General features: G+C 43.6%; 4 long non-coding RNA genes across 4 annotated transcripts; all 4 read left to right on the plus strand.

The window, feature by feature from the left end:
• Positions 1–9,097: 9,097 nt before the first annotated feature.
• LOC141576793 (uncharacterized) lies at positions 9,098–12,924 on the plus strand. Its single transcript, XR_012505217.1, has 4 exons — positions 9,098–9,469; positions 11,193–11,310; positions 11,669–11,795; positions 12,197–12,924. It is a non-coding gene; the product is annotated as an uncharacterized LOC141576793 (long non-coding RNA).
• Positions 12,925–13,273: 349 nt separating this feature from the next.
• LOC141576795 (uncharacterized) lies at positions 13,274–16,134 on the plus strand. Its single transcript, XR_012505219.1, has 3 exons — positions 13,274–13,827; positions 14,480–14,589; positions 15,984–16,134. It is a non-coding gene; the product is annotated as an uncharacterized LOC141576795 (long non-coding RNA).
• An 11,438-nt stretch (positions 16,135–27,572) lies between these two features.
• On the plus strand, positions 27,573–107,657 carry LOC141576794 (uncharacterized). Its single transcript, XR_012505218.1, has 5 exons — positions 27,573–27,766; positions 60,559–60,682; positions 105,523–105,708; positions 106,468–106,675; positions 107,595–107,657. It is a non-coding gene; the product is annotated as an uncharacterized LOC141576794 (long non-coding RNA).
• Positions 107,658–137,239: 29,582 nt separating this feature from the next.
• On the plus strand, positions 137,240–139,380 carry LOC141576792 (uncharacterized). The gene is made up of 2 exons (XR_012505216.1): positions 137,240–137,499; positions 138,327–139,380. It is a non-coding gene; the product is annotated as an uncharacterized LOC141576792 (long non-coding RNA).
• Positions 139,381–144,179: the final 4,799 nt, after the last annotated feature.

Raw genomic sequence — 144,179 nt, forward strand, 5'->3', positions numbered from 1 at the left:
GGGGGCCTTAGAAGAGCAGCTGGTATTTTCATGGGCAAATATTTGCTTTTTTGGGAAGATTTCAGTGCAAATGGATGTAGGATATGCTTTTTCTGTTGCCCTGAAACTGGTGACTAGGATGCAAACTTAAGTCAAAACAGGTTTTAGAGAGAGCTGCAAAATATCTAACCCAAAGATCACTGTTCCCCAGCAAAGGCAACACCACCTGGCCGGTGGGGTCCTTGTCCCTCATTCTGGAGGTTGGGGTTTGCACCCTCCAGCTGGGACAGAGCCCGAAACAGCTCTGAACACGCTCCAACAGGCTTTCCCAGCAAAAACGGCCTTTATTTTGAATCTGGGTGAAGGAACCAGCTGAGACATCTGAGTAAATCTTCCTGGGTGTAACCAGGCCTTTTATGCTGAATGAAAGAGCGGCTCTCCACATGCTAACTCCTTAGAACTGAATGTGTGTCAAAACCTTCATGCATGTAGCATGTTGGGAACAGCGTTTCATGGTGAGGGGAACTATATAACTTACATGTGTATGGGGAAGCCCTCACTCCAACCGGCTTTTCCTGCGCACACTGCCTTTATTTCGAAATTGGCTGTTGCTGAGAAATCTTGGTAAGCTTTCCTAGGTGTAACCATGCCCATTATGCTGGACGAAAGAGCAGCTCTACACTTGTTCACATCTCAGAAATGAATGTGTGTTGAAGCCGTCATTCATGTAGCGTGTTGGGAACACAGTTTCGTGGTGAGAAGAACTATGTAAATTACATGTCTATGATGAAGCAATTGCTCGAAATGGGTATTCCAGCGCATACTGCCTTTATTTCGAAACTGGCTTCTCAGAAGACCTGTGGTCTCCACTGCAGGTCTGTCTCCAAGCTCTGGGCCAGCATGGTGACTCTGCTCCCCCTGTCTATTCTGGGAGGTCTAGGGGTCCTCCATGGCCCTTCCACCATTGTTTCTTTTGGAAACACCCCACATATGAAATGGGCCTGAGAACAGGAGAGCTGGATGCCAGCAGCCACTGCCCAGTTTGTGGCTCCTGGGAGGGGCATCTCCTCTCTGTGGGCTCTGATCTCACCTACCCTCTCCCCAACCCCCACCCCTCTCCTCCTGCATTTCCCGATTGATCCCTGGATAATGGTCCATACCAGGAATGACCTGGGAGAGGTTTTATGAGTCTTTAAGGGAAAAAAAAAAGAAATCTTTAAACAAATTACTGAAAGTAACTTCCAGCTTTCCCGGGAAAGCCCTCTTTCCAATGTTTAAGGCTAGTTGACAGGGTGTCAAATTGCCTAACCACTCACATCTGAGCAACTGCTAACTCTTTCCAGTTCCCCGCAGCATCCACCTCTGGCAGCTTGGCCACAAGAGGGCAAGAAAGCTCTTTCCCCATGCCAGCTCCAGCGTGGCTTTGGAGGCAGTGGAGGCTGAGAGAAAGGGCCCCGCCCTGAAGTTTGGGGGGCCTCCAGCCACAGCCAGAGGAGCAGGAGTTTTCAGAGTGCCCCAGGAGGGAAACCAGGCAAGGCTGCCTGGCCCAAGTCTTCCCTGCCCAGAGAGCCCCATGAACTGCTTTGGGCCCCACTCCCCATTTGGGCCCCCTGCAAAAAGGTACCACGGGATCCACACCTGAGAAGGCAGAAGGATGGCCCTTTGGCCTGGGGTCCCAGCAGGTGTGTCCTGTGATACCTGTGGCCACATATCTTCCTTGTCTCTCCAGGTCAGTGAAGGGTCTGTGCTGGGCACCTTGGTGCTCAGGAACATGGGAACAACTCTAAACTCAGAAGGACAGAGAGACTCTGCCTGGAAGCAAGGATTCCAGGGAGACGCCTTGCCCAGAACTGGGGGACTGTGTGCTGAGTAGACCCCTGGAGGCAATGTGGGGCTGTGGGGTCCTCATCAGAGAAGGGAGCAGGTGTGCTTTCCGGGGGTGGAGCCCTGCTTTCTCCAGTCATGTCCTTGTGTAAGACTCATTTACAAACACCTTCCAGTCCACCTAGGGGTGGCCTCAGAGTTGGGGGTAGAGGAGGAGAGTGAAGGGTGCAGACTTAGGGCCCCCTGACCCACCCAGGGAGCCAAGGGTCAGTGGGAACATCGTGGGAGTCTAGTGCAGGGGTGGAGGACGAGAACTAAGAACATGCCAAGTCATGCAATAAAGTGACCTGTGATCACGAGACACAGGTGGCTGTACACCAAAGGAGGGAGATAGAAATTTAGACCCAAGCTCTGAGAACCTTGAGAGGGGCTGGAGGGTCCCAGGAGCCCTGAGGAACAGCTCTTCTAGGGGCACAGATATCCCAATAAACACATTTCTCATGGATGCTTTTTGGGGTGCAGAGTGAGTTACCAGGATCCTAAAACTAGTATGGAATCCCACCCCCTTGTTCATCACGATTCCTGGCAATAAATTGCTGTCATTTGTTCCTGGACATGCACAGGGGAGGTGACTGCTGTGGTGGTCACTGCAGGACTAGAATCTTCTGGTGTGGGCTCTGTGACCACAGAAACCCAGGGGGATTTCTTAACGGGAGCACCTGGAGTCCATGCCTGCAAGGACCACCCTCATGGGATGGCCAATGATCCCGTGGTACCCAGGTCACCAAGTGACGAATTTGTGAGGTTGCCTGGGGTAACCTGGGGACATGTAGGTTTCTGTGGTCAGCACGTGGGCCCAGCACTGCGGGATGGTCTGCACAAAGAGGGGCCTGCCCTCCTGATGATGGCTTCTAACACCTGCAGGGAAACTGCTCCCTGGGCGCCTGGAGGTCCATATTGAGAGCGTCCTGCCAGCCATGAGGGATCACCTTCCCCTGATGCAGAGGCAGACCTCTCCCCCTTGAGGCCCAGGGGACACCTGGCTCAGGTCCCAACTGTGTGCCCTGGACACACAGAGCCCCAGATCTCTGGCACAGACTGGGGTGTGGTTGTGTCAGGGCAGAAAAGGCCCAGGTAAGGGGCTCATTCAGGGACAGAGGCCACTCTGCAGGGATACTGGACCTGGCAGCAATACACTGCTTCAGAACTTACCTGGGCTGGGTTTCCAAGCTGTGGGATGGAAGGGCCTCTCCTTCCTGCGGTGCAGTTGGGGGAACTAGATCCATCGTCAATATCAGCCCTGAAAATGGAGGCTGCACTACATCCATTCCTGGAAAGATAAATCAGGCCCCTCCAGTCCAGGTGACTCAGAAAGTCAGTCAGCAATGTTCGGGGCCCCCAGTTTAGGCTTTGAATTAGAGCTGAGCGGCTCAGGAGGCCAGATCCCTGTCCGTGGCTCCAGGAATAGGCTTTCTGCTGGGGGACAGGATCCTCACAATCACCTGTGTCTTTGTGGGACTTTCCCCTCTGACCAGCTGGGAGGCAGGGTGCAGTTGTGGGAAATGGTGTTTCCATGAGCAGAGGGCCACCAAGTGGTGGGGGCACAGGAGACTGTGAGAATGAGTCCCGCAAAATTTCTGGAATCAAAAAACTGGCAAATGTGAAAAAGTGCATAATTTGTTTTATCGAACAGGCTGCTTATGTACGTTTGGAGGGCCAGGTTCAAAGACTCTGCATCCATCCAGGACAATAGCATCAAGAGAAGAACAGACAGAGCAGAAGGAGATCTGGGGTTTCCCCCAGGAATGAGGTGGAACAGGGATTTCTGCAGATTTGCAAGGCGTCCCCTACCACTGAGCATGGGGTTACAACCCCACGTGAGCACCGTCGTGTTTGGCTTGGGCTCTGGATCTGGCCTGCTCATTTATTCTTCCAGCTGAGTTCCAGAAACTCAGAGGGTGGACTTTGAGGGGCTGCGTTTGGAACCTATTGAGGAGCTGGATGGTCCTTTATATTGAGTCCCTTCAGCCTAATCACCGTAGCTGAATCCCAACACCCCCCAGGCACCCAGGGTGGCTGTGGAGGGAGAGAAAGCCTGGCAGGCGACCTAGGGGTCCCACTGCTCTGTCCCTCCCTTGTCTTCATTCCCTTTCACCCCAGAAGGTGTGATTGTCTCGTGTCATGGTGGCCACCGTAGTGTCCCTCCCAGCAATCTCTCTTCTCCATCAGGTGGGGTTCCCAACCCCACTCAGCCTTCTCTCTGCATGGATGCTGAAGGACCAGGACCACCTGAATTTCTGAGCTTGAGCAGTAAGGTGGAAAAAAAGAAACCAATGGAAACAAAGAAACAAGTTATTGTGGCAAAACTGCCCACCACAGAGAAGCTGCCCTGAGTGGAAGGGAGGGTGTGGGCATGCCCATTTGTTTCCTGTCTCCCAGTGCTCTTAGCTTTCTTATTGCAGACCTGCATGGTTACAACAAAATGATCTGCAAAACTGAAAATATTTACTCTCTCGCTTTTACAGAAAAGGCTGGCCAGCCTCTGGTCCGGTACCAGGCAAGTGATTGGAGTCCCTTTCCAGTTTGGAAACATCCGGGAAGGCCCAGGTTTGCAAAATTCTTTAAGAGTAGTTACGGAGTTTTGCTTCTAAAATTCTTTACGGCTGTATATACTTCTGAGATGCGGTTGTGCTGTGTAATTCTGAGCCGGGATTTTCTCAAACTGTTTCTCACTTCTTATACCAGACATTCCTAAATTCCAAGGGGAACTGTATATTAAGGAAGCCATGGAATTTAGGAAAAGGATACAGATCTCATTTCCTTTTAAGCATCAGTGTACCTCCATCATGGCATTATTGGTTATGAGTTATTGATAGGGGAATTAAATAGTAAACAGATTAATAGAAAATAGGGGATTTTAGGTACACAGGTTCATCTTTTCAACATTTTTTGTAATATTTGCAGTTTAAGATGGCCATTCCTGAGAAACAGGTAGCCTCTTAGAATGAAATGGCATTTCCTCTGAACCATACTTAATTTTTATTTCGTAGACAGCAGGAAGGGTAATCACACATCACACATTTGGGGACGTCAAAGAGAAAATGTAACTTTCTGGGAGCGCACTCCCCCATCTCCCCCTGCTCTTTTCACTGTCCCATTCTCCCTGGAAGTCTCTTTCTTATCTTATTCTCATGGCTCCAGTAACTCTTTCTTCCTCCTCATCCCTCAGCTGGTAAGATTACTTTTCTACTTTGAACAAGCAAACAAGCCAACAGAAGAGAAGTTTCACAAGCAACTCCCAGCACATCCGCTCACCTAGTGTTGTCTGTGACCTCACTCTCGGTGCCCCACCTCTTATTACAGGTGACATCGAAAGCCAATTCCTCGAAAAGTCCCCAGGGCCCCATCCCTCCCATCTTCTCTGGGTTGTCACTCCCAAAACCATCCTCTCTTTCACTACCTCATCTATTTTGTTCTGCTAGTTGGCTCCCATCAGTATATAAACGTCCATCTTCTTAAAAGAAACAAACAGCACTCCTTGACCCTAATTCACCCCCACCAATTGCCACCCTGTGTCTTTGCAGCAAATCTTTAAGGAGTTGTTTAAACTCACTGTCTGCATCTTCCCTTGAGCCATCCCCTTTTACACTCACTCTGGCTCTTCCCCTGATCCCTCGCTCTATGGAAACTGCCCTGTCAAGGCCATCAGTGACCACACGTTGCTAAATATAGCGGTCAATTTTCAGTCCTCATCATGCGTAGACCCTCGGCAGCATTTGACCCAGCTCTTCCATCCCTCCTCCCCCGTGTTCCTGCTTAACTTAAACTCCAGCCCATCGCTCTGTCTGTGTTCTGCTTTTGGTCTACTGGCTGGTCCTTTGCCAATGTCTCCTCTTTTTCCCAAACATACACTGTGGGTGTGCCCCAGGGTTGGCTCCTGGGCCTCTCATCTCTCTCTCTGCTATTCCTTTGGTGGAAGCAACCCAGCCTTGGAAATTGGCATGCCATCAATTTCTCGATTTCTCCAAAACTCCCTGATTTGCCCTTTCCATCTGGACCTTTATCCCTGAGACTCACATTCTTTTTCTTTCATTAATCTTGCTTTCACATTCATACATATGTTCTACTATGTAATTACTTTTCCAAATTTTGTATCAGTAAATATATATATCATGTAAAATGCTCAAATCTGTATTATTTCCACTAAGATGCTTATTCTACCTTAGAACCTTTCTGCATTTCTGTATTTATGTGAAAAAAGCGAATAGCATTTCTACAAGCCTCATAGTTAATCAGTGTGTTTGTTTGGGGCTATTATGTAACATGAAATAATGATATATTAACATAGTCCTTTTTCATTTATTTTTATGTAACACCAAGATGAGGTTTTTGCACTGAACACTGGTTTTATTGAAATTTTACCTATGTTATGGACAGTCAGTTTACGTGAAAGCCCTCATTTCTCCCCTTTCTGATATATTTTCCATTTGGCTATATATAACATATACCTTGGCATGAAACAAACTTCCCAAATCATTCACATAATACAATTAATACATTTAAATTATATTTTTTAAATGTTACAAAGAAAAAGAAAACAGACTCCTCTACCTATTAGGCATTTCTGTGGCAATATGTAATACACACCTTAACCATGACATTGAAGAACTGAGCTGATACCAGCCCCTTTCCACCTGCTCAGCCCCACCTTGTCCCATCCCTTGTGGATGGAGAGGACATCCCTCCCATTGTCCAGGTCCAGATGTTGGAACAATGTTCTTTCTGTCTTTCTCTTACACACACAGACAGCAAATCCAGCTTGTTAGAAAATTCTGGGTATTCTGTCTTCTTAACCACCTGCTCCCTGCTCCCCGCCCTCCTAAGAGCCACCTTCAGCCCTTCCTGGACACCAATAGCCTCCTGTTTCCATCTTTGCTTTCCTACAATCTCTCATCCACACAGAGTCAGAGGGAGCCTGCAAAAGCATACATTGATGGGGTGGGTTTAGTTCAGTGGTAGGGCGCATGCTTAGCATGCAAGAGATCCTGGGTTCAAAAATGATTATAAATCAATAAAAAATGTTAAAAAAAAAAAAAGAGATCCTGGGTTCAATCCCCAGCACCTTCATTAAAATAAATAAATTACCTCCCACAAAAAAACACAAACACAAAAGCTTAAGTTGGACTATATCACCCCTCCCCTCAAAACTCACTAAACGGGTCATCATTTCATTAGGAGCCAAAGTCGTCACAAAGGCCTCAGGACCCGGCGTGCTCTGCCTCTCTGCCCACACTCTCCCCCTCACTCAGGGGGCCTCTGGCTCCGGCTCTTCCTTCTTCCTCCGGATCTATTCTGCTTCAAGTTCATTACTCCGTGAGATCTGCCAGGATTGCCTTATTCCCTCCTGCCTGCCTCCCACCCCACCGCCATCACCGGAGTTTGCTCATATCACTCTTTTTTTTTTTTAATTTTTCCAAGCTCTTACTACCCCCAACATGCTGCCTGTTTCCTCTACTACAACTCTGAGCCCCCAGTGATGGGGAGTCATGTCTATTTTGTTGACTGATAAAGCCCGAGAACCTTGTGAATTGGTCTAGTTAGGAGATTCCCGTACGTAGTAGGAGCTTATACACATTTGCTGAATGACTGTAGATGCCCTGGTCCAATCCGATGAAGCACTTCTGTGTCCTGCTCAAAGAATAACTGTCCTTTCCACCTGAGAGTGGGTGACAACTTCCTTGGTGATCAAAGGCAAGATCTTTTTGCTTTATGCTGTTAACCTTAGGCGGGGAGACTGGGGGATCTTCATATATATTTTTAAATTTGGTTCACTCTGCAGTTTGTCTTTGGTCTCTGTATAATTTTGAGAAACTCTTTATGAGTGATCATTCTTCCATCAGATTGAACAGGGTCCAGGGTGAAGGACCAAGCCTGTCCCATCGGCCATCCTATGTGTCATGTCCTGGGACCCAGTGGATGCTCAGCACGTAAGTGAACAGACTGGAGTGAGTGAAGAGATGGGAGCATCTCCTTATTGTGGTGGCTGCTCTCTGTCAGATGCCTTGAGATTTGAGGAAGGGTTTACAAGTGCGGAGAGGGGAGATCAGGTCCTCTGTGCTCTTCCTGAGTGCCCTGGCTTTACCCATTCCCCCAGCCCACTCTGGGCAGCCAAGTTGAGGAGCTGGGCCACCGGAGGTTGTGCTGATCAATAATCCACCTTCACCCCAAGTCCGGGGGGTAGGGACCCCTGGTTGTAGTCTCTGGAGTCAGGTCCTTGGAGGAATTCCTCACTGAACTATGTTTTGGACCTTTTATTTTTCTCTATAACCACCAGCTGAAGAAGATTGTCTTAGACACATGGAAGCTGAGGACGCCTACTGTCCCCTCGGAACCCAGGTGGGGCTGGGAGTCTGCTGTTTGTATAGCCGGTGGGCTCGTGTTGCTTTGGGCATCCCTGTGTCTGAATTCCTGAAGTACACTCGGTGGTAAGGAAGGGGTGCCTGGCAGGGAGGGAAGTGGGTCGGGAGACTGCACAGCTGTGGAGATGTTAACCTGGGGTGTGCAGGAGCCTGCTGATGCATGGCATCTCGGTTCAGGGAACTCTTCACCCTCAGAGGGGTTCCCACTCCCGCAGGGGCCATTTGATCAGGGTGCTGGGCTGTCAGGGGACCGCAGGGTTCCCAGTGAGGATTACAGTGCCTTCAGGCAATGGGAAATGAGGGGTCCAGCGGCACTTGAATTAACTGTGCACCCAAACCCAGCCCCCACCTCTTTCAGCCTTTATCCTTATCTGCAAAACTGGAATTTTATTAACCATCCCGCGGGGTCGTTGATGGGCTAGGACAAACTAGACAGTCAAGAGCTGGAATTCCTCTGTCCCCTGATTGTTTTCCTTCTTTCTGACTATTTGCTCTCACAAGCTCAGTCTCTCTGTCTCTCTCTCTTTCACTTCTAACTTTCTCTCATGCTCTGGTTTCATTTGACTTCCAACCACCGCCCCTCACCCTCGCCAATCCCCAGATGAGTGAACTTGATTTCTGTGTGTCAGTTCCAAATTCCCAGGAAAGATGCTCTGTCTCCCTCTGGATCTGTTGTCCAACCCATCAGTTGTGGCCAGATGAGGGGGTCCCTCTGGGACCAGTGGAGGGTCTCCGCCCAGCCCCCCAGCCACCATTTTGGGAGCACATATCTCTCCAAGGAGGAGGTACTGGCTGTGACCTTGTGTCAGTCAGTATGAATTTATGTCTCCTCTTGCCCGTCCTTCATCCTCCTAAACAAAGATGAAAATTAAACACTCCCGGGATTTGTGTCATGGAACACGCAGGGTGGGGGCTAAGGGGGCTGGAATCTCTGCTGCATTTAAGGGACTACAGTGAATCCCCAATGAGAGCCTGCAAAGGGAACACCACCGCCCCCACCTGGCACTTAGGGTGCTGAGTCTGCGTGATGTTGAGCTAGGCTTCTGACCACAGCTCAGGGGTCTGGTCTGACCAGTTAGCCTTTGAAACCAACCAGCTTTGGATTCCTCAATCCCTCCCTGAGGTTTTACCTGAACCACCAGCTTCTGCATCTCTGAAGACAGATGATGAGGACCCTTCACGTAAGCCGTTCGCACAGCCCTCTGCAGGCCTTTGTGCTGCACGGTCTGCCCGGCGAGATAACTGAGGTTGGTATTTTACTGATGTTAGAAATAGTCTGGTTTCCCTATGTACTGTTTCACTGAACAAGCAACAGAAGCCACCTCTCGCTGATAAAAGCAAAAAGGGACTTAATGAGAAGATGCTGGGAGGGTGTATGGATTGGCCAGGACCGGAGCCAACCCAGGAGCTGTAGGAGGTGTTAGGGAGCCCCAGGCACCAGGCCGGGCTGGGTGCTACCGGGCCCCCTGCCACCCCAGAAGGGACCCCTCTCCACCCGACCCTCCACCTCACTCACTGCAGGTTCATATCCCGGCAGGGCCAGGTCACACTGAAGCCACCAGCACACACCTCAATGGGGGAGTTGACACCGTCTCAGCTGAGGGCGTGCCCGGTGTGGGGAGAGGCCCAGTTAGAAGAAGGCGGTTCCCCTACTGTTCCGAGTTAAGGTGCAAGTCAGTGCCCATCACTCAGGAGAGCCAGGCTGGACGGACCTCATTGCGGTGACTAGGCCGTCTGAGTTCACTTAATACTTTCTATGTTTGAAGGCCCTGGAGGGAGAAAAAGTGAAGTTTCTAGAACTTATTTTGTGTTTCCCATGTACCAGGTGCGGTAAGCAAGCCACTTCAGACAAGACCCAGAGCAACCACGTTAATAGGCCACGGAGCAAGTAGTGCAGTCAGGCCTCTGTGGACCCGAAACCCGTGTCCCCATCAGCTCAGTAGTTACCAGTGGAAACTGGGGGGATTTATGGGACTGTGTGCTCCTGTAGGGGCTGGGATGTGTGTGTTTAAATCCACATCTTCAGAAACTCGGCTAGAACCACAGCCACTTATTGCACGGAGGCAGAGGAGGGGAGGATTCCAGCCTTTGTTCCAGCTCTTGTGGAGCTCAGAAATTGCTCCTTCTGTCCTGAAAACAACACCAGAGCTGAGGGAGCTGCAATCCCACTGTACTTCTTAGATCCCAGAAAAATGAGGGGAAAATCTGCTCCCAACACAGAGAGGCAGCCAGGCAGGCTTGGCGAGTCACAGCTCCCAGGGCAGAACCCGCTTTTGTAACAACCCCCAGGGCAGGCAGATTTAACAGGTCCCTGAGGCCAGTGGAAGTCTCAGCGTGGGGAAGTCCGAGTGTGACAACTCCAGGGGGCCAGTCAGAGGGGCCCCCTGCTCTTTTTCATGCATTTTACCTCCAGGACCGTGTCCTGTTCTCAGAATGAAGGCCTCAGAGGATAACTCCTCATGCTTCCTGCCTGGAAAGGAGAAAATAACTCTATTGAAATATACCCAAAACATTCTGTTTCATTTGGGGAAGTTGTTTTTTGTTTGTTTGTTTTTTTAATGAGAAATTATTTTACCAGAGCCTAACCAACCTGGGAGAAGGGAAATCCCTTCTGTCTCACCCAAATTGGGGTGGGGGGAAAGAGACACACTTGTGGAGGTCACAGCTCAGGGTATAGGCTCAATGAGAACTAATCACAGGACTACAGATGCCCTGCTCTGTCCTGCTCCCCCAACACCTTACCTCCATGTCAGTAGGGCCCCTGTGTAATAACAGGAATAAAACTAAAAGAAGTAAATGTCTCAGGAGTGTCAAGGGAAAACCCAAAGACAGCGGGGAGATGAAAACAAGGACACACAGGCTGTTTTAGCCTCTCACACCAATAGCTGTAGCAAACTACACACAGCCCATCCCAGTAGATAAACAGAAAACCTCACAGAAGAAAGTATTTATTTTGGTTCTCTTACCCAGTGCATTCCATGGTGCATCCTCGCCTAGAATTGAGTGGAAGCAAGTCCATCTCAGAAGGGACATAACTGAAGAGGGATGGCTTTCCAGACTCTGATGGGCAGAGAGAGCAGCAGCCTGGGTGAGAGCATGGTGAGGGGTGGGGTAGGGGGTGGGCTGCCTTCTTCCCCAAATAAGGAAACTTCCTGAGGCCAGCACAGGAGGGAGGGCCATGGGGTGGAAGCAGCCAGACTTCTTCATGAGAACTGATGGGATGCCTCAAAGGGAACATTCAGGTACCAAAACTGGGCCGTGAGGGTGGGAGCCAGTCGGTCTGACTCAAAGCCCAGGACTGAGGTGGGCGTACAGCAGGCCGGTCTTACTTGGCTGGATCCATTTCACTTCTCCGAAGCCCTGTGTAAAACATGAAGCGTGGACGGCCTGGTGAGCACAGCTCTGCCCTCAAGACCTGTTTCAACTCCTCTCTTCCCGGAAAACAGCATCTCTGAGCCCGCCCTTGGTGACCTCAGAGAGATCACCCTAGTGGCCCAGGCTAGTGACCGGGAACATGTACCTTCCTGCAGCCAACCCCAGACGTCCACTGATGCATCATATACTGGCAAAGATGTGAGTTCCTGTGCATTGGTCTAACAGCAGAGACTCTGCCACAGGCCCAAGAGGTGGTGTGTGGGACATGCAGGGGTGCAGGAGTGTAGGCAGTGCAAAAGTGTAACTGGTGACAGGGGTGCAGGGGCTGTGGAGGGCGCAGGAAGTTTAGGGGATGCGGGGGTGCAGGGGTGCAGAAGTGCAGGCAGTGCAGAAGTGCAGATAGTGGCAGGGGTGCAGAGGTGCAGGGAGTGTAGGGATGCAGGGAGGTGCTCATTCACGTGGCCAGGATTAGAAGGCAAGTGCACATCCTCACAGTCAGCCTGACCCCGGGAGGCTAGTGCAATCGTTTGGGGCGGCGGAGGCGGCGGTGCGTGGGAGGCTGCCAGGGCAAGCCGGTCGATTTCTTCTCTTCCCTGCAGCTTGGCCTAGGGGGGCCTTGGCCGCTGGAGATTCGCCAGATGTTGGACTCCAGGTAAGCTTGCTCCTGGGAGGTGGGGCGGTTAGGTCAGGGGGCAGCGGCAGCGACAGGGGGGCGGAGCGCGGCTGCCTCTGGCGAACTGGTGGAATAGCTGCCTTCTCCCGGCTGCCGGGCCTGGGAGCGGCCTCTGCTGCCCCTGGTCACCGTACACGCCTGTCCCACTCAGCTTGCTGAGTCGGGACGGTGCCATTAATGTGCGGGGCCCACGGGGTTAGGGGGACTGCCGCGCGGAAACCGGTCAGTTCGCTCAGCTCTCCCCCGCGGCGGAGCCAGTGGCAGCTTCTGCTGCCGTAGAGGCGGGACGCGGGTCTCCAGGTGAGCTTGCCCCTGGGAGGCGGCGGCGGCGGCTGCAGGGGGAGGGGGTCCGTTCCAGGGAGTAGCTCCATTTCTTCTGTCCCGCGCGGCCTGGCCTGAGGGCGACCTCTGCCGCCGGAGATTTGCCTGCGGTCCGACTCCAGGTGAGGTTGCACCTGGGAGATGGGTGCGGTGCAGTCAGGGGGCTGGTAAGGTGGTGGCTGCGGGGATAGGGAGGCTGCCCCGGGGTAGCTTGTGTATTAGCTCCCATGTCAGTGCCGCGTGGCCTGCAGGCGGCATCTGCTGCGCCAGGTCCCCGGACACCCCTGTCCCACTTTGCCTGCTGGGGGCGTGAGGCAGGGTAGTCAGGGTGCACGGGTGGCGGGGTTCGGGGGCCTGCAGCGGGGGAGCGGGCCCATTTGCTCCCATCTTCCCCGCGGCTTGTCCTGGGGGCGGTCTCTGTTGCCCTGGGTTACGGGACACGTGTATCCTAGTCGGCCTGACCCCGGGAGGCGGGCGTGGTACATTGGGGGTGGTGGCAGCAGCGGCAGGTTTTCCCATGGAGCCGGTCCATTTGCTCCCATTTCCCCCCAAGGTTTGCCCTGAGGGCGGTCTCTGTTGTCCCAAGTTCGCCGGACGTCCATCTCAAGGTCAGCCTGCTCCCTAGAGGAGGCCACCGTGAGGTCAGGGGTCAAGAGAGGTGGCTGTTGTGGGGGTAGGTGGCTGCCTTGGGGAGCTGGTGGATTGGCTCCCGTCTCCCCGATTGCCTGGTGTGGGAGTGGCCTCTCCTCCCCCAGATCACCAGACACACCTGTCCCATTCAACCTGCTGGGGGAGGGGTGCCCTTGGCGGTGCCTTTAAGGTGCGGGGGTGGCGACGGCGGGGGTAGAAGACCTGCAGCGCTGAGCCTGTCAATTTGCTCTCCTCTTCCCCGCTGCCAATCCTGGGGGCGTCCTCTGCTGCCCAAGAAGCCGGATGCCCGTCTCCAGGTCAGCTTGCTCCTGGGAGAAGGGCGCGATGCGGTCGAAGTGCAGAGGCAGCTGCGATGTCCGGCTGCCCCGCCTAATGGGGCCACTTCTTCTCCTCTCCACTGACCTGGCCTGGGGATGGCCTCTCCCGCGCAAGATTCGCCTGACACCCCACACCCGGTCAGGTTGCTCCTGGGAGGTGGGCGCGGTGAGATCAGGTGTTGGAGAGGAGAGAGGGGCTGCCCCTGGCGAGGTGGAGGATAAGCTCCCATCTCTCTGGAGGCCTGACGTGGCCGACCCTCGTTCCCAGGTCACGTTTCTCCGGGTCATATTGCCCCGGGGTTGCAGTAGGGTGAGGGGGCGGCGGGGTGTTGGCGGGGGTATGGAGCCTGCCGCTTGGGAGCTGGTGGTTTAGCTCCCATCTCTTCCGCAGCTTGGCCTGGGGGCAGCCTCTTTTGCCCCAGGTCCCAAAGCACAGTTTCCCTGACAGCTTAGCCACTGGAGGTGGGCAGGATGTGCTGAGGGGGAGGAGGCAGCTGCCAAGGCAGCGACGAAGGGGGCTGTCCCTGGCCAGCTGGTCAATTTGTTCCCATCTCAAACTTTGCTGCCCCAGTTTCGCAGAAAGACCTTCTCCAGTTAATTCTTCTCCTGGGAGGTGGGTGCAGTGCATGCAGCCCAAGGTCTGGGCTCTCCCCTGGGGAGGGGCAGAAACCTCTTGTTCTCCTTTGTCTTTATTCTTCAGCGAAGGGGTTACTTGACCCAATTCTTAATTCTGAGGAAGTGTAGCCTGTGTTACGGAAGAGCTGCTGGACAGTGAGATTTCTGGGTGGGTTTTCACATCAGCTGATGCTCCAGGCAGGCAGGAAAGCTATTACTCAGAGCTCCTTAGTGTGGAGTTGGGGGATGGCCCCGCCATCCTCACCATGCTTTTTAAAAATGTGTTACTCCTCTCTTTTTCCTAGGTGACATTTTAGGTTATTGGGTCACAGATTGCTGGCACACTCATCCCTGTTCTCAAATATCTTTTAAACTTGGGTGAAGTGATAAGTAGGGGAAGATGATTTACTGAAAGGTAAGAATACTTAAATTTGCATTAAAGCTAAATTCTGTCAATCTTTCTCAAATGATTTTTCTCTGATTCTAAATCCACGACCTAGTGAATGTTGTACTCCTGTGTAAATCATTGATCTTCACATCACATTGGTTGAGTGGTCAGCGAGATTTGTTAATTAGATTATTCCTGAAAGGAAAAGCTCAGGCTTTTGAGAATTCCTTGTCGGATATCACCCAGGCAGTCACAGTAGAAGACAGAGCTGATATAAAAATCCCTCAGCTGCCTGAACTGCAAAGCTTCTGGAATTACTGATCCCTGAAATGCAGGTGATACTTGATGATAATCTGGGGGATGGTTTATATGATCAGATTCTTCCAGTCCTGTAAATGGGTTCTGTGGCCCCAGGCCTGAAAGAACTGGTCTTAGGAGCCATATCATGAGGGGTGGGATGGGAAGGCAAGGTCTAAGAGCTGAAATCACTGAGATTCCACACTCGCTAAACACAGACTCCAGAGCCTAATTGTTGTCAGGTTCTGTTCTGGATTTGAGAGTGTGTTCAGACATGATTCTTGCCCTTCAGGAGACACTGCCTGCGTGGTAGTAACCTTTACATAGATCTGGGGAGGATGGCAATTACGTAGATGGGCTGTTACGGTTCTCAGTGTGCCCAGGCTCGCTCTTCCAGGCACTCGTGGGAATAACGAGTCATCTTATTCACTCACTCACTAATTTATTACCATTGAATTGATCATTTGTCCCACAGTAAGTGAAAGAAGGTATCAGGAAGCTGAGTTTTGTCCCCTCTCCTATCACTGATTGTATCTGTCAGTCGGGCGCCTTGAGTATGCATTGTGAAATGGTGGTATTTCTTGCCCAATGGGGCTGCACTGTGAGTTTTGAGAATCAGGGGAGTCACGTGGGTAGGACAGCACCCTGACACACATGGCCACCCCACCACATGAGACAGCATTGTCGATGCTCAGGTGACCCGATGTAGACCGTGGTGCTAAACCTGAGCATGTTTAGTGATCTTGGTGGCTATGAAAATACAGACTACCCGTCCTTACCTCTGAGACTCTGAGGGTGTGCACACCAGAATTCTGCATTTTAAGAAGCACTTTAACTAAATCTGATGAAGATGATCTGATTGTCCCACTGAGAAACACTGGTGTGCGAGACACCAATATTGAGGATTCTCAGGGAGCGATGTCTTTTCAGGATTTTCCAAGGGTCCTCACTTGAGACTTTTGCCTTGGGTGTAATTGTATGTGTTCAGAAGTGATGTCTCTCACTTCCAGTGCTTGTCAGCATGCTCTCTGCAGGGGTTTGCTCTCAGTAGATGGCAAAAACTATGATTCTTCAGGTCACCGAGCTAGAGTGTGAGCGATATTTTATTTTGGTTTTCTTTATAGCAATGCAGAGTCTCCCGAGAACAGATTCAGACTGAACAGATTTGTGTCAGACTTTGGGAGACCGCTGGTGCCCAAGATGTTCTCTGGCAGGTCAATGACGAATCTAGGTCCATCTTTCACAGCTACGTCAATGAAGTGGGACACTTCGACAAGGCCAAAGCTCGTATCCCAACCATAGCCCTTGACAGTGATGTTCGGCTCCAGGAAGCCATCAGATGCAGCAGGTGGCCAGAGGAGGAGCCGAACTTGCTCATGAAATGTGACATCCCCAACTTCATCAACACGGACCAGAACTCTTCCTTTGGGGAAGATGATCTGATTTTCGAACCACCGAATGTTCTAGAAAAAAGCCAGTTGCCCAGACCCCACACAAAGACTTGAATTGAGAAACGTGCATTGTCAGGTGTATTTTTGAAGATATGAATTTTGTCTTTGTATGGCAGGAATTCCCTTTTCACAAAATTGTATGTGTTTTTGTCTGAGAGAGAGAAATGGAGACAGACAGAAAGACGAAGAAGCAGAAGAGAGCCCCCTCAGAAGAGAGCTAGTTAAGGTGAGTTTTGTGCCATTAAAAAATATTTGGGGTTTTGGGGGGAACAAAGTATTTACACTGTCTCATTCTCCTCGTTGGAAACCTTGGCCCCACACTCAGTGTCAGCATCCTTGAACAGGGGTTGGCACGGTGCATTTTATCTCGCGCTGCCTCTTCCAAGTTCTGCCTTTAGCACGTTGCTTTGCCTCCCAGGGCTGCCACCCTTTAAACTGTAAGGTGAGGAGTCTGGAGTAGATGATCCATCCCAGCTCTGCTGTTTTGCAAATTTCTGATTTCGTATTCGGATGAGGCTGGGATACACCCAGAGCAGTATAAACCAGGCCCTACCTCCTGTCTCTTGCTGGGGCAACCCTCAGGTCTGTGCCTTCTACTCAAGCCTTTACTGAGCCCAGCTTTTGTCAGGAGCCCAAGTGCCTACCGGGATGGCAGGAGACCTGTCTCTCGTGGTCACGGTGGCCGAAAATTCTATTGGTTGTGCTGAAACAGCTCTTCTGAGATCCTCCGGCCACCCTTGCTCCAACCTGAGGACAGACCTACCGTTCCTTTCCTAGGAGGAGGATCAATCCATGGTGCATTTTATGACAATCCTGTCCCCAGGAATGCACGGAAGGTTATCAGCTGAGTGAGGGGAAGTGCCTCTGTGTCTCTGTGTCCCTGTATCTCTGTCTGCTCACAGTGCCCTGCCACCGGCTACTGAACAAGAAAAGTGCTATTCACCATTCTGTGTGTTTTGCAGATGTGTAGGTGATGGTCTTGTGGCTCATGTGTGGGCTTTGTGCTGGGATGGTGAAGGGCTTATAAATACCTCATCAACATGTATTCGAGGTGACCTGGTGCCACACAGACTTGATTCATGAAGGCATCAAGCCTGCACACTGGTTTGGAAACAACTTGGTTTTGATCAGTCACACTGCATGCATGACTCACTGCTGATCTCTGGGTGGTTTTTTCATTTTAGATTTATTCACCCAGTGTCTTGCTTAAGCTGAAAAATACATTTATTTCACTAGAATATTCTCGGATTCTTTGTTTTCACACATCCAGTTGTTTAATTCATTAAAAATCATTTTGTGTTTATAATGCCTCCTAATTTCTATCAACTCTAGGTTCCCAGTGGCCTGAGCCATGCACCAGATTTGATGTAGGAACTGTTCCACCAAAAGAAATCCCTTTGCCATAATATCTTTTGAGGAAAATATTATTCTTTAAGGCTCTAACAGTAAATCGTAGAACAAAGCATGGAACATTTATTGTAGTTAATACATGTTCATGCAAAAAGAAATGATATTTTCATTAAACAATGTTGATTTTAATAACTTTTACTAATGTGAATATTATTATTCATAATTTAAATAACCAAATAAAACCACAGTTATTTATTATGAAGATTGAAAACTATTTACACTGTCTCTCAATTAGAGGTAGCTTTATTAGAAGACTGAAGGGTATTTAAAAGATGGAAAAATACCCATGATGACACCATCATTTTTATTAACTAAATATCAAGAACTGTGCAGGGTTAAGATTTAACCCTCTGCAAGCTGTCAAGTTAGCATGAGGTAGTTTGTGGATGCTGCCAGAAGACAGGAGACTCCCTCAGGATCAGAGACAAAGAACTTCCTGCCAGCACAGCAGGCAGCTTGGGGTTCATGTTCATGTTGGTTCCTGAGTTTCTTTCCTTTTGCTGTTGTAACAAAGGACCACAGACTCAGTGGCTTAAAGCAATACACATTCATTGTCTCACTCTTCTATTGTGCAGAAGTGCAAAGTCATTGTCAGTGGGCTAAAACCAACGTGTGGCCAAGGCTACGTTCCACACCGAGGCTCTAGGGAGGGATTCGTCCTCCTACCTTTCCCAGCTTTCAGAGGTGTTCACAATCTTTGGCCCAGGGCCCTGTGTCACTGTGACCTCTGCTGCCACTTTACATCTCTGTCTCTGACTATATAGATATAAAGGAAGTGTCTTCTACATCTGGTATGGACCCTTTTTCCTAAATGGACATTGTATCTCTATTTAAGTGCAGATTAAAACCACTTCCCTGCAGGGTGTGGTGGCATCAGCTCACAAGATTACCACTCTGGGCTTTAAGTGTCCTCTTTGTATTGTCACCTGGGAACTTCTCTTTCCATAGTTAGCTCTGTGTTACATTTGTTGTTGTAATTTACCCGGCATTACTGAAAGTTTTACTTAAAAGGGATCCTAATTAGCTCTGTTTACCTGTTTCCAGAGCTGAAAGCTTCAGTTCTAGAGTATCTGTTTGATTTCTCTTAAAAATACATTCCAGTATATTTCTCTGGTGAAAGTCTTTACCCTGTTGTCTATTCTCCCATAATTTCCTTATTTTCTTGAATATATTAAAAGTATTTTATAGCCTTTATTGGTAACTCTGATGCCTACATCACCTGGGGGTTTGCATCCTTTGTCTAATGTTTCTTATTCTCATATTATCCGTTATATAGTCTTGACATGTTGCATGTCTTGAAATTCTTTATTACATGGCAGACATTGCAAATGAAAAATCCATATGTTATTTTCCGTGAGAGGTTTTCTACCTTCCTGTTAGGCAAACAGGGTGAGGGACTGATCATGTCGCTCCAATCAGGCGCTGAGGTGGATCAGGACTGAAGTGCCTTTTTTCTTAAAACAGCTTTGAGGTATACTTGGCAAAGTAATTTTCACACGTATAAAGTGTACAGCTAATACGTTTTGACATAAGTATATCCCCAAGAAACCATGACCACATTCAAGAGAGTGAACATACCCATCACCCACAAAGCTTCTCTCCTGCCATTTGTTGTCCCTCCCTCCCTCCCCATCTCTTCCCCTGGAAACCATTGATCTCCTTTCCATCACAACATATTGGTCTGCATTTTCAACATCGTTGTATGAATGGATTAATGCAGTATCTACTCTATGTTGTCTGACTTGTTTCATTCAGTGTAATTATTTTGAGAGTCATCTGTGTTGCTGTATTAATAGCTTATTTTTCTTATAGCAGAGTATTGTTTTGTGCTGAGTTTTTACTGAATAGTTTGTTGTGAGCAGTGTTTGGATAGACCATCATTTGTTTCTCCATTTACTTCTTGATGGATGCATGGGTTATTTACAACTTGAGCTATTATAAATAAAATTGCAGTGAATATTTGGTTACAAGTCTTTATATGGACATATTCTTTTCTTTTCTAAAGCACCAGATGAGGAATATCTGGGTTATATGGTAGATAGGTATTTACCTTTTTTAAAGAAACTGTTAAAGACTGTTCCAAAATGGTTGTACTATTGTAAATTCCTTGTGGTGTGTATCAGCTCTGCTTGCTCTAATTCCTTACCAGCAATTTGTAAGGTCGGTCTTTCTAATCGTATTCATTCTTGTATGTATGTGTACTAGTATCTCACTGTGGTTTTTAAAAGCATTTCTCTAATGACTAATGGCATCTTTAATCAGCATCTTTTCATATGCTTATTATCCATCTGGATATCTTTACTGAAGTGTGTTTTCTGGCCTCATTTATTCATTCAGGTGTTTGCATTATTATTGAGTTTTGAGACCTCTTTATTCTGGATCAGATACAAAGAGAGACCTTTATCAGATATATGATCTGCAAATAGCTTCTGTCTATAGCTTGTCTTTTCATTTGCTTAGCAGGGTTTAGAACAGCTTTGAAGAGTCTTCATTTTGATAAAGTTCACTCTATCAGTTTCTTTTTAAAATAGATTATACTTTTGGTGTCATAGCAAAGAAATATTTGCCAAACCCAAGGTCATAAAGCTTAAGCCTATGCTTTTTCTCCTAGCTGTTTTGTAGTTTTAGATTTCCTATTAAGATCTATGATCCATTGTGAGATAATTTTTGTATATTTTCTGAGGTGTGGATCAAAGTTCATTTTTTTTTTTTTTTGCATATCACTCTCTAATTCTTCCAGCACCACTTGTTGAAAAGATCCTTTCTCCACTACATCCTTTTTGAGAATCAATTGTCAATATAAGTGTTGGTTTAGTTCTGAACATTCTATTCTGCTCCATTATTCTATTTTCCTGTTTTACACCAACACCATACTTTCTGATTACTGTAGTTTAAAAAAAAAAAAGCTGAAAATCAGATAGTGCAAGTCTTCCAACTTTGTTTTACTTGTTCAAAATTGTTTTGGATATTTGGGATCCTTTGTATTTTTATATGAATTTTAGAATCAGTTTTAAAATTCCTTACATCCTGTTCTGCCAAAATTCAACCCATATCTTTGGCCATCTCCAAAGCCACATTTTCTGAAGAAGTCTCTCTAGATCCAGGTGAAAGGAATTTCTGTTTCATCTGTGCTCCAATCACATTTGATAATATTTGATTACATTTATTCATATTTAGCTGGATGTAATTGTGTGATCTTTCCTGCCATATAGTAAATCTCTCAAGATTTGGAATCTTGACTTGGTTCCCTCTGTCTGCTGAGAAAACTAGTTCTATGCTTTGCAGGAGAGCGCCCTGCAGTAAGAAGTATCTGCAAGATACATCTAGCTCATTGCTTGCATATCGTCAAGGAATCCTGCAGATTTAGAATTGTTTATTGATTGTTGTCTACAAGACGGCTCAGCCTTTTTTTTTCTATTGCTACTGCTGCAGTTTCAAAGGACAATGGGCTAATTATTTTCCAAATATCAAAACATACTGTAATTGAGTTGTGACGCAAATTATGTGCTGCTGTTTCTTAACAACCTGCTTAGTGTTCACAGGTACCTTCACTCATGGAACTTTTGGGAGAATGTCATATCCTCAGAGATAGCAATGCTGTCTTTGGCGACCTGAGTGGTAGTATCTGAACCCACTCCTGCTGTTTATCCAGTGCCCCCTGTAGCCCTCCTCCAGCCCTCCATGGGGGGCCTGCAGTTCTGCCCTCGAAAATCCTGTTGCTTCTCAGGAAGAATTCCCTATGAAGCATATTCATGTCCTTCTTGTGGAGACATTCAGTCCAGAGACCTGACAGCAGGGGAAAATGTTTAGACTGCTTTTGGTAGAACGTAAATTCTTCCATACTTGTTAGAAGCAAATCAAATGAGGAAACTGTGTTGGCATCTAACAAATCAGGATAAATGTCTGATGAGGAAGATCAGCTTCCCCATCCCACTCAGGCGTCATGTTGATGTGACACTCAACTTGGCAAACATTTTCTCCTGTGAGCAACGTGAAGTTCAAGACGTTATGAAGGGCTTTTTGTTTTTCTTCCTTAGTCTTTCCACATTCACTGTGTCTGGTGAGATTATATGAATCCTGCTTATTTTCAGCCCAGCACTAAGCTTTTTAAAAGGGTCACGTGTTTAAAAGGCTAGTGGACAATTTGTTAGAAGATCAAAATCTTTAGACTTTGGTCCTAGAGTTGAATCTTGGTTACTGGTGAATGAGAATTCCCGTTAAAATTTTAAATTCAGCGATATAAATTTTTAAAAATAGTTAAATATTAGGCAATTTCATTAAACACTATAGAAGTTATTTACTTTTAAGCCTGTCTCCTGGGCAATTTTGCAATGATTCCCTCCCTTTATTGATTCCCTCTTTATCAGAATCCTTGAGAGGTCCCTGTCATCATTGTCAATATCATCATCATCATTACCATCATCATGGAACTGATTCCTCTGGGAGATTCTGGGAAAATAAAGAGCTGGACGGGGTTCTGTGCAGGTCAGTGTGTGCATATACAGTAAGAAGAGTTGTCAGACATTAGATTCAAGATACCCTTTCCATTTAGAGAAGAATGTGGTCATGAAATCCTGATGTGTTGAATGAAGGAAGTGATGGGAACAGGGTAGTCAATGGAAAGGAGGAGGAAGTGAGTGAAGCGGGGAGCATAGAGCCTTGGTTAGGTGATCAGCACATTGGTGAAAATGAGGGGAGTGTGATGGCAGAATCATGTCCCTCCCCGGCCACAGGGTAGCCACCTGTGACATGTTACTGTACATGGCAAAATGCATGACAGATATTTTAGGACAAAAATCTTAGAGGATTTCTGTCTTCTAAATTGTCTATCAGTTAGCGTTTTAAACCCATGATATATTATTAAAGATTAGTGCAGGGGAACAAATAAAAAGGATTCATAAAATCCACCAGACATACTGAATGCAGAAAGGCTAAGGAAGAAAAAGAAAAAGTCATTCATAAGTGCCTTGAACCATAAAATGCTCATGAGAGGAAATGTTACACAGGTGAGTGTCTCAGCCACATCCAAAATGCCTGAATTGGATGGGACAAGGGGATCCTGAGATGAGACAATAGGGTGAGTAGCCTGGATTGTCCAGGTGGGCCGAATGTATTCACAGGGGTCCTTAAAATGGAGGACATTTCCCAGCTGAGTTTAAATTCAGAGGGAGGTGTAGCCATAGAGCAATGTTCAGAAAGGCTGCTGACCATGAAAATGGAGGAAGTCGTGGGGCACAAGCTAAGGAAGGTGGGTTACCTCTGGAAACTGGAAAAAAAAAAAAACAACAACAAGGAAACATTCTCTTCTAGACCCTCTAGAAGGAAGGAAACCTGCTGCTACCTTGAATTTAGCACAGTGAGGACTGTGTTGGATCTCTGACCTCCACAGCCATAAGCTGATAAATCCGTGCTGGTTTAAGCTCTTAAGCTTATGGAAATTTCTTACATTGGTAAGAGGAAAATAACATAGTGAGCCGTATTGTAACGGATTAAAGGTATAGGATGGGGTGTGGAGAGGATTCTGACATTTACACCTAAAAAACAACCAGGTGAAATGGGAAGGTGTTTTAAGGAAGACTTACCTGGCAGGGCTGTTAAGCAGACTGGAGCGAGGGGAGCATTGGAGTTAGAGGAATCAATTAAATCTCTACAAGAAAAATAAGGAATAAAATGTAACAGGGCTTCAGTGATAGTGGATGTAGGAATGGAAATGGGCAGAGAGATATAAATATTACTTTGATATTAGCTACAGGTTTGATGACTGCATGTTGGGGAGACTTAGCCGATGTGTGTACTGAATGTTTGCATCCCCTCAAAATCCGTATGTCGAAACCCCATCTCCCAGGGTGATGGTATTGCGAGGTGGGGCCTTTGGGAGGTGATTTGTAGGATAAAATGAGGTCATGAGAGTAGAGCCCTCATGAATGGGATTAGTGTTCTTATACAAGCCCCCAGAGTGCTTGCTTCTCTCTGCTCTCTGGGATATGAAGATATTGGGAAGACAGCCATCTTCGAGCTGGCAATCCTCTCAAGGATACATTGACCTTGAAAGTCTCAGCCTCCAAACCATAAGGAATATGCTGGTTGTTTAAGCCACCCGACACGCGGTAATTTGTTACAGCATCCCAGACTGACGAAGACAGTGGAGAATGCCTCTGAGTTTGGCACTGATTGCCTGGAGAATGCTGAAACCCAGGGAAGTGGGCAGCACAGACGTTTACTCATTTAATCCTGCCAACACAGTAGGAGATAGAGTCTACATATTCCTCGCTACTTAAAAGGTAAGGAAAAAGAGGCACAAATAATAACAACGACAACAAAAACAACAATAATTTGTACAAGATTCACACAGAACCCCCTGGAGGCAGAGTGAGAATTTATACTCAGGCAGGCTGGCCCAAGAGCCCCTGCTCATAACTAATAAGTCAGATCATCTTGCTTATGTGGATCAGTTTTTTCAACTGTGATATGAGGATACTGTGTCTAGTAACTTATAATTTCAAAATACTTCACTGTAACGGAATCATTAGTCACCGGCCTTACAAACCACAGAAACCTACACATACAAAAATAACTCGTTAGGTCAAGATAACCAATAACGTTTTTAAATATTATACCTGCTGGGCCTTTGCAATAAAATGTCTTTTTATAATTCTGTCTGGCTACAGAATAACTTCATACTACTGCATGCTGCTGGTGGCTCCCATGTTGGACAGCATGGGCCTAGAGATTTTAAATTACTTGCCCAGACTCGCCCAGGAAGCTCGTGGTGGGATCCTAGCTATAGTCTGGGACTTTTCCTTCCTATCCAACAAGTCCCTCATGGAAGTTTAGAAGCTTCTCCTTTGGTGCCCAGCTGTCTCTCCGTACTTATAACATCTTGTCAGGTGTTCCAGCCTGCTCCTGAACATCAGCCAGAACACACTTCTGCTCTATTTTGTCCAGGTAATACCTTCTAGCAACTTCCATTGCCTTCTTGGCATCAGTTCTTACCTGGAAGGGTAGTGGCTAGAGGTGGAAATGTGTCCACATGACAGGTTTTTCATAAACATAGCAGGAGTGTTCAAGAGAATAAAACGTCAGGAAGATGAGAAGAAACAGGTCATTTAATATACCAAATGGGTACTTTCAATGTCTGTGTTTCCGAGTCCAGGCTTGTTCTGCTCGTGCATTACAGGCCAATAAATCAGGAGACCAGGTTTTGGGGCAAGAAATAGCGACTTTAATTTGGAAAGCCAGCTGAGAAATGGTAGAATAATGTCCTGGGGAACCATCACCCCAAGTCAGATTTCAGGCTCTTCTTATATTAAAAATGGGAAGTGGGAATGCTTGGTTGTTGCAAACTTGGTGTATGAATTCTTTGTTGTTAGAATCCTTTGTTCTTGCAGCTCTTCACCTGGGTCACATCCGTGTAAACCTCCAACAAACAAATGTTGTTTTCTATTCTGTAACTTGTTATCTTTATGTGAATAGAAAGTGTTAATATCCTTCAAAGTCAGAGCCTTGAGAATAGGTTCTCCTGTATATTTCAGGCTCTAGGCAACATTGTTTTACAAAAGGTGCAGAACCAACAAGACTAAGCCTAGGAAACAGGGCACAGGGTTAAAGTCAAAGGAACAGATCTAATATGGAGTCAGATTTTTTCTTTCCTATTTCAGTAGTGCCATGGAGAAGGCAGTTTGGGCAGCTTTTCGTAGGGTCCTGGAGGCTTTCTCTCTCAGCCTCTGTGTGCCTCTGTTGAAAAACCTTCAAAGCTATCTGGCCTGCTGGTAAACCACTCCGCCTTTTTTGCCCTGAAGATGTGTTCTGTTTATAACTGATCTCTACTTCTTGGAAAACAACTCAATAAAAACTCAGTTGGTTTTCCACCAGCCATGGGCAGGGGTGAGGAATAGCACTTTATTATTTTATAAAAAAAAAATAAAAGAAGTCTTAAAACAGCACTGGGCACATAGGAGAGAGTCAATAATTGCTTCCTGGCTTAAATCAAAATTGATAACTCAGTGATTCCATGGCTGCTGTATTGCTGAGCTTGCTAATCCTTTGCTCCATTACACATTTTTTAACTGAAAAAGAAATACATGCATGTGGTTAAATAAATTCAAACAGAGCACAAAATTACACAAGTGAAAGAAGTTTTCCCTCATCCTCTCTTCTTTCAGCCCTCCCTGGAGATGACAATGTTTACAATCCTTTGTGTGTTTTCCAGATATGCTATGCACATTCCGACCTATGTATGTAAATTCCTTTAAAGTATTACTTATTTTTAACTTAAAGGGATTTAAATCCTCAAGTGTCTTCTGCCCTGGTAATAGAAAAGAACAAATCTGACTCCATAATAGATCTGTTCCTTTGACTTTAACCCTGTGCTCTGTCTCCTAGGCTTCATCTTGCTTGTAAAACAATGTTGCCTAGAGCCTAAAATATACAGAAGAGCCTATTTTGAAGGCTCTGACCTTTAAGGATATTTAACACTTTTCCATTCATATAAAGATAAGAATTTACATAATAGAAAATAACGTTTGTTTTGTTGGAGGTTTACAGGGATCTGACCCAGGCAGATAGCTGCAAGAACAAAGGATTCTAACAACAAAGAATTCCTATATCAAGAAGATTGCAAAAACCAAGCTCGTAGGAAAGGAGCCTGAATTCTGACTTTGGAGATGATTTTCCAGGACATTAGTTTGCCATCTAGGTCTACAGAAAGTTGCTATTCCATGCCCCAACACCTGGTCTCCCAACTTACTGGCCTGTCCTGCACTAAGGAGAATGAATTTAGACTCAGTAACATTCCTATCTTCCTAGCAAGCTGGGCACTGGAATTGAGGGCAGCTATCCCACACCCAGGGACATACTGTGTGCCCTTGATGGTTCCCCGAGGGTGGGGTGTGGTTTACTCAGGAAGGATGGGGACTATGCACCAAAACTCAGGCAGTATGCTCCTTTTGGGATCTGACCTTGTACCTCCCGCTCCCCGCCAGTACAACACCTGGGACAGTGGAGGTAAAGCAGAGATCTTGCCTGCCTGTGTCCCAGCGTGTAAAAGGGGAATAGGTACACTTTACAAGGTAGTTCTGAGCAACAACACCTGCGGGTGCTTGGTTCCCAGAGCAAAAGGAAACCCAGCTCCACTTTGGGGCAACGGGTGTGATCCCCGTAGGGGTCCTGCAGAGGCCTTGGGTGGAGGGCTGGACCAGGGAGGTAAAATATGAGCTGCGGGCCTTGAAGGGTTAGAGAAGTGTGCAGAGGCAGAACTGCTGCCTCCTTCAGGATGCCCCCATCGTTAAAACTATTTCTCTCCATCTCTGCTACTCTCCTCCAACCTCCAGATCCCTGCCTTCTCTCTGCTCCTCCTGTCCATGTCTCTCCCCCCACTTTTCCCCTTCTCCCCTCCTCCTCCCATCTTCTCCGTCCCTCGCTTCCCCACCTTCTCTCGCAGAACCCAGAGAGGATCGCTGGCCCTCCTGCGCATGCGCAGTTGGTGCCAGCTGGAACGAGGGTTGGAAGCTCCAGCTCAGAGCATGGGATCGGCCCCAAATTCTGCTCAGCTCTTTCGCCTGGTAGGACTTTTTCTCCTGCCCCGGCGCCACGGCCACAGCTGTCCAGGGCCAGGTGTGCACATGCCGCCTCTCGCCCCAGCCGGGCTCCCCTGAGTCCGCGGCTGTAATCCCTTTCCCCTCTCCCGCCCGCGAGTCCTCTCCTCCCGGGCTGCCTCTCCTCGGCCGCCGGCCCGTCCCCGCCCCTGGGCGGGCTGTGTCCCGGGCGGGCGGGGTCTGCGGACACGGATGGGGGCGGGCGGCTGGGGCTGGGGCTGGCCTCCGAGCGGGGCTACTGCCCGCGTTCCCCCCGGCTTTCCCTGCCCCGCGACCCCGGGGCTGCCCTCGTCTCCCTTCCCCTCTCCCTGGGGGCCAGCTCAGTGTTGTGGGCGCTCCTCCCCGGGCTGAGAGCCTCCGGCTGTGAACCCCAGCTTCTGCTGGTGGAGTCGGGAAAAGGGAGCGTCAGTCCTGAGGGAGTTTCCGTCTCCTCCCTCAGTGTTTCTGCCCCAGGTAAGTACCTTGAACACTTTCACGTGTTATGATGGCGGTGCTTGATGATGTCACTGTTTTTATAGTGATAGGGATTACAGTGTTGAAAGCAAGGCTTGGTTCAGTTAAAAATGAGCTGAAGGCATGAGGCTGCGACATCCTCCATCTTTCCCTCTCCCAGGGTGAAACGTGTGACCGTCGATCTTAAAAAGATAGTTACAGTCCCTAACTAGCCCAGCCCAGCTAGGGTGTGTTAACAGGAACAGCACCACCAGAGGCGTTGGAGACTCAGGGACATTGCAGTCCTAAAGAGCTCCTGGCAAAATTTGGTTTGTTTTGGTTTTTTGGTTCTTCTTAAATTGTGGGGCAGACTAGTTGTATAGAGGGAATAATAATTGTCAAGAAATATTTATTCATTTAACGTCTTTATTGTGATATTGTTCACACACCATGAAGTCCACCCACTTAAATGCTACAATTCAGCAGCTTTAGCATATTCACAGTGGTGCAACCATTAATATTCCAGAACGTTTTCATCACTTCAGAAAGACCAGTGGAAATGATTGACCTATCCACCCCTTCCCAGTGCTGGTTCTAAAGAAGATTCTTGGTTGTTCCTGACCATAAATTATCTTGTTACCCATAAAAACTCTGGTAGGAAATCTAAACAGTATTGTATTGAATCAGTCTATCAAAGCAAGAAGAATTAATGTCTTTATGGCATAAATTTCTTCTACCCATGAATATATCTCGGACCCTATATTTTCATATTTCCAGAGCCTGGCCCATGGGAAGTCCTCATTAATTGTTGGGTTTGTGAATGATGAGATTCTATACATCGTTAGTTGCAAACTGAAGCCTTTCACAGAAGAGAAAATAAACTCAATGAAGCCAAGTGACTCTCTGATGGTCAGAAAGAGTGACAGCCAGTGCTGGAGTGATCCAGTGGACTTGGTGTTTGTAACCAGAATTCTCCAGCACCTACAGCTAAGGGGATCAGAGTATTCTTTTATTTTTTCTAAATGGCGTTGCTTTTATTTTTACTTATTTTTTAAAAATATTTTTTATTGAAGTGTAGTCAATTTAGAATGTTAGTTTCAGATGTACAGCAGAGATTCAGTTATAAACATATGCATATGTATCTATATATCTTTTAGTTTGTTTTTAGTACAACTCATTACAAGAAATTGAATATAGTTCCCTGTGCTATATAGTAGGTCCTTGTCATTTATTTTATATTTATTAACGTGTATCTGTTAATCCCCCTTTTCCTGCCTGCTAACCACAGTTTGCTTTCTATGTCCATGAGTCTATTTCTAGCAGCACCGTTTTTGCTAGTAATATATGCTGGTTGGCTGCTTTCAGTTTCAGTAATTCCACCTTATCTGTGGGCATTTTCCTTCTGGTGGGCCTGTGTGTGGTTTGCTCACGTGATATAAGAGTTGTGTATTTGGGAGAACCCCAGGCCTCGTGTAGTGCTTGGTACAGAGTGCCCACTGAGCTGATGCTTGAACTGGGAAAAAAAACAAAGTAAATGTTGGAATTTCCACTATGGTTGAGACTTCCAGGTTTCTATAACCTGTTTATCCCACATTAATGTTGGCTGCACACATACTGGGTAATTTGGTGGAACTTCATGGTATGATGGTGTAGAGACGGGGCCTTGTATGCTTCTTCTCTTTCCGTTTTCTAAGACTCATTCTCCTGGGCCTTCCAGATCCTCCCCCAGAAGTGCCCAATGCTGGCTTGGTGCTGCGCTGAGGCAATATTTGTTAATAAGGCCTTTTCCTCATCTCTTCTGAGCCTCCGTTTCCTTCTCTGCACAATGAAGACTTAGACTAGAAAAGTGCTTTTCAGTTTCTTTTAAGCCATGTTTCCTTTGAGAAACAGAAAATACAAATCTCTCCTCCCATTCAACATATAGATTTTGACACATCCAAAATGTGACATAGCTCTTTGTGGAAAATTGAAGTGATTGTGATTCCAGGTGGCACACAAAAGAGTCTTCAGAGATTTATTGCAGGGAGAGGGCAGGAAAGGGGCAGTATATCCCACTTTCTAGTGTGAGCACTGGAACAGGGGCTTGGGTTTAAATACGGTGTCCGACGTGGCCTCTCTCTCATCTTTTTTTTTTTTTTTGCCTCTCTCTAATCTTGCACAATGTGATAAACCTCTCTCCCTCAGTTTCTTAATGCGTCAAGTTGGGGTGATAATAATTTAAGTGTTTTGTGAAACATTATACACATAAGAAATTTGTTTCTCAGTAGAAACAAATTCTGCGAGGTAATAAGGGATTTCTTTAAAAAAAAAAAAAATCTTGTCCACAGCACTCTGTCTTGTGTCTATTCTGAAGTTCCTTGAGGGTGAGTGTTGGGTCTAAACTCCATCGTGGGACAGGTGGCCCATGGGTCTGTGTGCCGCAGATTGCCCCCTCCTCCTCAGTCCTCTTCCTCTCAGTCCAGGATGAAGTTCCCTAGTAGATTTACACAGAGATCTTGTGGAAATGGCTTTTCATTTTATTGTTTCACGAAGAAGGGCTGCCATCATGATCTCTGTAGTCAGGTTTTGGTGGCCTGAAGGCTATGCAATTACGTTTTTCTATTTAATATAAAGAAAAAAATTACAAGTACAAAATTAGTCCTACGGTGGTGGCAGGGGTTCTTGAAAGTGGGGACCATTAGCTTTGTTAGTTTCAGGTGCAGGGGCCTCTGGCCATGAGGACACATCATCGTGCTCCGAAGTTGGAGGGACCAGTGGGCTCAGTGGGAATGTTTACTGAGTGTATCTCATGGGCTGGGCATTGACCTATTTGTACTGTGTGTTCCTTATTTGAGACAGTGAGCACGTTTAACCTCAATAGCCTCTTTAATAAATTAGACTTTTTAATTTTGAGATAATGTAGATTCCCATGTAGTTGTAAGAGATAATATGGAGAGGGCCTATGGACTTTTTGCCCAAATTTCTTTAAAGGTTCCATCTTGCAAAGTTGGGATACAATTCAGTAATGACTCTCTAACCCTTTGAGGTTTGTGTTATTGCCCTCATTTCTATTCATGATTAAACTGGGGTTAAGAGGAGAACACAGGCCTGCCCAGGTCACCCATGGTTAGTGTAGTGTCGGGTGAAACGTGGGCTTGGAATTTCCAGGCAGTACCAACATGATGCTCTGTGGCAGGGAGCAGCATTCACTTTGCTTGTTTATTCATTCATTCAACAAGCATTTATTGAGTAAACTCTGTGGGTCAGATGTTATCATAGGTTTATCTGATTCTTCAGCACTATGGAGAATCCGGTAATGTTTCCTTCTTTTTTTAATCTGAGAAAATTAGCTCTGAGAGGTTATAAACCCCCCAAAGGAAATATAGCTGATAAATGAGGGATAGTAAATTTGTACATTTCCTTCTTTTTATGCAGGTGGTAACCTAGGCATTTTACATTTGTAAAGTTCCATAATCCAGATATATTCTTGTAAGGCAAGGATTTTTTTTTAATTGAAGTATACTCATGTTTACAACGTTGTGTCAATTGCAAGGTGTTTATTTTTTCTTGAATTTGGAATTCAAAAAATATTTTTTGAGGGGGGTAAATAGGTTAATTTATTTGTTTCATTTTTTTTAAAATGAGGTACTGAGGATTCAACCCAGGACCTCATACATGCTAAGCATGTGTTCTACCACTGAACTGTACTCTCCTCCCCAAAGCAAGTTTTCTTATCAAGTATTCTGCAGCTTAGGAGTTCAAATAAATTGGAGTTGAAATCCAGGTCTTTTGATCCTACTGTGTTTCTTTGCATTATATCCTGCTGAGGGGTGTGGAAGCAGTTCCTTTATTCATTCCTTTATTCAGCAGTTTTGAGCATTGACTTTGCATCAGGGCCTGGCTAGGTGCTTGGAAACAGAAAACAAGAAATGACCCTTTTCTGCAGAGGGTGGAAGCCTAGACCAAAAGCTGCGTAATGTGATCCGAGCTGCGGTAGCCATGTGCAGACGCTGAGGACAAACTGTACCCACGGCTTTGCTTGGGCTTCCCCTGCCTTCTGACTGGTACACACCAGGTCACCGCAACCCAGTGAGGCCCGCAGCACAGTATGTACCTCGGTCTCCTCTTCCCTCTCGTCAGGGCCTGCAACATGAACATCCCTGACTACGTGCAGTGTGCTTAGGACCACCAGACTCTCCCCGTGGTGGTCCAACCCGTGGGGATCATCTCAGAGGAGAATTTCTTTTGCATCTATAAGCGAATCTCCTTGGTGAGGCAGATCATCCCTTGCGGCTCGCAGTGGGCACTCTGTATCCACTAGAGTCACCACTATGCGCCCGAGAATGGGTGGAGCGACTTCCAGACCCACCGCAAGGTCGTGGGCCTTGTCATCATTACCGACTGCCTCTTGGCCAAGACCTTAGAGAAGCTCCACGTGCAGAGGAGCTGTATGGCACCACGCTCTATGACTCTCGGCTCTTTGTCTTTGTGCTGCATGGGGAGGTGGCCGAGCAGCCGCGCACCGACCTGGCCTTCAATTTACGAGGACTGCAGGGTGGTGGAGAAGAGGATCGAGGACTTCACTGAGTCTCTCTTCATCATGCTCAAGTCCAAGTGGCTGGACTGTGCATCCGACAAGACTGGGGATAAGATCCTCCTTCTCTACATCCTGTTTGAGAAGGAGGACTTTGTGGGATTGGACACAGAGAGCAGGAAATTCTACCTGGATGCCCGGACACCCTGGCTGTGTGAAGGGTTGCTTCCCTACATCCAGAAAGGGATCAGCAAGGAGGAGGGCTGTCTTGTAGCCAAGGCGTGAGGGAGGTGAAACCCGCCGGTTTTCAGACGTTTAAAAGTGAATCCGCATTTGTTTCAGAGAGATTCTTTTAGGGTTATTATGGACACTTACTCCCGCTTTTCAGCCAATTCCCCTGGTGTGACCCCTGGAGTTGCTGTCCAATAGAGTAGCCAAAGCCACTGATGCTAGGAGAGCTGGGGAGGAGGCTGCTCTGAGCTGAGATGTGCTGTAGGTCAAATGCACATCAGACGCTGAGACTTGTCTAGTAAAAAGAATGTAAACTATGTTGTTTCTTTCTTTATTGATTACATGTCAAAATGATAGTATTTTACATACTGTAGAATAAGTAAGATATGTTCTTAAAATCAGTTTCTAGGGTTTTTTTTGGGGGGGTTACATTTTTAAATGTGGCAACTGGGAAACTTTCTTTACATGGCTGTCATTTCATTCCTGTTGGACAGCATGTCCTGGGACAGTCTCATTCCTTTGCTTATAGATGTCATGCTGAATCCTGACACGCAGAATGAGGTGCTGGTTGAGCTGGGAGTGGAGCCAGTATCTCCTGCCTCCCAGGTCCAGCACCTGCACGGCTCAGGCCCTCTCTCCCTGCCTGACAACCACCATGCCAATTTAGGACAACAGAAACACTGCCAGGGGCTTCCAAATGAGCTCCTTACGCAGGGAAAGGCATGTCACGGAGCATGGGGCACAGCAGGGAAAGATTCGTCCTCACTTTGTCCCTGTGATTAGGTCAACGGACCCACTTTGCCTTGGAAGTGCAGACGAGCTCTTCTGGGCTGCCTACCCCCCCACATTCTGCTCTGTTTCCCTGTGTATCTATCGAGATGTCCCTTGGGCAGAAGAAGGTGAGATGCCTTTGCCGAGAGGTGGTCCCCCTTTGCTGGGGAGAGTGTGGGAATCTGTGCCCCCCCGACCTACGGCCTCGGGCCTTGAGTCTGGAGAGGGCTCATGGCGGTCCCACAGGTGACGGTCGGAGGGCCTGGCACGTGCTGCCGGGCCTGAAGTGGAGGAGGTTTTCTGCGATTCTCTGTGAGTCTAAAATCAGATTCTACTTTCTGGTTGTTGGTAAGTTAGAGGAGAAGATGCCAGAGAATTGATAAAAAGAAAGTCCAGACCAGTCCTGTGAGTGACAGGCACAGGGGACCCGAGTCCCACCTGCTTGTGGTGCCTGGCGGGCTCTGGATGAATTTTCACTTCCTCCCCGGACATACCTCTATATCTTAAGGAAGGGGCGAGGCATGTCGTGGCCATGACCAGGACTTGTCCTCACAGGGCCCCGTGATCTACACTGCTTTCTCCCCTTCTGCTTCTTGTAGATGAGCTGGCAGATGTATTGGCCTGGGCAAAGCTGAGGACACAGATGCCAGCACCGTGCCACTCCCAGGCTGGCTCCATTCCCGTCACCTGTCACCTCCTGCTGAGTCCCCAGGCGTCAGTCAATGTCGGTACATCGGTGCAACGTAAGCAGGGACCAACATCTCCCCCTGGACAAAATGGTGAGTGAGCAGTGGAAGCCTAGAGCCCTGCCCCAGCCCCCGGACCAGTGCCTCTTCTTTTGTCACAGGAGGCACTGGTGACATGTTTGCTCAGCAACTGCTTGGCTCTGAGTCTGCAGACCCACCAGAGAATGCCAGCTTGTTTTTGCCTTTTGAAGTCTGTCCTTGGTATTTGGCGGAGTAGCTGGTTGTGTGCTTAGCCCATAGTGGTTGACACTGTCACCATTGTTTACCCAGAACCTTGTGTACAAGGCATGGCTCCCGGCATCAAAATACAGCAGCGCATTAATCCTCCCTCCTGGTGGGTCTGTCTGTTTTGGTACCGTAAGGGCTCAGCCAGCATCTGAACGTCAGTGAGATAACGCGGCCTGTGAGCTCGGGTCAAGTAAGTTCTCCTCCAGTCACTTTTACTCCATTGTTGCTTTTACTATTACACAGTCATTACTTTTTTAAACAATGCTTTGGTGCAGGAACAGAGCCTAATTCTCTCCTGTTACTCTTGGTGGGAGTGAGTAAAATTGTCCAGCTTGAAATGCGACCACATTTTGTAGCTCAAAAGTTGTTTACACGCATCTAGGTGAAGTTTAGGTTTGGGGCGCTGACCACGTTGGGGTCCCCCGGCAGCGCCGCTCGCTTCAGGCCCCTGCCTTCCCTGGAACAATAGGTGAGGGTGGGTCTCACCGTCCCCTCGTCCCTGTCCTCACCAAACTCACCTAAATTCTTGTAATTGCTCTCAGTTATTTTTGTTCTCATGTGTTTCTAATTTTCGCTGTTCCTCTTTTCCTTTTTCTATTTCCCTTTCTATCTTGTACCGCCCTGTGAGCATGTTGTTGCGTCTGAAAAGTGGACTGTGCACACCCTGCATTGGAAATAGCGAGATTGTCCTCCGTGCTGTCCCCATAGCTTTAAAAAGCAAAAACTTAATAGTTGCCTTGATCCATATATTATCCCAGTCATTTTTTTATTTTCTAGATTTTTGGAATTTTTGCTTTGTTAGCACATCACCCACTGGTGTTTGATACCTGTTAAAATCCTTGCTTTGAGGAACCAGTTTGGTCCTCCTTATGTTTGGTGACAAATGCGCCCTTATTAAATTTGTTTGATTGTTTTGAAGAAGTGAGATGTGAATTGATTTAGGCGGCTGCTGAGGGATTTTTTTCAAGGAGTATTTAAACTTGGAATGTCAAAATCTGCAGCATCTTCCTTGATTCTGGCTTTTAGACAAACGTGCTTGGCACGCGGCTCAGGGCTGTCGCTGTGTGACGTGCGTGACGGAGCTTCCTGGCCGGCGGTCACTGGTGAGAAAGTGGCAGTCTCGGGGGTGAGCAGCTGCAGGGGATGCTGTTGGAAGAAGCAGTCACCGGTTTTTTGTTTTTTGTTTTTTCATTCACCTTCCCGGTGCCATGTACTTAACTTTGCCTTCATAGAGAGGCAGGAGCGGGTCTAAACTCCATGCCACTCTTATTTTCCCTTTACGAGGCTGGTTTTTCTGAGTATCAGAACAACATGGCCTTCTCCTAAGTAGCTGGCTCACTTGGATCTGGTGGACACAGGGACCGCTAAAGGGGACTGTAGCTTCCTCTCTGCTCCAGCCAGTGGGCATTCAGAGCCGGGTCTGTGGTTTGCTCCAGCAGCCATGCAGTCCTCCCTGCACCAGCCTTTACTATTAACCCATGATGGCAGTAAATAACTGACTCCGTGTCTGTTGCAGCTGACGTCCACCACTGACGGCCGTGTCGTTAGTTTGCGGTAGTGAGTCTCCAACACCCTATTCAGCTATGAAGTGACCTTGCAATCTCACCCACACCCTGGTTCATCTCACCCGGGGGAAGGGTTTGGCCACCACCGTCATGCTGGCCATGAGACTTTGTTTCTCCTTTCATGCCCTGGTCCAATTGTGGACACTTCATCCTTCACTGACTTGGTCTCGCTTGAGACAGGCCAGACGTTCTGAAAGAGCCCATCACATTCTGGGGGGGAACAGATCACAAGAATCGCAAGTAGGAGTCTAGGCTCTCTGGGTTGGCAAATGCAGGCTGGGATCTGTGAAGGCTGGGCTGTGCCCTGAACACAGGCCTTTCCCGTGGCTCCCGAGAGCCCAGGGGTCGGAGTGAGAACAGCCTTGCCTGGGTTCCCCCATCCTCATCTGCTCACTGGCAGGTGTGTCTGCTAACTAGGAACTCCCCCAAACTTCGGGACCTTCAAAGTTCAGACCACAAGAGAACCTTGAGTCCCTTCTCCTGGGCCTCCTTTGTGAGAATCCAGTGCCTTCTGAGGTGACCAGAGGCAGGAGATGCCTCCCCCTCCAGGGAGCTCTCTTCGGAGGACTGTGATGCACTGCACCTTGCTGTCAGCTTGTGGGGTTCCATCCGTGGTCCTTGCAGAACCAGACTTGAGACTGGCTAAGCAATAGAAATGACAAGACTGATTCCAGGGCAGGGCCGGGGGGAGGAACAGGGGAAATTGAATGTGACCTCAAACACCTAGGTGGGTTCTGGGTCTGTTACTAAAATCTGGAGCCTGGGAGGTACCTGCCAGGAATCGAACTCTAGAGTAAATTGTGGACATGAGGCATTTTTAAGATTCCATTTGTCATCCAAGTTAGGACTTCAAAGAGGCACTCGGTTCTATGGCCCCGGGGCTCAAGTGAAGGAGCCGGACTAGAGATACACGTTGGGAGTCGTCATTCTTAGCTGGTGTTCACAGCCGTGCAGGTGGATGAGCTCATCTCGAGAGGTGCAGACTGAGGCTGAGGCGGGTCAGGGCTGTGCCTGTGTTGGAGGAAAGCCCAGACCATGCAGCTTTGGCGTGTCACTCAGTGGCATTTGGGATTTTCAGAGCAATGGCATTTATCCTTAAGGGTCTTGGGGGTGGGCAGGGCCACCCAGGAAGAAATCTGAATGGAGGGTTGTGGCCACGCGTGCGCGTCTGGGGATGATGCAGAGGCTGCATGTTCCAGGAGGGGAACCTCCTCGGAAGATTGAGTCGGAGTGAGGAGTGTTGAGAAGGTAGTCACACTCACCTGTGAGGGAGGGACAGAAGCCTAGGGAGTCTCCACCTAGCGGACTCTCTTTCCCACGAACAAAATGCCAGCAGTCAGAAGATTTGAGGTGAGAAGGAGCCAAAGTGGAGAATGGTGGTTGGACAGTTCTGGAATAGTCTCCCTGCAAAATAGAGTTTAAAAAACCCAGACTCTTAAGAACATTGATAGTGACATTGGAGGAGATAGTTCTTTTTCTGGCCTCCTAAGGGTAAGACATGTATCCGGGGATACACAGAAGAATCGGGCATTCTGGTCCGGGGCTTGACCCTTACCAGTGGGAACAGGGCAAGTTTAAAGGGGGAGAAGGGCAGCAGAGGGAAACTAGCCAGGTCTCGTGTCAGGTAGCAGTCGGCCTCACTACTTGCGTGTTGCATTCACATCCGTGCCTCCCAGGTGGGCGGTGGCAGCCCACTTTTGCAGATTGGGAAGCCTTCTCAGAGGGGTTAAGGAATTGGTCAATTTCGCGGCTAGTAAATGCTGTAGCAGGATTCAAGCAGGGCCTTGTCAGACTTCAAGGGCATGTTCTCTCTACTAATTCCGGTACCTCCCTGTTGTACCTGGATTGGTGAATTGGGTCAGTATTGGAGCCTTTCACAAAAAGTACGATTTAAGTGCCTCAGGACTCTTTCCCAAAGCTCAGTGTTCTTTAATGGTTCAGAAGCACCGCAGTGCTTTTCGCCCCACAGAGGTAAGGTCTTACTCTTTTGACGATGACGTGGTTGCAAATGACGTACAGGTGCAAAACCAGACTTAGCAGCTTCTGAAGGGAAACTCTCCAGTTCTTCCTTGATAGGCTTTCTTCCACGGGATGTAACCTGCTGCAGCGTAGGTCTGAGCTTTCTGTATGGAGTGAGGGTTTGATATCCAAAGTTAGCAAATAAGGGTCAGATGGAGAAAATCGACGTTAACAATTTATTTTGGGGTTTCATTAGACAAGATGCACTATCGCTTAATGGCCCATATAACGTATGTAATTGAGTACAGAACATTGCATTCCTTACTTTCTAATGAGAGCTGTCTTGCATCATAAGGTTGTCTGCTTTGGAACTTCAGCTCAGCCAGTAGGGCACCTGTCAGTGTGTTGGTGTGATTGCATTTACACAGTGCATGTAATCTGGGCTTCCTCTGCCCCAAACACTCCAGTGCAGAATCATAGGCTGTAGCCATCACTTAGTTATACAAATACTTCTACAACTATATGATACAAAAAAGAAAAAAAAAACAAAGAGAGAGAGAGAGAGAGATTGCCTTTATCAAATTTCCTTTGATTTTAACTGCAAACTGTTGTTGAGCAGCTCTGGTTTCCTTTGGATATGAATATGTACATTTCTTTGCATGTAACTTGGATTTTAGACTAGAACACCAACCTCTTGCTTTCCATGAGCCACAAAAATCATAGCCAAATGACATACGTATTAAACATTTTATTCTTTTCTTCTGAGACAGAATCCTTGAATCTGGGACTTGGGCTGTGATTTTGCTTTTTGCTCTTCCCACCCCTCTTATCGTCTCACTCCTTTTTCCCACGTGGCCTCCAAGAGGTCATGGTCTCAGAGGAGCAGGTGGACAAACACCAGTTGGTCGCCAAGCAGTCCTGCTGTAGAGGGAGCCCAGCCAAGAGCTAAAGGACATCATCAGAGAGGGCTTCCTTGAAGAAATGTGCTCTACATTCAGTTATGAGGACAGAGTAAGAGTCAGCCAGGAGAAGGAATCAAGAGGGTGACTCAGGTTGCAGGAGCAGCCCGGGTAGAGGCCTGGAGGCTTGTGGGGTGGGGACTCGGGGAGAGTGCACTGTGTGGTCCAGGGTGGAGGGTGCCCCTGCTTGGGAGGACACTGGAGTGGGCCTAGGGATGGAGGGCTTAGGAGGAGCTTGGTTTTTTACTAGAACTGACACAGAAGAGGCAGTGAAGGGTGTCAGCAGAAAGTGACCCTCAGGAGAGGTACTCCTGGTTTTGCTTCTGATGTTCTACAGAAAGAAGTGGTCGGGGTGGGCGAGAGCAGCTCTGCCCGTCCCTTTGAGACCCACCCCTTCATTCATTTATTCATAACACATGCAATTCTGAGTGTCCAGGGGAGAGAGGGTGGACTCACAGTAGTTAGCAAAATGTATTGCTTCTTGAGAGTTTAGCATTGTCAGAAGTTGTCTTAGCGTAGAATGTTCTAGGAACACAGCAGGGGCACCTAACCCAAAGTGTAGAGGTTCGAGGGAAGGAAGTCTCCCTTGACAAACAGTCAAAATGGGCTTGGAGGCAAGTGGGAAGTAGCAGCAGGTCAGGGGGCGCCTGAGGTCACTGGGGACCTGGGTACTGAGGTGAGGCTGGGCGAGCAGCGTCGGGGGTGGGGCTAGAACTCTACCAGGGAGCCTCTGAAGGGTTTGAAGTGGGGGTGATGTAATCAAATTTGTGCTTTGGGAAGGCTGTCCTGGCTCCGTGTGTGTGTGTGTGTGTGTGTGTGTGTGTGTGTGTGTGTGTGTGTGTGTGTGTTTGTGTGTGTGTGTGTGAAGCAGGGAAGAGGGGGAGAGTGCCACCAACTGGGAGGGTCATTAGAAGACCATTGACAGGCTGGGGGGCCACCAGTGGGAGAGGGGCGTCGGGGCTGCTTGGGGACGGCAGGGGCAGTGTGAATGCCGGATTTCCTCATGGGGAGAGCTTATTAACGGGGACCCCCTAGCGGCACCTTGTGGCTGGAAGAAAACAGATGCAACCAGGTGGACTTTTCTCTTCTTCCCTGCATTGTGTGATGATCTTAGCTCAGCCAACATTTGGAAGAGAAGAGCTAAGTTTCAGGGTAGCACAGGACATTGTTGAGCTCGTTCGAGTGAGATCTGATAGGATTTAGTCTTGTGTTGAGATCTGCATGTTCACTTAGCTAGAAACGTCCCGTCTTTTGGATTTCTGTAGGGGTATTTATTCTTGATAAAGATTGCTTTCTTGGTGAGAGGAAATTTAATACAGCTGCTGTGTTTCTCAAAAAAAATCTTATCTTTTAAGAAATTTAATATTCAAAAGAATAGCAAAATTTAAAACTGATAAAGTAAGGCTTTGGTGTAGTTTCTTTGGTTTCTGAGTTAATGTAGAGTTAGAGCCTTTGCATTACTTAAATAGCACATTCTTGTCAGTATTTAAAGAGCTGTTAGTGAGAGCCCCAGGACCCACTTCTCAAAGCATCATTAAATCTTGCTCTGAAATAGTGAAGTCATAAAGGTCTTGTTGGCAGAAGCCAAATAGTTGGTTTATAATTTGCAGCATAGCACCCTTTATAAAATAATAATAGGTTCAAAATTAAGAAAGTGGAAAATAATTGATTTTTTTAAAGCTGAAACATAATCTTTCTTGTGTTAATGTTGCAACTGGAAATTTCGAAAAGAAAAATCCTACTGTAATATCATCTACGTGGAATACATATATGTCTATAACGTTTGCAATGTAACTGCGCAGTGGTTTTTGAAGTCAGGACCATTCCAGCTGAGTTACTGGCAGTGATGGTTGCTGGTTTTGAATGGAAGACCCTAAATTTGCCTTCTTAGCTTTATTCTTTTCTTTTCTGTTCTCTCTCTCTGTTTTTTTTTTTTTTCTTTTGTAGTGAGAGGGCTCAGTAGTGCTTTGCCAGCATGATTTTGGGGCAATTTGGGGGCAGATATCGTGCACAAGCAGTGAGATATTTCCATGCATTTTACTTTCCTGACATCACCATGGAACATGTGGGGGTTTGTGCCTGCAGGCCGGGATGCTGCAGGACTCCCTGGTCCATCACCTTTATGTCTTGGAGCTGCTCCAGTCAGTGAATGACTTTCTGTGGCTTGGAGGTAAGGTGATCTGATGCAGATGATCAGATGTGTAACTAAGTACTGTTACTTGAAATAGAAAACCTATCAAAAATGGCTCTAAAATACAGGATGAGGGAGGAGAATTGGCTGAGCTGCTTGCATGGGGAATATTCTCAGGTTACTCCCTCATTGTGTCTCCTGTCACTCCCCCCCCCAGCCCTGCACGGCAGTCATCGTGAAGCAAGCATGCACTTTCTCAGAAACGCGCTGAATTTCTTTGTGCCTCTGTTTGTTGGCTTTTTTTTTTTTTGAAAGCACATCTTGCCCTTTGCTTAAATGCCATCCCTGCCTAGTCACCTCTTACACTCATTCGTCTGGAGCTCGTCCATACATAGCTGCTGAATGGATGAACAGAATGTAGTATCTCCATGTTGTGGAACATTATTCAGACGTAAAAGTGAATAAAAAAGAAAAAATAAATATAGGGGAATATGAAAAAGGCCACCTGCTCTGGGAAGTCCACACTGACTGCTCAACCCGCACTTTTCCCTTTGAAACCCAATCACTTATGCTCCTCTCTACTCTTTTTGATAGTACTTACCACCTTCTAATAAACTTTAACACTTTCAAAAAAAAAAAAAAGAGAGATGCTGATACCACTTCAACCTGGACGAGCCTTGATAACAGCACGTTAAGTGAAAGGAACCAGACACTAACGGCCACATATTGTTGAATTCAGTGATCTGAAATGCCCAGAATAGGCACATGCAGAGGCAGAGGGCAGGTGATGGTTGCAAGGGGTTGGGTGGAGGGGGGTTGGGGAGTGATTGCTAGTGGCAGGGGTGTTCTTCTAGGATGATGAAGTGTTCTGGAAATAGATGGTGGTGAGGGCTGCACAACCGTGAGTGTGCAGAAGACTGCTGAGCGCTGTCTCTGGGAGTGCCTGTGGTTGGGGGCGGCTTTATTTTGTTCTCATCCGTGAAGAGTCATCTTGTGCTGAGGCCATTCTACTCCTATGAGTGGTGAGGGTCAGAGACTTTGCAGAGTCATGTGTTATTTTCCCACATGCTGAGTGTAGGCAAAAAAGGTTTAAGCCTGAGAAAGTGCTCCATCTGCAGAAACGTCTTTTAGTTTTGCATGGTGTAAAATTCTTGAGAGCTTTTTAATCGTTGAGGACAGCCTGTGGGTGGGAAACAGCCCGTGAATCCTGGGTGAGTCCCGGAAGAGCTGCGCTTCCCTCCCTGACACGGGTGGGGATTTCAACCCCGTTCAGGCAGTGAAGGGCCCAGACCCGAGAGCGGAGTTGACAGTCGTGAATATTTACATGTATCCGCTGCTTCATCTTGGATATTAATTTCAAGCTGAGTCAGTATGTGGCGGCAGCCTCATCCTACGTCAGGAATCTATAGTATCTGCTCTTTGAGGTGAAGACCTGACAGACTTGATTATTTAACAGTCTCCCTTGAATTGATATGTCAGATTCCTTTGTCAATAATAGAACAGCAGAATTATAGACGTCCTTTATTGCCGATGTGACCTGGAGCAGGTTTAGTCTCTGTGCCTCAGTGGCCTTATCTTCGGTTGGGGAAGATGATAACAGTGCTTCCCTCAGAGGGTCTGGTGAGGGGGGAGTGAGAAGCACAAAGGGAGGACTTACACGTGATGCTCATGAATGACCGAATTTAGTGCTCCCAGCCTGGTGAGGCCTCAGGGGCAGAGATGGCAGAACAGACCATTCGTAGCCGGAGCTCGATCCGTGTTGGCAGCTGTTATGATCAGGATCACCCCTGTGGGTTATCAGGCAGTTTTAAGACTTGGTAATATGAATTCATGAATAATGTTAAAAGATTAGACAACTCAGATCCGGTTTACATAGTTCTCAAGATTTCCTGTGAGAAATGGATATTTTTTTCCCCATCTTAAATCTGAGTTGATTCTCTAAAAAAATTCTGCATTCCTCCAACTTTTTGAGTTAATTCTCCATTTCTTAAAAAAAAAGTTTTTAAATGGAGTTACTGGTGTCTGAACTGAGGGCCGCATGCATGCTGAGCACATACTCTCTCAAGTGAGGTATAATCTCCCCCCTGATTTTTTTTAAACTTTACTTTCTTTGTATGCAGAGGTTAGTGACCTCTAATTCTTTTTCTGGAGACTTGTCCATGAACCTGTAAATCTATAATTAGTGGACAAAATTTGATTTATTAAAAAAATCAATGGAACATTCTGCAATCCATACAAAAGGAAATGCTCATTGACATAAAATGTTTCTCCTTTATGGTGACTTCTAATTTTTGGTCTGCCTTAACTTATTAAAAGTAATCCTCATCATCATAATGACCAAGCTTGCTCTGAATGGACACTTACCTAAGGCTAAAATGCTTTCCTCATGTTTTAATTCACAGCAGGTGTTTAAGGGTAGGTATCAGTGTCTCCATTTCTGCAGCTGAGGGGTTGAGAGACGGGGCAGCTTGTCCCAAATCTCACGCAGCTGGCGTTGGCAGGCTCAGGGCTGGAACCCAGGCTGCACAGGATGCATTCTCAATGGCTCCTCTGATCAGCCCCAAGTTGAGTGGTTTCCCGAACTCCTGTGAGTCCATAAATGACCGATTTTAGCGATCTCAGCTTCATGAAGCCTTCAAAGGAGAGACACCAGTGAGAATGTTAGACAGAGTGGCATAAATTAAAATTGTACATTTTCACAAATGTTGCTTTCTCAGGCAATGAGTTAAAAACTTAATATTTTTTTTATTTTAGTGCTCTGTAAACACTAAAATCAAAACATTAAAAATGATTATACTGCAAAATTGGAGTGGACTTTGAAAGTCCAACCATTTCTAATGATGTTGCTTGTTTTTCTCTAGTGGTGCTTATTGACAGAAAAATTTACAAAGACTGAATTGTTTCTATGTAGTCTTAGTACGGAGGAAAGTTTTGTCAGTGAATATTGTAAGTAAAATCTTTAATCTTTTCTTTCCTGATGATGAATATGTAAGTTGTTTTCATGGCTTAAGTACATTTCCTCATTTGTGAAATTTGAGTGATGCCCTTTACCTTGTTTGACTGTGAGATGTGGACGCCTTGTATATGAAGCACCCAAGAGCTGCTTAGTAAAAATATGCTGTCACAAGGACAGATAGTTTAGAAAGATCAACTCTGAATACTAAAGAGGGTGGCTTGTTTCTGATGCATATTCAATATGCATATTTATGAATATATGAATATGGCTTAAAGTAACAAGGATTCAGGGTTTTGTGTGTGTGTGTGCAGTATGAAGTTTTAATGAAATCTTTATCATTCTAGTGAGACAGGGACTAGTTAAATCACCTTAAGCAGACGGCCTTGAATATTATTTACACAGAATGTGTGTTGTTACAACTCAGAATTCATGTTGCCGTGTAACCATCCACTCAGACATTTAAATTCGTAGGAATCTGACCAGAATCATTAAGTTTAGAAAAATCTACATTGATCATTTTCAGGGAATAAGCTTCTCTCTTTTGTGATTAAAGAAAATTTTGATTTATTTTTCTGCACTCTTAATAGGTTTTAAAATATCAAAACATTGATTTGACATGTCACTTTTATTAATAGAATAAATCTCATGCTGTTTTAATGTGCAAATAAATGTTTTTGAATTTCAATACACTTGTATGCTTTCCTGGCTCTTTGAGAAGTATTTTGCAAGATACCTAGATTAATTACTGTTGGAAAAATACAGACGTGACTTTTATGAATATAGGCCTCGTACAGATCTGTTGGTTTTTGCTACAGTGCAAGACATGAGGCCTAGGAGAGATTTGCTGCTGATTGCCAGGAGGACAGATCCCAGATCTCAGTCTCCCCTCCTGTAAAATGAAGTGGCTGGACTGGATTCTTTCCTCTACTAAGAAGTTTCCATGAGCCTGTGTCTTTTGTTTATATTCAGGAGTATTAGCAATGTCAGATTAAATACTGAATACACCTCCCTTCCCCGAAGCAAAGTGCAGTATGTGCTACATAAGATATAATTATCTGATTCTTCTTTCTGATCCAACAGGCAATTTTTGTGTTGCATCTTTCCCAGCAACCTGGAAGGTGTATTTAGCCATAGGTGGTGCTGTTGCACCTTCTAACAGTCTTAATATTCCTTTTGCAAAAGAAGGTTTAACAAATGTTATTTTGTTTTGATTCCGTTGCTTAGTGCTTCAGAATAGCACAATGTCCATTATGTGTGTCTACCTGGAAAAATTATTCTGCTTATGTCTTAGACTTATTCTGTCATTTCGCTGTGAACATTTCAGACTTGCTGTGCAAACAATGGCAAAATCGGTCTTTTCTTCCAGTGTTAGCAACCAGTGAGCCGGAATTTTATAAAGCAGCTAAGAGCGGCCTCTGGAGCACCTTAAAGCTGGAAAGTGTACTGAGTTCCCTGAGTATTGACCCAGCAGCTGTGTATCATTTGTTGGGAGGTGATTTTGTACATATAAGAAGGGGTGTAGTTTTTTGTCTTGGGTTTGCGTGCACGTGCTGCCACTGAGCCACGTGAGCCTGAGTTAGTTTGCTCTGAGTTTTTCCCTCGTCTGTGAGATGGGGATGCTCGTATCTGCTTTGCAGAATTGTGAGAATTAGAAATTATGTAAAGTGTTTAGCACAGTGGGAATGTCAAAGGGCTCATAAAGTTTAGCTCCTGTTTTGTATGAAGCCATCATTTTACAGTCTTTGGCAGTTACTAAGAAACAGGAAAATAAGAAAAGCTGGTTTTATGCTGAAAGATATTTGAGGAGGTTCCATAGTTCCTATACCCATAATTTAGCATCAGCAGGGTCAGGACAGTTACACAGTCGCCCTGAACCAATGTTAAGCCACAGAATTTTTTGTTACTTCATATATATTGAGGCTTAATGGGACCCAATACATATACACATGTTTTCTCCAGCAGCCAACTGAGAGATGACACAGAAGAACAGGCAGGCGATAAATGGCTCCTGTATTACTGATGAAGCCACGTTCTCCATGAACTTCAGGGCTGTGGGAAAATGCGTGTCATGATACTGTGCCCCAGAACTAGAGACTCATGCAGTCCCAGTTAGCTCTGGGCCACAGTGAGCCTTCCCTTAAGAGGATCTGCCCCATCATGCACAGGGCTGCCTGCCATGGAGCTGAGCATCCCGGGTGCTTCCCAATGGTGGCCAACACTGGAGGGAAAGGAAAGGTTTCATATGCCCTGCTTGTAGATCCGGACTCACACCTCAATCTGTTAGTGTGAGGAGGGCTAGCCGTTGTCTAGGGGTCAGGGGTGTGAAGGGAAAAACACTCTCCATGGACCAGATTGTGGAGGAGGCATCCCTTCCCTCAGTTTAAACAGGTGGTGGGATGCAACAGAAGGGTGCTCCCCAAGAGTTTATAAGAGGGGAAATAAGGATTTCCTTTGGGACTCAGACTAGCCATGAAACACAGAAGATGATTAGAAGGGAGATTTGTAAATCACTTTCTTATTAAATTCACATTTGTTGAGCACCAAAAATGTGCTACATTCTTTTCTGAGCGTTTTACAGAAATGAATCCTTCAATCTTCACAACAAGTGAGTAAGGAAGGTTTGATAGTTATCCCAGGTTTACAATGTGGAAATTGAGGCACGGAGAGAGTAAGTAAGTTGGCCAAAGTCACAGAGCTAGTAAGTGACAGAGCTGGTATTTAAACCCTGGCTGTCTGGTTTCCAGGCTCCCAGGGATGGGCTTTGGGTGTTTAGAGGTATCTGCATCCCTGGATCTCTGTACCTCTGTGCATCACTTAGCCCAGAAAGGACAGGGAAAGGAGAGTTACACAGGTGCTCATAGTCGTGTCTCAGCCACAGTCCACGGACAGTGCACTGTGATTGGCGTTAAATGTCTTCTGGGCAGCAGATCTTTTCGTATAACAGAAATTTAGTCCATTCAGTTAATCCAGAAACCCTTCCTGCTCTGCTTCTGTCCACTCTTGTCATGTGACTGCCTGCCTGTGATTGGGCTGTTGAGGAGAATCTGTACTCATGGTTGAACTCTGATATTTCAGTCTGGTTTGTAGTTTCACATCTCCTGTTACATTAATAAATTAAATTTCTGGTTTTCTTGCATCAGTCTCTCATGAGTTTGGTTAATGTGAAACCAGTCCATGGGAGCCCAGGGGTGCTGACGGTATAATTTCTGAGCACGTTGTGGCACTTCTACCTGTGCGGACCTGCGTGGAAGATTTCTGCACAGCAATGACCCAGGCACTCATCTATAAACGCTGGGCATGCTTGCTGTTAGATAGTACATTATTCCCAAAACAGGGACCTGGCTGATCTGGTGGTCTGCTTTGTAATGAAGATATCTAAAGAATTTATCTTGTTCCCCTCTCCCCATGTTTCCCCTAAAGGTAAACTAAGCCTTTTTACTCATTGCGGATTCTACAATCTCTGCCTCATCCCATCTTTCACGAAGTTCCTCCTTACTAACACACAACTGTTTAAGACTATTTCCTTTGATTATACACAATAAATATGGGAGCATTTGAGAGGTTCTTGGAGTTGGCTCCCTAATCCCTCTCGCTTTCTTTCCTTTTTCCACAGTCTTGAGTAATTCATTCCATGTTGGTAAGACTTCTGCCAGCCAGAACCCACAGTTCCAGGTGAGAAGGATGCAGACTTTATCTCTCCTACCCGAGGGAGAGAGAGAAGAGAATTGAGGTCTGCTCCCCCGTGGTCCCTTTCTGCCCCAGGGCCACTCATGTTCACCTGCAGACTTCTGGCCTCTGCTCACAAGGCCTCTGTCCCAGGACTGACTGCAGCCTTTTCTTCCCTTGTCTATATTTCCTGTGCCTTTCAGAAGTTGGTCTCTTCTCTGCAATTCAACCCTGGCAGATGTGATGGTGGTCAGCGAGCTGGTGGGCAGTCATTTGGTGACTCCCAGGAGCCATGATGATTCTCCTGAGTCTCTCATTCGGGGTTACAAAACTGTCGAGCACCGGAGGAAGCCCATTCACGTGAGCTCAACACAACATCACATCACTTTCATTTTGTTTTTGAATTTTCAGTGGAGAAAGTATTAGTAGGAAACTGTTCCAGATTTTCGGCCGCCTGCTTTCCTCACCATTATTTCCTTGTTGGCTCTGGCGCTTGTTTAAAGAACCAGGTTTCTTCTCTGGTCATTTGTAGCAGCTGGGCTTGCCGAATCCTTGATCTGCATTTGAAGCAGAATGCTTCTTCGTGATGTCAAACTGATTTTCCTTGTCATGTCTTAATAATTTGTGTACACTCATCAATTGTTTCAAGTGAAATGCTCTTTTCCAATTTCGGTTAACTCACATTTGCTGAACTCCTGCTTTCATGCTGAGGGCAGTTTCTTCTTCCTGTAATAAAATTTAGCAATTTGCATTTACTATGGGAAGGTAACTGGCTGGAGGTGCTTTTTTTCTTACCAGTTTTAATAACAATTCACCCATTAAAATGTACGGCGGTTTTTACTCTATGCCCAGAATTGTTCATCCCAGTCAATCTTAGAAAATTTTCATCCCCCCAACAGGAAGCCCCTTACGCATATGCAGACATTCCCATCTTCCCCATCCTCCCACAGCCTCAGAAAGCCACTTTTCTCTCTCTGTGGATTTGCCTGTGCTGGAAATTTCATGTAAATCGAGTTACTTCATGTAAGTGGAAGCATCTATTGTGACTGACTTCTTTCACACTGAGTAACGTTTTCAATATTTGTCCAAGTTGTGGCCTGGGTCAGTACTCTATGCCTTGCTATTGCTGAATAATATTCCATTGTATGGCTGGGCCCCTCTGTTTACCCATTCATCACGTGATAGACATTTGTGTTGTTTCTGCTTTTTGGCTGTGATGAGTAATGGCGCCGTGAATATTCCTGTAGGAGTTTTTATATGAACATTTGTTTTCAGTTCTCTTACGTGTGTGCTCAGGAAGCAAAATTGCCTGGTCATTCAGAAACCAAATGTTCAACTCTCTAAGGACCTGCCAGGCGTTTTTCCAAAGTGGCCAGGCTGTGTTACATCCTCACCAGCAACGGCTGCGACCTCTGCATCTTCTGTGTCCTCATTAGTGCTTGTTACTATTTTTTTGATTATAACCTATTATAGTGAGTGTGAAGCGGTTTCTCCTAGTGGTTTTGACTTGATTTCCCTTACAGCTAATGATATTGAACATCGTTTCTTTGTGCTTGTTGGCCATTTGTATATTTTCCTTGAAAAATACTTTTCAGATACTCTATTCATTTTTTAATTGAGTTGCCTTTTTATTGTTGAGTTGTAGGAGGTCCTTTTTTTTTTTTTTTATAGATACAAATTCCTTATCAGATAAATGATTTGAAAAAATTTTCTCCTGTGTGTTGTTTTTTCACTTTCTGTATGGTGCCCTTTGAAGCAAAGTTTTTAATTTTGATGAACTCCAATTTATCTCTGTTTTCTTTTTTCCTTGTGCTTTTGTGGTAATATTTAATATCTGAGGTATTTTATTTAACCTTTTATATATAAAATAACTTAATTATTAGGACCGTTCTAGGAGACGGGTGCTGTTTTTGTCCCCAGTCTATGGATAGGAGACTGAGATTCAGAAAATTTCACTGACTTATCAGTGTCAAAGCTACACAGTGCTGTTGGAATTCAGACCCTCATGTTTGTCCCAAGTATCTGTGATCCTCACCACCATGCTCCACTCCTTCCTGGAACCGTTAATGAAAAAGTCTTTACTTTTTTGATTTCTTGTTAGTTTTTTTTTTCTCATTGGGGCTTCATCTCCTCATTTCCTTAAAGAGATCAGTGTAGGTTTATTTTAGGTCTCTTGTAGGCAGAAGCATTGCTATCAGTTAACTTCTTTATTACTCACTCCCCAGTGATGGCTTTTGCTAATTGACCTAATCAAGTCATGCTTAAGTCTTTCCTTCTCATGACACTAACAACAGAGTCATGACTTACTGAATGCTCAAAGCAGAAAGTACTTGATTGATTTTATTTTGCTAACCAATCAAACCAATCAAATAAATACCCGGTGTTGAAATATACGGTAAGCCCTCCAGAATAGGGTCACTGTCTTCCTTGTGTTTCATTTGTTTGGTCACAGTGTCTGGATAGTGCCTTGCTGTCCAGCAGTTTTGTTAGGATACGGTGCTTGTGAATCATTCTAAGGACAGAATTTTGACAACAGACTGTTGTTCATTTCACGGGGGAAAAGTTAATATAGAAATACTGCTCAGATCTATTTTAAAATTAATTTTGGAAATTTGAGAAGAGTTCAAGAAACCATACAAAGATCTTTTTCACTAATTTTAGATCTATCTTAGACAAATTATGGTTACTTAGCAGAGTAACTTATCAAGTAGATTTGACAAGAGGAGTGTATAATTGATTATTTGTTTTAGTTGAAATATTCTACCTGGGATAAAATATTCAGTGCCCATAAATGTACAAATATGTTTGTATTTCTATGCAACATGGGAGTAGACTTCATATGTTTCTATATAATATATATGACTGTGTGTTTTATTCTGTCTGTCAGTGTTTTTATAGTTTTTCAGCAATGTTGTAACTTTGGAATTCTTCTAAGAAAATCACCTCAGATTCTAGTGCAGTTTGTACTGTGTATGCTGTCTTATGCATGGGATTCCACTGTCCCCTTAGTGAGGAATTTCCTCTTCTCTTGTGTTAGTATCAGAGTTAAAGGAACTGTGATTTCTAGGCCTTTGCTTTCCATGTGTTTGCACTTGGGTGTCAATCACAATTTTCCCTTTCTTGAGTTTTCATTGTTCAATTAGAATTTTTGAAAATAATTTGTTGCATCGGTCTCCCTAGTAACTTGATGTGTTTGTGCTTTTCAGTTTTCAATTAATGAAAAATGTAAATACACTCTTGTTTTTAAGTAGTCCTTTTTCACTAGATATTTGTTTACCTCTTTATAGTTAAAATATTTTTTTCCCAATGAGTGAATCGGTGTGTATATTTTAAAAGAAACTTTACTTTTTATTCTTTTTATTGTAACAGTTATATTCATTGTAGAGAATTTAGAAAATAAGGATAAACACAGTAATAACTTCACAATGGCCTCTAATCTCACCTGGAGATACAGTTGTAAGGATTGAAATTGAGAATTACAAGTCCTCTTAAATTGTTCTTCTTTTTCAAGTACGATTTGGTTACTGAGACCCTTGAATTCCCATATGAATTGTAGCAGCAGCTAGTCAGTTTCTGCAGAGAAGCCCGCTGGGATTGTGATCGAGACCACGTTGAATATACAGATCGCTTTGAGGAGCACTGCCATTCCAAGAGCTCTGTCTTCTGATCCAGGAATATGCGTGGTGTGTCTGTCCAGTTATTTAGGTCTTCTTTAATTTTTTTTTCAACAATGCTTTGAGTTTACAGAGTTTTATTTTACTTTTTGTTTTTTGCCTTTATACTGAGGACAAGTGTGCAAGGTACCAGAATCAGAAGTGTATTTGAGCCCCGCCACTTGCTGCCACAATGGTCACTGCGCACTTGCTTCACCCGCTCTACAATCTTGCACAGAATAGGACCTCAGTAACTCTCTCTCTCTCTTGAATGATTGTATGATTGTTGGATGATGCTTGAGAGTCCTTGTGATGATTTTATTTCCCCAGCCTTTCCCCACGTCTTTACTATGCCCTTTCTCTTCCTTTCCTCCAGCCTGGGTTTCAGTCTACCTGTGGCATTGATTTTTCTTGTCTGTAGACACTACCTTTCACTGGTTCACGATCATTTTACATGTGGGCTGTGGAAAATTGCTAGATGTCCAGAAAGAGCCAATCGATTGCATGCTAGTATTTTTAGAGTGTGTTGCTGTTTTATCGATTGAAATTAAATCAGGCTGACCCCCTGAGCCCTCCCGTGAGCTGTTTTCGCCTTCCTACAGGTGATTCTGCTCTGGTTGCTGAATGTGCCCTTTCCCCAGACTTGGTTTTGGAGTTAAGTCACCATCAGTGGAGCCCTCTCTTTAAAAGATGAAGAGAACATTTGCTCCTTCTCCCTGGTTGGTGACTTGGATGAGATGAGGTACCAGATAAAGAATGGAGCCCCACCTCATTCTAACACCCTCTCGTTCCATTCCTTTCTCCAGGGAAAAAGAGTACAATTCAACACTATAAACATTGATTGTGAGCTAATGAGATAGACAGGACAACCGATCATTTATTAAATATCCTTTCATGCCAGAAACAAATGTATTATACACACAAAAAGCACACAAAGCACGGTAGTAACGTGATTACACACGTGGGTCCGAGTTCGAGTCCTGCTCTGGAGTGACCAGTCCTGAGAGATGGAGAAATGTTAGGTCAGATTAGCTTCTCCCGGACTTGTTTGCTGTCCTGCAAAGACGGGCTTGCTAGGCGTCCCTCCCCCTTAGAGGTGCTGTGGGGTGTAAATGGCGCGTGGGCAGCCCGAGCACAGCTGCTCATTCCTCGTAAGGGCAGGATAGCATAGCTTTTGTGATTACGGCTTTAAGACCGTCCCGTGTAGACTCTTAGTGCTCCGAAGGGATGCCTTGTGGTTTGGAGATGGGATTCTCATTTCTGTAAATACCCAAGGATTGTGTTATTGGGCCGTGCTGATTTGAATCTATTCTTTAGAAAGTACATATTGTAGATATATTTTTCAAGCATGCATGCTTTTTTCTTTTATTATTTATAGTTCTACCCTCTCTCTTGGTGTGACTTTTCATGGAATCCAGGAAACAGTCCTAAGCCACCTGCCTCTTCACACTTCTCCGTGGTGGTTTTCTTCCCTGACTAGAAGAGGGTTCTGCATAGGAAATTTTCTTTGTTCCCCTTTTCTTGGAGTCACTCTGTCTGTCTGCCCATTTCTCACCTGTCCATCTGTCCATTTATCTACCCACTGAATCTTCTGACATGTTCCAAAAAGCATTTCAGGCAGCTTACAGAAGAACAGATACCAAATAAACAGGTGAGAAAATGGGGCCAAGTTCAGACAGTGAGGCTAGGAGGCAAGCCTGTGTGAGGGTTGCAGGCATGAGAGACACGCGTCTGCCTTGTGACTTATAAGATCGACAGCAACAGTGTGCCTGAGGCTCCCAGCAGACACAGGGAAACAGGGTTTGTGGGAGATGCTCACTGGCTGCGAAATAAATAAGTGGCTTAGGAGATGCCCAGCCTTTCCAGCTACTAAGGCTTAGGAGAATATTTTGAGTTTCTTCCAAAATCAGAATATTGCATCTTTTCTTTTTTCAGAGATCTATGTATAGTTTGTTACATTCTATACCTGGAAATTTCTCCAAAACTGCTTCCCACATGATTCCCATGGCTCGGGAATGGGGTGGTTCTGCTCATTGACGGGGGTTGGCCAGAAACAGAAAATGACAGCCTCAAAGGAACCTGGGATTTGTCAGTTATGTTTTGTCAGTACTGTAGAGTTCAAACTCTTTCACAGTATCTCTCCATCTGAGGCGGCAGCGTGCTCTCTTACCAGCATCAGGAGCTCAGGACCACAGGATGGTGCGGGCTGAATGCACTGCCGTCAAGACAGCTGTGCTAGTCACTGCAGGTGTGGTTCTTTTACATACGGCATTTCATGTTCTTTACTAGAATGTTTCAACAAGGAGTTAATTAACTGAGTCAATTCACATTTAATAAATATGATGCTTTGTTGAAAAGACAGTTATAGGCAGAATATAAGCTGTGAAGACTTTAAAAACGGTTTCATTACTGAAATTTCTGTAGGGAAGATACACAGTTTATCTTATTTATTCCTCTCTTTTAAAGTAACAAAGAAACAAGACAGAAAAGGCAGAGGATGGTTTCTGTTCTTCCTCTCCACTTGCAGGTGCCCTCACCTCCAGTAGCATCCATCCAGACACCAGCACTGACACTGGCCGTGCTCAGAACTGCCTCAGACCTGAAGACACAACTGACAAATAGAAGGGGGCGACGCCCTGTTACAGCAGGTGCTCTCACTTTGTGGGTCCTTATGTAACTGCACCATGTTAATCAGGATCGCCCGTTCTACATTGTGTAGCGCTGCTGCGGTGTCTCCTAGTTACTTGTTTCTGTAAGTATTCATGTATTATTCCCCAATGCGTGGTACTACACGCCTAAAAATGATTTTTTCAGATGAAAAATAATTTGCATTTAATATAATAAGTCTGAAAAAAGGGGCAAAAGAGTCTATCCTGGTCCCGCTACTCAGAGATAATAATTAACAATTTAACATTTATTTTCTGTTCTTTTCGTCAGTGTGTATCAGCTCTGTCATAAAAACCAGTGAGCACTCTGTCCCTGTTTACTGTGCGGAAATCTCCATTTTCCATTCGGCTTATTACATGTTTTTCTACAATATTCTATCTCCCCTGGCATGATTTTTAATGACCAGTGTAGCATTCTGTCTTACGGAATGCATCGTCCATTTTACTTCGGACTTAAATAAACATTTAATTTCCAAGTATACTTAACTGAAATACTGAAAAGAGAACTGTGGTGGTACAGGAAGGCCCCTAACTCACTTCCCATTATTTCCTGAGAGTAAAAGCTGTGGAAAATTTGGTATATATATTTCATGACCTTTATGCCTATGAGATACATATATATACACATATGAGAAATCAATGTATAGGTGTGTGTATATATGCTTTATTTAAAAATGAGACCATACTATATGTTTTTCTGCAGCTCGCTTTATTCACTCAGGGGTATATCATAGACGTCCTCCCACTCCAGACTCACCCGGTCCTTTCAGATAGATTGGAGGGGTCTCCTGATGTGCGGGTGTCGTCTCTTGTCCACGGACACATTTGGTGGGAGAGTGCTGTGGACAAGGCCCTGGACCACGGTGAAACGCCGGCTCCCTCAGCGCCCGCAGCTCGCCTTGATTTACCGTAACATTGTCTTAATGGTGGACAGTTAAGTTTTCTCCACTTTCCACTGTCAGAAAGAATGTTTGACTTGCATCCTTCTTGTACAGACATTCCTGTGATCTTGTATGTATATTCCTTTAGTTAAGGCTTCTGGAAATTTAGTCCCTGGATGTGACACTTACATTCATCACAGACTCCTTTCAAGTGACTCTAGAAATTCCTTCTCCATTGGGGAATGAAAAAATGCACAATTACTTATGTAACCAATTCTCTATCGCTGGATATTATTTCACTTCAGTTTTTCTTCCCACCTTTGTAAACAGTGCTGTGTAAATGCCCTGATGGATACATCTGTTTGGACTGATTGTTTTTTTTTCTAAAGGAAACGATTCCTAGAAGTGGAGTTGAGTCAGTGTGTATGTACGTTTTTCAGAGTTTACATATCCATTGATATGTCATCCTCTGAAAAAGTCGCTCATGATTTGTTCTCCAACAGATGGACACTAACTAGAATATCTTAAAAATATTCGCCAATATGATAAGCAAAAGTGCTTTTTCATCGTTTTAGTTTGCATTTGATGACCAGTGAAATTTTGAGCTTTTTTCACTCATTAGCCTTTTGAATTTTTTAAAATGAATGATTCATTTTGTCCTTTGCAAACATTTAAGTGAGGGATCTTCTTGTTGCTTTGTGACAGCTCTTTGTATGTTATGAAAATTTACTTCGTGACTTCATCAACATGTATCACAGAGCTTTTTCTTGTCATTTCTTTCCTTTCATTTTGTTCAGAAAGTTTTTTATTCTTGTTGTGGCTCAAACTACTCTTAAGATAGTAAATGTCTTCCTTGTGGGTTTTATCTTTGACATTCTTAGAAATACTTCCTTATAATGGAATAAATCTCTTCTGTAAGTTTTTTTAATCTCTAAGGTGATGATTATAATAGTACTTGTTATAGAGAGGAGAAGTTGAGTTAATAAGAGCAAAGGGTTGTATTTGCTGTTATTAGTACTTTTTAATATTTACATCACTATGTGCAATTTATCTTGTGGTCATTATGACAGGAATAGAATTTATTCTTTCTAGGTGATTCTGATTGTCCCAGGACAATTATTGAATTCATACTTTTCTCTTTGATTTGAAATCCCATCTGTACAAAATAATTACATACACTAGAGTCTCTTTTTGAACTCATGGTTCCTTTCTGTCAATCTCCCTTCCTTACTCCAGCACCATATCTTACATATTGTAAAAATTTATTTAATCACTGGCAATCTGATTTTTTTTTTATTCTTTTCATCCATCCCAAATTTTCTTGTCTACTATTATGACTTTATTATTCCTGAAGGGTTCCAAAATATTTTGTTCAAGTTAAAAAAATCAGATTGGAATTTTCATGGGAGTTTTTAGTAAGTTTTGAATTATTCTTAGGAGAACTTACATCTTTACAAAACTGCTTTCCTCCATGCAATATGTTTATGTCTCTACATTCATACCTCTTACTTTAACACTCAGTATAGTCCTGAAGTTTCTCCATTTAGAACATGGGCATTATTTTTGAATTTATTCCAGTTTATTGTTTATGTTTTTGTTAATTTTGTGAGAATTTTTTGCTATTATATATTTAAATGCTTAAAACTGACATTTAGAAAGGAAGATTCTGTTTGTCAATACTCAATTTGTAACTTGTCATTTAAAATTGTAAGTATTAAGCACTTGTTCCAGAATCCTTTCTTTTCTGTTTTTAAAAATTTGTTTCCAAGATTTTCAAAATGGTCATAGCTAAGTAGTAGTATAGGTGGGGAGACAGATGGAGAGAGGTAGTGTGGCTCATGTACAGACTGTGAGCAGTTTCATGGCTGCCTTTAGGCTGGAGAAGCCGCAGAAGAGCCCAGGTTAGACCGGGGGTGGCTTTGTATGCACTTGAAAGCCAGCTCTCCTGCCTGTATGGTGAAGCCTAGTGGGCGTGGCAGGTAGATGATCAAGGTCTGATGGAGGTCATTGGCTGCACAGAGCGCTGTGTCTGTGAGAACTGGCTAACATTACCATGGGAAATGCTTGGCGCCAGGAACACTGCAGGGGAGCTGGGGAGCCTGTGTGTTAAGGATTTTCCAGTCCTGGGAGTGGGAAGAGCAGACTCTGCATTCAGATCTGAGTTTGAATTCATCCTCTTTAGTTTACTGGTCCTCTGAATTTTGTCAAGTTATACATCCTCTTTGAACTCCTGTTTTCTTGTCTCTCAAAACAGAATTACGGCCTGCTGCTAGAGTGTTTGATCAGTGTAAATGATTTGTGTCTATAAGATGCCACGTACAGCCACAATCTCAGTGAGAAATGGGTTGTCGCCTCTTCTTCTGCAACTCAGTGCTCGATAAGACATCGGGGGAAAGCCAGTCCCTAATTTGTTGTGATGCAATGAGGAAAAAAATTAACGTCTTGCCTTTCCCTAGCAGTATTCTTACTTCTTTGTTTCATTTACCTCTTTCCTCCTTTACTCTCCCCTTTCACCTCCTCCACCAAAAGAGACTGAGACTGAGAACACTAGATTCAAATTACTTTAAATGTTGGCTCATCCCCATGAAATTACAGTGACATTAAAAAAAATCTGTACACAACCCAGACGATTATATTTGATTTATACACACACACACACACACACACACACACACACACACACACACACACACACAATCAGGATGCCTCCCGTTTGCTGAAGGAGAAGGACCACTTTTTCTGAGTTTTCATTCACTGAGCTTGAGAGGAAAGTCTCTTAAGCAGAAATTCACCTGGCTTCGTGCATGGTTTTTTAAATTGGATTTCTGCTTTGTGTCCATAGAAATATTCTCCTATTAGAAGAGGGGAAGTGGAGACATAGATATTCTGCTGAGATATTGGTGTCATCGTATTTGAGTTGGAAAGGACTTATGACAGCATAGAGTTGTAAGTTTTTATGGGTGAGAATCCATGATAGTGTAACTTGGACAAGAACCCGGGTCTTCTGTCTTCGTGTCCACGTGGATGAAGAGGAAACTGGGTTGGGGATGGCAGGGATCCTTCTTGCTTGAGTTCCAGGGTCTTGTTAGTTTTCATTGTTCAGCTGCCTTTAGTTTATGTCCATGTGGCCTCTCATGGGAAGGTCACTATGTCCTGATAGATTGAGTTTCTAATCAGCAAAAAGGTCTGGACCCACTAATGGTTCCCAGAGATTTTCTGCTGACCTGCTGACACTTTATATACATGAGACCTAAGAAATTCCTGGATATAAAATCCTTAATGTTATCGTTTGCCCTCGAGTTCCATAGGAATGGAGTGCTGTCTCAGGCTGTCTAAGGCTAGATCTGAACAAAGATAGGGTGATAGGCTGTGCAGATGGACTCTCCCCAGTCTAATGGGATTTCCACCATAGTTTTTAGAATCAGGCAGATTAGTTCAAATCTTGCCTTTACCATTTATTAGCTTTGTGACCTTGAGGAAGAAACTTTACTTTTTGAGGGACCAATTTTCTTTATCTGTAAATAAGTTCAGTATTTATTTTAGGGTTTTTGTTTTAGAATTGAATGAATCAATTCCCTCATTTATTCCTAAAATACAGATCACATGGTTCTATGCTGGTGCCTTAGTAGTTGATTACTAAGGGACTCAGCAGTGAGAATGTGGGTGAGGTCCCCTGGATAATAGAGCTTATATTCCAGGATATGCTTGTAAAAGACTGGATTGCAGTGGATTTTTAGTAAATGTCCACTCCATTCCTAATCCCCATTGATTGTGTATATATCTTTATACTAATATATGAACAATTTTTTATTGCAATTTAAGTCTCTGTAGTATTTAAAGTATGTAGCTATAACAAAAATACGTGAAATAAAATGATCTGACTTTTATTTTCTTTTCAATAAGCAAAACAAAATAAAATAGAAAAGAAAAGAAAAAGTTTTGAAGGAGTAGAAATAATTTTATTTCCGTGGAATCAACTCCCTATGTTAGGTTTTTCGGTTGTGTTCTTAAACAGCATATAAAATTGACAGGTTTTGTGTTCAGTGTTGATAGCTGGGTGAGTATAGTTTCTTTTTGTGGTTGTCTTTGATGAATTATTTGCACTAGATCATAAGTAATGTGCATGTTACATATTGGAAACGAGGAAACAGTGGAGACATACTACCTCCAATGCAGTCATTTTGTTACCGAGTCCAAACTCATTCTGCTCACCAAATGACAGGCCAATAAACCGGGAGATGAGGTGTTGGAGCAAGGAATAGTGACTTTATTTGCAAAGCTGGCAGATCCAGAAGATGGCAGACTGATGTCCTGGAGAATCATCTTCCACAAGTCAGAATTGAGTCTTCTTTTATACTAAAAAGGGGCGGGGTTTTGATTGGTTGTTGGAAACTTCTTGCTGTATGAATTGCTTGTCCTTTGAATCCGCTGTTCTTGCAGCTGTCCATGCGGATCAAATCATGTTGCCCCTGTGAAAACTCCAAAAAAAAAAACAAAGGTTATTCTCTATTTTGCAACTTGCCATCTCTACATAAGTGCAGATGAATTAGCATCCTTCAAGATCACGGCCAGGAGAATAGGCTGTCCTGGATATTTCAGTCTAAAGGCAACTTTCTTTTACAAATGGTGCAGAGCTAGCAAGTCTGAGCCTAGAAAACAGGGCACAGGGTTAAAGCCAAAGGAACAGACCTAACATGGGGTCAAAATTGTTCTTTTCTATTACAATTCCCTTTTCTGCTTCATAGATAATTTTAGTAAGAAACATGAGCAATTTTGTATTTTTGCTTCTTAATAACCGATAAGTGGGCCAACTATATTTTTGTGAGCAGAGATGCTGTGCGGGCATAGGGGTCACAGCACACTCTTGTTGGGGGTGGCCGACCCTGAAACATGTCTGATGCCACGTGAGTGTTGGTGAGGGTCCCCCTAGCCAGCGGCACTCTTCAGGAAGTAGCATATGTGCTTTGAATTCTTGAGACCTCATTTTCGGCTGCAGGAAATTTTTTCAGATACTGCGATTGAAAAATCACTCCAGCTGGGGATAATTAGGGAAAAAAGGAAAAGGAAAAGGGTTTGGAGTAGAGTAGAAGAGAAGGACCTAAGATCACGGAGCCTGAGTGCTTGGCAGCGGGGCCTCGGGAGAGAGGGGAGCAGACGTGGGGAGGGGCCTGACCCCGGAACCAGCTCCTGCATCTGTCCCCGTGCCCAAGCCACGTAGCTTCCAATGGGCCTGGGCCACCTCTCTGGGCTGGATGTCACCCTGTGCAGAACCTTGAAAATCGAAGGTAAGGGGTGGGCAGCACTCACCTAGGGGGTCACTGTGGATTTTGGTCAAGTCAACAGTGCCTTTTCTGGTCATGTGCCTTCACTTGTCCTTTATCTCAGGATCTGAGGAGGAGGAGAAAGGAACTCAGGTAGAGATCCAGGAAGATATCCGACTGTGTTAAGAGAGGACAGACACAGTTACAAGGGGACCGAGGACACTTGCAGCAAAGTAAAATGACTTCACAACTATTGCTTCAGAGCTGCAGGTGTGAGAGAGCCTAAGCCTGTTTCAGAGTGCAGGGGACAGGCGGAAAGGAATGGCAAAATTTCCACTGAAAATTGAAATTTTGTTAAATAGCCTGCTACTGTTGCTGGTATCACTTGAATGAATGCAGGCATATTTCTGTGGGCATTTATAGGTTCACTCAACCCCACCAGCCCCTCTTGCCCCCATCGGGGATGGGATTTCTCAAGCACAGTGCACCTCCTGCTTCGGTGGGCCACGCTTCGGGTCCTCGCCTGGGGCCGGGCTGCTGCAAGGCACTGAGTCCCTGAGGCACGGAATGTGATACACGACAGGAACATCTCTGCTATCGACTGAGGGCCTCCTTTTCCCCCTGCAGTGTAAGAATTCCGGTCACTGAGTTAGAAGCATGCTTCCAAGCTGTCCGTGTCCTCGGCATCCAGAAGCGGAGCCTGGAAGCTTCCGAATTTCTCCAGAATGCAGTCTACTTTCACCTTTGGCAGGTGAGTGTATGTCCTTACACAAGTGGAGGAATTACTGCAGTTTTCCTGGAACTTACTCACCACTAGTCCATCTGATTTTTCTGTGCTAGGATTCAGTATGGCCTGCTAAAAAATCTGGAGTCAGATCTTGAAACCCTGATGAAGAGGATTATTTATTTTATTTCACTATATGATAATCTTTTACTTTCAAAATTCAGAATTTTTGGTTCTTTCAGGCATTTTTTGGGGGGTTGGCAAAACAAATTTGCTCTTACCGTCTTTGCGACCTGTTGCTTTGTGCCTCTCACCTGTCTTCTGTCACTTGTGAGGCAGTTCCATTTGTGACCCTGTCCGGGTTGTTCATGTTATACAACATAAAGTCTGTAAAAGTACAGTCCCTTTTACTCCGAAGACATTCCACAAATAACTCCTTAAATCTGGGTGTGGTTTTAAGAAGACAGAATCATTAGAACATGTAATTGCAGGTTGCTAGTGCAAAATCCCCAAATCAATAGTCTAGCTCAACATCTAAAATCTTTCTAATCTACCTTGGATTTGTATGGATAAGTGAAGCAATTTGCTAAGAATTGAACACCAGGGTTAGAATACAGGCTGGTGTAGCTCAGCAGGTACTCCTGAGCCAGCGCTGTGCCAGAGGGCGGGGCCGAGGGAGAGGGCGGGGCTTAGGGAAAGAGGAGGGCCAAGGAGGAGGGGGGTCCTGCCCTCCCTGAGCTGACAGTTTCATGGCAAACACCTTCACCATGTGAAGAACTTGGAGTTTCTTCTAAGAACACTAGGTTTGAAAAGAGTCATAAAAGAACGGGAGTGACAAAATCCAATTTGTCTCAAGTAGGGGAGAGCAGCTGGAAGGCCACGTGGGAGACTCGTGAGTCCAGGTGGGCAGTGTTGGTGGCTTCTACCTGAGCGGTGGTACAGTCAGTGGGACAGTCACCGGGAAAAAACGAACAGATTTTAGGCATGTTTAGATGGTAAAAAGGAAGCGATGAATGATGTCTGTGAAGGTAGGATGGAGTAAGGCCCAGGTTTCTGGGTGGATTAATGAGGTAAATGATGGTCCTGCTGTGCTCTGAGCAGGGAAAGCTGCAGAGGGAGCTTTGGGGGAACCCTGATGAGTTCAGCTGTGGATAAAGTGAAAGGCTGTTAAATGTGTGGTCTGGGAGCTCAGGTGAGAGCCAGTAGCGAGTAGGGGGAGGGGAGAGAGACGTTCAAATCATTTTGTCTTGTGAGCATACAAATAATTATGAGTAATGATACACTTACGCCTCTATATTCTGGATTTAACACCCATTAACATTTTGTTATATTGACTGCAGAGGTTCCTAATATTTTTTAATAGAAATAAAATAAATAGAAACAAAATAGTGGAGTTAATAAACATCTTAGAGTTGATGTGTGTCCTTCTATGTATTTTGATACCTCATCTGTTTATAACCATAATCTAAAAAAAGTTAACTAGTTTAGCATAAGTGTTAAACAGAGGGACGTGACACACAGTTTTGGGGCTTGAAGCTGATCTTCTCGGGCAAATTATGTAGCCTCTCTGTACCTTTGTTCCATTTTCTGTGACTGCCCCCGGGCCCCTCATCACAGATGATTTCCTAGACTAGATGATGGGAGGGAGGCTGCTGAAGGGAGTAAGAAGTGGCAACTGCTAGGGACACTTAAGAGAGAGACAAAAAGAGATTGAAGTCAATAAACTCAGTACAAACAAATACTCTCAAAAGAGAAAGAATCCTGCAGTGTTTTGAGCCACTTAGCATAAGGGAAACAAAATCACGTGGACCCAAAACTCTTGAGCATGTGAGTATTGTGGGTGGGAGTGTGTCATCAGAAAAGGGTTGAGAAAAGGTCTTTTGGTTTCCCTTGACGTTTCCATTAAGGATGGGGAGCAGAAGTGAAAACCCTCAGCTTCAGTGGAAGCTGCTGTTTTGTGTGAAACTGACCAAACTTTGGAGACCAGTCATCAGCGGTGCTGGCAAATGAAGAGATTTCGGGATTGGGTGGGGCACTTGCTGTGACTTCCAGGTGACCTACTGGCTGGGGGCTGTGAGGCGGGCAATAGGTTTGCAGGGAGACCCGGGCATAATCCCTGGCTCTGAGGCTGCTGCTCTGACTAGCAGACCTGGGCACAGGCAGACCTAATGGGGCAGCTCGGGATGTGGTCTGGGACACCTGCCGTGCTGAGGGGGAGAAGAGCGCTTCCCTGAGGGGGTGTCCCTGCGGAGAGTGGAAACGTCCTCCTGCAGGGGAGGAAGAGCCTCTGAGCAGGGTGCTGGTTGCACAGGCAAGACCACCCTGAGCACTGAGGGTTTGGGGAGCCGGAAGTCACACAGTGGCCCGAGCAGCCTTGTTCCTGAGAAACTAGAGGGAGAAGAGGCTGAAATGTCAGGCTAGGGTCAGACACTGTGGTGGGTTATGAGTGACAGTAAAGGACTGGTCAGGCAGGCACGAGAGAACCCTGTGGGTGTCCCAGCTGGAGCGTCACGCCAGAGGGTGGAGCTGAGTTATAGACTTTGCCACTTATTAGCTGTGTGACTTTGAGCAAGTTCACCCCACCTCTCTATATATACATTCATCTGTAAAATGACACAGTGACAAGCTCGTGTCATAAGAAGGCTTAGTTTAGCTCTGATCCTCTGTGTCCAGTCCTGTCAGTGCTGCCCTGCAAGTTTCTGCAGTGGCTGCTCTTACCCTGAGATGGGAGGGCATAGAGGGACTTTGTAGCGCCCGAGGGCAGGAAGGGGTTGCTTTAAAAACAGACACGTAGCCGCCTGCAGCTGCAGGCTTGCAGGCAGTTTGGTTGATGGTCCTGGAGAGGACTTTGGAGGCCTTAGCATCATCATAAGACTTGTTTTCCCTTGGGGGCCGGAATTGCCTATGCAGATTAATGTGGAAAATTTGGGCTTCTGGCAAAGCTGTTTTCAGAGATGGTAATATACATAACATATCGTAGAAAATATAATGCTTTTATTTAATCTGTGGGACTTTGCAGCTGTTGGGAACACCTCTGTTGGCCTGGTCTCCACGGAGGACACTAGGGGTCGGCAGAGCGTGCGGGAGGGCAGGTAGCCTGCAGTGCTGCTGCGGGGTGTTCTCCCGAGTAAAGCACTCTGCTGAGTTGACTCTTCTCTGAGTTTGGTTGCCAGATGAGCAGACAGCAAATTAATGAGTTCTGGTGGGATTGTATAATGACAGAAAGAAAGAGGGACCTGTAGTTTTTCTGGACTAGAACACGCTTTTGGTTCCTGATCCAGTGTGTTCCATTACAGAATTGATGAGTTGTGTCTATTCTGGGACTTGTCGACTGAAAAAAATGTGTAGCCTGAAAGTTTAGAGTTACACTTTATTAGGCGGGAGGACTCGAGGCGGGATGACAGCCTTCAAATCTGTCTGAGGGACTGCTCCCAAGAAGTAGGGGAGGAACTAGGATTATATGGCAGCTTTACAACAAAGACCAGGGAGTTGGAACAATAAAAGATTGCTTGTTATCTAAAGAAATCCAGGCATCTCAAGTTAAAGAATTTAGTGCCTTTGTATGTATCATTTGACCTCACTGGATTCATTCTTTAGACAAGCACCTAGCTATCTAGGGCAATTATCCTGTCTTCTTATTCTCAGTCTGTTCAGAGGGCAGCATTGTGAGTGGCTGTAGAGGCTGGGCTTCAGGTCTGTCCTCACTGGGGGGTGGCGGCAGCCTTGATGACTTGGTTTCAGCATTCTTTGTTTACTGACATGGTTGTAGTATTTTAATTCACATTGTAGTATTTTCATTCACAGACTGATTGTGGATAATCTGGAAACTTGCAAAGGAAACGAGATGGAATTACTGCAGGTACCTTCTACTTTAATAAGCCGTGTGCAAACATAAACATGGAGGAAGCATACATTTGAATTTGGTGGTGTAGGGAAGGGTTTCTGCACATTACAGGAGAACGCAAGGCAGAATATCTCTTCTTTGTTGGCAGGGATGTGGGTCAACCTGTCATTTCTGTAGCGGTTTCTGAGAGCACTTTATGGTAATTAACAAACATTGACAAACGGTGGCACACTTTGCATTTAAGAGCTGACCTGTACAAACGTGTATTGGACAGGTGGATTTCATAGGCAAGTGGTGAGGTGGATTTGAGAGAGGTGTAGCCCAGGCCTGGGCTCAGATTCAGGTTTAAATCGCCATTTCCTCACCAAAGGACCTTGGACTAGAGTGTAACCTCCATTAAACTGTTGGTGAATCTGTGAAATATGCATTATAATATTCGTTTCTTCCTGGGTTTGTTGTAAGTTTTAAACAGTATTATAACACACATGAAACACTTAACAGGCACTTAGCAGTGTTCACTGTGTCCTACCGCCCCGCTTAGCGTGTGTTACAGCCGTAAAGTTAGCATGTGCCTGTTGAGGACGTACTGGCAGCCCCTTGAATAGGTTGTGAATTTGGTGATTTCCTTTAATCCTTGAAACTCTACGTGCCATGGGCAGTTATTTTCATGAACAGATGAGGAATCTTAGGGTAAAGAAGACGGTGTAATTTGCCCAAAGTCAGACCATAATTTTGGGTGCAGGGGCCTCTGTTCAGCATGGGCCCCTGGGCTTTCTGCCCTCTCCGTTCAGCACCAGAGCCAGACGTGGAGTCGCCTGTCTCCCAGCCCAGAATATCCGGCAGGCAGCAACAGAAACCTGGACCTGTTCTGCTTAAGTAAAAACTCCGGAGAGGAGGCAGGTACTAAAGGGATAAATGTAAAAACAGACGACTGCAAACTGTTATCAGCTCAGAGAAGGAAAGGAACACGTCTCGCCGTGCAGAGCTGGGAGCTTTCCCTTCAGGGCTGCTCTGGGGGCGTTCATTTCAGCTAAACAATCTCCGCTCCTGCACCAAGGCATGAAGGCAGGGTGCATGTAACCAGGCTGACTGTGCCTCGTTGATCATATTCATTCCTAACCCAGTGTCAGCTGTCACGGGCACTTACCTAGTAAACAGATGTCGGCCATAATCATCACGCACTTTGCTTGGTAGTTTTATTGGCCCCACTTTTGAGATGAGGTAATTGAAGCTGGGGAGTTTGCTGCATGCCCGTGATTACCTTGGAAATACCCCTACTGGTCTTTCAACATAGACTGGTGTGGCTGTTACATCCCAGCCCTGTGAATGGCATCGTGTAGCTTCTACCAAGTGGCCCAAATGACTGACATTGATTTTCTTAATCCGTAGGAAATGGTATGTGACAATAAGAGAAAAGGTGGTAAGAAATTCTTTGGAAAACTAGAACAAAATCCAATACTTCCCCAGCTGGGGTAGCGTACCCAGTGTCACTCATCCCACTCACAGCCTGGCACCTCCTCCCTCCCGACTCCGTGTTCAGAAGCCACTCTGAGCCTTCGAAGAACATTTTGCCTCGTGACACTTTTGACTAAGACCTATGACCTCTCTGTCCCTGGTTTACTCTCTCTTCAAGGTCATTTAAATTTTATGCAGGCTCCTCAACTCCGATGTAAGAAAAGACTCTTTAAACTTCTTGATGAAGCTCCTTAATGAAGATCTTGTGAAGGAAACCTAGTCAAAACCTGGGAGGTATGCACACAGTGAGTGCATGCAAATTCAGCACTTTGTGAAGTTCAGAATCAGAGGGGTGGGAGACTCAGGAAAGGCTTTTTAAGGTAGAAAGGGGAAAGTGAAAAGATGCAGGCTGTGTGAGACTGAAACATCTCGGTCCCAGCCAGCAAGGCACCTGCGTTCAGGATGGTGTATGGGGAGTACAGAGTTCTCACAAAGAAAGAAGAGGTGGGATGGGAGGGAGAACAGTTAGGTTTTTACTGGGGAAGGAAAAAGTGGGCTGAACATTTCCTGGTTGGACAAGAGGACTGTGACATGATGTTCTTGTATTTTGGAGAGAAGGGTTTTGTGGGGACAGGCCTAGGGAGAACGCTCTGTGGCTGGGGAGTCAGCACAACAGAGAACCACAGAGAACCGGGCCGATGCCAGGGCTGCTTCTGTCCCTTAGCTGGGGCCTAAGAACTCCCTTCACAACCCAGTCCTGTTGATACAAGAAAACAGATGTGGGGCATGAGAAGGGCTGTGTCCCACGCATTAGTTGAGCCCCTGGGATTTGTCCCTCCAGATGTTGGTCTTTGGCTTCGTGTAAGAAATGATTCAAGAGCAAACAACTGTTGAGTAAAGGTAGATTTACTCAGAGAGGTACATTGAAAAGCAAGAGAATCGCCACGAGGTGTGGGGGTTGGTTGCTCAGATTAAAAGTAGGTACACACTCCACAGAGTGTGGGCTTTCTCCGAAGAGGGAGAGAGAGGGTTGACCGCGAGGCGGCGCTGTGTTGCTTGTTTTCTTGGGCTTGGTGGTTTCATATGCTAATAAGTAGAAGGACCAGCCTAAGGGTAAGGGGCTGGGATTCCCAGGGAGTTGGCCATTTCCCACCCTTTGACCTTTTGTGGCTAGCCTTGGGATTGCCATGGTGCCTGGGGGCGTGTTATTCACCATGTTACTATTACAATGGGTGTATACTGAAGCTCAAGCTCTGCTAGAAGTTAAAACTCTTCATCCTGAGCCTCAAGGCCTATTGGAGGTTGAATCCTTCACCATTTTGATGTTAATTGCTGTGGCCTTCCTTGAATGGCTGTGCTCTGCCCCCTTCCATCCTGTCTCACTGTGATGACACAGAGAGAGCAAAGGCAGGGCCCTGCCTGTGCTCCTGCATTTAACAGGGGGAGGGGTGGGGTGGGCTGAGGATGACTCTGAGTGGTGAGAAGTTTGTTTCAGATTTTTGCACGTGGGATATGGGGACCTTCCAGCAGCCACCGCGGATTTATCTCTCGGGCATTATCGCTTGTGTCACTCATCTTTTTCTATTTTTCTTAAAATATTTAATCTAAATTTAATATCAGGTTTTTTTAGGAAAGAAATTTCTCTTTTTATTTTCTTTGGATCTCTTTTGGGGGGGGTAGGTAATTAGGTATATTTATCTGTTAGTGGATGCCCTGGGGCTTGAATCCGGCACCCCGTGCACGCTAAGAACACGCTGAGCTCTCCCGCCCGCCCCATCATCTTTTTCTTTTTGCTTTAATGTTACAGAAACCACAGGCCAGCCAAGAAACAAGCACCACTCGGAGGGTTGGAGTACTCAGATTTATTATGCCGGCAGGCACAGAGGGGCTTCTGCTCCGAAGCTCTGAGCACCTCCAAGATGTGCACATGAGGTTTTATAGGTTTAATTACAAGTATGGGGCTATTAGCTAATAAGGCTTAAACAACAAAAAGCAAGGAATCAGTACACTGGAGCTTATCAATTTGGAACAGATCACGTTACTGACACTTGTTGAGATTGGATTTACGAGTTAGCTTGTTAGCCCAGTAAACTAACACTAAACTTCAGATTTAGCCCGGCAGAACTTAGATCACTAAAGCGACACTTATCACACTTAGATTTATGACTTAGCTCGTTAGCCCAGCTGAGCTTTTCCTTCACATCAGCTGCCAAGAATCTTACAGCTGAATTTCTAGTAGGACTTTAACACTTACCCTGGCTTAATGGCATCCATTTTTATGACTTTACCTCCCCCTGGTTTCATTTAATTATTGAATCTCAATTTTCTCTTCACTCTCACTTTGTCTATTTGTTGTTATGGTTTTTAAGCTGTGTTTAAAAAAATTGTTTAATTTCTCTTTTAGCAGGAGGCTGAAAGTAAATAAATATGTAAACATACATCACACTTTAATGCTTTTATACATTCTAAGCTGTTTAGTATTTACTTAAAAACCAAATTGCCTACTAAAGAGATAACATTTTTAAATTATTTTTTAATTTTTTTATAAAGGTATAGCTGATTTACAATATGATATAAGTTTCTGGTGTACAATAGATGCACAATTTTTAATGTTATGCTCCATTTATAGTTACTGTAAAATATTGGCTATATTCCCTGTGTTGTAAGTTACATCTCTGTAGCGTGTTTATGTTACATGGAGCAGTTTGTATAAGAAAGTTGGTTATCGCAGAGTCTGGGGCATGGCTGTGTCTGACCCAGGGTCACCGTCACCCTGCCTGTCAGAGCCCAGGCTCTCACACCTCTCTGCAGGGGAGCGAGTGGAGGCAGCCTTCATCAGCGCTGGCACCACCCTCTGAGTGGCAGTGAAAGCAGTGACTGTCGGTGGACGTGCAAAGTGTTGTTCCAGGAGCTTTACTTGCACTTCTGCCTTTAATAATTAAAGCCCTCCTTTAAAGAATCCTTTTATGTTTTTAATGAATAATACATTTTATTTTGATATTGATAGACTTCAAACCTCCGGAAAATTTACAGGAGTAGTACAGTAAACGCTTAGATACAGTTCATCTAAAAGGGCACTATTTGTCCTTTTGTGTCTGGCTTATTTTAGCATAAAGTTTCAAGGTTCATCCATATTGTAGCCTGAATCAGTACTTCATTCTTTTGGTTTGATAATATCCTTTTTCTTTTTTTTCCTTATTGGTCTATTTAAAAGTATTTTGATTGAAGTCTAGTCAGTTTATAATGTTGTGTCAGTTTCTTGGGTACAGCACAACAATTCAGTTAAATAGGAATATACCTGTATTCATTTTCATATTCTTTTTAAACATAAGTTACTATAAGATATTAAATATATTCTCCTGTGCTATACAGAATAAACTTGCTGTTTATTCTATACATAGTCAGTATCTGCAAATCTTGAAATCCCAAATTATTCCTTCCCACACCCTCTCCCCTCTGGTAACCATAGTTTGGTTTCTATGTCTCTGTGTCTGTTTCGGTTCTGTATATAACTTTATCTTTTTGTTTCTTTCTTTTTTGTTTTTTTGTTTTTGGTTTTTTTTAGATTCCACATGTGAGCGATCTCATATGATATTTTTCTTTCTCTTTCTGGCTTACTTCAATTAGAATGACATTCTCGAGGTCCATTCATGTTGCTGCAAATGGCATTATTTTATTATTTTTTTATGGCTGAATAGTAGTCTATTGTACAAATATACTACAACCTCTTTATCCAGTCATCTGTCAGTGGACATTTAGGTTGTTTCCATGTCTTGCTATTGTAAATAGTGCTGCTCTGAATATTGGGGTGTAGGTATCTTTTTGAATTACGGTTCCTTCTGGATATATGCCCAGGAGTGGGATTGCTGGGTCATATGGGAGGTCAATGTTTTGTCTTTTGAGGAACCTCTGTACTGTTTTCCACAATGGCTCCACCAAACTGCAACCACAGTGTAGGAGGGTTCCCTATTCTCCACAGCCTCTCCAGCATATATTGTTTGTGAACTTCTGAATGATGCCTATTCTGACTGGTGAGATGTGATATTTGATTGCAGTTTTGATTTGCATTTCTCTGATAATGATATTGAGCATTTTTTCATGTGCCTATTGGCCATTTGTATGTCTTCATTGGAGAAAAGCTTCTTTAGGCCTTCTGCCCATTTTTGAATTGAATTGTTTGTTTTTCTTTCTTATCAAGTGTAAAAGGTGTTATATATTCTGGGAATTAAGCCCTTGTCAGTCTCATTTATTGCAACTATTTTCTCCCATTCCATAGGTTGTCTTTTAGTTTTGCTTACTGTTTCCTTTGCTGTGCAAAACCTTGTAAGTTTAATTACATCCCACTTGTATATTTTTGCTTGTATTTCTATTGCTTGAGTAGACTGCTCTAGGAGAACATTGCTGAGATGTATGTCAGATATTTTGCCTATGTTTTCTTCTAAGAGGTTTATAGTGTCTTGTCTACATGTTTAAGTCTTTAAGCCATTTTGAATTTATTTTTGTGTATGCTGTGAGGGAGTAGTCTAACTTCATTCATTTACATGCAGCTGTCCAGTTATCCCTACACCATTTGCTGAAGAGGCTGTCTTTACTCCATTGTATGTTCTCACCTCATTTGTCAAAGATTCAATGACCAAAAGTTTGTGGGCCTATTCTTGGTAATTTTGTTTATCCATTTATTGATGGATGGATATTGTTTGTAACCTTTGGCTACTCTGAATGATACTGCCATGAATATTGATGTGCAAGTTTTTGTGAGAATATGTTTTCATTCTTTTGGCTGTACAGTTGGCCCGCCATATCTGTAATTTCCACTTCATGGATCCAGATGGCTGATTGTAAAGGGACTCGAACATCCTTGGATTATGGTATCCAGGGTGGGGGGTTCCTGAAACCAACCCCCCGAGGATACTGAGGGATGACTCTACATGTAGGAGTGGAATTGCTGAGCCATATAACTCTAACCTTTTGAGGAAACACCAGACTTCTCCAAAGAAGCTGCACCATTGTCCCTTTCCATTGGCCGCAAATGAGGTATCTCTGCCTCCTCAACGACACTTGTTATTGTCCATGTTTTGATTAAAACCGTCCTAGTGGGTGTAAAATGAGAACTCATTTTGATTTTGATTTGGCTAGTGATGATGAGCTTCTTTTCATGTGCTTATCGGGCATTTGTGTATTTATTTAAATCCTTGGCAAATTTAAACATTGGGTCGATTTTCTTTGTATTGTTCAGGTGTAAGCATTTGTTATATATCCTGAATACTAGTCTCTTCTTAGATACATGCTTTGCAAAATTTTTCTCCTATTCTGCAGATTGTCCTTTCACTTTAGTTTTTTTAAGCATTAAAACAATTTCTTTACAGGGGAGGTAATTAGATGTATTGATTTATTTTATTTTTCTTGCTAAGCATGCACTCTGTCACTTGATATACCCACTTCCCCTGTCATTTCACTTTCTTGATGATGTAATTTGTAACAAAAAGGTTTTAACTTTGATGAAGTCCAGTTTATCTGCTTTTTTCTTCTATCACTTGTGCTCTTCGTATTGTATCTAGGAAACCAAAGCCTATCCTAGGACCACAAAGATTTATACTGTGTCTTCTTTTAGAAAGTTTATAGGTTTAGTTTTTACGTTTCTGTCTGTGATCAATTTTGAATTAATTTTTATTTATTTAAAATATGGGGGTCCAGATTCCAGATTCATTCTTTTGCCTGCAGATAATCAGCACTCCCTGCACCATTTGTTGAATAGACTATTCTTTCAATGGAGTGTTGTTGACACCCTTGTGGAAAACTGACTGTAAATGTAAGTTTTTCCCCCTGGGTTTTTATTATGTCTCATAGATTTATTTATCCAAACATGCCAGTACCATTCTGACTTAGTACTATAGCTTTTTAGTACCCTTTAAAGTGAGTCCTCCAACTTTGCTCTGCTTTTTCAAGATTGTTTTGGCTGACCTGGGCCCCTTGCACTTCCATATGAATTTTGGGATCACTTTTTCAATTTTTGCAAAGAAGTCAGCTGGAATATTGATAAGGATACCACTGAATTTGTAACTCACTTTGGGGAGTCTTAACATTTTTAACAATATTGTCTACCATTCCATGAAAATGGGATGTGTTCCATATATGTAGGTCTTTTAAGTATTATTTCGGTGATACATCAAAATATTCAATGTACAAATCTTGTAAATTTTTGTTAAATGTATCTCTCATTTTATTTTTAATGCTGTTGTAAATGGAAAGGCTGAGCTTCTTGAGGGTAGGACTATATATTAATTTGTTTATTTCTAGGATTTCTACACAGCAAATACTCTAGGTTTATATTTGCTACATAAATCTATCCACAACTCTTCCCACCCCCGTGTTATAAGAAACCAAGACCCAGGTTAAGCTACCTGAACACCTATGTGGAAGTGAGAAATGAGACCCTTGGGTGGGGCTTTGTGAAGATGATACTGAGAGCTTATTTAGGATGGCTTCATCTTAAATTCCTTTAAACAACACTTTTGGTGTAGTCAGATACATTAAGATCATGCCCTTTTGATGTGCAGAGGAGCTAAGACTATCATTTTCAAATAATTTCTAGTGAGAGTGTTGTACTTGAAATCAAATTTGCATCAATCTTTGAAGATATATGTTTCAGGAATTTTGACTAAAGAACACCTGTCTTTATTCATTAATGACAACTAAATTCTCAAGCAACATGTAAGAGTTTGAGCAAACTGCCCCAGCCCCGTAGTGCTGGTTGGCTGCAGCTGTAACTGGAGTCAGTGCTTACCTCTCCCAGCACGCTTGGGCTGATCTGCTCAAAGGTGTTCGTCCAAATATTTGTCTGTAGTCTGTTGGACAAAGCCATAAAACATTGAGTTAAGGTTGCTGGAATGCAATATATTCCTATTAATATTAACTAAGCACATATTGAGTGCTTACTGTATGTTGGGAATTGTCCCTCAGCCTCACATGTATATTATTTCACTTAAAACTTCATATATTTCCTTGTTATTCTCACTTTACAGATAAGGAGACTGAGAATTAGGTCTTCTGTATTTTGGATGGAGCTCATTATCAATGACAGGAAGTTGTAAGGAAAAAGATATTGATTCATCCTGAGAAAATATTTTTCTGACCGTCAGCAGTGAAGAGGGTGAACACTGAAGAAGGTGATCATTGTTTGAGTGAGACGAGCCCCGGGTTGTACGGAGTCAGCATCCCTGTCTTGGACACGGCACGTGTAGATCTGTGTGGTGGGTGAGGCGGCGAGGCCGCGCAGGGAACGCGGATGCCGGGCCATTGGGCTGTGCTCAGGCCCAGTGGGGCTTTATCCTAAGGGCAGTGGGCCGTCATTGACAGATCTTAAGTAGGGGAGTGGGGTGCTCTCGTAGATCACTTTTGTCTTGTAGAATGCTTAGAAACATTTAGAAGGCTCTGCAGGAGGTGATGTGATGAGTCAGATTAGGGTGGCTGCCAGGTGTAGAAGTGTAGAATTTTCAAGTGGTTTTCAGTCCCAGTTTTGTGGCTGAGTAGCTGTGTCACTTTGGATGATGCACTCAAGGAAGTAAACAATTTATCTAATCAATTGAAGAAGTGATGTACCGACCTCCCAGGACTGCTGTGGCAATCCAGTGAGATAACGTGTGCACAGTGTGCAGCGTGGTCCCCAGCACACAGTCAGTGCTGCGTGAGTGCCAGTGAGTACCTGGTAGGTCAGGTGTGGGTGGTGGGACTCGGTGACTGAGGAAATCTGGGCCCTGAAGGTGGGGTCCAGTCACATCTGTGAGTGATGGGCCTGAGCTGGGAGAGGCAGGGAGACCTTGCCCCCTGACCAGGGGCCCTGGGTAGGACGGCTATGGGAGGAGCACCGTGAAGTCAGCTCTTTGCAGGTGGAGCTCGAATTGCCTTTGAGACATCTAAGTGCATTGTCATGAGCTCAAAGAGGAGGTCTGGGCCCGGGCTGTGAATTTTCCTATAATCTTAATCCCTGAGGACGCCGAGGTATTGATCACTGAACGTGAAGACATACCTTACAGGACAAGTGAATAGTAGTATCATCTCTGTCATCAAAGCTCACATCTCTTTATTCATCACAAGTTTGCTATTGGGTACTTACAGAGCTCACTTCACCGCCATCCCCTGGGCTCAGGCTCCACAGTAAAGAGCTGGTGAGCCTCCCTCTTTTCCAGAAGAAGACACATTTAGCTGGTAGAATTCTGTACCTCGCCAGACTTAGAATTTTAGTTTGTTGTTTTAATTCTATTTTCTGTTAGCCATCTCCTGACAGGAGAGACGTTTTACCTCATGGACATATTTCAATTAGCTGTTACTGAGAATTGCTGATCTGATCCATAGTGTAAGTATTATATTAAAATTGTAGAGTATATATCATTTTTCTGTCTTTGCCCTTTAATTTTGTATGCCCCTTCAAGTCTCTATCCTATTTGGGGCCTTATTTTTTTAAATTAAAAAATGTCTATTTGCAGTTAAGAAAACAAAAGAAAAGAAAAAATACACATGATAGCTAAACTTAGAAAATATCTAGTGTGTTTTCTGTCTCGGCAACAGAGGGTTCTAGAAACTAGTGAAAACCTTCATTACACAAGTTTCTTAAAATGCTGATTAAGAAATAAAACCTTCCTTCTTCATCTTTCAAGCTGCACAGCTAATTGTGAAGAAAGTGAGGGGAAATCCTCAGAAGCCAAGACAAACCAGAAAGCAGGAATTCTGGGTGATACACGAGCCTTAGAAGCCCTGGGGTGCCTGTTGGCTCCTGTACTGAGTTTCAGTTGCCTTGACAGGAGGGTAGGAGCTGAGCCCGAGTCTTCTCACACTGGGAGTTGGATGACTGATCATATGTACGGCCAAGCCCATTCCGAGAAGCATGGTTTACTAAAAGGTTAACTATGAAAAAAAATTCCTCAAGGTAAGACAGTAAGGAAAGTCAATTTTTTTGGGAGAGGGGAAAAATAACAAATCCAAAGTAAGGATATAGTTTAAAGCTCTTCTGGCATGAGAGTAACCACAAACTCCTGGCAGAGAATCACAGCTACTCCTGGAATGAGAAGCTGTGGTTTGAATGAATCAGTGAGCAGCCATTCCGAAAAAGGCCTCCAGAGTCTTGAGGATCAAGATACTTGACTGCAAACACCTGTCTTCCAAGGTCTCTATCAAATAACCAGAAAGGTTTTAAAGGAAAGAAGCCATAATCATAGTTTTATTTCTTAACATTACTTTATGCTAGGAATTCAGAGGTGACTATGGAGTTGTCTCCTCTTTTATGGACCTTACCTTCTCTTTGGGGAGACAAACTGACATAGTTGGGGAGCTTGGTGGAGGGAGGTGATAGTCTGTTGCAATTAGCCAGGAGAGGAGATTAAGAAAGCAGTGAAGGGTGGGTGAACTTTTTAGCTAAGGACATTCTTGTTCTGCTGGCCCTTAATTGCAGGCTCAATGAGTAGTCACTGGAGGCAATAGATCTTACGGAGGATGGACTTAGCTCAGGCCTCTTTAGAATGGACAAGTGAACCTGGAGAAAGACAGTCAAATCTGTGCAGACATTAAAGTTCACTTGAACGTGCTCCATCCCTGAGCCAAAGATAGGACAAATATGCAGCACTTCTTAAGGACAGAGGAGTGGTTTTTAAGGTTCTCCAAGAATGAAGCCCAGGGAACCGAGATGGCCAGTTGTCAAACTGTGACTTTGCACTTAGGACGGTGTACCCACCAAGGGTATTGGCCTTTTATACATTTCCATTTCTCTTTAATACATGTCAGGTGATGAGGACGTGGGCACAAGTGTTTGACATCTTGTCGAGGCGACTTTGGGTACCTGCCTAGAAACGCGGGCACGGCTACAGCTGCGTCACACATGTTGCCGCCCATCCCACTCCCCGGCTCCGTGATCACGGCAGAGTGGTTCCTTGTTGACCTGTCCATCTCCTCTGTGACATCATAACCCATGAAAAGACCGGAGAGTATTAACTTGGCTTTGTTAAATTCAAAGGAACAGATCTAATATGGAGTCAGATTTGTTCTTTCCTATTTCAGTATTGCCATGGAGAAGACAGTTTGGGCAGCTTTTTATAGGGTCCTCGAGGCTTTCTCTCTCAGCCTCTGGGCACCTTTATTGAAAACCCTTCATAGCTGTCTGGAGTGCTGGAAAACCACTCCGACTGTTTTGCCCTGAAGATGTGTTCAGTTTATAACTCATCTCTACTCCTTGGAAAACAACTCAATAAAAACTCAGTTGGTTTTCCACCAGCCATGGGCAGGGGTGAGGGATACCTTGTTATTATTTCATAAAATAATAATAATAATAAAAATAGTAATAATAAAAATAATAATAATAATAATAATAATAATAATAATAATAATAATAATAATAATAACAACAATAAAAAAAGAAGTCTTAAAACAGCACTGGGCACATAGTTGAGAGTCAATAAATGCTTCCTGGCTTAAATCAAAAGTGATGACTCAGTGATTCCATGGCTGCTGTATTTGCTGAGCTAGTTACTCCTTTGCTCCATTACACATTTTTTTAACTGAAAAAGAAATACATGCAAATGGTTAAAAAAAATTCAAACAGCACAAAAATACACAAGTGAAAGAAGTTTTCCCTCATCCTCTGTTCTTCCAGCCCTCCCTGGAGATGCCACTGTTTACTATCCTTTGGATGCTTTTCCAGATATGCTATGCACATTCCCAAATATGTATGTAAATTCCTTTAAAGTTTTAGTTATTTTTAACTTAAAGGGATTTAAATCCTCAAGTGGCTTCTGCCTCGGTAATAGAAAAAAACAAACCTGACTCCATATTAGATCTGTTCCTTTGATTTAACCCTTTGCTCTGTCTCCTAGGCTTCATCTTGCTTGTAAAACAATGTTGCTTAGAGCCTGAAATATACAGGAGAACCTATTCTGAAGGCTCTGATCTTTAAGTATATTTAACACATTTTCATTCATAAAAAGATTAGAAATTGCAGAATAGAAAATAACGTTTGTTTTGTTAGAGGTTTACAGAGATTTGACCCAGGCAGATAGCTGCAAGAACAAATGATTCTAACAAGAAGGAATTCCTACACCAAGAAGATTGCAACAACCAAGCACGTAGGAAAAGAGCCTGAATTCTGACTTGGGGAGATGGTTTTCCAGGACATTAGTTTGCCATCTAGGTCTACAGAAACTTGCTATTCCATACCCCAACACTTGGTCTCCCAACTTATTGGCCTGTCCTGCACTGAAGAGAATGAATTTGGATTTGGTAGCACTCCTATATACCTAGCAAGCTGGGCACTGGAACTGAGTGTTATGGAAACAACAGGCCAGCCAAGGAACAATCACCACTCGGAGTGTTGGTGTACTCAGATTTATTATGCCGGCGGGCTCAGAGGGGCTTCTGCTCCGAATTTCTGAGCACCCACCTCCAAGACATACACATGAAGTTTTAAAGGGTTAATTACAAGTAAGGGTGTATTAGCCAATAAGGCTCAAGCAACAAAAAGCAAGGAATCAGCACACTGGTGCTTGTCAACTTGTAATAGACACTTGTTGAGCTTCGATTTACGGCTTAGCTTGTTAGCCCAGTAAACTGACACTAAACTTCAGATTTACGAGTTAGCCCAGCAGAATTTAGATCAGTAAACTGACACATCACACTTAGATTTGTGACTTAGCTTGTTAGCCCAGCTGGGCTTTTCCTTCACATGAGGACAGCTCTCCCACACCCAGGGAACTACTGTGAGCCCTTGATGGTTCCACTAGGGTGGAGTGTGGTTTACCCAGGACGGATGGGGACTATGCACCAACACTCAGGCAGTCTGCTCTGTCTGGGGCTCTGATCTTGAACCACCCCGCTCCCTGCCAGCCCAACACCTGGGACAGTGGAGCTAAGGCAAAGATCGTGCCTGCCTGTTTCCCAGCGTGTAAAAGGGGAATATGTACTCTTCCCAAGGTAGTTCTGAGCGACAACACCTGCGGGTGCTTGGTTCCCAGACCAACAGAAAACCCTGCTCCGCGTGGGGGCAACAGGTGTGATACCCGTAGGGGTTCTGCAGCAGCATCGGATGGAGGGCTGGATCAGGGAGGTAAAACTTGAGCTGCGGGCCTTGAAGTGTTACAGAAGGGTACAGAGGCAGGACTGCCGCCTTCTTCAGGGTGCCACCAGAGGTAAAGCTTTTTCTCTCCATCCTCGCTAGGACCTTACCATTTCAGGATCCCTCCATTCTCTCTGCTATTCCTGTCCATCTGTCTCCCTCCACTTTTTCCCTCCTCTCCTCCCCCTCCCATCTTTTCCCTCCCTCACTGCCCCACCTTCTCTCGCAGAACCCAGAGCGGATTGCTGGCCCTCCTGCGCATGGGCGGTCGGTGTCAGCTGGACCGCGGGTTGGAAGCTCCAGCTCGGAGCCGGGGATTAGCCCCAAAGGCTTCTCAGCTCTGTCGCCCGGCAGGCCTTTAGCTCCTGCCCGGGGCCGGTGCCTCTGGCCGTGGAAGTGCAATGTGGGGTCTCCCGGGAAAGGGGTCAGGTGGCTGCGGGAGGGCGGTCCGCGTGTCACAAACCACGAGGGCGCGAGTCAGCCTGTGTTCAGCTGAATTGCTCGGGCCAGACCCCTCTGCCCGCGCCACCTGCCCCAGTGCCCCAGTGCCACAGCTTCCCGGGGCCAGGTGTGCACCTGCCGCCTCTCACCCAGCCGGGCTCCCCTCAGTCCGCTGCTGGCGTCCCCTTCCCCTCTCTCGCCCGCGAGTCCTCTCCTCCCGGGCTTCCTCTCCTCGGCCACCGGCCCGTCCCCACAACTGGGCGGGCTGCGTCCCAGGCGGGCGGGGTCTGCGGACCCGGACGGGGCAGCTGGGGCTGGGGCTGGGGATGGCCTCCGAGCGGGGCTGCAGCCCGCGTTTCCACCCATTTCCCTGCCCCGCGACTCCGGGGCTGCCCTGGTCTTCCTTTCCCGCTCCCTGAGGAACAGCTCAGTGGCGTCTGCACTGCTCCCTGGGCTGAGAGCCTCCGGCTGTAAAGCCCAGCTACTGGTGGAGTCGGGAAAAGGGATCCTCAGTGCCAAGCGAGCTTCTGTCTCCTCCCTCAGTGTTTCTGCCCCAGGTAAGTACCTTGAACACTTTCAGGTGTTATGATGGCGGTGCTTGTTGGTGTCATGTGTTTTTATAGCGAGAGGGATTACAGTGTTGAAAGCAGGGCTTGGTTCAGTTAAAAATGAGCTGAAGGCATAAGGCTGTGTCATCCTCCTTCCTTCCCTCTCCCAGGGTGAAAAGTGTGACCATCGATTTTAAAAAGACAGTTACATTCCCTAACTAGCCCAGCCCAGCTTGGTGTGTTAACAGGAAGAGCACCACCAGAGGCGTTGGAGACCCAGGGACATTGCAGTCCTAAAGAGCTCCTGGCACAGTTTGGTTTGTTTTGGTTTTTTGTTTTTCTTAAATTGTGGAGCAGACTAAGTAGTATAGAGGGAAAAATAATTGTCAAGAAATATTTTTTCATATAACAGCTTTATTGTGATATTGTTCACACACCATGAAGTCCACCCATTTAAATGGTACAATTCAGCAGCTTTTAGCATATTTACAGTTGTGCAACAATTATTATTCCAGAACGTTTTCATCACATCAGAAAGACCAGTGGAAATGAATGACCAATCCACCCCTCCCCAGTGGTGGTTCTAAAGAAGTTTCTTGGCTATTCTTGACCATAAATTAACTTGTTACATTCCATGAAAAATCTGGTAGGAATTCTAATCAGAATTGCAATGAATCTGTCTATCAAAATAGGAAGAATTAATGTCTTTATGGCATAAACTTCTTCTACTCATGAATATAACTGGGACCCTATATTTTCATCTCTCCAGAGCCTGGCCCATGGGAAGTCCTCACTAATTGTTGGGCTTGTGAATGATGAGATTCTATACATCATTAGTTGCAACTGTAGCCTTTCACAGAAGAGAAAATTAACCTCAGTGAAGCCAAGTGACTCTCTGATGGTCAGAAAGAGTGACAGCCAGTGCTGGAGTGATCCAGTGGACTTGGTGCTTGCAACTAAAAATATTCAGCAGCTACAGCTAAGGGGATTAGAGTGTTCTTTTATTTTTCCTTAATGGCGTTGCTTTTATTTTTACTTATTTTTTTAAATTAATTTTTTTGAAGTGTAGTCAATTTACAATGTTAGTTTCAGGTGTACAGCAGAGATTCAGTTATGAACATATGCATATGTGTATAAATATGTTTTAGATTGTTTTTAGTACAACTCATTACAAGAAATTGAATATAGTTCCCTGTGCTATATAGTAGGTCCTTGTCATTTATTTTATATTTATTAACGTGTATCTGTTAATCCCCCCTTTCCTGCCTGCTAACCACAGTTGGCTTTCTATGTCCATGAGTCCATTTCTAGGAGCACCATATTTCTTAGTAATATATGCTGGTTGGCTGCTTTCAGTTTCAGTAATTCCATCTGTGGGTGCTTTTCTTCTGGTGGCCTTTATGTGGTTTGTACACGTGGTAATAGAGGTCTGTATTTGGGAGAACTCCAGGCCTCGTGTAGTCCCTGGTACAGAGTTCCCACTGAGTTGATGCTTGAACTGGGAAAAAAACATAGTAAATGTTGGAATTTCCAATATGGTTGAGACTTCCAGGTTTCTATAACCTGCTTAGCCCACCTTAATATTGGCTGCACCCTTACTTGGTAATTTGGTGGAATTCCATGGTATGGTGGTGTAGAGACAGGGCCTTTTATGCTTATTCTCTTTCCTTTTTCTAACACTCATTCTCCTGGGTCTCCCAGATCCTCCCCCAGCAGTGCCCAGGGCTGGCTTGGTGCTGCACTGAGGATATATTTATTAATAAGGACCTTTCCTCATCTCTTCTGAGCCTCCATTTTTTTCTCTGCACAATGAGGGCTTAGACTAGATATGTGCTTTTCAGTTTCTTTTAAAGCCATGTTTCCTTTGAGAAACAGAAAATGCAAATCACTCCTCCCATCCCAACCCTTTAGATTTTGATACAGCCTCCAAGGAGTGACATAGCACTTTGTGGAAAATTGATGTGATTGTGATTCCAGGTGGCACAGAAAAAACTCTTCAGAGATTTATTGCAGGGAGAGGGCAGGAAAGGTGCAGTATGTCACACTTTCTAGTGTGAGCACTGGAGCAGTGGCTTGGATTTAAATACGGTGTCTGACGTGGCCTCTCTCTAATCATGTACAATGTGATAAACTTCTCTACCTCAGTTTTTCTTGATGTGTCAAGTTGGCGTGATAATATTTTAGTGCTTTTGTGAAACATTATACACATAATCCATTTGTGTTTCGGTAGAAATAGACCTGCTAGGGATTCAGGGATTTGTTTAAAAAAAAAAAAATCTTGTCCATAGCAATCTGTCGGTGTGTATTTTGAATTTCCTGGAGGGTGAGGGTTGAGTCTAAAGTCCATCGTGGGACAGGTGGCCCATAGTTTTCTGTGCGCCTGATTGCCCCCTCCTCCCCAGTCCTCTTCCTCAGTCCAGGATTAAGTTCCCTAGTAGATTTACACAGAGGTCTTGTGGAAATGGATTTTCATTTTATTGTTTCACCAAGAAGGGCTGCCATCATGATCTCTGTGGTCAGGTTTTGAAGGGCTGCCATCATGATGTCTAGTCAGGTGAAGGCTATGCAATTGGGAGTTTCTATTTAATAAAAAGAAAAAAATTACAAATAGAAAATTAGAACAAGGGTGATGACAGGAGCTCTTGGAAGTGGGCACCATTAGTTTTGTTAGCTTCAGGTGCAGTGGCCTCTTGCCACGAGGACCCATCCTCTTGCTCTGAAGTTGGAGGGACCAATGGGTTGAGTGGGAATGTTAACTGAGTGTATCTCATGTGCTGGGCATTGTCCTATTTGTGCTTTGTGTTCCTTATTTGAGACAGTGAGCTCATTTAACCTCAATAGCCTCTTTAAAAAATTAGACTTTTTATTTTGAGATATAATGTAGATTCCCATGTAGTTGCAAGAGATAATATGGAGAGGGCCTATGGACCCTTTGTATAGTTTTCCTTAATGGTTCCAACTTGAAAGTTTGGGGTACAATTCATTAATGACTCACTAACAATTTGAGGTTTGTTTTATTGCCCTAATTTTATTCACGATTAAACTGGGGCTTAGAGAATCACACAGGCCTGACCAGGTCACCCACATGGTTAGTGTAGAGACGGGTGAAACGTGGGCTTGGGATTTCCAGGCAGTACCATTATGATGGTCTGTGGCAGGGAGCAGCATTCACTTTGCTGGTTTATTCATTCATTCAACAAATATTATTGAGTAACCTCTGTGGGTCAGATGCTTTCATAGGGTTATCTGATTCTTCAGCAGTCCTGAGAATCAGGTAATGTTTATATTTTTTAATCTGAGAAAATTAGCTCTAAGAAGTTATAACCCCCCCAAAGGAAATATAGCTCATAAAGGAGCGATACTAAATTTTACAGTCACCCCTTTTTATGCAGGTGGTACCCTAGGCATTTTACATTTGCAAACTTCTGTAATCCAGATATTTTCATGTAAGACAAAGATTTTTTTTTTAATTGAAGTATAGTCAAGTTTACAATGTTGTGTCAATTGCAAGGTTTTTTTTTGAATTTTGAATTAAAAAATATTTTTTCAGGAGGGTAATTAGGTTTATTTATTTGTTTCATTTTTTAAAATGAGGTACTGGTGTTTGAACCCAGGACCTCGTACATGCTAAGCACGTGCTCTACCACTGAACTGTACCCTTCTCCCCAAGGCAAGTTTTCTTATCCATTATTCTGAAGCTTAGGAGTTCAAATAAATTGGATAGAAAACCAGATCTTTTGATCCCACTGTAGTCCTTTTCTTTATATTCTGCTGAAGGAGGTTGGGGAAAGCACTTCCTTTGTTCACTTCCTTATTCAGCATTTTTCAGCAGTGACTTTGCATCAGGGCCTTGGTAGGTGCTTGGAAACAGAAAACAAGAAATGACCCTTCTCTGCAGGGCAGGAAGCCTAGACCAAAAGCTGGGTAATGTGATCCGAGCTACGGTAGCCATTTGAAGACTCTGAGGACAAACTGTACCTCCGGATTTACTTGAGCTTCCCTTGCCTTCTGGTTGGTACACACCAGGTCATCGCAACCCAGATGGACCTGCAGCCCACAGTACAGTATGTACCTCGATCTCCTCTCCCCTCTCGTCAGAGCCTGCAGCATGAGCATCCCTGACTACGTGCAGTGTGCTGAGGACCACCAGACTTTCCCCGTGGTGGTCGAACACGTGGGGATCATCTCAGAGGAGAATTTCTTTTGCATCTATAAGTGAATCACCTTGGTGAGTCAGATCAGTCCGTGCAGCTCCCAGTGGGCAAACTGTATCCACTACAGGCACCACTATGCGCCCAAGAATGGGTGGAGCGACTTCCAGACCCACCGCAAGGTCTTGGGCCTTGTCATCATTACTGAATGCCTCTCGGCCAAGGCTTCGAAAAGCTCCACGTGCAGAGGAGCTGTATAGCACCACGCTCTATGACTCTCAGCACTTTGACTTTCTGCTGCATGGGGAGGTGGCCGAGCAGCCGCGCACCAAAGTGGCCTTCAATTTACGAGGACTGCAGGGTGGTGGAGAAGAGGATCGACGACTTCACTGAGTCACTCTTCATCTTGCCCAAGTCCAAGTGGCTGGACGGTGCATCCGACAATTCTGGGGACAAGATCCTCCTTCTCTGCATCCCATTTGAGAAGGAGGACATCATGGGACTGGACACAGAAAGCAGGTAAGTTTACCTGGAGGCCAGTCCACCCTGGCTGTGTGCCGGGTTTCTTCCCTACATCCAGAAAGTGATCAGCAAGGAAGAGGACTCTCTTGTAGCCAAGGGTGGAGGGAGGTGCAGCCCGCCGCTTTACAGACATTTAAAAGTGAATCCGCCTTTGTTTCAGAGAGATCCTTTTAGGGTTATTGTGGACACTTACTGCAGCTTTTCAGCCAGGACCCTGGTGGGACCCCTGGAGTTGCTGACCAATAGAGTAGCCACAGCCACTGATGCTAGGAGAGCTGGGGAGGAGGCTGCTCTGAGCTGAGATTTGCTGTAGGTCAAATGAACATCAGACTCTGAGACTTGTCTAGTAAAAAGAATGTAAACTATCTTATCACTTCCTATATTGATTACATGTCAAAATGATAGTATTTTACATACAGTAGGTTAAGATTTGTTCTTAAAATCATTTTCTAGTATTTGTTTTTTGTTTGTTGGTTTGTTTCTTTGTTTACCGTTTTAAATGTGGCAACTGGGAAACTTTCTTTACATGGCTCTCATTTCATTTATGTTGGGCAGCCTGTCTTTAGATAGTCTCATCCCTTTGCTTGTAGATGAGATGCTGAATCCCGAGAGGCAGAACGAGGCACTGGTTGAGCTGGGGCTGGAGCCGGTGTCTCCTGCCTCCCAGGCCCAGCACCTGTTCAGCTCAGGCCCTCTCTTCCTGCCCGACAGCCAGCATGCCATGTTAGGACATCAGAATCACTGCCAGGGACCTCCGAATGAACTCCTTATGCAGGGAAAGGCGTATCACGGAGTATGGGAAAGAGCAGGGAAATGTTCATCCTCACTTTGTCCCTGTGATTAAGTCAACGGCCCCACTTTATCTCGGAATTACAGACGAGCTCTTCTGGGCTGCATAACCCCCCACCATCTGCTCTGTTTCCCCGTGTATCTATAGTGCTGTCCTTCGTGCAGAAGAGGGTGACATGCCTTTGCCAAGAGGTGGTCCCACTTTGCTGGGGAGAGTGAGGGAAGCTGTGTGCCCACGGCCTACGGCCTCAGGCCTTGAGTCTGGAGAGTACTCATGGCGGTCTGACAGGTGACGGTCGGAGGACCTGGCACGGCTGCCGGGCCCACTGTGGAGGCGGTGCTCTGTGATTCTTGAAATTAACTAAGATCAGATTCTACTTTCTGGTTATTGGTAAGTTGGAGGAGAAGATGCCAGAGAATTGATAAAAAGAATGTCCAGACCAGCCCTGTGAGTGATAGGCACAGGGGACCCGAGTCCCCCACGTGTGTGAGGTGCCTAGCGGGCTCTGGATGAATTTTCTGTTCCTCCCGGACATAACTCTATGGCTTAAGGAAGGGGCAAGTCATGTCATGGCCTGTACTTGTCCTCACAGGGCCCTGTGATCTTCATGCCCGCACTCCCCTTCTGCTCCTTGGAGATGAGGTGTCAGGTTTAGGAGCCTGGGCACTGCTGAGGGCATAGCTGCCAGCACTGTGCTACACCGAGGCTGGCTCCGTTCACCTCACATGTCACCACCTGCTGAGCCCCCAGGCGTCAGTCAAGGTAGGTGCATAGGTGCAACATACGCAGAGACCACGTTCTCCCCCTGGACAGATTGATTGGTGAGCAGTGGAAGCCTAGAGCCCTACCCCAGGCCCAGGCCAGTGCCTCCTCTTTTGTCATAGGAGGCACTGGTGACATTTTTGCTCAGCAACTGCTTGGCTCTGACTCTGCAGAACCACCAGAGAATGCCAACTTGTTTTTGCCTTTTGAAGTCTGCCCTTGGGATTTGGCGGAGTAGCTGGATGTGTGCTTAGCCCATAGTGGTTGACACTGTCACCATTGTTTACCCAGAACCTCGTGTACCAGGCATGGCTCTCGGCATCAAAATACAGCAGCGCATTAAACCTCCCTCCTGGTGGGTCTGTCTGTTTTGCTACCATAAGGGCTCAGCCAGCATCTTAACGTCAGTGAGATAACGTGGCCAGTGAGCTCGGGTCAAGCACATTCTCCTCCAGTCACTTTTACTCAATTTTTTCTTTTACTATTCCACAGTCATTAATTTTTTAAACAATCCTTTGGTACAGGAACAGCCTAATTCTCTCCTGCTACTCTTGGTGGAAGTGAGTAAAACTGTCCAGCCTGAAATGCGACCACAATTTGTAGCTGAAAATCTGCCTAGACGCATATAGGTGGAGTTTTGGTTAGGGGCGCTGATCACGTTGGGGTCCCCCGGCAGCACCGCTCCCCTCAGGCCCCTGCCTTCCCTGGAGCAGGAGGTGAGTGTGGGTCTCACCGTCCCAGCATCCCTGGCCTCACACACTCACATAAATTCTTGTACATGCTGTCAAAATCATTTTTGTTCTTGTGTGTTTCTAATTTTCTCTTGTTCCTCTTTTCCTTTTTCTTTATTCTTTTTCTCTTGTACTGCCCAGTGAGCATGTTGTTGCGTCTGAAAATGTGGGCTGTGCACACCCTGCATTGGAAATATCCAGATTGCCCTCCATACAGTCTCCATCGCTTTAAAGAGCAAAAACTTAACAGTTGCCTTGATCCATGTATTATCCTAGTCATTTTTTATTTTCTAATTTTTTGGAATATTTGCTTTGTTAGCACATCACCCACTGGTGTTTGATACCTGTTAAAATCCTTGCTTTGAGGAACCTGTTTGGTCCTCCTTATATTTGGTGACAAATGCGCCCTTATTAAATTTGTTTGATTGTTTTGAAGAAGTGAGATGCGAATTGATTTAGGCGGCTGCTGAGGGATTCTTTTCATGGAGTATTTAAACTTGGAAAGTCAAATTCTGCAGCATCTTGCTCGATTCCTGCTTTTACACAAACGTGCTCTTCACGCGGTTCCTGGCTGTCACAGTGTGACGTGCGTGATGGCACTTCCTGGCCAGCGGTCACTGGTGAGAAAGTGGCAGGCTCATGGGTGTGCAGCTGCAGGGGACGCTGTTGGAGGAAGCAGTCACCGTTTACTTATTTAATTTTTTTTTTTTTGCATTCAACATCCCTGTGCCATTTACTTTACTTTGCCTTCATAAAGGGGCAGAAGTGGGTCTAAAATCCATGCCACTCTTGTGTTCCCTTTACGAGGCTGGTTTTTCTGAGTATCAGGAAAACATGGCCTTCTCCTAAGTAGCTGGCTCACCTGGATCTTGTTGACACAGCGACCGCTAAAGGGGACCGTAGCTTCCTCTCTTCTCCAGCCAGTGGGCATTCAGAGCCGGGTCTGTGCTTTGCCTCAGCAGCCGTGCAGGCCTCCCTGCCCCGGCCTTTACTTTTAACCCATGTTGGCATAAATAGCTGACTCCGTGTCTGTTGCAGCTGATGTCCACCACTGACGGCCGTGTAGTTAGTTTGCGGTAGGGAGTCTGCAACACCCCAGCCAACCTTGAAGGAAGATGTTTTGGCCGACCTAGGACCTTGGATTCTCACACCCATCATGGTTCATCTCACTCGGTGGAAGGGTTTGGCCACCACCATCATGCTGAACATGAGGCCTTGTTTCTCCTTTCATGCTCTGGTCCAAATGTGGACACTTCATTTATCACTGAATTTGTATCGCTTGAGACAGGCCATAATATCTGAATGAGTCCATCACATTCCGGGTGGGGAACAGAACAGAAGTAATTGTCACAATTAGATGGAGACTAGGCTGTCCGTGTTGGCTAATGCTGGCTGGGATCTGTGATGGCCGGGCTGTGCCCTGGACACAGGTCTTTCCCGTGGCTCCCGAGAGCCCAGGTGTTGGAGTGAGAACAGCCTTGCCTGGGTTCCTCCATCCTCATCTGCTCACTGGCAAGTGTGTCTGCTAATTAGGAGCTCCCCCAGACCTCGGGCCCTTCAAAGCTCAGACCACGGGAGAACCTTGAGTCCCTTCTCCTGGGCCTCCTTTGTGAGAATCCAGTGCCTTCTGAGGTGACCAGCGGCAGGAGATGCCTCCCCCTCCAGGGAGCACCCTACGGAGGACTGTTAGTCAGTGTACCATGCTGTGAACTTGGGGGGTTACGGCCATGGTCCCTGTAGAACCACATTTGAGATGGGCTTAGCGACGGAAATAATAGGACTGATTCCAGGGCAGGGATTAGGGGAGGGAACATTGGAAATTGAATGTGAACTCAAACACATAGTTGGGTGCTGGGGCTGTTACTAAAATGGGGAGTCTGGGAGGTACCTGCCAGGAATCGAATTCCAGAGTAAATGGTTAACATGAGGCATTTTTAAGATGCCATTTGTCATCCAAGTTAGGACTTCAAAGAGGCACTCGTGTCTATGAGATTCTGGCTCAGGTGAAGGAGCCGGACTATAGATACACGTTGGGAGTCGTCATTCTTAGCTGGTGTTCATAGCCTTGCATGTGAATTAGATCATCTCGAGAGCTGCAGACTGAGGCTGAGGGGGGGCAGGGCCCTGCCTGTGTTGGAGGAAAGCCCAGACCATGCAGCTTTGGTGTGTCAGTCAGCGGCATTTGCGATTTTCAGCCTAATGCCATTTATCTTTAAGGGGCCGGGGGGTGTGCAGGGCCAGCCAGGAAGAAATCTGAAGGGAGGGTCGTGGCCACGTGTGTGTCTTGGGAAGATGCAGAGTCTGCAGGGTCCTGGAGGGTAGACTTCTTAGAAGCTGGAGTTGGAGTGACGAGTGGGCAGAAGGTAGTCACACTCACCTGTGAGGGAGGGGGGAGTCCTTGGAAGTCCCCACCCTACCGGACTCGCTTTCCCATGAACAGACGGCAATCATACAGAGTATCTGAAGTGAGAAAGGATGGGTGCTGGGAGGGGAGCCAACCTGGAGAATGGTGCTTGGAAATTTCTGGAATAGTCTCCCTGGAAAATAGAGTTAAAAATACCCAGAATCTTAAGAACGTTGATAGTGACTGGGGAGGAAGCAGTTTTTCTGGCCTCCTAAGGGTAAGTCATGTATCCGGGGATACACAGAAAAATCGGGCATTCTGTTCCGTGGTCTTGATCCTTACCGGGGGAACAGTGCAAGTTTAAAGGGGGAGAAGGGCAGCGGAGGGAAGCTAGTCAGGCCCCGTGTCAGGTACCAGTCGGCAGCCCTACATGCGTGTTGCGTTCTCATCCATGCCTCCCAGGTGGGCGGTGGCAGCCCCCTTTTGCAGATCGGGAAGCCTTCTCAGAGGGTTAAGGAATTGGTCCATTTAGTGGCTAGTAAATGCTGCAGCAGAATTCAAGCAAGGCCTTGTCAGACTTCAAGGGCATGTTTTCTCTACTAAATCCGGTACCTCCCTGTTGAACCTGGAATGGTGAATTGGGTCAGTTTTGGAGCCTTTCAGAAAAAGTACGATTTAAGTGCCTCAGGACTGTTTCACAAAGCTCAGCGTTCTTTGATTTTTCTGAAGCACCTCAGTGCTTTTCGCCCCACAGTTGTTAGGTTTTCTCCATTCTCGATGACGTGGTTGCAAATAACGTACAGGTGCAAAACCAGACTTAGCAGCTTCTGAAGGGAAACTCTCCAGTTCTCCCTTGATCGGCTTTCTTCCACGGGATGTAACTGCTGCAGCGTAGGCCTGAGTTTTACTTATGGAGTGAGGGTTTAATATCCAAATTTAGCATAAAATGGTCAGATGAAGAAAATCGACGTTGACAATTTATTTTTGGGTTTCATTAGACAAGATATACTATCAATTAATGACCCATATAACAAATGAAATTGACTACAGAACATTGCATTTCTTACTTTCTATTTAGAGTTCTCTTACAGAATAAGGTTGCCTGCTTTGGAACATCATCTCCACCACCACGGCACCTATCAGTGTGTTGGTGTGATTGCATTTACGCAGTGAATGTAATCTGGTCTTCCTCAGCCCCAAACACTCCAGTGAAGAATCACGGGCTGTAGCCATCTCTTGGTCACGCAAATACTTCTAAAATTATATGATGCCAGAAAAGAAGGAAGAGAGAGAGAGAGATTGCCTTTATCAAAGTTCCTTTCAATTCTAACTGCAAACTGTTTTTGAGCAGCTCTGGTTTCATTTGGATATGAATATATACATTTCTTTGCATGTAATCTGGGTTTTGGACTAGAACACCAAGTTCTTGCTGTCCACAAGCCACAAAAACAGTAGCCAAATTGCACACGTGTGAAATTGTTTATAATTTTTCCTGAGAAAGTATCTTTGAATTTGGGACTTGGGCTGTGATTTTTGCTTTTTGCTTCCCGCACCCCTCTTGTAATCTCTCACTCCTTCCCACGTGGCCCCCAAGAGTTCGTGGTCTCAAAGGAGCGGGCAAACACCCAGTTGGTCACCATGTACTGCTGCTATAGATGAAGCCCAACCAAGACCTAAAGGACATTATCAGAGAGGACTTCCTGGAAGAAATGGACTCTATATTCATTTGTGAGGACAGAGTGTCAGCCAGGAGAAGTAGTCAAGAATGTGGCTCAGGTGGCAGGTGCAGCCCTGGCAGATGCCTGGAGGCTTTTGGCGTGGGGAAACGGGGAGAGTGCCCTGTGTGGTCCAGGGTGGAAGGTGCCCCTGCTGGTGAGGACACTGGAGAGAGTCCGGGATGGAGGGCTTTGGAAGAGCTTGGGTTTTACTAGAACTGACACAGTAGTCAGTGAAAGGTGTCATCAGAAAGTGACCCTCAGTAAAGGTAATTCTGGTTTTTCTTCTGATATTCTACAGACACAAGGGTAGGGACGGGTGAGAGTAGGTATGTCTGTCCCTTTGAGACCCACCCCGTCATTCATTTATTCATAACACGTGCACTTCTGTGTGTCTAGGGGAGAGAGGGTGGACCCACATTAGTAAGCAAAATGTATTTGCTTCTTGTGAGCTTAGCATTGTCAGAAGTTGACTTAGCCTAGAATGTTCTAGGAATAGAGGAACAAATTGTGGTAGTTGGAAGGAGGGAAGGCTTCCTTGGGAAACAGTCAAAATGAGCCTGGAGACAAGTGGGGAGTAGGAGCAAGTCAGGGGGCCCCTGAGGTCACTGGGGACCTGTGTACTGAGGTGAGGCTGGGCAAGCAGTGTCTGGGGTGGGGCTAGAATTCCACCAGGGAGCCTCTGAAGGGTTTGAAGTGGGGGTGATGTAATCAAATTTGTGATTTGGGAAGACTGCTGTGGCTCTGTGTGTGTGTGTGTGTGTAGCAGGGAAGAGGGGAAGGGTGCCACCAACAGGGGGGGTCATTAGAATAACATTCACAGGCTGGGAGAGAGGCGTCGGGACTGCTTGGGGACGGCAGGGGCAGTGTGGATGCCGGATTTCCTTATGGGGAGGGCTTGTTAGCAGGGCGACCCTAGAGGCGACTTTTGGCTGGAAGTAAACAGATGGAGGCTGCCAGGTGGACTTTCCTCTTCTTTCCTTCCCTGCCTTGTGTGATGATCTTAGCTCAGCCAACTTTTGGAAAAGAAGAGCTAAGTTCCAGGGTAGCCCAGGACTTTGTTGAGCTCGTTCGAGTGAGATCTGATAGGATTTAGGCTTGTGTTCTGATCTGCATGTTCACTTAGCTAGAAACATCCCGTCATTTCAATTTCTATAGAGGTTTTTATTCTTGATAAAGATTGCTTTCTTGGTGAGAGGAAATTTAATACAGCTGTTGGCTTTCTCAAAAAAATCATATCTTTTAAGAACTTTAATATTCAAAACAATAGGAATATATTAAAATGTTAAAGTAAGTCTTTGGTGCAGTTTCTTTGCTTTCTGAGCTAGTGTGGAGTTAGAGCCTTTGCATTACTTAAGAGCACATACTTGTCAGTATTTAAAAAGCTGTTAGTGAGCGCCCCAGGCCCCACCTCTCAAAACATCATTAAAGTTTGCTCTGAAATAGTGAGGTCATAAAGGTCTTATTTGCAGAAACCAAACAGTTGGTTTATAATATGCAGCATAGCTCCCTTTATAAAATAATAATAGGTTCAAAATTAAGAAAGTGGAGGATAATTGATTTTTTTAAAGCTGAAACATAAACTTTCTTGTGCTAATGTTGCAACTGGAAATTTTGAAAAGAAAAATCCTACTGTAATATCATCTACGTGGAATACATATATGACTTTCACGTTTGAAAAGTAACTGCGCGGTGGTTTTTGAAGTCAGGAGAATTCCAGCTCAGATACTGGCAGTGATGGTTGCTGGTTTTTAATGGAAGGGCCTAAATTTGCCTTCTTAGCATTTTTTTTTTTTTTGGAGTGAAAAGTTTGAGTAGTGCTTTGCCAGCATGATTTTGGGGCAATTTGAGGGCAGATGTCGTGTACCAGCAATGAGATATTTCCATGCATTTTATTTTCCGGACATCACCAGGGCACATGTGGGGTTTGTGCCTGCAGGCTGGAATGCTGCTGGACTCCCTGATCCATCACCGTTATGTCCTGGAGCTGCTCCGGTCAGTGAATGATTTTCTGTGGCTTCTAGGTAATGTGGTCTGAGGCAGATGATCAGATGTGCAGTTAAAGTACTATTACTTGAAATAAGAGTAACCTAGAAACATGGCTCTAACAATACAGGGTGAGGGAGAATTGGCTGAGCTGCTTGCAGTGGGGAGTTTTCTCAGGTGACTCCCTCACCGTGATTCTTGCCAGTATCCGCCCCAGCCCTGCACGGTAGTCCTGCCGAAGCAAGCATGCTCTTTGCTCAGAAACGCACTGAATTTCCTTGTGCCTCTGTTTGTTGGCTTGTTTTTTGAAAGCACGTCTTGCCCTTTGCTTAAATGCCATCCATGATAGTCACCTCTTACACTCATTCTACTGGACTTCGTCCAAAAATAGCTGCTGAATGGAAGAACAGAATGTAGTAACTCCATGTTGTGGAACATTATTCACATGTAAGAGTGAATAAAAAAGAAAAAACAAATAAAGAGGAAAATGAAAAAGGCCACCTGTTCTGGGAACTCCTCCCTGACTGTTCAACCCGCACTTTTCCCTTTGAAACCCAATCACTTATGCTCCACCGTACTCTTTTTGATAGTACTTACTACATTCTAATAAACTTTAACGGTTTAAAAAAAAAAAAAAAAGAGAGAGAGAGATGCTGATACCACTTCAAAATGGACAAGCCTTGAAAACAGCATTTTAAGTGAAAGGAAGCAGACACAAACAGCCACATATTGTTGATTTCAGTGATCTGAAATGCCCAGAAAAGGCACATGCAGAGGCAGAGAGCAGGTGATGGTTGAAAGGGGCTGGGTGGAGGGGGATTAGGGAGTGACTGTTAGTGACAGGAGGTTTCTTCTGGGGTGATGAAGTGTTCAGGAAATAGATGGTGGTGAGGGCTGCACAACTGTGAGTGTGCAGAAGACTGCTGAGCTCTGTCTCTGGGAGTGCCTGTAGTTGGGGCGGCTTTATTTTGTTCTCATCGTGCAATGAGAAGTCTCATCTGCTGCTGTGGCCGTTCTACTCCCGTGAGTGGTGAGGGTCAGAGACTTTGTAGAGTCATGTTTCTTTTTTTTTTTTGCCCCTTGCTGAGTGTAGGCAAAAAAGGTTTAAGCCTGAGAAAGTGCTCCATCTGCAGAAATGTCTTTCAGTTTTGCATGGTGTAAAAATCTTGAGAGCTTTTTAATCATTGAGGACAGCCTGTGGGGGGAAACAGCCCGTGAATCCTGGGTGAGTCCCGGAAGAGCTGCGAGTCCCTCCCTGACAGGGGTGGGGATTTCACCCCCGTTCAGGCAGTGAAGGGCCCAGACCCGTGAGCGGAGTTGACAGTCGTGAATATTTACGTGAATCCGCTGCTTCACCTTGGATATTAATTTCAAGCTGAGTCAGTTTGTGGCGGCAGCCTCATCCTACATCAGGAATTTATAGTATCTGCTCTTTGAGGTGAAGACCTGACAGACTTGACTATTTAACAGTCTCCCTTGAATTGATATCTCAGATTACTTTGTCAAAAGCAAAACAGCAGAAATACAGACGTCCTTTAATGCCAATGTGACCTGGAAAGGGTTTAGTCTCTGTGCCTCAGTGGCCTTATCTGCAGGTGGGGATGATGATAACAGTGCTTCCCTCAGAGGGGCTGGTGAGGGGAGAGTTAGAAGCACACATGGAGGACTTACACGAGATGCTCATGAATGACCGAATTTAGTGCTCTCAGCCTGGTCAGGCCTCAGGAGCAGAGATGTCAGAACAGAGCAGTCCTAGCGGGAGCTCGATCCGTGTTGGCAGGTGTTACGATCAGTATCACCTCTGTGGGTTATCAGGTAGTTTTAAGACTTGGCAATATGAATTCATGAATAATGTTAGAAGACTAGACATCTCAGATACTGTTTACATAGTTCTCAAGATTTCCTCTGAGAAATGGATGTTTTCTCCCCATCTTAAATCTGAGATGAGTCTCTAAAATATTCTGTATTCCTCCATCTTTTTGCTTTAATTCTCCATTTCTTAAAAAAGAAAGTTTTTAACTGGAGTTTATGGGGACTGAACTGAGGGCCTCATGCATGCTAAGCACATACTCTCCCAAATGAGGTATAATCTCCCAAATGATTTTTTTTTAATTTACTTTCTTAGTATTCAGAGGTTAGAGGCCTCTAATTCTTTTTCTGGAGACTTGTCCATGAACCTGTAAATCTATAATTAATGGACAAAACTTGGTTTATTAAAAACATCAATAGAACATTCTGCAATCCATCCAAAAGGAAATGCTGATTGAATTAAAATGTTTCTCCTTTAAGGTGATTTCTCCTTTTTGGTCTAGCTTAATTTATTAACAGCCATCCTCATCATCATAATGACCAAACTCGCTCTGAGTGGACACCTACCTAACACTAAAATGCTTTCCTCATGTTTTACTTCATAGCAGGTGTTTGAGGGTAGGTATCAGTGTCTCCTTTTTTGCAGCTGAGGGATTGAGAGATGGAGCAGCTTGTCCTAAATCACACCCAGCTGGCGGTGGCTAGCTCGGTGCTGGAACCCAGGCTGCACAGGATGCATTCTTAATTGCTCCTCTAATCAGCCTCCCGTTGAGTGGCTACCTGAACTTCTGTGACTCCATAAATGGCCGATTTTAGTGATCTCAGCCTTATGAGGACTTCAAAGGAGAGACACCAGTGAGAATGTGAGACAGAGTGTCATAAATTAAAATTGTACATTTTCACAAATGTTTAATTCTCAGGTAATTACTTAAAAAGTTAATTTTTTTAATTTAGTGGTCTGTTAGCACAAAAAACAAAACATTAAAAACAATTATAGTGCCAAAGAGAAGTGGGCTTTGAAAGTCCAACCACTGTTAATGATGTTACATGTTTTTCTCTAGTGGCCCTTATTGACAGAAATACTTACAAAGACTGAATTGGTTTTATGTAGTCTTAATATGGAAGACAAGATTGTCAGTGAATATTATAAGTAAAATCTTTACTCTTTTCTTTCCTGATGGTGAATATGTAAGTTGTTTTCATGGCTTAAGTACATTTCCTTATTTGTGAAATTTGAGTAATATCGTTTAACTTGTCTGACTGTGAGAGTTAGACGCCTTGTATACAAAGAACCCAAGAGGTGCTTAATAAAAATGTGCTGTCAGAATGACAGATATTTTAGAAGGATCAACTCTGAATACTAAAGAGTGTCGCTTATTTCTGATGCATATTCAATATTTATAATATTTATATATATGATATATTTGAATATGGTTTAAAGTAACAAGGATTCTTTTTTTTTTTTAGTGTAGTATGAAGTTTTAATGAAATCTGTATCATACTAGTGAGACAGGGACTAGTTAAATTGCCTTAATCAGACGACCTTGAATATTATTTACACAGAATATGTATTGTTACAACTCAGAATTCATGTTGCCGTGTAACCATCCACACAGACATTTAAATTCGTGGAATTCTGACCAGATTCATTAAGTTTAGTAAAATCCACATTGATCATTTTCAGGGAATAAGCTTCTCTCTTTTGTGATTAAGCAAAATTTTGATTTTTTTTCCTGCACTCTTAACAGGTTTAAAATATCAAAACATTGATTTAACAAGTCACTTTTTTAATAGAATAAAGCTCATGCTGTTTTATTATGTAAATAAATGTTTTTGTATTTCATCAATCTTGTATGATATCCTGGCTCTTTGAGAATTATTTTGCAAGATACTTAGATAACCTACTGTTGGAAAAATACAAACGTGACTTTTATGAATATAGGCCTAGTACAGATCTGTTGGTTTATGCTACAGTGCAAGACATGAGGCCTGGGAGAGCTTTGCTGCCGATTGCAGGACAGAACCCATGTCTCAGTTTCCCCTCCTGTAAAATGAAGTGGCTGGACTGGATTCTTTCCTCTTCTAAGATGAGTTTCCATGAACCTATGTCTTTTGTTTATATTCAGGAGTATTAGCAATATCAGATTAAATACTGAATACCCTTCCCTTCCCCCGAAGCAAAGTGCAGTATGTGCTACATAAGCTTTTAGTTATCTGATTCTCTTTTCTGATCCTACAGGCAATTTTTGTGTTGCATCTTTCCCGGCAACCTGGAAGGTCATTTTAGCCATAGGTGGCGCTGTTGCAACTTCTAACAGTCTTAATATTCCTTTTGCAAAAGAAGGCTTAACAAATGTTATTTTGTTTTGATTCCGTTGCTTAGTGCTTCAGAATAGCACAATGTCCATTATGTCTGTCTACCTGGAAAAATTATTCTGCTTATGTCTTAGACTTATTCTGTCATCTCGCTGTGAACATTTCAGACTTGCTGTGCAAACAATGGCAAAATCGGTCTTTTCTTCCAGTGTTAGAAGTCAGTGAGCCGGGATTTTATAAAACAGCTAGAAGCGGCCTCTGGAGCACCTTAAAGCTGAAAAGTGTATTGAGTTCCCTGAGTATTGACTCCGCCGCTGTGTGTTAATTGGTGGTAGGAGGTTTGGTACATATACGAAGGGGTGTAGATTTTTGAGTTGGGTTTGCGTGCATGTGCTGCCACTGAGCCACGTGAGCCTGAGTCAGTTTGCTCTGAGTTTTTCCCTTGTCTGTGAGATGGGGACATTCATATCTGCTTTGTAGAATTGTGAGAATTAGAAATTATGTAAAGTGTTTACCACAGTGGGTATGTCAAGAGGGCTCATAAACTTTAGCTGCTTTTTTGTGTGAAGCCATCATTTGAGAGTCTTTGGCAATTACTAAGAAACAGGAAAATAAGAAAAGCTGGTTTTATGCTGAAAGATATTTGAGGAGGTTCCTTAGTTCCTATACCCATAATTAAGCATCAGCAGAGTCAGAAATGTTACACAGTCGCCCTGAGCCAACGTTAAGCCACAGAATTCTTTGTTACTTCATATATTTTGGGGCTTAAAGGGATCCAATACTTATACACATGTTGTCTCCAGCAGCCAACTGAGAGATGACACAAAAGAGTAGGCAGGCGATAAATGTCTTATTTGTTACTGATGAAGCCACGTTCTCCATGAACTTCAGGGCTGTGGGAAAATGCGTGTCATGATACTGTGTCCCAGAATTAGAGACTCACCCTGTCCCATGTAGCTCTGTGACATAGCGAGCCTTCCCTTGAGAGGACCTGCCCGTTCATGCACAAAGCTGTCCTGTCATGAAGCCGAGCATCCCAAGTGCTTCCCAATGGTGATCAACACTGGAGGGAAAGGAAGGGTTTCAAATGCCCTGCTTGTCTCCCCGGACTCACACCTCACTCTGTTAGTGTGACGAGGGCTAGCTGTTGGCCAGGGGCCAGGGGTGTGAATGGAGAAGCACTCTCCATGGCCCAGAGGAGTGGTTAGGAGGCATTCCCTCCCTCGGTTTAAACAGGTGGTGGGATGGAAGAGAAGGGTCCTCCCCAAGAGTTTATAAAAGGAGTAATAAGGATTTTCTTTGGGACTTATACTAGCCAGGAAACACATAAGATGATTAGAAGGGAGACTTGTAAATCACTTTGATTTTAAGTTGACATTTGTTGAACACCCAAAATGTGCTACATTCTTTTCTGAGAGTTTTACAGAAATGAATCCTTCAATCTTCTCAACAAGCGAGTAAGGAAGGTTTGATTGTTATCCCAGTTTTACAGTGTGGAAATTGAGGCACACAGAGGGTAAGTTGGCCAAAATCACAGAAATAGTAAGTGGCAGAGCTGGTATCTAAACCCTGGCTTACTGGTTTGAGGCTCCCAGAGATGGGCTTTGGGTGTTTAGTGTTATCTGCATCCCTGAATCTTTGTACCTCTGTGCATATTTTAGCCCAGAAAGGACAGGGAAAAGAGAGTTACACAGATGCTCATAGTCATGTATTGGCCACTGTCCACAGAGAGTGAATCGTGATTGGCGTTATTTGTTTTCCAGGCAGTAGATCAGTTCTTATAACAGAAATTTAGTCCATTGAGTTTATCTAGAAACCCTTCCTGCTCTGTTTCTGTCCATGCTTGCCATGTGACTGCCTCCCCGTGATTAGGCCATTGAGAAAATGTACTCATGGTTGAACTCTGATATTTCAGTCTGGTTCATAGTTTCACGTCTTCTGTTACATTAATAAGTTAAGTTTCTGGTTTTCTTTCATCAGTGTGTCATGAGTTTGGTTAATGTGAAACAAGTCCATGGGAGCCCAGTGGTGAAGACGGTATAATTTCTGAGCACGTTGTGGCAATTCTACCCTTGCAGACCTGGCGGGAGTATGTCCGCCTTCCTCACTGATTTCCCCCAACAGCAGGGTCCTCTCCCACCCCCGCATGTGAGGCTGGGAGCTCTCTGAGTAGGCCAGTCAGAGGCCAAGTCCACCAATCAGAAAATGATGAAGTACCTGGAAGTGGTTTTAATAGAAGAAAAGGGTTTCCAGATAGTACAATGGGCTGTTCGAGTCCGTTTGGTGAAAAGCTGTCCAGTGTCTGTGGTTGAGGTGCTTCTTTGCTGTTGAAAAGCCTGGATTAGATGAAGGGATTTTAAAAAGCAGAAAGGAGTGATTTCAGGTGGTACGTCCACACCGGTGAGAAGTGATGGATGACCACCTGTGTGAGGCATAGACAGGGTCTTACAAACTTCTTAAAATAACTTTAAAAGCTCTTCCATCTGAGTGCATTTCATATGGGGTCCAGTTCTTCACTGGTCACCCTGAGAGGGCAAATAATTGATGATGGCAGAAAGGACACGGAGGCATCAAAAAGGTCTCAGTCATTTTCCCTTTTTAAAGGATGTGGCAAAGTGTAATATATTTGAGCTGGTTTTTCACTGAACAATTTTTAGTGTTTTCTGGGACTCCCCAATGCCCCAAGGTTCCATGCAGCTGGGTGTCCCCTCAGAGCAGGTCTGTCAGAGCTTGCCCTGGGTTGACGTGGTGTCACGGGGAGCAGGACGGTCAGAGTCCCCTGATCTTCCGAGCTCCGTCTCCTCATCCTCAGTGCCGGGTTTCTCATCCGTGTCTACTTAGGGTTGTTGAGAATCACACGTGATGGTTCAGGTGTGATTTGTGATAGTCTCTGTGATTGGCATATAGTCAATATTTGAAAGAAACACTTTTTTTTTAAGTATAATTGTAGCATATAGATTGCAGTGCTTTTTAGTCTGCTTTTTTTAATATAACTTTATTCTTATTTTTAAATATGCACTTATTTTTATTTATTTTTTGGAGGTACTGGGGACTGAATCCAGGACATTGTTCATGCTAAGCAGGTGCTCTACAACTGAGTAATACACACCCTCCTTGTCTGCACTTGAAAATAAATATTTCAATGCGCAAAATAGCTCTTAAACACCATCATGGGACCTAGTCACTGTATAGAGAGTTGAACACGTATGCTTTTTCAATAAGAATAAATGTTGTTGAGACATACATTTCTGAATCTGTTAATGTGCTTAAAAACGATCATAGGTAGTGATAAACACGAATCTTTGATCCAGTACTTCTTAGGGTCTGTTTTGCCATCAAGTGAAATTACATTCTACAGAGAAATCTAATTGGATCTCTTTGATATTTGGATGGTTTAGCAGATGATCAAGGCTTTCAAAAGCTGACAGATTTGTATTTTAAACTAACTACAAAGTTATCTTCTAGAAGTTGGAATTCCTAAACTTGTGAAGTGCCCAGTAATCCAGGGGGTATGTGTCTGTGTCTGTGTGAACGTTTGTGTGTGTGATTTCAGGAATCTAGAAATAAGTTTCATATGGACTTCTGATACCTTTCTCCTACAGTTCAAGGTATAGGCATATATTTACACAAATAAATTGATATTCTTTTGTCATTTTGCATATTGGTGGGAATAAGAGTTTCTCATACTTGTTTCAGAAGGGTTGGGGAGCATGAGCTCAGAAAACGGGAGGAGAAAGAGGGAGGGAGGCACTTCACACTTTGTGCAGGATATGAGAAACAGTAGCTTTTTTTTCTCTTTTCTTCTAAAGCAAACTGGCACTGAATTGTAACCTACTATTACCCAGAATTGCTTTTCTGATCAGATACAAGTGCCTCAGATTTTTCAAGGCAACATGAATGATGAAATGTGTTTTAGCAGTTATCATTAAAAGTAGTTTTATTTTTTAAGTAAAAGGCTATAGCCTGTTCTTCCAGCGGTACATGAAGTCCTCATTGTTCTATGTACATGATCTATGTGCTTAGTTTCTTTGTTTTTTTTTTTTTTTAAGTGCTTGTTTCATTGTGGTGTGAATGAATGCTTAAAATTTCTGGATTTTGATCTTTAGAACATGCTGATTTATCAGAGCTGTTAAAAACCTGATTGTTCTTTGGTCCTTGTTTGTTGGGGCACCCTATTGATTTCTGTTGTCTGTTAAAGCAGGAAATGCTTCCTCTAGCCTGCAGATCATAAAGTGAATGGTTTGCAGTGTGCCTTTAAAATTATTTGAATACATTGAGCATGTTTGTCCAGTGAATTCTGAATTAACTCATTCTGTTGACTTTGCTTTGGTTCTGTGGCTTTTGCACCTCTCCACAAGAATTTGAATTCTCTGTTGCATTTTGTATACGTGTTCTTAACAGGGGAAGAAATTTTGCATTTTTTACAGAGGTGGCTTTTCCTATCCCCTCTGAATGCCTTCTATAATTGATACAACAGTAACCTGTTATTGCAGTGCATAATTCTTTCATAAACTATTTTTTGGCATATTCAGAAACAATGACAAAGAATGATAATAAAAAATATGAAAACCTTCCTTCCTTTGAAGAATAGAAATCAGGTGGTCAGGCTCACGCATGCTTTGTGCCTGACACACTTACTCTCATGTCATTGTGTATCATGATTCGGAGATGGAGTTGCTCCAGGTTTATAGATTTTTGTTTTAACATTTGTGTTGAATTCTTTCTCCAGGCTGATGTTTCCTGTTGGTTTTGTGGAAAGAGTAGAAGGGAAACAAATCCTTTGTTTTGTTTTCAGGAGGCCTGAGTTGATGAGAAAAGTGTTGAGGGTGGGCTGAGGAAAAGAGTGACACTCCCTCTCCTCCCGGCTGAAATTGATAAACAAAGAAATCAATTAAGTGTATCGGTATTTGACCAATAGAAGTTAGAGAGCCCAAAATGGCTAGATATGCCCAATGGAAATTACTGAATTCACCTGCAGAATTATCTGCTTTACCAAGTAGAAGCAACTTAGAGCAATCAGAAAAATCAGTAATATGATGAGATATAAAAGGAATATTATACCTTTTATTTCTGAAACTTTTCTACGGTAAGTTGTGTAGAGCTAAAATTAAGTTTCAAGCACCAGGAGTTAAGAGTGTGGGTAGTTCTGTAGGATCGTTATTCACGGATGTACCTAGACCCTGCTAGAGTGGCTGAAGATGGCAGGAAAAGACCCAGAGGCAGGATTTGTCATCTTAGGGTGTCCTCCATAATGGTTCCATGTGGGAGCCCATGATTGGTTTAACAAATTGTAACACACTCCAGCCGCCTGTGAACTTTAAGAAGAAAAATATATGCTTAAAAACTGCTTTACAAGCAAGTGCCTGTACATCCTCACTCCAGTCTCCTTGCATTAAAAAGCAGAGACAATGCTTTGCTTGCATAGTTGAGGTTTTAGATAGCACTCTGCTGGTTGCAAAGCAAGGACCGAGGCCCTCAGGTATAAACGCTGAGCTTGTGTGCTGTTAGATAGTCTATGATCCACAGAACAAGGACCTGGCTGGTCTGGTGGTCTGCTTTGTAATTCACATGTCTAAAAATGTATCTTGTTCCCCTCACCCCATTACTTCCCTAAAGATACACTAATCCTTTGTACTCATTGTGTATTCTACAATCTCTGCTTCATACTGTCTTTCCCGAAGTTCCTATTACTATCACACAATTGTTAATGAATTTTTCCTTTGATTATACACAATAAATAAGGGTGCAATTGAGAGGCTTGTGGAGTTGGCTCCCTACTCCCTCTCGATTTATTGACTTTTTCCACAGAGACTTGAATAATCATTCCATGTCGGTAAGACTTCTGCCAGCCAACCCACAGTTCCAGGTGAGAAGGATGCAGGTTTACCACTCCTACCCGATGGAGAGAGAGGAGAGAATTGAGATATGCTCCCCCATGGTCGCTTCCTGTCCCACGGCCACTGCAGTTCACCTGCAGCCTTCTGGCCTCTGCTCAGAGGGCCTCTGTCCCAGGACTGAATGCAGCCTTTTCTTCCCTTGTCAACATTTCCTGTGCCTTTCAGAAGTTGGTCTCTTCTCTGCAATTCAACCCTGGCAGATGTGATGGTGGTCAGCGTGCTGGTGGGCAGTCCTTTGGGGACTCCCAGGAGACATGCTGATTCTCCTGAGTCTCTCAATCGGGGTTACAGAACAGTCGAGCACCGAAGGAAGCCCATTCACGTGAGGTCAACAGAGCATTTTATCACTTTCATTTTATTTTTAAATTTTCAGTGGAGAAATTATTTGTAGCAAACTGTTCCAGATATTCGGCCGCCTGCTTTCCTCACCACCATTTCCTTGTTGGCTCTGGTGCTTGTTTTAAGAACCAGGTTTCTTCTCTGGTCATTTGTAGCAGCTGGGCTTGCTGAATCCTTGATCTGCATTTGAAGCAGAATGCTTCTTCCTGATGTGAAACTGATTTTCCTATTTCTGAATATTTCGTGTACACTCAGCAACTGTTTCAAGTGAAATGCTCTTGTCCAATTTTGGTTAACTCACATTTGCTGATCTCCTACTTTCATGCTGAGGGCAGTTTCTTCTTCCTCTAATAAAAGTTAGCAATTTGCATTTACTAGGGAAGGTACTGGCCCGAGTTGCTTTTTTTCTTACCAGTTTTAATACAATTCACCCATTTAAATATACAGTCGTTTTTACTCTATGCCCAGAATTGTGCATCCCATTTAATCTTAGAATATTTTCATTCCCCCAACAGGAAGCCCCGTATGCATAAGCAGTCATTCCCATCTTCCCCATCCTCCCCCAGCCCCAAGGAGCCACTCTTCTCTCTCTGTGGATTTGCCTGTGCTGGACATTTCATTTAAATCGAGTCACTTCATGTAGGTGGAACCGTCTATTGTGACTGACTTATTTCACACTGAGTAACGTTATCAAAGTTTGTCCACGTTGTGGCCTGGGTCAGTACTCTATGCTTTGCTATTGCTGACTAATATTCCACTGTATGGCTGGGCCCCACTGTTTACCCGTTCATCAGGTGATAGGCAATTGGGTTGTTTCTGCTTTTTGGCTGTGATGAGTAGTGTCGCCATGAATATTCCTGTAGGAGTTTTTATGTGGGCATTTGTTTTCAGTTCTCTTACGTTTGTGCCCAGACAGCAGAGTTGCTGGGTCATTCAGAAACCAAATGTTCAACTCTCTGAGGACCTGCCAGGCTGTTTTCCAAAGTGGCCACGCTGTGTTACGTCCTCACCAGCAAGGGCTGCACGCTCCACTTCCTCTGTGTCCTTATTAGTGCTTGTTACTCTTTTTTTTATTATAACCTATTGTTGTGAGTGTGAAGTGGTTTCTCCTAGTGGGTTTGACTTGATTTCCCTTACAACTAATGATATTGAACATCGTTTCATTGTGCTTATTGGCCATTTGTATATTTTCCTTGAAAAATACCATTTCAGATCCTTTATTCACCTTTTAATTGAGTTGCCTTTTTATTGTTGAGTTGTAGGAGGTACTTGTTTTTTTTATAGATACAAATTCCTTATCAGATCAATGATTTGAAAAAAATTTCTTCTGTGTGTTGTTTTTTCACTTTCTGGATGGTGCCCTTTGAAGCAAAGTTTTAAATTTTGATGAACTCCAATTTATCTCTGTTTTCTTTGTTCCTTGTGCTTTTGGGGTATTATTTAAAATCTGAGGTATTTTATTTAAAATTTTATATATAAAATAACTTAATTCGTAGGACCGTTCTAGGAGATGGGTGCGGTTGTTGTCCCCAGTGTATGGATAGAAGACTGAGATGCAGAAAATTTCTCTGAAATATCAGTTTCACAGCTACCCAGTGCTGTGGGAGTTCAGGCACTCATGTTCGTCCCAAACATCTGTGATCCTCACCACCATGCTCCACTACTGCCTGGAATCGTTAATGAAAACGTCTTTCCTTTTTTGATTCCTTGTTTGTTTTCTCATTGGGGACCTCATCTCCTCATTTTCCTTTCGGATATCAGTATAGATTTATTTTAGGTCTCATGTAGGCAGAAGCATTTCTATCAGTTAACTTCTTTATTACTCACTCTCCAGTGATGATTGTTGCTAGCTGACCTAATCAAGTCATGCTTAAGTCTTTCCTTCTCATGACACTAAAAACAGTCATGACTTACAGAATGCTAAAAGCAGAAAGTACTTGATTGATTTTATTTTGCTACCCAATCAAACCAATCAAATAAAAACCCGCTGTTGACACAGATTATAAGCCCTCCAGGTTAGGGTCACTGTCTTCCTTGTGTTTCATTTATTTGGTCACAGTGTCTGGATAGTGCCTTGCTGTTCAGCAGTTTTGTTAGGAAACGGTGCTCGTGAATCATTGTAAGGACAGAATTTTGACAACAGACTGTGTTGTTCATTTCACAAGGGAAAAGATAATATAGAAATACTGCTCAGATCTATTTGAAAATTAAGCTTGAAATTTTGAGAACAATTCAAGAAACCATACAAAGATTTTTCACTAATTTTAGATCTATCTTAAACACATTATGGTTACATAGCAGAGTAACTTATCAAGTAGATTTGTCAAGAGGAGTGTATTATTGATTTTTTGTTTTAGTTGAAATATTCTATGTGGGATAAAGTAATCAGTGCCTATAAATGAACAAATATGTTTGTATTTCTATGCAACATGGGAGCAGACTACATATGTTTCAATATAATATATATGACTGGGTGTTTTAATCTGTCTGTCAGTGTTTTTATAGTTTTTCAGCAATGTTGTAACATTAGAATTCTAAGAAATTCACTCCCGATACTACTGCAGTTTGTACTGTGTATCCTGTCTTATGTATGGGATTCCACTGTCCCCTAAGTGAGGAATTTCCTCTCCTATTGAGTTAGAAGCAGATTTAAAGGAACTGTGATTTCTAGGCCTTTGCTCTCCATGTGTTTGCACTTGGGTGTCAATCACAATTTTCCCTTTCTTGAGTTTTCATTGTTCAATTAGAATTTTTGAAAATAACTATTAATATGTTTCACTAGTCTCCCTAGAAACTTGATGTTTTTGTGCTTTTCAGTTTTCAATTTATGAAAATTATAAATGCACACTTGTTTTTAAGTAGTCCTTTTTCACTAGATATTTGTTTACCTCTTTATAGTTAAAATAATTTTTTTCCTAATGAATGAATCACTGTGCATGTTTTACAAGATATCTTACTTTTTATTTTTCTTATTCTAACAGGTATATTCATTGTACAGAATTTTGAAAATAAGGATAAACCCAGTAATAACTTAAAAATGGCCTCTAATCTCACCTGGAGATACAGTTGTAAGGTTTGAAATTGAGAATTACAAGTCCTCTCATGTTTTTCTTCTTTTTCAAGTACGTTTTGGTTACTGAGTCCCTCAAATTCCCATATGAATAGTAGCAGCAGCTAGTCAGTTACTGCAGAGGAGCCCGCTGGGATTGTGATCGAGACCACGTTGAGTATACAGATCGCTCTGGGGAGCACTGCCATCCCAAGAGCGCTGTCATCTGATCCAGGAATGTGCGTGGTGTGTCTGTCCAGGTATTTAGGTCTTCTTTAATTTTTTTCAACCATGCGTAGAGTTTACATAGTATTATTTTACCTTATTTTTTTGCCTTTATACTGAGTACAATTGTGCAAGGTACTAGGATCAGAATTGTATTATAGCCCCGCCACTTGCTGCCACCATGGACGCTGCACTCTTGCTTTGCCCTGTGTAAAATCTTGCACAAAATAGGACCTAAGTAACTCTCTCTTGAATGAATGATTATATGATTGCTGGATGATGCTGGAGAGTCCTTGTGATGATGTCTTTTTCCCAGACTTTCCCCTCTTCTTAACTATGCCTTTTCTCTTCCTTTCCTGCAACCTGGGTTTCAGCCTGCCTGTGGCATTGATTTTCCCTCAGTGTGGACTCTTCCTTTCACTAGTTCACGATAATGTTTCATGCGGGCTATGAAAACTTGCTAGATGTCAAGAAATAGCAAATTCACTGCATGCTAGTATTTTTAGTCTGTGGTATTATATTATCCATTGAAATTAAATCAGGCTGACCCCCTGAGCCCTCCCCTGATCTCTTTTCTCCTTCCTACGGGTGATACTTCTCTGGTTGCTGTCTGTGCCCTTCCCCCAGACTTGGTTTTGGAGTTGAGTAAGTCACCATCAGTGGAGCTCTCTCTTTAAAGATGAAGAGAACATTTGCTCCTTCTTCCTGGTTGGGGACTGGATGAGATGTGGTAACAGATAAAGAATGGAGCCCCATCTCATTCTGACCCTCGCTCTTTCCGTTCCTTTCTCCAGGGGAAAAGAGTACAATTCAAAAATATAAAGATTGTGAGCTAATGAGATAGACAAGACAACCGAACATTTGTTAAATATCCTTTCATGCCGGACACAAATGTATTATACACACAAAAAGCACACAAATCACGGTAGTACTGCGGTTACAAACGTGGGTCCGAGTTCGAGTCCTGCTCTGGAGTGACCAGTCCTGTGAGATGGAGAACTGGTAGGTCGGCTTAGCCTCTCCTGGACTTGTTTTCTGTCCTGCAGAGATGGGGCTCGCTAGGCGTCCCTCTCCCGTAGAGGTGCTGTGGGGTGTAAATGGCACGCGTGGGCAGCCCGAGCACAGCTGCTCATTCCTCGTAAGGGCAGGATAGCATCGCTTTTGCGGTGACAACTTTATGACCGTCCCGTGTAGACTCTTAGTGCTCCGAAGGGATGCCTTGTGGTTTGGAGATGGGATTCTCACTTCTGTAAATACCCAAGGATTGTGTTATTTGGCCGTGCTGATTTGAATCTATTCTTTAGAAAGTACATATTGTAGATATATTTTTCAAGCATGCATGCTTTTTTCTTTTATTATTTATAGTTCTACCCTCTCATCTCTTGGTGTGACTTTTCACGGAATCCAGGAAACAGTCCTAAGCCACCTGCCTCTTCACACTTCTCCGTGGTGGTTTTCTTCCCTGACTAGAAGAGGGTTCTGCATAGGAAATTTTCTTTGTTCCCCTTTTCTTGGAGTCACTCTGTCTCCCCAACTCTCACCTGTCCATCTGTCCATTTCTCTACCCACTGATTCTTTTGACATGTTCCAAAAAGCATTTCAGGCAGCTTACAGAAGAACAGATACCAAATAAACAGGTGAGGAAATGGGGCCAAGTTCAGACAGTGAGGCTAGGAGGCGAGCCTGTGTGGGAGATGCAGGCGTGAGACACACGCCTCAGCCCTGTGACTTATAAGATCGACAACAACAGTGTGCCTGAGGCTCCCAGCAGACACAGGGAAACAGGGTTTGTGGGAGATGCTCACTGGCTGTGAAATAAATAAGTGGCTTAGGAGATGCCCAGCCTTTCCAGCTACTAAGGCTTAGGAGAATATTTTGAGTTTCTTCCAAAATCAGAGTATTGCATCTTTTCTTTTTTCAGAGATCTATGTATAGTTTTTTACATTCTATACCTGGAAATTTCTCCAAAACTGCTTCCCACGTGATTCCCATGGCTCGGGAATGGGGTGGTTCTGCTCATTGACGGGGGTTGGCCAGAAACAGAAAATGACAGCCTCAAAGGAGCCTGGGATTTGTCAGTTATGTTTTGTCAGTGCTGTAGATTTCAGAAAACGCTTTCACCGTTTCTCTCCATCTGAGGTGGCAGCGTGCTCTCTTAGCAGCATCAGGAGCTCAGGGCCGCGGGATGGTGGGGGCTGACTGCACTGCTATCAAGACAGCTGTGCCAGTCACTGCAGGCGTGGTGATTTTACATAGTGCATTTCATGTTCTTTAATAGGTTTCAACAGGTAGTTAATTAACTGAGTTAATTAACATTTAAAAAATATGATGCTTTGTTGAAAAGACAGTTATAGGCAGAATATAAGTTGTGAACACTTTAAAACGGTTTCATTACTGAAATTTTAGTAGGGAAGATTTAGTTTATCTTATTTACACCTCTCTTCAAAAGTAACAAAGAAACAAGACAGAAAAAGCAGAGGATGATTTCTGTTCTTCCTCTCGGCTTGCAGGTGCCCTCACCTCCAGTGGCATCCATCCAGACACCAGCACTGACACTGGCCGTGCTCAGAACTGCCTCAGCTCTGAAGACACAACTGACAAATAGAAGGGGGCCACGCCCTGTGACAGCAGGTGCTCTCACTTTGTGGGTCCTTATGTAACTGCGCAGTGTTATTCAGGATCGCCCGTTCTATACTGTGTGACGCTGCTGCCGTGTCTCCTAGTTATTTCTGTAAGTACTCGTGTATTTTTTTCAATGTGTGGTACTAGACATCTAAAAATGCTTTTTTCAGATGAAAAATAATGTGTATTTAATATAATAAGTCTTAAAAAAAGGGACAAAAGGGTTTATCCTGGTCCCACTACTCAGAGATAATAATTAACACTTTAACATCTATTTTCTGTTCTTTTCATCAGTGTGTATTACGTCTGTCATAAAAACGAGCGAGCACTCTGTGCCTGTTTACTTTGTGGAGACCTCCATTTTTCATTCGGCTTATTACACTTTTTTCTACAGTATTCTCTCTCCCCTGGCATGATTTTTAATGACCAGTATAGCATTCTGTCTTGTGGAGGCAACGTCCATTTTACTTCGGACTTAAATAACCTTTTAAATTCCAAGTATATTTAACTGAAATACTGAAAAGAGAACTGTGGTGGTACCGAAAGGCCCCTACATCCCTTCCCCTTTTTTTCCTGAGAGTAAAAACTGCTGACAATGTGGTGTATATATTTCATGACCTTTATGCCTGTCATATATATATACACATACATACATACATGTATATGAGAAATCTATGTATATGTGTGTGTATATATGCTTTATTGAAAAATAAGGCCATACTATATGTTTTGTGCAGCTCGGTTTATTCACTGAGGTGTATATCATAGATGTCCTCCCACTCCAGACTCACCCGGTCCTTTCAGATAGAGTAGAAGGGTCTCCTGATGTGCAGTAGATTTGGTCTCTTGTGTAAGGACACCTTTGGTGGGAGAGTACTGTGGACAAGGCCTTGGACCACGCCAAAACGCCTGCCCCTTAGTGCCCACAGCTCGCCTTCATTTACCGCATCATTGTCTTGATGGTGGATACTTAAGTTTTCTCCATTTTCCACTGTCAGAAAGGGTGTTTGACTGGCGTCCTTCTTGTACAAACATTCCTGTGATCTTGTATGAGTATTCCTTTAGTTAAGGTTTCTGGAAATTTAGTCCCTGGATGTGACAATTACATACATCACAGGCTCCTTTCAAGTGACTCTAGAAATTCCTTCTCCTGTGGGGAATGAAAAGATGTAGAATAACTTATGTAACCAATTCTCTATCGCTGGATATGATTTCACTTCAGCTTTTCTTCCCACCATTGTAAACAGTGCTGTGTAAATGCTCTGATGAGTACATCTTTTTGAACTGATTTTTTTTCTAAACGAAACTATTCCTAAAATGGAGTTCAGTCTGTGTGTACACACATTTTTCAGAGTTTACATATCCATTGACACGTCATCCTCCAAAAAGATCGCTCAGTTTGTTCTCTCAAAGATGGACACTACCTAGAATATTTTTTAAAAACATTTGCCAATATGATGAGCAAAATTGCTTTTTCAATGTTTTAGTTTGCACTTGATGACCAGTGAGGTATTGAGCATTTTTCACTCATTAGCCATCTGACTTTTAAAAGGTGAATGATCCCTTTTGTCTTTTGCACACATTTAAGTGAGGGAGCTTCTTGTTGCTTTGTGACAGCTCTTTGTATGTTATGAACATTAACCCCTTGTCTTCATTAACATGTATCACAGAGCTTTTTCTTGTCATTTCTTGCCTTTCATTTTGTTCAGTAGGTTTATTTTTGTTGTGGCCGAAAATAATCTTAAGACAGTAAATGTCTTCTTTTTGGGTTTTATCCTTGATAGTATTCTTAGAAATATTTTCTTATAATGGTATATATCTCCTCTGTAGGATTTTTTAATCTCTATGATGGAGATGATAATACTACTTTTTATAGTGAGGAGAAGTTGAATTACTATAAGCAAAGATTTGTATTTGCTGTTATTAGTACTTTCTAATATTTACATCACTATCTGTAATTTTTCTTGTGGTCATTATGACTGGAATAGAATTTGTTTTTTCCAGGTGATTCTCTGATTGTCCCAAGACAATTATTGAATTCATACTTTGCTGTTTGATTTGAAATCCCAACTGTACAAAATATTTATGTACACTAGAGTCTCTTTTTGAGCTCATGGTTTATTTCTGTCAGTCTTACTTTCTTACTCCAGTGCTATATCTTACATATTGTAAAAATTTATTTAATATCTGACAGTGTGATTTTTTTAATTCTTTTTTCCATCCCCAATTTTCTTGTCTAGTATTATGAGTTTATTATTCCTGAAGAGTTCCAAAATATTTTGTTCAAGTTAAAAAAAAACAGATAAGAGCTGTCATGGGAATTTTTAGTAAGTTTTGAATTATTCTTAGGAGAACGTTCATCTTTACAAAACTGCTTTCCTCCATACAATATGTTGATGTCTCTGCATTCACACTTCTTACTTTACCCCTCAGTACAGTCCTGTGTTTCTCCATGTACAACATGGGCATTGTTTTTGAGTTTATTCCAGATTATTGTTGAAGTTTTTGTTAATTTTGTAAGTGAGAATTTTTTGCTATTATATTTTTTAACTGTTAAAACTGACACCTAGGAAGGCAGATTCAATTTGTAAATACTCACTTTGTAACTTGTCATTTAAAATTGTAAGTATTAAGTACTTGTTACAGAATAGTTTCTTTTCTGTTTTTAAAAATTTGTTTCCAAGATTCTCAAAATGGTCATAGCTAAGTAGTATAGGTGGGGAGACAGATGGAGAGAGGTAGTGTGGCTCATGTACAAACTGTGAGCACTTTCATGGCTGCCTTTATGCTGGAAAAGCCGCTGAAGAGCCCAGGTAAGAACAGGGGTGGCTTTGTACGCACTTGAAAGCCAGCTTTCCTGCCTGTATGGAGAAGCCAGGTGAGTGAGGCAGATATATGATCAAGGTCGAATGGAGGTTATTGGCTGCACAGAGCACTGTGTCTGTGAGAACAGGATACCATCGCCATGGGAAATGCTTGGTGCCAGGAACAATGCAGGGAGCTGGGAAGCCTGTCTGTTAAGGATTTTCCAGCCCTGGGAGTGGGAAGATCAGACTCTCCATTCAGATCTGAGTTTGAATTCATCCTCTTTAGTTTACTGGTCCTCTGACTTTTCTCAAGTTATACATCCTCTTTGAACTCCTGTTTTCTTGTCTCTCAAAACAGGAGAATTACGGCCTGCTGCTAGAGTGTTTGATCAGGGTAAATAATTTGTGTCTATAAGATGCCATGTACAGTCACAATCTCAGTGAGAAATGGGCTGTCGCCTCTTCTTCTGCAACTCAGTGCTTGATGAGACATGGGGGAAAGCCAGTCCCTAATTTGTGTGTGATGCAAGTAGGAACAAAATTAAAGTCTTGCCTTTCCCTAGTAGTATTCTTACTCCTTTGCTTCATTTACTTCTTTCCTCCTTTCCTTTCCCCTTTCCCCTCCTCCATCAAAAGATCCTGGGACTCTCTCAGAACACTAGATTCAAGTTACTTAAAAGGTTGGCTCATCCTCATGAAATGACAGTAACATAAAAAAAATCTGTACACATCCCAGAATGCATTGTATTTGATTTACACACACACACGTGTGCACAAAAACACACACACAATCAGGCTACCTCCCACTTGCAGAGGGTGAAGGAACACTTTTTCTGAGTTTTCATTCACTGAGCGTGAGAACAAAGTCTCTTACGCAGACTTTCACCAGCCTTCGTGCATGGTGTTTTTAATTGGATTTCTGCTTTTTGGCCATAGATATAGTATCCTAATAGAAGAGAGAAAGTGAAGACATAGACATTCTGCTGAGATATTGGTGTCATCATATTTGAGTTGGAAAGGGCTTAAGACAGCATAGAGTCATAACTTTTTATGGGTGAGAATCCATGATGGTGTAACTTGGACAAGAACCTGGGTCTTCTGCCATCTTGTCCATGTGGGTGAAAAGGCAACTGGGTGGGGGATGGCAGGGATCTTTCTTGCTTGAGTTCCATGGTCTTGCTAGTTTTCATTGCTCAGCTGCCTTTAGTTTATGTCCATGAGGCCTCTCATGGGAAGGTCACTCTGTCCTGATAGATTGTTTCTTATCAGCAAAAAGCTCTGGACCCACTCATATTTCCCAGAGTTTTCTGCTGACCTGCTGACACTTTATATAAATGAGACCAAGAAACTACTGAATATAAAATCCTTATTGTTATCGTTTGCCCTCGAGTTCCATAGGAATGGGGTGCTGTCTCAGGCTGTCTAATGCTAGATCTGAACAAAGATAGGGTGATAGGCTGTGCTGCTGGACCTCCACAGTCGAAGGGGATTTCCACCTTAGTTTTTAGAATCAGGCAGATGAGTTCAAATATTGCCTTTACCAGTAATTATCTTTGTGACTTGGGGGAGAAACTGTACTTTTTTGTGTCCAATTTTCTTTGTTTGTAAATAAGTTCAGTATTTATTTTAAGGTTTCAGTTTTAGAATTGAATGAGCTAATTCCCTCATTTATACCTAAAATAGTGATCGCGTGGTTCTATGCTGGTGCTTTGGAGGTTGATTACTATGGGACTCGGCAGTGAGAATGGGGGTGGTGGACCCCTGGATAATAGAGCTTATATTCCAGGATATGCTTGTAAAAGACTGGATGTGCAGTGGATTTTTAGTAAATATCCACTCCTTTCCTACTCTGCTTTGATTGTGTATATATCTTTATACTAATATATGAACAATTTTTATTGCAATTTAAATATCTTTGTAGTATTTACAATATGTAGCTATAAAAAATACGTGAAATAAAATGATTTGACTTTTATTTTCTTTTCAATAAGCAAAACAAAATAAAATAGAAAAGAACAAAGTTTTGAAGGAGTAGAAATAATTTTATTTCCATGGAATCAATTCCGAATAATAGGTTTTTTGGTCGTGTTCTTAAACAGCATATAAAATTGATTGGTTGTGACATACTGGAAATGAGGAAACAGTGGAGACATACTACCTCTAATGCAGTCATTTATTTACCAAGTCCAAACTCGTTCTGCTTGCTGCATGACAGGCCAATAAATCAGGAGATGAGCTTTTGGAGTAAGGAGTAGTGACTTTATTTGAAAAGCTGGCAGACTCAGAAGATGGCATACTGATATCCAGGAGAACTCTCTTCCCCAAGTCAGAATTCAGTCTCCTTTTATACTAAAAAGTGGTGGGGGTGTGGTTGGTTGTTGCAAACTTCTTGCTGTACGAATTGATTTCCTTGGAATCCTTTGTTCTTGCAGGTGTCCATGTGGGTCAAATCATGGCGTCCCTGTAAAACCTCAAAAAAAACAAAGTTTATTTTTATTTTGCAACTTGCCATCTCTACATAAGTGTAGAAGAGCTAACATCCTTAAAGATCAGAGCCCGCAGAATAGGCCCTCCTGGATATTTCAGGCTAAAGGCAACTTTCTTTTACAAAAGGTGCAGAGATAACAAGTCTTAGCCTAGAAAACAGGGTACAGGTTTAAAGCCAAATGAACACATCTAACATGTAGTCAAATTTGTTCTTTTCTATTACAATTTCTTTTTCCACCTCATAGATAATTTTAGTAAGAAACATGAGCAATTTTTTTACTTTTGCTTCTTAATAACGGATAAGTGGCCCAACTACAGTTTTGTGAACAGGGATGCTGTGCGGGCATAGGGGTCACAGCAAACTCTTGTTGGGGGTGGTCGACCCTGCAACATGTCTGATGCCCTGTGAGTGTTGGTGAGGGTCCCCCTAACCAGGGGCTCTCTTCAGGAACCACCATGTGGGTATTGACCTCTGGAGACTTCTTTTTCAGCTGTAGGAAATTTTTTTAGATGCTGTGATGAAAAAATCACTACAGCTGGGGATAATCAGGGAATAAAGGAAGGGGAAAAGGGCTTGGAGTAGTGTAGAAGAGTACAGAATATCAGGGAGCCTGGGGGCTTGGGGGCAGGGCCACGGGAGAGAGAGTAGCAGAGGTGGGGAGGGGCCCGGCTCCAGAACCAGCTCCTGCACCTTTCCCTGCACCCAAGCCTCACAGCTTTTAATTGGGCCCAAGACTCTTTCCTGTCTGGATGTCACCCTGGGCAGAACGTTGAGAACCGAAGGTAAGGGGTGGGCAGCACTCACCTAGGGGGTCACTGAGGACTTTGGTCAAGTCCACAGTGCCTTTTCTAGTCATGTGTCTTCACTTGTTCTTTATCTCAGGATCTGAGAAGCAGGAGCAGGGAAATCAGGGAGAGATCCAGGAAGACATTTGACTCTGTTAAGAGACGACAGTCACAGCGACACGGGGAGCGAGGACACTTGCAGCAAAGTAAAATGACTTCACAAATATTGCATCAGAGCTGCAGGTGTGAGAGAGCCTAAGCCTGTCTCAGAGTGCAGGGGACAAGAGGAAAGGAATGGTAAAATTAACACTGACAATTGAAATTTTGTTAAATAGCCTTCTAATATTAATTGTATCAAATGAATGTATGCAGGTGTATTTCTATGATCATTTATAGGTACACACAACCCCACCAGCCCCTCTTTCTCCCATCGGGGATGGGCTTTCTCAAGCACAGTGCCCCTCCTGGTTGAGTGGGCCACGCTGCGGGTCCTCGCCTGGGGCCAGGCTGCTGCAGGGCACTGAGTCCCCGAGGCACGGCCTGGGAGACATGACAGGAACATCTCTGCTCATAACTGAGAGCCTCCGTTTCCCCCTGCAGTGTAAGAATGCCGGTGACTCAGTTAGAAGCATGCATCCAACCCGTCCTTCCGTGTCATCACCATCTAGAATCGGTGCCTGAATCTTCTGAATTTCTCCAGAATGTGGTTTAAAATCACCTTCGACAATTGAGTGTGTGTCCTCTTACAAGTGGAGGAATTGCTGCCGTTTCCCTGGAAATTACTCACCACTAGTCCATCTGATTTTTCTGTGCTAGGATTCAGTATGGCCTGCTAAAAATTCTGCAGTCAGATCTTGAAACACTGATGAAGAGGATTATTTATTTTATTTCTTTATATGATAGTGTTTTACTTTCAAAATTCAGAGTTTTCGGTTCTTTCAAAAATTTTTTGGGGGGTTGGAGAATCAACGTTTCTCTTACCATCTTTGTGACTTGTTGCTATATGCCTCTCACCTGTCTTCTGTCACTTGTGAGGCAGTTCCATTTGTGACCCTGTCCGGTTTGTTCATGTTATAAAATATAAAGTCTGTAAAAGTACAGTCCCTTTTACTCCGAAGACATTCCACAAGTACTACTTAAATCTGGGTGTGGTTTTTAGAAGACAGAATCATTAGAACATGTACTTGCAGGTTGCTAGTGCAAAATCCCCAAATCAATAGTCTAGCTCAACATCTAAAATCTTTCTAATCTACCTTGGATTTGTATGGATAAGTGAAGCAGTTTGCTAAGAAATCAAGACCAGGTTTAGAATACAGGCTGGTGTAGCTCAGCAGGTCCTCCCATGCTGATGCTCTGCCAGAGGGTGGGGCCAAGGGGAGAGGGCGTGTCCTGTCCTTCCTGAGCTGACAGTTTGACGGCAAAGACCTTCACCAGGTGAAGAACTGGGAGTTTCTTCTAAGAAGAGTGGGTTTGAAAAGAGTCCTAAAAGCGCGGGAGTGACACAATCCCATTTGTCTCAAGTAGGGGAGAGCGGCTTTAGGGCCACTTGGGAGACTCGTGAGTCCAGGAGTGCAGTGTTGGTGGCTTCCACTTGAGCGGTGAGACGGTTAGTGTGTTAAAGCGAACAGATTGAAGACATGTTTCGATGGTAAATAAGAAAGGATGAATGCAGTCTGTGAAGTTAGAATGGAGTAAGGCCCAGGTTTCTGGGTGGATTAATGAGGTAAATGATAGTCCTGCTGTGCTGTGATGAGGGAAACCTGCAGAGGGAATTCTGGGGAAAATCTGATGAGTTCAGCTGTGGGTAAATGAAAGGCTGTTAGATGTGTGGACTGGGAGCTCTGGTGAGATCCAGTAGTGAGTAGGGGGAGGGGAGAGAGTCTTTCAAATCATTTTGTCTTGTGAACATACAAATAAGGATGAGCAATGACACACTTAACACCTCTATATTTTGGATTTAAAACCCAGTAACATTTTGCATTTTTGACTGCAGAGGTTCTTAATTTTTTTAAGAGAAATAAAATAAATAGAAACAAAATAGTGGAGTTAATCAACATCTTAGATTTGATGTGTGTCCTTGTGTATATTTTGATACCTCATCTGTTTATAACTATAATCTACAAAAAGTTAACTTGCTTAGCATAAGAGTTAAACTGAGGGACGTGACACACACTGTTAGGGGTTGAAGCTGATCACCTTGGGCAAATTATGTCGCCTCTCTGTGCCTTAGTTGCATCTTCTGTGACTGCCCCTGGGCCCCTCATCACAGCTGATTTCCTAGACTTGATGTTGGGAGGGAGGCTGCTGAAGGGAGTAAGAAGTGGCAACTTCTAGGGATACTGAAGAGTGAGACAAAAGCAGATTAAAGCCTATAAACTTAGTACAAATACCCTCAAAAGAGAAAGAAACCTGCAGTGTTTTGAGCCACAGCGTAAGGAAAACAAAATCACGTGGACCCAATTCTCTTGAACATTTGAGTATTGTGGGTGGGAGGTTGTCATCAAAAAATTGTCGAGAAAAGGCCTTTTGGTTTCCCTTGACGTTTCCAGTAAGGGTGAGTTGCATAAGCAAAACCCCCCCCCCCCGGTTCACAGTGGAAGGTGCCTTTTTGTGCAAAACTGACCAAAGGTTGGAAACCAGTCTTCAGCGGTGCTGGTAAATGAAGAGACTTCTGGATTGTGTGGGGCACTTGCTGTGACTTCCAGGTGACCTGTTGGCTGGGGACTGTTAGGCGGGCAGTAGGTTTGCAGGGAGACCCGGGCATAATCCCTTGCTCTGAGGCTTCTGGTCTGACTGGCAAACCTGGGCACCCACAGTCCTAATGGGGCAGCTCGTGATGTGGCCTGGGACACCTGCTGTGCTGAGGGCGAGAAGAGGGTTTCCCTGAGGGGGTGTCCCTACAGAGAGTGGAAACGTCCTCCTGCAGGGGAGGAAGAGCCTCTGAGCAGGGTGCTGGATGCACAGGCAAGACCACCCTGAGCACGGAGGGTTTGGGAAGCCGGAAGTCATACAGTGGCACGAGCAGCCTTGTTCCTGAGAGACTGGAGGTAAAAGATGCTGAAAAGGCAGGCTAGGTTCAGACCCTGTGGTGGGTTATGAGTGACAGGAAAGGACTGGTCAGGCAGGCACGAGAGAACCCTGTGGGCATCCCAGCTGGGGCGTCACGCCGGAGGGAGGAGCAGAGTTATAGACTTTGCCACTTATTAGCTGTGTGACTTTGAGCAAGATCACCCCAGTTCTCTCTATATATATCTTCATCTGTAAAGTGACACAGTGACAAGCTAGTGTCATCAGAAGGCTTAGTTTAGCTCTGATCCTCTGTGTCCAGTCCTGTCAGTGCTGCCCTGTGAGGTTCTGCAGCGGCTGCTCTTACCCTGAGATGGGAGGGCGTAGAGGGACATTGTAGCACCCGAGGGCAGGATGGGTTTGCTTTAAAAGCAGACATGTTGCCGCCTGCAGCTGCAGACCTGCAGGCAGTTTGATTGATGGTCGTGGAGAGAACTTTGGAGGCCTTAGCATCGTCTTAAAACTTGTATTCACTTAGGGACCGGATTTGCCTTTGCTGATTAATGTTGAAGATTTGGGCTTCTGGCAAAGCTGTTTTCAGAGATGGGTATATACGTAACATATCGTATAAAATAAAATGATTTTCTTAACGTGTGGGACTTTGCAGTTGTTGGGAACAGCTCTGTTGCTCTGGTCTCCACGGAGGACACTAGGGGTCAGCAGAGCGTGCGGGAGGGCAGGCAACCCACAGTGCTTTTGCCGGCTGTTCTCCCCAGTAGGGCAGTCTGCTGAGTTGACTCTTCTCTGAGTTTGGTTACCAGATGAGCAGACAGCAAAGTAATGAGTTCTGGTGGGACTGTATAATGACAGGAAGAAAGAGGAACCAGTAGTTTTTCAGGACTAGAACACGCTTTTGGTTACTGATCCAGTGTATTCCATTACAGAAGTGATGAGTTGTGTCTATTCTGGGAGTTGATTGAAATAAACGTTCAGCCTAAAATTAAGAGTTGTGTTTCATTTGGCGGGACGACTCAAGCCGGGATGACAGCCTCTCAGATCACTCTGAGGAACTGCTCCCAAGAGGTATGGGAAGAGCTAGGATATACAGGAGCTTTACAACAAAGACCAGGTAGTTGGAACAATAAAAGATTGCTTGTTATCTAAAGAAAGCCAGGTATCTCAAGTTCAAGTATTTAGTGGTTTTCTATGTATGGGAGGAAGCAAACATTTGGACTCACTGAATTCATACTTTAACAAGCACCTAGCTATATAGGGCAAGTATCCTGTCCTTTCTTATCCTGAGTCTGCTCAGAGGGCACCAATATGAGTGGCTGAGAGGCTGGGCTGCAGGCCTGTACTCGCTGGGGTGTGGCAGTGTCTGCTGATGGCTTGGCTTCAGGATTCTTTGTTTACTGACATGGTTGCAGTATTTTCTTTCACATTGTAGTACTTTCATTCACAGTGCTCCCCCTTGGTCCTAAATTCGACCAATATTTTGAGAGACGTTTCATGACCAATTTTGTCCCAGGGTGCTAGGATGGCTCATTCCTAGTTCAGGTGAAGTATCTTCTGAGCTGCCATTCAAGGTGTTAGTTTTTTATCAGACCCTGTTGATACTAAAAGTTCTCTGGATCGCCTGTCTTACTAGTCTATTATGATCCAGGAATTGTTTACCCTTCGTTGCTCATTACCATAACTAGAATCACACTATTACAATTATTTTACACAGAGTTATAAATTTTATCTATTCCTTCAAGATGTTTAGCCATCATCAATTTTGTAGGCCTAGTTACACATTGGGAAATGTAACAGATAACAATTTTATTATATAGATAGAATATAAGTAATTCAGCTAGTAACGTTTATAAAGTCATGAGTAAGAATTTAATAGTCGAGAAGTTATATTTTTGGGTTAAAATTTTCCTTGTGTTCCTGATTGAGTTTGAGTGATCTTATGCGAAATTTCATATTTATGGTCAGGGTCAGAGCAGGTATTAATTGGCCAGGTGAGGTCTCCCACCTTGTAAGATCAATAGTGGCCTAAACAGAACTATAATTTCTTTTTAGAATAACGTTTCTGAGGGCTATCTAGTTAGAGCCTTGGAGTAGGGAAACCCACCAAGGTAACACAGAAGTACTAGACATAGGTAATTTACCATAAACTTAGCAGCTGGAGTAGTTCATAATCAAAGGTAGGAGAAATTATCAAAGTAATTGGCATACAGGCCTGGTTCTGTGTCTTGGGTCTGCAGTCTTCTTCAGATGTTGACTTCTTCTCATCCTGACCTGGTAGATTCTTCTCCATTTGGGCATTGTTTTAAGGTGAGCAGTGCTCTATAGGCCAGTGCACTGCAGGGGCTGTTTCTGATAGGAAATGAATCTGAAAGTCCATTTCCTTCAGCTTTGGTGTGTATGGTCTTGTTAAGAGTACCTGATAAAGGGTCCTTCCATTCAGGTTGGAGACAGTTCTTTAAGTCATGCCTGTACCAGTATGTATATTCCCCTGGCTTCTGGTCATGGGGCATTGGATCTTTACCAAGGATAGATTACTGAGCCTCAGAAACAAACCTAGAGTGTTCTTTTCATAATTCAATTAAACTTTACAGCAATGTGACATAACAGCAAGGAATGATCTGGGAAATGTCTAAGTAAATATAGACCTCAATCAACAAAACTAGAAATTAATATCCACTAAAATATAATCTTTTTTCTCTCTAAAGTTACCCTCAGTTTTCTCAAATATAGTCAAATCAAGATTAATTTATTTACAAGCTAAGTCTGATTATTTGATTATATAGGCTTTTTTTAAATTGGCTGTGTTGGAACTTTTAATAAGGACTCTCAGGGTAGAATGTTAATAAGGTTTTCTTAGGCCCAGAATGCCTCGTCAAGGGCTTGTCATGGATTTCTGCCTTACAGATTTAGGTAAATTCTTTTCTCTTTAAAATCCTTAAAATACTTTGAGATTGCTATATCTGTTAGGAGATGATCTTCCTCATTTGTCTGATAGAGCCACTGGGGACCTTAGAGTTTTTAGTCTCTTAAGGGATCAGATAGAGAGAAAAGATAACTGTTCCAAGTCTGCGTACATAAGTATAATTTATCAAATTTCTGTGAAACATAACTAGCTTGAGGAGAAGAGTTTCTTTATGTCTGGGAAACAGGTTAAAAGCCAGTAGTATTTCAGACAAAATCAAAAATTATAACCATATTCACCAGTTTACTCAGTCCCATGTAACTAATTCTTTTACTCAGAGTATCCATTAGACCTTTAAAATTACTTACCCAGTTTAGTTCAGTGCTATAATTTGAAATTCATTTGAAATCAATAAATCTCCTTGAAGAGAAAGCAATTTGCAAAATCATCAGAAGGAAACAATTAACTGTATATAAATGACAAGTGATTTAAAAGCATGGTTAAACAACGTTACACTATAATCGATAAAGAAAGCTGGTCACTATAACTAGAATTATGACTGGTAACATTTCAGATATACCAGAATTTTAGGGAATCCATATAATTTCTAGAATATCTATATTAATAATATTTTCTCATACAATATAACCTAGGAAGATCTATTATTCATTTGACAATACCATGTTATTTAACATGCCAAATGAAACTTACTACTTTAAAATCTCTCTTTGGGATGTTTCAGGGGCCCTCTGTAGCATCTCAAACTTAACTGGAGATTAAAAGAACTTTAATTAGAAATTGATATTTGGGGAGCTTTTTAAAAGTTTTCAGAACACTTGGTCAGATAAACATATAGATCACTGTAAAGTAGTTCTTTTTCATTAACAAGAAAATACGTTAAAGGTAAAAGCAGAACAGGTCAGTTATGTGGTATAAGAAGCTTTACAATTTGTTATTGAAAGTGGATTAACATTTTTAGAAAATTTTGTCATCTTAACAGAGAGAAAACCAAATCTAGTCTTCTACCAGATTACTTCTAAGATTCATTTACTTTGCCCAAGTTGATTTTAAACTTAGACAATTCCGACAACGTACAAAACCCTTTCCTCAGGGTTCCTCTTCCACAAGCGTTCCACAGCTTACTATACTCACATTAGTGTGTCCTTTATTTTCTCTTCCATTCAGAAGTAACCAGCTTCAGAAGAAAGTCACTATTTTTTATTAACAAAATATAATTACATTCATATATCTTCCTTTACACATTTATCTTACTTTCCTAGGATACTGAGATTATACCCTTAATAATAGAGATTATTTCAGGGTAGCACCAACCATTTATTAATATTTCTAAACACCTTTACTTTCTCTGTAAGGGTAAGTTAAATGTTAAATAATTCATATTACAATCTTATTTTATCTGAAAGTGTCATAGCTATTTAATAAACTCCTATCATTTAACTCAATTTAGCACAACTCTAGAATTTAAAGATACCAAACATTTAGAGAGTATCTTAACCATACATTTTAAAAATATATTTTAAAAATTTACCCAAAGCTCTCATCTCATTTGCATTTAATTTACTTAAAATTTTACTACACCACATTACTATTTTTTTCTTGACAATTCTGCAACAGATATAACAGGATCTTATTTGACTTTCATTAAAACTAGGTACAGTAAAGGTATTGTACTTAATATTGATGACTTTAAAGATGTCTATATTAATTAGAACATACTTAAACTAAACAATACCAAGTGTAATCTTAATATTGAATATTTTCCAATTCACGTAACGCTGAAAGTCAATTTGGTCAGTTTTTATTTTAAAAATACTTAATTTGTAAGCTCTTATTTTTTTTACGTCAAATAAGCAGAGATCTTTGACTTTGATTTTTTTTTTCAGCTGTAGAAATATCTCACATCTATAATGTGTACGCAGGCTTATAAACAGACAAAAGCTAGAGATCTGATAGGTTCACTTTAAAACTTACTTATAAGATAGGTATAATAATAGTTGGAGTAAGCTGAATTTGCTTGCTCAAATCACTAAGGCTTACTATTTATGAAACCGACATTTAAGATTTCTTGACAAATGCTGAAGGACACGTCAGAGTTATGAGTTCTAAAATGCCAAAAATTTCTTGGCCTTAAGTATTATCTCGTTGAGCTAATTAGGCTCATTCTAGGTCACTGTTTGCTGTATTTATATTTCTGATCTGCAAGACAAAGACAGATGCTTCCAGTTCCCCAGAGAACTGCTCTGTCACGCAGATCCAATTGTATCTCCTTAATTGGCTTTTTTTTGTATCAGTGAGAAGAGCTGTAAACAAAGAATTCCATGTTTTAAAACTTTAAGATTTACTTTAGCATGTCTTCCAAAGCTTGCATAAGGTATTTAGTGAGGTCTCTTTTCCTTGGGTTATAAGTTAAACCCAGGGTAAACCTCTTACTTTATTGTCTATTAGCCACTGAATATTAGTTTTTAATTTTACGTTATATTGGAAGGCTCACGAAACTCTATTGGTTTCCTTTACTTTGTTCAATTAATATTTTCTAAGGGACAGATATGTGCCCAGCCTTATAATACCAAGAAGGGGAAGCGTTTTTCCATTGAAATATATCTATCCCACAATATAATTAAGCAAATGTTTTATATAAAGCCCATTTAATATACCAATTTTACAAACTTTATCTCAATTTTATTAAATCTCGTACCTTTAATTTTTATATTTATTAGGTTTAATCAGTAATTCCTATTTCTAGAAGGAGTGTCAGAAGCTTTTTTTTTGTGTGTGTGCATTGTATCTAATTATATAGAAAAGTCTCTGGGATTCCCAAGTTTCAGCCAAAGAGCTTAGGCCCTTCTCAATTTTCAATTTGATTAATAGGTCTGTTGTCCCAATCATTGATCAAGTATTTCAGTCTATAAATATGTATTTTTTTAGCTCTATAAATACATATATTATAAACTGTGCTAAAGCGGACTTGTTTGAACTTTAATGTTGGGGGGGAGTAGGTGATCTCTTTGGCCCTTTTTTATTACTTTACATAGTGTAGTATCAAAACCTTGTATCTAAATCCAAAAATGTCCATTTTATTTATCTCATTCAAAATAACCATATAAAAATATTTATCCATTTGGGATAAGCCCCTTATCTTTATCTTTTTTGACATTTTTACAATCCTTTTTCCAGTTATTCAGCCTAATTAACATTAATTATTCTAAGTATTTATTAGCATCCCTAAAACCATTGATCGGAAAGGAAAAACACAAATGTAGGTTTTCAAACCAGTTTTTTTTTTTTAACTAATTTCTTAGGTTAACCATTAGATATATTTTTCTACCTTTAAACTTGATTTTAATAGGTACCAATAAAACGGCTGTTTATAATGAGAGCTCTTTCAACTTTCACCAATTTAAAAGTTTTCCCAAATTAAAGGATCCATCATATGGCCATCAATTTATATATATATATATAAAGTGATTTTAAACCAATAAGATGAAGAGGCTTTTCCACATGACAGTGGGGGTGTTGCTTAAATAAAATTCAAAAGTTTACTTTCCAAAAGCTAAAAGCCTTTGTGGTCCAGGCTGATGGAACAACGGTTAAGATGGCAAAATATCTGAAAATTGGTACAATCAAAGGATTTTTGAGAATCCCAATTTATTTGCGTGGCCACAATATGTACACAATACTTGTACCTTTTGTATGACAGAGTCCAAGGTGTCGTTTAAAAAAAAAGAAACACATATATACATACATACACACACATAAAACACCCAGAGAAAGATAAAACATTTACATTTCAAGGACACAGGAAGAGAAATCCAAGTTCCCCCTAAATGGGATTTTGTTCTTATAAGTTCAGAATTCCAAAAAATATTTTATCAGGCCTGGTTAGTTACTTTCAGGGTGAGTTATTTTTTCTAATTCCTAATGAATGTTGTGAGTTTTGTACGTATATAAACCTGGCTAGTGTATTAGTTGGAGGCTGGCAATCTGTCATTTCTTTTTCTTTTCTGTTCTGTGTTTTTTTTTTTTAATTTTTTTTCAAAGTTCTATTTCCCATTGTAAGGTCGGGTTCTCAGAATAAAATTGCTGGTAAGATTTCCCACAGGGACAACACTATGGCATGAAGTCTTTGCCTCTACCATTCCTGTAATTTTCTCCATCACCCAAGAAAGCTGTTACCAGCCAGGAGGAGGGTCCCATTTTTGGAGTTGAAAGGTTCCTCATAAGAGTTTTACTTCTATTCCGAAAAATTCAATGGAGGTAACCAAATCGAGGACAACATTAGACCAGCCTCTTACCTAACCACTTAGTCCTGAACCCAGTGTCTTACAACTGGGACCCACTCAGGACGTTTTCACTGGGTGAGTATTTTCCTGGTATGTTTCCACCAGCCCCACTTCAGACGTCTCCTCAAGGTGGGTGTTTCCTGTTATCTTTCAACCAGGCCCCACCCAGTATGTCTCCACTGGGTGGGTTATTCCCCCCCAGTATCTTTCAACTGGAGGGCCAGGTACCTGGATACACCACAAAATAAAACTCAGGATCATCAACCAATTTGGGAGATCCGAGAACCAGGAGAGACTCACCCAAATTCATCTGGATTCCCCAAGGAGGCAGATGGGCACAAAGTGCCAATGCTGGTACCAAGGCTCCGGTAACTCTGAGAGTTCAGCTGGAGAGAAGTCTGCTCTGGGTCCCTTCCTGGTGTCCAAAACTTTTGACTGAAATACATGTGCAGCCTAAAAGTTAAGAGTTATGTTTTATTTGGCGGGAGGACTCGAGCCGGGATGACAGACTCTCAGATCACTCGGAGGGACTGTTCCCAAGTGGTTGAGGAGGAGCTAGGATATATAGGAGCTTTACAACAAAGACAAGGTTGTTGGAACAATAAAAGATTGCTTGTTATCTAAAGAAAGCCAGGTATCTCAAGTTCAAGAATTTAGTGCTTTTCCATGTATGGGAGGAAGCAAACATTTTGACTCACTGAATTCATTCTTTAGACAAGCACCTAGCTATCTAGGGCAAGTATCCTGTCCTTTCTTATTCTGAGTCTGCTCAGAGGGCACCGTTGTGAGTGGCTGTAGTGGCTGGGCTGCAGGCCTGTCTTCACTGGGGTGTGTTGGCAGCCACTGATGATTTGGTTTCAGCATTCTTTGTTTACTTACATGGTTGCAGTATTTTCATTCACACTGTAGTATTTTCGGTCACAGAATGATTATGGATAATCTGCAAACTTGGAAAGCAACCGAGATGGAATTACTTCAGGTACCTTCTAATTTAATAAGCCGTGTGCAAACATAAACATGGAGGAAGCATACAAAAGGATTTGGTGGTGTAGGGAAGGTGTTCTGCACATTACAGGAGAAGGCAGAATTCCTTTTCTTTTTGGGCAGGGACGTAAGCCCACCTTTCTTTTCTGTAGTGGTTCCTGAGAACAGTATATGGTAATTAATGAACATTGAGAAACTGTGGCAAACATTGCATTCAAGAGCTGGCCGGCTGCAAACTTGTGTATTGGACAGGTGGATTTCATAGGCAAGTGGTCAGGTGGATGGGAGAGAGATGGATCCCAGGCCTGGGCCCAGATTCAGGTTTAAATCGCCATTTCCTCACCATGGGGCCTTGGACTAGAATGTAACCTCTCCTAACCTGTTGGTGAATCTGTGAAATGGGCATGATAATATTGGTTTCTACCTGGGGTTGTTGTAAGTTGTAAAGAGTATTATAGCACACATGAAGCACTTAACACACTGGCACTTAGCAGTGTTCACTGTGTGTGGACGTCCCGCTTCGCGTGTGTCAGAGTCGTAAAGGCAGCATTTGTCTGTTGAGGATGCACTGGTAGCCCCTTGAATAGGTTGTGAATTTGGTTATTTCCTTTTGGTAAATCTGTGTGCCATGGGCAGTTATTTTCATGGACAGATGAGGAATCTCAGGGTAAAGAAGACTGTGTAATTTGCCCAAAGTCAGACCATAATTTTGGGTGCAGGGGCCTCAGTTCAGCATAGGCCCCTGGGCCTTCTGCCCTCTCCTTTCAGCACCTGAGCCAGATGTGTGCTCGGCTGTCTCCCAGCCCAGAATATCCAGCAGGGAGGAAGACATACCTGGCCCTGTGCTGCTTGAGCAAAACTCCGGGGTGGAGGCAGTTACAAAATGGATAAACATAAAAACAGATGACTGCAAACTGTGATCAGCTCTGAGAAGGAAAGGAACAGACCTCGCCGTGCAGCGCTGGGAGCTTACCCGTCGGGGCTGCTCTGGGGGCGTTCATCTCAGCTAAACAAGCTCTGCTGCTGCACAAAGGCAGGAAGGCAGGGCACGTGTGACCAGGTAGACTGGGCCTCGTTAGTCATACTCATTCCCCATTAAGCGGCAGCTGTCATGGGCACTTACCTAGTAAACAGATGTTGGCCATAATCATCACGCACTTTGCTTGGTAGTTTTATTGGCCCCAACTTTGAGATGAGGTCATTGAAGCTGGGGAGTTTGCTGCATGCCCGTGATTACCGTGAAAATACCCCCACTGGTCTTTCAACCTAGACTGGCGTGGCTGTCATGCCCCAGCCCTGTGAATGGCATCGTGTAGCTTCTCCCAAGTGGCCCAAATGACTGATATTGATTTTCTTAATTCGTAGGAAATGGTATGTGACAGTAGGAGAAAAAGGTAGTAAGAAATTGTTTGGAAAACTAGAAAAAAATTCAATTCTTCCCCAGCTGGGGGAGCGTAAGCTCTGTCACACACTCCACTCACTGCCTGTCACCTCCTCCCTGCAGACTCCGTGTTCAGAAGCCACTCTGAGCCTTTGAAGAACATTTTGCCTCATGACACTGTTGACTAGGACCTGCGACCTCTCTGTCCCTGGTTAACAGTCTATTCAAAGCCATTTAAATTTTATGCAGGCTCCTCCGCTCAGATGTAAGAATAGCCTCTTTAAACTTCTTGATGCAGCGCCTTAATGTTGATCTTGTGAAGGAAACCTAGTCAAAACCTGGGATGTATGCACATAGTGACCGTAAACTCAGCACTTTGTGAAGTTCAGAATCAGATGGGTGGGAGACTCAGGAAAGGCATTTTAAGGTAGAAAGGGGAAAGTGAAAGGACGCAGGCTGTGTAAGACTGAAACATCTCGGTCCCAGCCAGCAAGGCACCTGCGTTCAGGATGGTGGGTGGAGAGTGCAGAGTTGTCACAAAGAAAGAAGTGGTGGGATGGGAGGGAGGACAGTTAGGTACTTTACTGGGGAGGGAAATAGTGGGCTGAACATTTCCTGGTTGAACAAGAGGACTGTGACATGATGTGCTTGTATTTTGGAGAGAAGGGTTTTGTGGGGACAGGCCTAGGGAGAACGCTCTGTGGCTGGGGAGTCAGCACAACAAAGAAACATAGAGAACCGGGCAGACCCCAGGGCCCCTGCTGGGGGAGAGGCTGCCCACCAATTCGAGCCCTTGGGGCTGCTTCTGTCCCTTAGCCGGGGCCTTAGAGCTCCCTTCACAACCCAGTCCTGTTGATACTAGAAAAAATAAGTGGGGCATGAGAAGGGCTGTGTCCCAGGCTTTGGTTGAGCCCCTTGGGTGTGCCCTGCCAGATGTGGGTACTTGGCTTCATGCAGGAAAGTATTCAAGGGCAAGCCACTGTTGAGTAAAGGTAGATTTATTCAGAGAGATTTGTTGAAAGGCAAGAGATATTCCACGATGTGTGGGGGTTTGATGCTCAGATTAAAAGTATGTACACACTCTACAGAGTGTGGGCCTTCTCTGAAACGGGAGAGAGAGGTGTGACCCCTAGGCAGTGCTGTGTTGCTTGTATTCATGGGCTTGGTGGTTTCATATGCTAATAAGTAGAAGGACCAGCCTAAGGGTAAGGGGCTGGAATTCACAGGGAGTTGGCCATTTCCCACCCTTTGACCATTTTTGTCTAGCCTTGGGACTGCCATGGTGCCTGGGGGCTTGTTATTCACCATGTTACTATTACAACGGGTGTGTAATGAAGCTCAAGATCTGCTAGAACTTAAATCTCTTCATCCTGAGCCTCAAGGCCTATTGGGGGTTGAATCCTTCACCATTTTGATGTTAATTGCTTTGGCCTTCCTTGAATGGCTGTGCTCTGCCCCCTTCCATCCTGTCTCACTGTGATGACACAGAGAGAACAAAGGCCCGGCCCTGGCTGTGCTCCTGCATTTAACAGGGGGAGGGGTGGGGTAGGCTGAGGATGACTCTGGGTGGTGTGAAAGATGTTTCAGATTTTCCCACGTGGGACATGGGGACCTGCCAGCTGCACCGCAGATTTATCTCACGGGCATTATCGCTTGTGTCACTCATTTGTTTCTATTTTTCTTTTTTTTTTTTAAGTATTTAATCTAAATTTAATATCAGGGTTTTTTAGGAAACAAATTTCTCTTTTTATTTTCTTTGGGGCTCTTTTTGGGGGGGTAGGTAATTAGGTGTATTTATCTGTTAGTGGAGGCCCTGGGGCTTGAACCCAGACCCTGTGTATGCTATACACACGCTCTAACACTGAGCTCTACCACCCGCCCCTTCATCTTTTTCTTTTTGCTTTAGCTGCCAAAAATCTTACAGCTGAATTTCTAGTCGGCCTTTAACACTTACCCTGACTTCATGGCATCCATTTTTATGACTTTACCTCCCCCTGGTTTCATTTAAGTATTGAATCTCCATTTTCTTTTCACTCTCACTTTTGTCTTTTTGTTGTTATGGTTGTTAAGCTGTGTTTAAAAAATTGTTTAAATTCTCTTTTAGCAGGAGGCTGAAAGTAAATAAATATGTAAATAAACATCACAATTAAATGCTTTTATACATTCTAAGCTGTTTAGTAGTTACTTAAAAACTGGACTGATATTAAAGTTATAATATTTTTACATTATTTTTTAATTTTTTCAAAAGGTATAGCTGATTTACAATATATGTTTCAGGTGTACAATAGTTGCTCCATTTATAGTTATTGTAAAACATTGACTGTATTGCCTATGTTGTAAGATACATCCCTCTAGCGTGTTTATGTTACATGTAGCAGCTTGTATAAGAAAGTTGGGTAACACAGAGTCTGGGGCATTGCTGTGTCTGACTCAGGTTCCAGGTCACCCTGCCTGTCAGACCCCAGGCCCTCACAACTGTCTGCAGGGCAGCGAGTGGAGGCAGCTCTCATCAGCGCTGGTACCAACCTCTGAGTGGCAGTGACAGCAGTGACTGTCTGTGGACGTGCAAAGTGTTGTTCCAGGAGATTTACATGCATTTCTTCATTTATTATTTAAAGCCCTCCTGTGAGGGATCGTTTTAGGTTTTTAATGAATAATACACTTTATTTTTAATTTAATAGACTTCAAACTTCCGGAAAATTTACAGGAGTAGTACAATGAACACTTAGATACACTTCACCTAAAAGGGCAGTATTTGTCCTTTTGTGTCTGGCTTACTTCAGCATACTTTTTTAAGGTTCATCCATGTTGTAGCCTGAAACAGTAATTTATTCTTTTGGTTTAATAATATCTTTTTTCTTTTTCTTTTTTTTGTTTTTGGTCTATTTAAAAATAGTTTCATTGAAGTCTAGTCAGTTTATAATGTTGCATCAGTTTCTTGTTTACAGCACAACACTTCAGTTATATAGGAATATACATGTATTCATTTTCATATTCTTTTTCAACATAAGTTACTATAAGATATTAAACATATTTCCCTGTACTATACAGTATAAACTTGCTGTTTATTCTATACATAATCAGTATCTGCAAACCTTGAACTCACAAGTTATCCCTTCCCACACCGTCTCCCCTCTGGTAACCATAGTTTGGTTTCTATGTCTCTGTGTCTGTTTCTGCTCTGTAGATAAGTTTCTCTTTCTTTTTTTTTTTAAGATTCCACATATGAGCGATCTCATATGGTATTTTTCTTTCTCTTTCTGGCTTACTTCTCTTAGAATGACATTCTCCAGGTCCATTCATGTTACTGCAAATGGCATTATTTTATTATTTTTTTATGCCTACGTAGTAGTCTATGGTATAAATATACTGCAACCGCTTTATCCAGTCATCTGTCAGTGGACATTTAGGTTGTTTCCATGTCTTGGCTATTGTAAATAGTGCTGCTGTGAATATTTGGGGGAAGGTGTCTTTTTGAATTAGGGTTACTTCTGGATATATGCCCAGGAGTGGGATTGCTGGGTCATAGGGGAAGTAAATTTTTTGTCTTTTGGTGAATCTCCATACAGTTTTCCACAATGGCTCCACCAAACTTCATTCCTAGCACAGTGTAGGAGGGTTCCATTTTCTCCACAGCCTCTCCAGCATTTATTGTTTGTGAACTTCTGAATGATGGCTATTCTGACTGGTGTGAGGTGATACTTGATTGTAGTTTTGATTTGCATTTCTCTGATAATGATATTGAACATTTTTTCATGTGCCTATTGGCCATTTGTATGTTTTCATTGGAGAAAAGTTTCTTTAGCACTTCTGCCCATTTTTGGATTGAATTGTTTATTTTTCTTTCTTATGAAGTGTAAAAGCTGTTTATATATTCTGGGAATTAACCCCTTGACAGTCTCATTGAATGTAAATATTTTCTCCCATTCCATAGGCTGTCTTTTTGTTTTGCTTACTGTTTCCTTTGCTGTGAAAAAGCTTGAAAGTTTAATTAGACCCCACTTGTATATTTTTGCTTGTATTTCTATTGCTTGAGTAGACTGCTCTAGGAGAACATTGCTGAGATGCATGTCAGATGTTTTGCCTACGTTTTCTTCTAAGAGGTTTGTAGTGTCTTGTCTACATGTTTAAGTCTTTAAGCCATTTTGAATTTATTTTTGTGTGTGCTGTGAGGGAGTAGTCTAACTTCATTGATTTACATGCAGCTGTCCAGTTTTCCCTACACCATTTTCTGAAGAGGCTGTCTATACTCCATTGTATGTTCTCACCTCCTTTGTCAAAGATTCAATGACCAAAAGTTTTTGGGACTATTCTTGATAATTTTTTTACCCATTCATTGATGGATGGACATTGTTTGTAACTTTTGGCTACTCTGAATGATACTGCTATGAATATTGATGTGCAAATTTTTGTGAGAATATGTTTTCATTCTGTTGGCTGTACAGTTGGCCCTCCATATCTGTAGTTTCCACTTCATGGATCCAGATGGCTGGTTGTAAAGGGACTCGAACATCCTTGGATTATGGAATCCAGGGTGGTGGGTTCCTGAAACCAATCCCCCGAGGATACTGAGGGATGACCCTATATGTAGGAGTAGAATTGCTGAGCCATATGATAACACTAAACTTTTGAGGAAACACCAGACTTTTCCAAAGAAGCTGCACCATTGCCCATTTCCAATGGCTGCATATTGAGGGTTCCCATTCCTCTGCCTCCTGACCGACAATTGTTATTGTCCGTGTTTTGATTATAACCATCCTAGTGGGTGTAAAATGAGATCTCATTTTGATTTTGATTTGACTAGTGATGCTGAGCATCTTTTTATATGCTATTGGCCATTTGTGTATCTATTTAATTCCTTGGTAAATTTAAAAATTGGGTCGATTTTCTTTGTATTGGTCAGTTGTAAACATTTTTTTTATATCCTGGATACTAGTCTCTTATTAGATATATGCTTTGCAAATTTTTTCTACTATTCTGCAGATTGTCATTCCACTTTACTTTTTTTAAACATTAAGACAATTCCTTTATAGGGGAGGTAATTAGATTTATTCATTTATTTTATTTATTTATTTATTTTTTGCCAAGCATGCACTCTATCACTTGAGCTACCCACTTCCCCTTTCATTTCATTTTCTTGATGATGTCTTTTGTAACAAGTGGTTTTAATTTTGATGAAGTCCAGTTTATCTGGTTTTTTTTTTTTTATCACTTCTGCTCTTGGTATTGTATCTAGGAAACCATAACCTATCCTAGGACCACAAAGATTTATACTATGTCTTCTTTTAGAAAGTTTATAGGTTTAGATTTTACGTTTCTGTCTGTGATCCATTTTCAATTAATTTTTATTTGTTATATACAATAGGGGGTTTCAGATTCTAAATTCATTCTTTTGCCTGCAGATACCCAGCCTTCCCTGCACCATTCGTTGAATAGACTATTCTTTCAATGCAGTGTTGTTGGCACACTTGTTGAAAACTGATTGTAAATATAAGTTTCCCCCCTGGAATTTTTACTGTGTCTCATAGATTTATGTACCCAAACTTATGACAGTACCATAATGACTTCAGTACTATAGATTTGTAGTAACATTTAAAGTGAGTCCTCCCACTTTGCTCTGCTTCTTCAAGATAGCTTTGGCTGTCCTGGGCCCCTTGCACTTCCATATGAATTTTGGGATCAGTTTTTCAATTTTTGCAAAGAAGTCAGCTGGAATTTTGATAGCGATTCCACTGAATTTGTAGATCACTTTGGGGAGTCTTAACATTTTTAACAATATTGTCTACTATTCCATGAACATGGGATGTCTTCCGTATATGTAGATCTTCTAAAATTTTTTCAGTGATACTTCAAATTGTTCAATGTACAAATCTTGTAAATTTTTGTTAAATGTATCTCCCATTTTATTTTTAATGCTGTTGTAAATGGAAAGGCTGAGCTTCTTAAGGGTGGGACTATATATCAATTTGTTTATTTCTAGGATTCCTACACATCAAATACACTAGGTTTATATTTGCTTCATAAATCTATCCACAACTCTTCCCTCCCCTGTGTTTTAAAAAACCAAGACCCAGGTTAAACTACCTGAACACCTATGTGGAAGTGAGAAATGAGACCCTTGGGTGGGGCTTTGTGCAGATGATACTGAGAACTTATTTAGGATGGCTTCATCTTAATTTCTTTTAAACAATCCTTTCAGTGTATATAGTCAGATACATTAAGAACATGCCCTTTTGATGTACAGAGGAGCTAAGACTATCATTTTCAAATAATTTCTAGTGAGAATGTTGTACTTGAAACCTAATTTGTATCTATCTTTGAAGATTTATGTTTCAGGAGCTTTGACTAAAGAACACCTGTCTTTATTCAATAACGACAACTAAATGCTCAAACAACATGTAAGAGTTTGAGCTGTAACTGGAGGCAGCGCTTACCTCTCCCAATACACTTGTGCTGATCTGCTCAAAAGGGTTCGTCCAACTGTTTGTCAGTAGTCTGTTGGACAAAGCCATAAATCATTGATTTAAGGTTGCTGGAATGCAACATATTCTTATTAATACTAAGTAAGCCCATATTGAGTGCTTACTGTATGTTGGGAATTGTCCCTCAGACTCACATGAGTTTTATTTCTCTGAAAACCTTACATATTTCCTTGTTATTCCCACTTTACAGATAAGGAGACTGAAGATTAAGTCTTCTCTCTTTTTGGGGGAGCTCATTATCAATGACTGGAAGTTGTAAGGAAAAAGATATTGATTCATCCTGAGAAAATATTTTTCTGAGAGTCAGCATTTTAGAGGGTGACCACTGAAGAGGGTGATCATTGTTAGAGTGAGACGAGCCCCGTGTTGTACGGAGTCAGCATCCCAGTCCTGGACACGGCACTGTGCTGCGTGGTGGGTGAGGCTGCGTGGCCGCGCAGGGAACGAGGATGCCGGGCCGTTGGGCTGTGCTCAGGCCTGGTGAGGCTTTCTCTGAAGAGCAGTGGACCATCATTGACAGATTTTAATTAGGGGAGTGGGGTGCTCTCGTAGATCACTTTTGTGTTTGTAGAATGCTTGCAAACATTCAGTAGGCTCGGCAGAAAGTGATGTGACGAATCAGAGTAGGGTGGCTGCGAGGTGTAGCAGTGTTCAATTTTCAAGTGGTTTTCAGTCCCATGTTTGTGGCTCAGTAGACGTGTCACTTTGGATGACGCACTCAAGGAAGTGAAACAATTTATTTAATCAATTGAAGCAGTGATGTACCCAATTCCCAGGACTGTTGTGGAGATCCAGTGAGATAACATTCGCACAGTGTGCAGCGTGGTCCCCAGCCCAAAGTCAGTGCTGAGGGAGTGCCTGTGAATACCTGGTAGGTCAGGTGTCGGTGGTGGGTCTCGGTGACTGAGGAAATCTGAGCCCTGAAGGAGGGGTCCAGTCACATCTGTGAGTGATGGGCCTGAGCTGGGAGGGGCAGAGAGACCTTCCCTCCCAACCAGGGGCCCTGGGCAGGACGGCTATGGGAGGAGCACCGTGAAGTCAGCTCTTTTCAGGTGGAGTTGGAGTTGCTCTTGAGACATCTAAGTGCAGTGTCACGAGCTCACAGAGGAGGTCTGGGCCCGGGCTGTGCATTTTCCTATAATCTCAATCCCTGAGGACGCCGAGGTATTGATCGCTGAACGTGAAGTATTCTTTACAGGACAAGTGAATAGTAGTATCATCTCTGTCATCAAAGCTCACGTCTCTTTATTCATAACCCACTTTGTTAATTGGATACTTACAGGGCGGTTCTTCACCGCCCTCCCCTAGGCTCAGGCTCCACAGTAAAGAGCTGGTGAGCCTCCCTCTTTTCCAGAAGTAGACACATTTAGCTGGTAGCCTTCTATACCTCGCCAGACATAGAATTTTAATTTGTTGTTTTAATTCTATTATCTGTTGGTCATCTCCTGACAGGAGAGACGTTTTACCTCATGGTCATGTTTCAATTAGCTGTTACTGAGAATTGCTGATCTGATCCATAGTGTATGTATTATATTAACTTTGTAGAGTACTTATCATTTTTCTTTCTTTGCCCTTAAATTTTTTTTGCCCCTTCAAGTTTCTATCCTATTTCGGGCCTTATTTTTTTTAATTAAAAAATGTGTGTTAGTAGTTAAGAAAACAAAAGCAAAGAAACAATGCACATGATACCTAAGTTTAGAAAATATCTATTGTGTTTTCTGTCTCGGCAATGGAGTGTTCTAGAAACTCGTGAAAACGTTCATTACACAAGTTCCTTAAAATGCTGATTAAGAAATAATTCCTTCCTTCCTCATCTTTCAAGCTGCACAGCTAATTTTCAAGAAAGTGAGGGGAAATCCTCAGAATCCAAGTCATATCAGAAAGCAGGGATTCTGGGAGATACGTGAGACTTAGAATCCCTGGGGTGCCGGTTGGCTCCTGAACTGAGTGTTAGTTGCCCTGGCAGGAGGGCGGGAGGTGAGCCCCGGGCCTCTCACACTGGGAGTTGGATGGCTCATCCTATGTAAGGCCAAGCACATCCTGAGAATCCTGTTTAATAAAGGGTGAATTAGAAAGAAAGAAAAATATCATTCCTCAAGGCAAGAAATTAAGGAAAGTCAATTTTTGGGGATGCAGGGAAAAATAACAAATCCAAAGTAAGGATTTAGTTTAAAGCTGTTCTGGCATGAGAGTGACCACAATCTCCTGGCAGAAAATCACAGCTCCTCCCGGAATGAGAAGTTGTGTTTTGAATGAAACAGTGAACAGCCATTCCTAAAAAGGCCTCCTGAGTCTTCTGGATCAAGATACTAGACCCAAACAGCTCTCTTCCAAGGTCTCATTTAAATAACCAGAAAGGTTTTAAAGGAAAGAAGCCATAATCATAGTTCTATTTATTGACATTAGTATATGCTAGGAATTCAGAGGTGACTATGGAGTTGTCTCCTCTTTTATGGACCTTAATTTCTGTTTGACATAGTTGGGGAGCTGGGTGGAGGGAGGTTTTAGTCTGTTGCAATTAGCTAGGAAAGGAAATTAAGAAAGCAGTGAAGGGTGGGTGAACTTTTTAGCTGAGGACAGTCCTGTTCATTTGGCTTTTAATTGCAGGCTCGATGAGTTTTCACTGGAGGGAATTGATCTTACAGAAAATGGACTTAACTCAGGCCTCTTCAGAATGGACAAATGAACCTGGAGAAAGACAGTCAAATCTGTGCAGACATTGAAGTTCACGTGAACGTGCTGTATCCCTGAGCCAAAGATAGGACAAGTAGGCAGCACTTCTTGAGGACAGAGGGGTGGTTTTTAAGGTTCTCCAAGAATGAATCCCAGGGAACCGGGATGGCCAGTTGTCAAACTGTGACTTTGCTTTTTGGACGGTGTGCCCACCAAAGGTATTTTCCGTTTATTAGTTTTCATTTCTCTTAAATACATCTCAGGTGATGAGGACGTGGGCACAAGCATTGGACGCCATGTCGAGGAGACTTTGGATACCTGCCTAGAAGCGCGGGCACAGCTGCGGCTGCGTCATACATCTTGCCGCCCACCCCGTTGCCCGGCTCCGTGATCACGGCAGGGTGGTTCCTTGATGACCTGTCCATCTCCTTTGTGACATTGTAACCCACCAAAAACCGGAGCGTATTAGCTTGGCTTTGTTCTTTTCCATCCTTCTCTTTGAATGGACTGATAGTGGACCCAGTTATGTTAGCAGATGTTTTACAAGTAGGGCTCTCAGTACAAACCTTGTAATCCCCGCTGTGTGATCTAGAGAAGAAAGTTACATTCTTTCCAAATTGTTTTGATGCACTTATGTGGGAAAATGGTGTACGTTTGAATATGTATTTCCTCTTTGAATCATCATGGCTAGAGATGAATGTGGGCAGACATGGAATGTGTTTTCTGTATTTGAACTGTATGGTCCCCTAAATTCTCCCCAGCTTTTTAAAGTCATCACTGGAGTGTTACCTCCAGAGTGTCCCAAAGCATCCACCACTGCCTGTTCTTCAGACACTGTGAGTTTCCAAGTTGGAGAAGGCTGCTAGCTGGTGAGGCATTCTCTGGCACATCTCTGGCTGGCTGATGTGGGCTTAGCACCCAAGACTTGGCAGACAGTAACTAACCACGATCACTTCCATTTCTGGGACACTCATGAAGGATTTTATACGTATGCTAGTGGCATACGTTATTTCAATTAGTTTTCCCAACAATCATAATTAGATTTTTTCACCTCTATTAATAAGTAAACTGTCAAAGCGAGTGACGTGCAGACTTTGGACTGGAACACTGGTCTTTCTGATCCCAGTCTCTGTTCCCTCCCCGACCTATCCTTCCAGATGGCCAGGAGACTCTTCCTCAGTCTTGAGTTTCCTGCTGATATTACCACTCTCTTTGTTTCTAGGAGAGGAAAAGAAGTCTAAACTTACTTTCCAGTTGAAAATGGAATGGAGAGTTAACGTTGGAAGCCGGGAGAGTCTGTCCTGTGATGAAGCGGCCTCCTAGCCACTTCCACTGGGACGTCACGTCACTGTCTGGGCCCCTTGCTCAGCCTGTGCACAGGTGACAGCGCAGATGTGCCGAGCAGTCCTCCCGGACAGGGCAGTGGGTTGGAAAGGAGTTTGGGGATTTGGTTTCATTTCATAGGTTTCTGAGGGCCTTGGCCTGGCACTTCGAGTGGGACCATTCCCTGTCCCACATACTCGTGCTCTGGGCCCGTGCAGGCCTGATGTGGCCTCAGCCTGAGGCTCAGGGCCCGTGGTGAAGTGGAGAATTTTAGTCCAGGGTCTGTGGAGGCTCTGACAATTCTGGGTCGTGGGACATTGTCCAGGATGATAATAATTCTTCCCCGAGTTTCAGATTTCCTTGCCTGTGAGACGGGGTAGTAATAGTTTCTGAGATGATTGTAATGATTCAGTAAGGGGCGCAGCGTGTGCTGGCAGGTAGCTGGTGCTTAAGGAGCAGAAGTCGCAGTCACTCTGTCAGCCTCTCACTGTGTGCTCTGTGCTTTGAGAAGATGTGTATTTGGTGAAAGTCCTGCCCAAATACTAGGGTCTAGGTGAAACGTTGTTCCTTTACTTTCCCTTTCTTTTGCTCCTTCCTTTCTCTGCGTCTCATGTGTAGGGAGCAGATTCCTCTGTTTCAGGGAATACAGGCCTTTCTAGGAAAAGGACAGGATGAACGTGGATAGGTGGGGCCGGAGGGGGTCTGGAGCATCTGCACAGCGCTGCTTCCCTGCATTTCTGCATCCGGTCCCATCAGTGCACGAAGTCAGCCTTCCTCTTCCTTCCTGTGTCAGGTCTCTGTTTTATGGGAAAACATTTTTTACGTGTCTTTTTTCACTTACATGTTTCGTTCAGATGCTTGTTGCTTTTTTCCCTGTGCTTCAGCGTTCCTAGGAGAGAATTCAGCAGTGCAGCATCCTCTCCGAGCTCTATGAGTTGATCGGCTTCCACTGCAAGTCCGTCTTCTTCAAGTGGGTGGCCCCCGTGCAGCGCGTGGCCCCCGGCATCCCGGAGCCTGGCGGGAAGGCCTGCTACCGACTCCTTCTGCAGACGCTTCCTGGCTACAGTCTGTCACTGATTCTGCAGGACTTCAACAAAGGTTTTGGGACTAAAACATTGCTTCAGTCCGATTAACCATGCCTTGTTTGGGCCCTGCTCTCCTGTCTCAACAGGGTGAATTGTGATTCGTGTAGAGCAGGACACAGCAGACTTTTTTCTGTCAAGGGCTTGGGAGTCAATATTTCAGGATCTGCAAACCTCCTGATCTCTGGTGCAGCTGCTCAGCTCTGCTGTTCAGACGCCAGAGCAGCCGGAGAGTCCACACACCCACAGAGCTTTATTCACAGCAGTGGCTGGGGCTGGATTGGGTGTATGAACTGCAGTTTGTCCCCACAGCCTCCTCACTATTGACGCCTGTACCTGAGCGTGCATTTGCGACAATGGGTGAACCTACACTGACACGTCATCATCACCAAGAGCCCATACTTGACACTAGGATTTACACTTGGTGGTGTGCACTCTGTGGGTTTGGACAGATGTACAATGACACGTTTCTACCATCACAGCATCATACAGAGTAGTCTGTCTTAGTGACCCTAAAAATGCTCCTTGCTGCACCTCATTCATTACTCCTTCCCCTCTAGCCTCTGACAGTAACTGATCTTTTAGTCTCTGTGGTTTTGCCTTTCCCAGAACACCATACAGTTGGAATCAGACAGTTGCAGAATCTTCCCAGATTGGCTTCTTTCACTTAGTAATATGCATTTAAGGTTCCTCCATGTCTTTCCATGCCTTGATAACTCATTTTATTTTAACACCATAAATAGTCCATTTTCTGCCTGGACCACAGTTTATTTATCCATTCACCTACTGAAGAACAGCTTAGTTGTTTCTGAGTTCTGGTGATTATGAATAAAGCTGCTATTAACATCTGTATGCAGATTTCTGTGTGGACGTAATTTTCCATTTTGTTCAGTAAACACCAAGGAGCACAGTTGCCAGATCATATGGTAGGAGTACGTTTAGTTTTGTAAAAAATTGCCAGACCGTCTTCCAAAGTATCTGGGCCATTTTTCATTCCCACCAGCAATGCAAGAAAATTCCTGACGCTCCACATCCTCACCAGCATTTGGTGCTGTCAGTGTTCTGAGTTTTGGCAGTTCTGACTGGTGTGCAGTGATAACTCACTGTTTCAGTCTGCAGCCCCTTGATGACAGATGCTGTGGAGCATGTTTCCATAGATTTCTTTGGCATCTAGTTTCCATGTTGAGGTGTGTGTTGAGGCATTTTGCTCATTTTTTAAGCAGGTTATTCATTCTTCTTGTTGAGTTTAAAGAGATTTTGGTGTATTCTGGATATCAGCCCTTTATCAATGTGTCCCTGCCCTTCACCTGCAGCACCGGAGTTGTCCTTTGGGTCTCAGTGGAGTGTCAGCTCTTCAAAGAGGTTCCCTGTCTTCCCTCACCTAAATACTGTCCTTGAACTTTTCACTTTCATTGACTCACTTTGTTCTTTTTAAATAGCATTTCCCATAATTTGTAAGTACATTAAAAAAAAGGCAATGATTGAACACTGCCTCCCCCACCAGGCTGTGTGCCCTGTGAGAGCAGAGACCCTGTCCCCACTCACCATGTCCCATGACAGCACATGTCACATGTCCATGTAAATGTGTGTAACGTGAGGCCAAACCTGATGAGCAGCTATGACGACATGTGTTGGCTACCATTCATTGAATAGAGTTTGTTTCTTGATCTTAATTTTAAATCACATGAATGAAACATGTTTCTTTTGAAAAATAAAACAACAAAGCACACCTCCATGTGATTGGTACTTTCTACTTAGCCTTCTGACCCAGGAGGGGACGTTCACCATCATTTTGTGGAGGAGGTTGGGGAGGTAAAGTAGGAGAGTGAGATCAAATAAAGTAAAAATGATAACAATCAGCTGGCTTTATTTTCACTAAGACAAATGTTACTTTAAACCATACCTCAGCTGTTGTTCTGTTGTTTTAAACACTTCTCATAGAATTAAATGGAAGCCCACTAAACCCTGAAAGGGAAATTATGTGCTCAGGTCCTGAAAAGTGTTTATGTCTATTTCTTGAAATGCACATTTTCCCTGCTGGTTACAGAATGTCATGGCGGGAACACAGCCGTGAGCTGTGTGTGTCTGCCAGCTTCACGGGCTGCTCACTGTCATTTTCATTTTCTTGTGTTGCAGTGTATGAAGGTTTTCCATCAGACTGTTTGCTCAGCCCCTTCCTGAATGAGGGATTGAATTTTCCACAGGAAATCTTATGGAAGAGAGTGACAAGGCACATGGGTTTCCCAAAAAGCAATAGTTGTTATAATAAACTCTCACATTGGTGAACTTTTTGAATACAAGCGAGTTGAAAATTTTATCACTAGGTCATATGCCACAAATCTGTCTTAAGAATAAAAAGATTCAGATTTTATAGAAGAAGCAGTTTGAATCAAGTATAAATTACAATTTGTACACTAGTTGGTGTTAGAACATGTACTCACTCTTACCATAATTGCCTGTGGTAGGAACTGGATCATTATTTATTTATTTAAAAAAAATCCTCAAGGTTCTACTTGCCTCATTCTTGATGCGGCAGTGCTGAGGTTAGTTAAGTTGGGACATTTAGAATTCTTGGCTAGGTTTTCAGGACATTGATTTCAGCCTCTTTATCTTTTTTAGAATCTCTTCTTTGTGTCGGTCTTTGGTCTTTTGACAATGTGGAAATACTGCACAGATCAGTCTTTCCCTTTTTCCTGTCTTTATGGGAAAAGATTTCTGTAAGACACACTACTAGGACATTAAGCATTTTGTGTGGGGTAAGTTTGGTCGGCTCAAAGGATTTCAATTAATACGTATTAATACTTGCTATTCAGCTAATGATAAGAAAATTATAAAATAACTTAATTATACATCAATAAATATAGTACAATAAGCCCATCACCCAGATTAAGGAATTCACAAACATTTCCATATTTCCTTTATTCAGACCTTTGTTCTTTTACTTGTCCTTTGTTGAAGTATTTGACAGCAAATTCAAGAAAACATGTCATTTTACCCTATGTACTCAAGTAGGCATGTCTGAAAAATGAGGGCCATTTTTTGATCAGGTTTTTCCATTTGACTTATGTGCTCGTTAAGTACCAGCTGTATCAGGCATCTCACTAGGCATTAGGAATCCTTGGGGCAATGAGACAGTCCTGGCTCCCAAGGAAGTTAAGGGCTGATGGAAGAAACCAACACAGGAGCTTAGGTGCCTCACCTAAGGTCCCTGCGGGATGACACCAATTGGAAAAAATTTGTGCACAATACAGTGGGATTCACAGAAGGGACTGGTCAGACTAGTAGGGCAGGCCATGAGAGAGGCGGTCAGCAGGGCTACAAGAGGAGGAATCATTTGATCAGAATCTGAAATCTTTTCTGCCAACCTTCCTACCAAGCCCTAGGGCCCATCACACACAACCCTGTGCTGTAACTGTTTTTGATTCCTGTTACCACGTCTCCTTCAGGAAGGATTTTAAGGTGGAAAATATTTAAAATCAGTAATTGTTGCCAGAAGGGACATAGAACAAAGAACATGGAAACAACACAAATGTCCATCAGCACATGACTGGATAAAGACAAGGTGATACATATCTACAATGGAATACTACTCAGCCATAACAGATGCAATTTGCAGCAACATGGATGGACCTGAAGACTGTCATTCTAAGTGAAGTGGGGTGAAAAGAGAAAGAAAAATGCCATAAGACTTCATTTATGAGGAATCTAAAATTAATAGCAATAATAATAAGACCACAAATGAACTAATTGTTATTTTGATTTCTTGAATATGCTTAAGCACATATGACTGTCCTTTGTGATTGGATTACCATATTCTGTTTATTATTCTTTTGTAGTTGGCTTTATTCCTCTGGTAACTATGTAAGTTTAAAAATCTGAAACTCTAATCTGTTCTTAGAAACAATAATTAGTACATATATGTAACTAAAAAAATGCAGTATACTCTATACATGTATTTACATGCAATGTGTATGTGGAGTTGAACTGTAATAATTATACCTAATAATACTGAAAAAGGAAAAAAATAAAATAATATATAAAAAAACTAATCACCCCTCTTTAAATATTAAAACATTCAGTTCTGAGATTCTGTGAAAGACAGCATGGAAGTAGGTTTTTAAGATTTTCTCCTTGTTCCTCGGTAAGCAGCCTGGGCTGCACAGCTTGGCCGCCACAGGCACCCAGGACTTGCCGGCTTGCTCCTCACTTGTTGGGAGGAAGATTAGCTGATTCAGGAATATTTATGCTCTTAGAAGTTGCTGAAAACCCCACAGAGCTTCTGTTTACATGGAGTGTATCTATCAATATACCCCATTTTAGAAATTTGAACAGAAAATTTAAACCCAAGAACTGACAAGCACACGCTGCCCCAGCACGTGGTCAAAGCAGTGCTGTCACGGTGGCGTGTGTTGGTTCTAGAAAAAATGCACCATACACTCAAGAATGAGGGTGAACCCACAGATCTCATCTCAGCAATGCTATGAAGAGGTGGGACCCAAAGCCCCTAAAACAGTGCTGAAGTCCCCAGATGTCCCAGAACACACAGAGCCATGGGACCAAGAATCCAGTGTCTCATGGATCATCAGCCGTGGAGACCGCGTCCTGGGTCAGGAGAAGCAAAAGTAGGGATACCAGGCACACAGTCCTATTACAGCAAAGCTTTAAAGGTGTTGAATTGACTAAAAGAGTGGCAAAGATTTGCATTTAGAATACTACATTTCCTCTCCTGGAGACGTTAGAATGATAACACTGATTAACAGAGGATGATTGTAATGGATTAACTATGATACTGATGACATGAGCTGCTCACACTAACCCTGCACTCAATGTAGACTAAGCCTTTTATGCACACACTTCATTAGGTCTCCACATCCCTGCAAGGTGGCATTAAGCACTCATACAACCATGAAATCAGTGACTATAAAACAGTCACAAGGCTTTCTCTGCAGCATGAGGTAGCAAAACCAGCAAGGATTTTCAATGACAAAATCCAAAATCATATATATTTGGGAAAGAAAGCAAACAAAACACAGAAGGACAATAAAACAAAAGAGCAGATGGAATGGAAACTTTTATTGAAGAAAGCAATGATTGATTCAATTACAACAGGTAATGTCCCTGGTATAATTGAACCATCAATCCAATTTTTGGAATAGTGAGTTGTGAAATTACTGTCTCATTTAATATTGGAATTCCTAGTTGGACCAATTTGATATACATCACTGGTGTGATGTTATCTATTTAGGTAAATAACAATATTCATATTTTTTAAGGTAACAGGAATCATAACACAGGACTCCAGATTTAGAGAGAGAATTCAAACAACTACTATCATACTCCATCCAGTAAGGACAAGTGTCCCTGCGTCACCAAAACAATGAGAATTTGCACACAGAAAACACATTTCTCCAGTTGTGACAAATACAAGACCGTGAACCATGAATTACGAGAAGAAGCAACTGTTTAAATGCCATGGGCAAAATTTTTTATCATCTTGAAAACATCACTGATGCACTAAGTAAGAAAAAAAATTGTTTTACTAGCAAATCTAACTGACACAGGGGATTTTCCAAGTGAGAAGGTAATTCCAAAAATTGCAGTAAAATGAGTTAAGATGATCTGTGCAGTGACGGAGCTGATATTAGACTGACCAGC

The sequence above is a fragment of the Camelus bactrianus genome, unplaced genomic scaffold (genome assembly GCF_048773025.1).
Source record: "Camelus bactrianus isolate YW-2024 breed Bactrian camel unplaced genomic scaffold, ASM4877302v1 HiC_scaffold_34, whole genome shotgun sequence".
NCBI lineage: Eukaryota > Metazoa > Chordata > Mammalia > Artiodactyla > Camelidae > Camelus > Camelus bactrianus.